General features: G+C 41.2%; 8 protein-coding genes and 1 long non-coding RNA gene across 19 annotated transcripts; 5 read left to right on the top strand and 4 right to left on the bottom strand.

Moving 5' to 3' along the window:
* Nucleotides 1-5,129: 5,129 nt before the first annotated feature.
* Nucleotides 5,130-9,842, bottom strand: nif3l1 (NIF3 NGG1 interacting factor 3-like 1 (S. cerevisiae)). Of its 4 annotated transcripts, none has more exons than XM_047376325.1 (8): nucleotides 9,688-9,819; nucleotides 8,596-8,852; nucleotides 7,511-8,124; nucleotides 6,898-7,054; nucleotides 6,555-6,678; nucleotides 6,269-6,407; nucleotides 5,747-5,830; nucleotides 5,130-5,438 (listed from the first exon to the last, which is right to left on the bottom strand). In XM_047376325.1, the coding sequence occupies exons 2-8, from the start codon at nucleotides 8,688-8,690 to the stop codon at nucleotides 5,254-5,256; spliced, it is 1,398 nt and encodes a 465-aa protein (XP_047232281.1). In that variant the 5' UTR covers nucleotides 8,691-8,852; nucleotides 9,688-9,819; the 3' UTR covers nucleotides 5,130-5,253. The 4 variants fall into 4 exon arrangements, with proteins under 4 accessions (XP_047232281.1, XP_047232283.1, XP_047232284.1 ...); XM_047376327.1 differs by having other exon boundaries at nucleotides 8,592-8,852; XM_047376328.1 differs by lacking the exon at nucleotides 8,596-8,852 and having other exon boundaries at nucleotides 9,788-9,842.
* A 7,863-nt stretch (nucleotides 9,843-17,705) lies between these two features.
* On the bottom strand, nucleotides 17,706-20,675 carry cabp5a (calcium binding protein 5a). Its single transcript, XM_047377463.1, has 7 exons — nucleotides 20,464-20,675; nucleotides 20,265-20,314; nucleotides 19,851-19,881; nucleotides 18,654-18,797; nucleotides 18,408-18,517; nucleotides 18,175-18,322; nucleotides 17,706-18,092 (listed from the first exon to the last, which is right to left on the bottom strand). The coding sequence occupies exons 2-7, from the start codon at nucleotides 20,310-20,312 to the stop codon at nucleotides 18,064-18,066; spliced, it is 510 nt and encodes a 169-aa protein (XP_047233419.1). The 5' UTR covers nucleotides 20,313-20,314; nucleotides 20,464-20,675; the 3' UTR covers nucleotides 17,706-18,063.
* Nucleotides 20,676-29,885: 9,210 nt separating this feature from the next.
* On the top strand, nucleotides 29,886-65,040 carry taok2b (TAO kinase 2b). Of its 2 annotated transcripts, XM_047376651.1 has the most exons (20): nucleotides 29,888-30,470; nucleotides 36,501-36,641; nucleotides 38,194-38,265; nucleotides 38,358-38,459; nucleotides 40,374-40,419; nucleotides 40,501-40,597; nucleotides 40,846-40,959; nucleotides 43,534-43,625; nucleotides 43,750-43,843; nucleotides 44,827-44,908; nucleotides 45,288-45,455; nucleotides 46,247-46,453; nucleotides 47,446-47,645; nucleotides 47,785-47,962; nucleotides 48,140-48,268; nucleotides 48,367-48,570; nucleotides 48,950-49,189; nucleotides 57,317-57,529; nucleotides 60,575-60,757; nucleotides 61,552-65,040. In XM_047376651.1, exons 2-20 carry the CDS (start codon nucleotides 36,510-36,512, stop codon nucleotides 62,482-62,484), a joined length of 3,486 nt encoding a protein of 1,161 aa, XP_047232607.1. In that variant the 5' UTR covers nucleotides 29,888-30,470; nucleotides 36,501-36,509; the 3' UTR covers nucleotides 62,485-65,040. The 2 variants fall into 2 exon arrangements, with proteins under 2 accessions (XP_047232606.1, XP_047232607.1); XM_047376650.1 differs by lacking the exons at nucleotides 57,317-57,529; nucleotides 60,575-60,757; nucleotides 61,552-65,040 and having other exon boundaries at nucleotides 29,886-30,470; nucleotides 48,950-53,483.
* Nucleotides 65,041-70,114: 5,074 nt separating this feature from the next.
* On the top strand, nucleotides 70,115-81,923 carry mazb (MYC-associated zinc finger protein b (purine-binding transcription factor)). Of its 2 annotated transcripts, XR_007039919.1 has the most exons (8): nucleotides 70,115-71,256; nucleotides 71,423-71,573; nucleotides 76,838-77,271; nucleotides 77,710-77,957; nucleotides 78,037-78,100; nucleotides 78,202-78,373; nucleotides 79,856-80,675; nucleotides 80,787-81,923. XR_007039919.1 is itself a non-coding variant. In XM_047376652.1 (7 exons), the coding sequence occupies exons 1-7, from the start codon at nucleotides 71,224-71,226 to the stop codon at nucleotides 80,200-80,202; spliced, it is 1,449 nt and encodes a 482-aa protein (XP_047232608.1). In that variant the 5' UTR covers nucleotides 70,115-71,223; the 3' UTR covers nucleotides 80,203-81,923. The 2 variants fall into 2 exon arrangements, 1 of the variants encoding a protein (XP_047232608.1); XM_047376652.1 differs by having other exon boundaries at nucleotides 79,856-81,923.
* On the bottom strand, nucleotides 81,550-83,123 carry LOC124874951. The gene is made up of 2 exons (XR_007039920.1): nucleotides 82,996-83,123; nucleotides 81,550-82,173 (listed from the first exon to the last, which is right to left on the bottom strand). It is a non-coding gene; the product is annotated as an uncharacterized LOC124874951 (long non-coding RNA).
* Nucleotides 83,043-101,734, top strand: tlcd3bb (TLC domain containing 3Bb). Of its 2 annotated transcripts, none has more exons than XM_047376655.1 (7): nucleotides 83,043-83,428; nucleotides 90,100-90,294; nucleotides 91,840-91,923; nucleotides 92,065-92,290; nucleotides 92,447-92,542; nucleotides 96,154-96,263; nucleotides 98,191-101,734. In XM_047376655.1, the coding sequence occupies exons 2-7, from the start codon at nucleotides 90,170-90,172 to the stop codon at nucleotides 98,456-98,458; spliced, it is 909 nt and encodes a 302-aa protein (XP_047232611.1). In that variant the 5' UTR covers nucleotides 83,043-83,428; nucleotides 90,100-90,169; the 3' UTR covers nucleotides 98,459-101,734. The 2 variants fall into 2 exon arrangements, with proteins under 2 accessions (XP_047232611.1, XP_047232610.1); XM_047376654.1 differs by having other exon boundaries at nucleotides 83,044-83,428; nucleotides 90,091-90,294.
* Nucleotides 101,735-105,674: 3,940 nt separating this feature from the next.
* Nucleotides 105,675-110,491, bottom strand: pagr1 (PAXIP1 associated glutamate-rich protein 1). 3 transcript variants are annotated; one of them, XM_047377037.1, is made up of 5 exons: nucleotides 110,263-110,491; nucleotides 109,829-110,011; nucleotides 106,845-107,178; nucleotides 106,109-106,197; nucleotides 105,675-106,033 (listed from the first exon to the last, which is right to left on the bottom strand). In XM_047377037.1, exons 2-5 carry the CDS (start codon nucleotides 109,998-110,000, stop codon nucleotides 105,798-105,800), a joined length of 831 nt encoding a protein of 276 aa, XP_047232993.1. In that variant the 5' UTR covers nucleotides 110,001-110,011; nucleotides 110,263-110,491; the 3' UTR covers nucleotides 105,675-105,797. The 3 variants fall into 3 exon arrangements, with proteins under 3 accessions (XP_047232993.1, XP_047232995.1, XP_047232992.1); XM_047377039.1 differs by having other exon boundaries at nucleotides 109,829-110,008; nucleotides 110,250-110,491; XM_047377036.1 differs by having other exon boundaries at nucleotides 110,250-110,487.
* Nucleotides 110,492-110,987: 496 nt separating this feature from the next.
* kif22 (kinesin family member 22) lies at nucleotides 110,988-122,951 on the top strand. The gene is made up of 13 exons (XM_047377035.1): nucleotides 110,988-111,146; nucleotides 111,391-111,604; nucleotides 112,762-112,889; nucleotides 113,043-113,194; nucleotides 115,120-115,329; nucleotides 115,914-116,310; nucleotides 116,628-116,748; nucleotides 118,107-118,206; nucleotides 118,785-118,953; nucleotides 119,455-119,549; nucleotides 119,804-120,004; nucleotides 120,076-120,135; nucleotides 122,733-122,951. The coding sequence occupies exons 2-13, from the start codon at nucleotides 111,417-111,419 to the stop codon at nucleotides 122,760-122,762; spliced, it is 1,851 nt and encodes a 616-aa protein (XP_047232991.1). The 5' UTR covers nucleotides 110,988-111,146; nucleotides 111,391-111,416; the 3' UTR covers nucleotides 122,763-122,951.
* Nucleotides 122,952-123,159: 208 nt separating this feature from the next.
* On the top strand, nucleotides 123,160-131,285 carry prrt2 (proline-rich transmembrane protein 2). 3 transcript variants are annotated; one of them, XM_047377042.1, is made up of 5 exons: nucleotides 123,160-123,471; nucleotides 126,947-127,135; nucleotides 127,358-127,653; nucleotides 127,734-127,863; nucleotides 129,497-131,285. In XM_047377042.1, the coding sequence occupies exons 2-5, from the start codon at nucleotides 126,967-126,969 to the stop codon at nucleotides 129,511-129,513; spliced, it is 612 nt and encodes a 203-aa protein (XP_047232998.1). In that variant the 5' UTR covers nucleotides 123,160-123,471; nucleotides 126,947-126,966; the 3' UTR covers nucleotides 129,514-131,285. The 3 variants fall into 3 exon arrangements, with proteins under 3 accessions (XP_047232998.1, XP_047232997.1, XP_047232996.1); XM_047377041.1 differs by having other exon boundaries at nucleotides 123,164-123,471; nucleotides 126,929-127,135; XM_047377040.1 differs by having other exon boundaries at nucleotides 123,200-123,471; nucleotides 126,848-127,135.
* The last annotated feature ends 8,143 nt before the right edge of the window (nucleotides 131,286-139,428 follow it).

The following is a 139,428-nucleotide window of genomic DNA, read 5'->3' on the forward strand; positions in this document are numbered from 1 at the left end:
GGAGGCTGAGAAACTAGTAGTCAGTCGTTTTTTTTATTTCCATTCACTTTGTGCAATGCACCAGGACCATTAGCAGCAGAACAGCCCCACGGCATGATGCTAGCACCACATGCTTCACTAATGGTAATGTGTTTATCGATTTTAAAGCCTCACCTCAACTCCTCTAAACATACTTCTTGTCTCTGACTATAAAACATGTCTTCTGAACTCATTCGATGTGTCCATATGTGCAGCTGCAACTTTCAGCTGAACTTGAGGGTCTCGGTTTTGGAGCAACAGGTTTATTCTTGGTAGTGCCCTCTCGGTCCAAGCTGGTGGTAAACTGGTTTCCCCGTGGACAGTGAAGCATGTGTTCTGGTTTTGTCCAGTTCAGCCTGGGCTGGCTGTGAAGGCTGAATTAATTATCTTTCCTATGAAGGTTTGCATCAGATGGTTGATAGTTGGAAACAACTGGGAGTTCAAACAGGAAACGAATCTCAAAAATATGACATTAAGTTGCGGGAGGGGACCCGACCTTATGCTCGAGGAGGTTGGTTTATGCTCATAAGTTGGGTCAGTACCAGGAAAGCAACTAACTTAACTGAACTCTACTGATTCTGGAGATTCTTCTGCAGGATGTTGGTAGACATCAAAATTCATGATTCGATTAATTATGGCAAGTCGTCTAGGTGTTTGATTAAGCAAAGTAGCTCCAGACCATCACACTACCACCACTATGTTCGACTGTCAGTATGACGTTCTGTTTCTGAAATGCTGTGTTAGTTTTAGGTCAGATGTGACATCACACACACCCTCCAAAACGGTCCTCTTTTGTCTCATCCACAGAATACGTACTAATTCTCCCTAAAGTCTTGGGGATTATCAAAATGTTATGGTAAATGTGATCCAGGTCTTTGTGTTCTTTTTGGGTCATCAGTGTTTCTGGCCCAGTTTCTTTTTATTGTTAACTCTTGAACTCTGACCTTAACCGATGCCTGCCAAGCTTTAGATGTTGTGGGTTGTTTTTCAACCTCCTGGTTGAATCCTAGATGTGCTCATTTTGGTTGACCGGCCTCTCCGGGGAAGGTTCACCACCACTGCGTGTTTTCTCCAGTTGGGTATAATGGCTTTGTAATAATTTCCAGACTAAGAGATGTCAGTCACTGTTTTTCAGATGATGTGTTGCTCTTTGACATCTTCAGAGAGGTTCTATTTAAAGTATTTATTAGATCTGCAGGTCAGGTGATAATCAGGTCTGGCTGTGGTTTGTAAAATGGAGCTCAGCTTTCTAAAAACATGCAGTTTAATCACAGTTTATTCATGAATAAACAAGGGAGGCCAGGTCGGTTTGGATAGTTTTTCCCTTAATGAATAAAATCGTCATTTGAAAACTGTTTTTTTTTTTATTCACTAAGGTTGTCTTTGTTTAATATTAAAGTTTATTTGATAACCTGCAACATTTAAGTGTGACAAAAATGCAAAAACAAAAGAAAACTGTTTATGCATATATAGGAACTTGTATTTGATTTTGAAACTTTGCAATACATTAAAACCACTGAAGATACTGGTTGTTAAACAATTTTAGCCTAAAAAAAGACCAGCTCGAAAGCATAAAGACTTAAATTGATAATCATGTTCATACACGTCTCACCAGAAATGTATTTAAACATTTTTTCTTTGTTCATTAAAAGCTGCTACTGTGTTTCGTCGTAACATATCGTAATTCTTCGGCTCACTCAGAGACATGCAAAGCACTCCTACAAGCACATAAATCTGGTTAGAGTAATGGCAGACCCCCCGTAGGTGTTTGATGACTTGATGACACGTCTCTTCCTCCCTGCAACCTGCCTGTTAAACTCTCCCTGCAGGGGTTCAGGCTCTAGATGCAGGTGGAAGAGGACCGCAGTTTGGCTGATGGCTGCAATTTGGTCCTTAGACAAACGTGAGTGTCTGCCGGTTTTTATGTGTGAGTTCAGGTGCATCTCCTAGCTTTATATATCACAGTAGTATTTGTACCTTTCAGTACTTGCAAGTAACTGCTGTTGAGCAGCTCCAAGCCTCATTAGCTGATTACTTTGTGGCTGTATGTTTATAATTTTTACCCTACAGCTGTTCAGTCCTAAAATCTGCAGAATGTGATTTGTTTTCTTGCTGGTATGAACACAAAAACACTCAAAGACCTGCCCTTGTTGTTTAGCATCTATGGAACATTACAGATGACAGATGTGAGACCTAGGCATGCAGTGATCTATAATACTGTTAATATAACTTCAAAAATTAATTGATTCCTCTTTTTATACCACAGACAAGTTTTAATCTTGGAACTTTATGACCCCAGAAGAAAACCTTCAAAGATCTCCCAGGGAGCTCAAAGGTCACTACTGTTCAGTCCTGATTTTCATCCTCATCGAGATTCTCCTGATCGGCATGATTTCTGTCTGTCCTACTTCAGGACTCACTGTGTGGAGGATGCTGTATATCCAGTCGTACTTCCAGTATTTGTTGTTCCTGTGACAGGTTATCTAAAATACATACATAGCATATATATCTAGTAAAATACATTTTTAAAACAGGCTTCTAAAGCAATCAGTGCCTTTTCAAAAGTATTTTGAAATCTTATATTTTCTCATGTTAAAGGTCACAAATTCAATTTGATTTAATGAAACTGTCAAATAGATGCAAAGTGGTTTGAAGGTTTTCTCCTTCAAATACTCATCTGAAAAGTGCGCTGTGAATTTGTATTTAGATGTATCATGGTACATTTACAACTAAATGACACTAAAGCATGATGCTGCCACTACCATGCTGCTCAGTGTTGCACATAGACCAAAAAGCGAAAGGTTTTGTCTCTGCGTTGTGTTCCTTTATGACAGAGTATCAGGGCAAGGCTAAGAGATTTTTTGGGGGGGAAATTACGAGAATAAAGTCATAATATTTATGAGAACTCTTACAAAAAGCGCAGTCTTCCCTGCGTTAAAATGAGGAATATTGAGCATCTTGTGACATTATACAGTACTTTAGTATCAGTGTTACAAATAAGGATATCTTTTAGCACATCAGCATCAAATTATTACCAATAGGACTTGTGCATATGACTGTTTCAAATTAAAATAAAAAACATATGTAAAACACACTTTTCATATTTTATTTATGAAACAAAAAGGTGATCATGTATAATATTCCTTTAGGACACAATTAGACACTACTCTTTGTTATGTAGATTGTATGTGAACTGAGCAATTTCTTAAAAATTTAACGGTAATAAAAAATACCAGCTTTAGTTAGACTATGTATTTTTGTGTAATATCTGCAAATAACTTCTACAACAGAAAAACATTTATGGTGCAAAAATATTTTTTGTGAACACTGTTTTTCCCACCATTTTCCATAAATAGGAAATTCAGGAAAAATCTATTCATTCTCTTTCTATAAAATGTTTCTTTTTCTCTTAAACCTAAAACTATAAATAAAACCCGTTTTTCTTTAACCATAAAACACATCTTCTATAGTCGTCGTTTATAAAAACCAATAAACTATCGTTTTTCGAAGGGTGCCGTAGCTTTTGGGGCTTTAGACAAATTTTATTTAGAATCTGGTCTATACCATAAAATCCAAACAGAATACATTAATGTTTGCAGTTGAAAAGAAGAAATGTGATAAAGTGTAAAATGTACTTTTGCAAGGCTAATATCATTTTTGACACTGATGCCTTGCAGCAAGGTCCTTGGTTTGGTTCCCAATGTTGGGTTTTTCTACATGAAGTTTGCATGTTCTCCCTATGCAAGCATGTGTTCTCTCTGGGTACTCAAGCTTCCTCCCACAGTCAAAAACATGACTGTTAGGTTGATTCGTTACTCTAAAATATCCCTTCGGTATGAGTGTGTGCATGGTTGTCTGTCCTGTGTGTCTCCATGTTGCTCTGTGATAAATTGGAGACCTGTCCTGAGTGCATCCCGCCTCTCCCCCAATCACCACTGGAGATAGGCACCTAATTTTATTCTTTATTTCTCAGCCATTGCTGCATCCCTATCATGCTTTCACTCCTTAGCTCTGAACTTCATAGGGTGAGAAACTTGGCAATAAACCCCTGTGGACGAGTTTGTAAAAACGGGGCCTTGTAATGTGTTTCATTAACATTACAGCGGATTTTCTACAAGTCCATGTTAAAACAGAAAACTGTTTCCTGGTTAGCAGGGGACGGAAAATTAACAAACAGGCCTCATACCTGCCTGCTTCCAGCTTCCTCTTCCAACATAAAAAAGCGACAGCTGGAGTCGGTTTACAGGAGCGAGATCTACGTGTTGTTCTAGTTGTTGTTTTCCTTCACCATTTGTGTTTGTCGCTGGGGATGAAAGGAAGCGCAGGCCGAGGGGAAGCGGAGGTGCGAACGTCATGCTGAGACCGAAGTTGTTTTACCTTGATGGGAGCAGCGAGGTGTGCGATGTCTCTTAATGTTTTTACGGACAGACAGGTGCATCGTCAGCAGAAGCCACCGATGAGGACTGTTAGTATTGTTTTGATTTCACCGTCTTCAGAGTGGGACCAGCTGGAGACATCAGGGCTACATTTAGGATTAAGAGCCCAACACTTTAACATGTATATGTTAAATGGTTTGATGCCCACCTATGTTTGCTCTTCGAGGTCTAAAGGTCGATTTGTAAGGAATTTATGACGCATCACAATCCACTGTTTGTCATTATTTGGCTCTAAATTCCCAGAGTTGACTTGCAGCGCTGCTGACTTCTGGCTGATTGAACCCTTCAATGCAGAAATGAGATTTCTGATTCCCTATTTTGTGACTGAACAAGCTTTTTAATCTGATCGGGATTACTTTTGATCCTATGCTCCATGTAATTACTTCCTTTTAGATAAAAAAAAAATTGTCAATCCAGACATTCCCTTTCAACCACAAACACACAACGGCTGAAGCTACTGGTCGTTGGGATTAAATCTGCCTATGTGTCAGCCCTAAATAGATCCACTGCTTGTACATGCTTCATGCATTTGAACTGCAGATTACATCCTTTATCTTCAGCTCTCACTTGCAAGATGATGATTTTTTTTTTTTTGTCTTATCTAACATGTATAAAATCTACATTTGCATGAAGGCTGTGCCAGATGTGCATGTAAATAATGTACCAGGAGACCACTTCTTATCACAGCCTGTTTTTACTGTAATAACTGTGCAGCCATTTAAAAATCAGTAGGTGACTTCCCATGTGTTATACGCTGGTTTTCTGCAAGCATCAGGGTGGATTAGCTGTATAGCGTTCGTCAGACGACCTCTAGCGGGTCTCTGTCTGCCTTGGACAGCGCCACCGTTACGGCGTCAGGAAGGCGCACGGTGAGCCGCTCCCTGAACACAGCCAGGAAACCCCGCTCGCTGTTGCTGTGGTCGCTCAGGATGACGCTGGTTCCCTTCGCCACCGCATCCAACACCTCATGGTGGGACATCTCACCTGGAAGATTGGGTTCAATTACACATGCATAAATTTATCAAGCAAACCTAACAGAGTGCCCCCCCTGGTAAAGATGTGTAAAAAGCTTTGAAATAAACGGTTGCTATGTCAGGGTATTTACTGACATTTATAAGTTAGTCCTAATCCATGTGCATCACTTAAAAGTTGGATTGTTATTTCTTTTTTAGAGGCTACTGCAATATATTTAAGCTTTTTTGAACACATCTTTACCAGAGGTGCTAATAGACGTGGACGTCTCTGCAGATCCGTTTTATTCAGCTATTAAACAAGTGGCTTTTTAGATTCACCTGTGATGAAGAGGTCGGCCTTGACGCCGTTCAGCACCGAGGCCCCAGAGCCGGCACAGACAGCAGCAGTGCACACAGACGACTCTGAAATAATCACAATAATTATCTATTAAAATGACTAAATTATTAGAAATATGTACATCACATTTGCATTTGCAATATGCATTTGTTTATATTACCATACGGATTAAGTAAAAAATGTCTCACGTGTAATATCTTTCTGTGTAAATAATATTACAACTTGGGACACCTGCGGCTTAACATCCAGTGTGGCCTGTACAAGTACAAAATTGGTTTTCTTTCTAAAATCAGAGCATGCGGCTTTTAATCAGGTGCGCTCTGTAGTCCGAAATGTACGGTACCTCAGATTTTCCCTTATTTTGCTTTCTGTGCAATAAAACCCAACACTCGCACAACAGGTAACAGAGGATCAGTTCCTATTTTTCTGTGACAGGAAGCTTTAAATGTCAGAAAACAGCCTGTTGGTGTGTTAGTGTGTGTGTGTGTCCAGTTTTCCCTTACCTAGTGTCCTCCCTGCTCCCAGAGCCAAACGGAGATTAACTAAACCTAAATGGGATTTCATCTTCTGGACAGCTGTTGCCACGGTGACTGGATGTTCCAAAACACAGAGTCGTCCTTGACCGTGACCTGGGAGAGGTGGCTGCAGGAAGGGCGCAAACAGGTGAGGATTTACTGCCGTGTATGAAACATCTGTCCTTAAATGCCACAGATTTCTTTCAGTATAGAAGAATCTCTTAGATTTTATTAAATTAAAAATATATAACAACATGAAACATTAACAGGGTACCTTCTCCAACCTCAGGATGCTGAGGGACTGACTGGGAGCACTGTGTCTCAACAGTATTTGGACACTAGAGGGCAGCGCTGAGTCACTGCAGGTTATGCTGACATGGATGCCGCTACTGTCTGGTCTGAGGTGAAGCAAAAAAAAGCCTGTTATTTCCATTTATTTTGACCTTTTTGTTGCAGCTTGTTGAAATAAATAACCCCATAAAAAGTGTGTGATTTCAATCTATTACATTCTTATCAACTAAGATTGAGTAACTTTTTTAATCTTGCACAAACAAAGTTATGTAACTGCAGGTCCTTACACACATTGCTGCATGAGTGTTTAAGCAGAATCACACCACCTGCTGCCTGAACATTGCAGAGTTGCTCCATCATCACAAGCCTTCAGCTCTTCCACAACAGTGTGGAGCTCCTCTGCACTCCTGACCATGAATTCCAGTTTGTGACTGTGGGAGGCGCTGCTGAGGGCCTGGCTGAGCACAGACACCTGACCACTGCCTGCAAGACAAACATGAGGGGGAAAACAACAGCGCATTGTAAAATTATTCACTTTCTTTAGAGTTACACAAACTTCAACATATCTTGACGGGGCAACGCAAAGTAGTGCATAATTGAAAGTGAAAAGAAATAAAATGATCTATTATCAAACCACATTCATGTATTAGAATGGCCTAGTAAAAGTCCAGACCTAAATCCAACTAAGAACCTGTGGCAAGACTTGAAAATTGCTGTTAATGGACACTGTTCATCCAGTCTTTGCTTTCCAGATTTCTATTTGTAAAACAGTTTGAAAAAGATGTATTACTTTCCTTCCACCTGACAACTATGAACAACTTTGTGTTGGTCTATCACATCCCAATAAAACACAATGAAGTTTGTGGACAAAATCTGAAAATTTCATGAAAACGTTTGCTCTGTATGCAACATTGTTTTTAATCACAAAAATAATCTTACCAAGACCCCCAACTAGCCAGTCGTTGACCCCTCCTTTCATGCTGTCCCATGAAGTATGTGGGGAGAAGACCGCTACCCCAGCCTCAACGGCGCGGATGGCCAATCGCTGCTTCCAGTCTTTCTGAACCAGCCGCTTGATTGGACGAAACAACGGTGGGTGATATGAAATAATGAGGTCACAGCTCAGGGCTTCTGCCTCCTCCATGACGGCGTCAGTGAGGTCATTGGTGAGCATGATGGTTTTGATTGGCCGAGATTTGCTCGGCTCCACCAGCAAGCCGACGTTATCCCACGATTCAGCCAGGGACAGAGGAGCAAGCTGCTCCAGCACCTGCAGAACCTCCTTTAGCTCCATTGGGACGGTGCGATGAGCAGAAACAGAGAAGCAGCAGTTAGAGGGAGAATTAACAGAGGAACGCAGAAGACCTGAGGTTTGTCTGCTAGTCAAGAAGCTGAAGCTCTGAGTGGGTGAGAAGAGGCATGGAACGATGGATGAAGCCGAGGAGAACAGTGCTGTGTTCAAGTTCAAACTTTTACAGATCAAGAGTCTTCTGCTTGTAAGTAATGAAAGAGTCCAAGAGAGCGGTCTCCATCCTGTCAGCATCAGTGGAGGTCTATCAGGACAAAAAGAAACGAAATATTCACACTTTGCTTCATTCTAGACCCGTCTTAGTGTCATTGGATTAAAGCAAGCAGTTCCAGTTAAAGTCACAGTAGCCTTTCTAGAAAGAAAATGCCTTTTCTGTCTCCACAACAACTGGCTTACAGGTAGATAGTGTCTACTGGTGGTTATGGAGACTTAGTGACCCCCAAACTCTTGAATAGGCCTAGTTTCACAATCTTCACAATGCTCCAGTTATCCCTGTTGCTTTTCAACCTCACTTTTTCCTTCCACTCAACTTTAGCACAGTGGGATACAGAACTCGCCATCACAATTACCAAAAATAAACGCTTGAAATGTGTCACTCTGTGAAGCCGAGGTGTTCAAACTGGGCCATAATTGTCAAGATGAAAGTAACCGAGCGCCATAAAAATTCGATTTTATCTTATTAAAAATTTAAAAATTGTATATTTATTGTACCTACTTGGCGTGGCCAGGTGTGGGGATGACAGAGGGGCTAATCGGGGTGTGGTCAGGAGGACGAGAGAAAGTGGCAGCTACCTTTATGTGACATACCATACGATGGTAGTTTTGCCACAGATAGATCTTTTGAGGTGGAGGATTTTTCACCCCCCTCGTCAGCAGAGGTTAAGGGAGGCTTTATGGAGCCCAGTGGGGCTGAGCCTTATCAGTTCAAGTCACGGGCTCAAGGTGCTGAATCAGCGATGCCCGAAGCCAGCCCTGCACAGGTAATGGAGGACAGAATGGGTCCAGTTTCTGAGTGGGAAAGTGATGTTAGCAGCATTATTGCTAACATGGGCTAACATACAAAGCAGTCACAAACGTTCGTAAAGTTTACATTTACATGTAGACTTATATCATCTCAAGTAAAGAACATGATCATGGGTATAAAGCATAAAACACTATGATAAATGCTCGCTGTTCCAACCCGACTCGCTACAGGGGCGTGTCTGAGTGAGATGGTTTTTTGACGTAGACCATGCTGTATTGCTTAAACCAATTGGAAAATTAAATTGCAGTAACCGCCATTTAACCCAAAGAGGGCAGCACTAAGACAGCTTTAGGACAAATATTGCAGAATTAAAGGTTTACAAGAAAATTTTAAAAAATTGCACGGTGGCATAAAGATAGCACCCGTAAGGCCAAATTTAGACAGCTTATTTTGAGTAGGGGTTTTGTTCCTCTTTGACTGTGATCCGGGCCGCACAAAATCATTCCAAGGGCCGCAAATGGCCCTTGTGCCGCACTTTGGACACCCTTCTATGAAGAGACAATATATGAGTTTCAATTTATTAATTAAATCACTGGAACACCAATTTCACATTGATAATTGTATTCAGTAGAACCATTTTAAACAAAACAACTTATGGACATTTCTGAGCGCGGTTTTAAAAGTAAACCTAGCTTAATTTTAGCATGAGCTGCTCTGACTGCTCAATGGCCAGACGCTAGCAGCAGAGCTAACGCTAGCATTACCTACGCAGTAAACGGTCACAGTTACAGTAAACCTCAGCAAGTCAGCAAATAAATGTGTGCATAAATAAACGTATTGTACCCAGGTCTGCCTCTTAAAAACGTCTGGGCTCCAGGAGTTACGCTGCTGAAATCATTTCAGTCGGAGTGAAACAAAACTGTAGACTTTCTGCAATACTCACAGAATGTCCTTTCGAGGCTTCCGTTCAATGGGCCAACGTGCAAATTGTAGTTGTAGTTTTTTGTCCCTTATTATTACGTGGGACAGGTGACTTCTAAACGTTTAGGATTTGACAATATGGTGAAGGAAAGCTCCATCAAATAATTTGACAGTAAATGTTGACTTACTTAGCATATTAATTATTTTAAATCAAATTGAACTTGTTGAACTTGAAAGGCAACAAGGTACCTAAGATAAATGGGTCCAAATCCCATTAAATTGATTTCATCAAATCTACTTCATTCATTCCAATTAATTTCTACTCAATTCAAACACAGATTCAGATCCAGCACAGTGATTCAATACAGTAAGACCCAAGAGGAATATAACTATCTGTTCAGGTCAGAAGTCTGTTTAAATGTTGCCCAATAACTGAGTATGATTTGTGAAACACTGTTTAAATATGAAAATTTTAGGTTACTATCTCACATTCTGTCTACCATACTAACAAGTTTGTGGAAGGCGTAATGATTATTTCCAGTGTTCTCTGTTAACCTGTTTAAACTTTGTATTTGAAGGACCAAATAAATTCAGTCTGAACCCAAATATTACCAATCATAATGTTTTAAATGGACTGATTTCGTAATATCATTGAAACAATGTAGTGTTATATGCCCTTCTACTAATAGTTAGTTACCAGTAGTAAACAGTGCAAATGCATTCATTTACATTTTCACAATTCACAACATTAAAACCACAAACATCAAGGTATCTCACTGAGATTTAATCTGATAGACTAATGTAATGTAACATGTAATGTAACACATAATTATGAAGTAGATGAAATACATGGTACTGTATTTAAAAAATACAAATTTGAAAACTGTATTAAAAAATGTTTTCAACTCCCCGAATTTATACTCATAGATAAAATTCAGTTCAACCAATTGCCTTTAATATTGACCTAATTATGGTGGTGGCACCATCATGCTGTGGGGATGCTTTTCCTCAACGGGGATAGGGAAGCTGGTCAGATAAATCAGACAGCCTAACACAAATGTATTTTATAATTGTGAAGTAAAGGGAACATGCTACATGGTTTTCAAATGTTTTTACAGATAAAACTTTGAAAAAGTGTGGTGGACATTTGCATTTAGCCCCACTGAGTCAATACTTTGTTGACCCACCTTTTGCTCCAGTCACAGCTGCAAGTCATTTGGAGTATGTCTCCACAGGGTTTGCACATCTATAGACTTAAAATTGTTCCCAATTTGTTTCCCAAAATAACTCAAGGTCAGCCAGATTGGATGGAGAGAATCTGTGAACAACAAAGTCTTACTACAGTTTCTCAGTTGGATTTAGGGTTGGACTTTGACTGGGCCAGTCCTATACATGAACATGAGAGGCCAGGGTATTAAAACTACATAATATCTTTCTTAATGTTGTAGTCTTTGCAAACATGCGTTTTCAATGGCAACTCCACACATACACAGAGGGTGTCCAAAAAGATTCAAATGGTCCTTATTAAGTCATATCTGAGGAAAATCAGCTATGGTCCTCCCAATGGAGCTTAGGGTCCCCTACTACAGAAGAAAAAAGTATAAGCATGCATTCATCCCCTATTTAATACCACTAGTCAACTCAACAAAAAGTAGCTGCCTTGTAGATTGAATTTCTAAATTTTTATGTCATATTTATATTTTATTTGTTTATCTAGTTATCATTCTATCTATTCTTTAATGAACTATCTTATTGCATCTCAGCTTATCTTGTCTTATCTCATGTGAACATGCATTGACCTGAACTATTGTAGCTCCATGTTGTATGTTTAGAGTCATTGTCCTGCTGAAAGGAGAACATCAGAAAAGCATCCCCACAGCATGATGCTGCCACCACCATAGTGGGGACGGTGTGTTCAGAACGATGACTGTTGTTGACGCAACAAAATGTGAAAAAGTTCATTGACTCTGTGTACTCTTAAATAGACTAAAGTATACTTCAATATACCATAAATGTTCCATTAAAGCACAAGTCTGTAATTGAAATCCTGAGAAACATTACGTTTAAAAACACATTAAATTATTATCATAAATTCTGTCCAACCTACTCATATTTGTATTGTAACAGAATAATTGGCAGAGAAAATGTTTGTTTCTGAAAATATTTTGGGACCTTTTTGTGTTTTAAAAGGACAGTTTCAGTTCTGTTTCCTGAGGTTTTCTAGAGATAATTTCATTATCTTTATCATAATCTTTGAGACCAGAGTGATTACATTCTAAAAATAAAAGGATTTTTGAATTATTTAACCAACTTGTTGTTACACTGAAACTGAGAGGCTAATCCGCCAGGGTAAATTTAATTAACGTTCTTTATATAGCTTTAGTATTACACAATGCATGTTCACTGAACAAAGCTCCAAATTAAGCTGAACATGAAAAAACGTCCATGATGAGCAGGTAATATTGCAGGAACCCGGCCAGCGTTCGGCTCTATATACTCAGAAGGATTACCAGCAGTTTGGCTATAAAGCAAATGAAACTGGCTGCAGATGAAGATTGTTGAAGGGTTAAACCTGCAGCTTTGACACGAAAGCAAGCTTCTGGGCAGAATGGCTTCCTCGGGATTGAGAGTGACCAAGAGACAGATTAGTTTGGATTAAAGCAAAAAAAAAAAAAGCATGCTAGATGTTAGGATGGGGGGATCAGGGAAGGATCAGAGCAAAGGCACAGTACCCATCATTACATCATCTGATTCTTCCTCTGGCCCCATCTCCATCTCTTCTCGTAAAATAAACAGACCCCATGCTCATGTACTCATACTGAATGCACCAATAAGAATGATTAAAAACCTAAACCATCCTGAAATAGTTGTAAAATAAGAAAACAACCCAAAAAGCTTTTCGGGAATAATATCAATGTTTTTTTTCCAGTCTGTTTAGTGGGATTCACAGATGTGTTATAGGTTCAGTCTGCTCACTGACAGAACCGCTTTACTCTGGTTAATTGGCATTATAAGCCCCCCGCGCCCCATCTGTCTGTCAGTTTTAAGCTCAGCACAGTTTGTCGTTCCGCTGCAACATCTGTCCACATGTCTGCTGAGTCCACATGGGAACGCACAGAGCGTCCCTGTCCACTTTCCAAATTTCCAACCAGGCATTTAATCCAAGCCGAAAAGGATTTGGAGCTTTCTGACAAAGTAAAAGATAAAGAACGATAAACTTCTGTCCCCAGGTCAGCAGTGGAAGTAAAGACTTTGTGTTTGTGTAGTGATATACCAGAAAAGATGGAATAGTTATATATATAAATATATATTTTTAATCTTTTTGTTTTTTATTTTGGACATTTCCCCAATGCCTTTAAATCTCTTATGCAAGTTTTGTGTACATTTTAATATTGGTGCTTTTTTTTTAACTGGAGCAGTGATTGCTCAATCCTAAACCTCACACAGGCGCAGCAGTAATGATGTTTTTGATTTACAAATCCCTCCTTTTGATCGCAAAGTCCATAAAACTATTTTAACAATATGTATGTATACTGTAAGTACTTAGTTATGATGATGCTGGCTTTTAATGATTTGCTTTGTTTTTAGTCTTTTTTACGGATCACATTTTGACCTGATTTATTAAACAAAGCACATTTCAGTTTTAAGGAAAAATGTTTTCAGTCAGATACCAGAAAGGAACTGCTTTTCTTTTTGCACTCAAATATTCATTCATTTCCTTTATTTAACTTGGTTTTCCCATGTAGATCGCAGATTCCCTTTGCAACAGAGACCTCATCAGGATAGCAGCAACATAGTACAGCAATCACAGAACAGACAGACTAGTATAATATATTACATAAAAATACATACCTGGAAACATTCGCACACAGTTAGCAAATATTCTACAGATTTCACCATTGTTTTAAATTCATTCAGGGATGCTAAATGCTACAGATGCAGTTCAGATTGAAGATTTTTGCAGCTAATGGGTGCATAAAACCCAAAAGCTTTCTGTCCCAGTTCATTTCAGAAGGTCCATTGAACACAGAATGCGGTCTCCTTGTTTCCATGTCATAAGGTAGGACGAGTAAGAGCGAATTTTACCCAAGTTAGCTTTGTTGATGAACACATACCAGTGACTGAGATGACATGCTTGAAATAATTCAGATTTTGGTGTTTGCATAGAAAAGCATAGTCCAAATCCCCACTTTAGGTTTAAAGTAATCTTTTAATTTTACCAACATATTTCCTCTGAATGTAAGTAATATTAACATTTTGTAGCAGACCAGCCAAAGTCCCGGCTAACTCCAGTAGTTGTGTGTTTTGTTTTGTTTCTTTTTTGTTATAAAATGACTTAGAACTACAACTGTTTATATATATATATATATATATATATTTCTTTTTTTTTTTGCAGCACTAGAGGCCTTTATTTTTACATTTTTCCGACAGTAGGCAGACAGGAAATAGAGGCAGAGAGAGGGGGAAGACATTCAGCAAAGGTCTTTGGGTCCGGGACTCAAACCTGGGATGGCTGCTTTGAGGACTGTAGCTTTTATATATGGGTCGCGTGCTTAACCCCTACACCAACAGCGGCATGTCCAGAACTGCAACTGGTTTTACACGAAGCCCAGTTTAAATACAACATATGGACATCCGTGAAGTTCTGAATTCATCGTGGCTTTTATATGACTTTTAATATTAAAAGTTGAGTCAACAGGAAAAAATACAACAGTGAGTTAAAATGGGAAATATTAGTTTTGTTCATTTAAAATTTTATTTCCAGAATATATAACATTTTGAAAAAAATTATGCATCCTTAACCTGAGGTTTTTCAGTATTTCAGCTGCTTGTAGGTCTGAATCTTGTTTCTTGTTTGCTGTGTTGGTTTTTTTTATTATTCTACAAACATTTTTAATAGATTGTTTTCCACCTTTTTTGGCACTCCTGGTAAAGATTTGTAAAAAGCCTTTAAATATATTTATCTGTTATTGCAGGACGATAATTTTACCCTGAGAAAGAAATCTGTGAATCTAACCTTAAATTTCAGTACATTCTCCCTCAGAGAGAGGGACCTTTCACTATTTGTCTTTTCACAGTCTCTTTGGATCCTTGGGAGTCCTGAGCCCTGTCTCTTTCTCAGGTTTTCTGTGGGGCTTCAGTCTGATTACCAAGATGGCTGTGGCAAAGGGTCTATCTCATGTCCAGTGAACCATTTCGTTGTTAATTTGGTCACATATTTTTATTCATTATCTTGCTGAAAAACCCAGTGGTGACCCATTTTTACATTACTGGCAGAATCCACCTGATGCCAAATGTATTTGAAATACCTCATGATGTCATGCACTTTAACAAGCTCTCCATGGTCTTTGGAAGAGAAACAGGCCCACGGCATCAAAAAGGCTCCACCATAGTGTGCATGAGGATTTCCTTCATATTCATCCTTTGACCCATCCTGGAGAGTTTTTGTAGAGAAGCTTAATTTATCTCATATGAACAAAGCAAATAGTTCTGGGTAAAGTCCAACAAGAGTTTAGCAAACTCCATATGTTTATGTTTGTGATGGTAGGACAAACAAAGATTCTTTTCCTGGCGTAACTCATAAAAAACGCTTGGAATCTAGATAACATCTAGTGAATAGCAGGAATTTTTGTTGGCCTCAAGACGCCTAGCTGTTGTCTAGCAGCACCACCGTGCTCACTCTGAGAGGTGAAACAACAAACGTGGATCTTTCTCCAGCCTTTAAATTCTCAAATTAACGCTCTGATTGTGGACATGAGCAAGTTCAAGCTAGCAGATGTTTTCTTGTCGACTTCTCTTGACTTATGAAGTTCAACACAACAGCCTCGGTTGAATGATACGTTCTCACGTCTTTCCTGTTTTGAAGATGGGCTTACAGATTTAGGCGTCTGTGTACCATCAGTTACAGTGCCTTGCGGAAGCATTCGGCCCCCTTGAACTTTTCAACCTCTTGCCACATTTCAGGCTTCAAACATAAAGATATAAAATTCAAATTTTTTATGAAGAATCAACAACAAGTGGGACACAATCGTGAAGTGGAATGAAATTTATTGGATGTCTCAAACTTGTTTAACAAATAAAAAACTGAAAAGTGGGGCGTGCAACATTATTCGGCCCCCTTGCGTTAATACTTTGTAGCGCCACCCTTTGCTGCGATTACAGCTGCAAGCCACTTGGGGTTTGTCTCTATCAGTTTTCACATCAAGAGACTGAAATTCTTGCCCATTCTTCCTTGCAAAACAGCTGGAGCTCAGTGAGGTTGGATGGAGAGCGTTCGTGAACAGCAGTCTTCAGCTCTTTCCACAGATTCTCGATTGTATTCAGGTCTGGACTTTGACTAGGCCATTCCAACACCTGGATATGTTTATTTGTGAACCATTCCATTGTAGATATGGCTTCATGTTTTGGATCATTGTCTTGTTGGAAGATAAATCTCCGTCCCAGTCTCAGGTCTCTTGCAGACTCCAACAGGTTTTCTTCCAGAATGGTGATGAGCTGTGTTGCTTTTACGCCAAACATATTGTTTTGCATTGTGGCCAAACAGTTTGATTTTGGTTTCATCTGACCAGAGCACCTTCTTCCACATGTTTGGTGTGTCTCCCAGGTGGCTTGTGGCAAACTTTAAACGAGACTTTTTATGGATATCTTTGAGAAATGGCTTTCTTCTTGCCACTCTTCCAAAAAGGCCAGATTTGTGCAATGTACGACTGATTGTTGTCTTATGGACAGACTCTCCCACCTCAGCTGTAGATCTCTGCAGTTCATCCAGAGTGATCATGGGCCTCTTGGCTGCATCTCTGATCAGTCTTCTCCTTGTTCGAGATGAAAGTTTAGAGGGACGGCCGGGTCTTGGTAGATTTGCAGTGGTCTGAAACTCCTTCCATTTCAATATGATTGCTTGCACAGTGCTCCTTGGGATGTTTAAAGCTTGGGAAATCTTTTGGTATCCAAATCCGGCTTTAAACTTCTCCACAACAGTATCTCGGACCTGCCTGTTGTGTTCCTTGGTCTTCATGATGTTCTCTGCGCTTTGAACAGAACCCTGAGACTATCACAGAGCAGGTGCATTTATACGGAGACTTGATTACACACAGGTGGATTCTATTTATCTTCATCAGTCATTTGGGACAACATTGGATCATTCAGAGATCCTCACTGAACTTCTGGAGTGAGTTTGCTGCACTGAAAGTAAAGGGGCCGAATAATATTACACACCCCACTTTTCAGTTTTTTATTTGTTAAAAAACTTTGACACATCCAATAAATTTCATTCCACTTCACGATTTTATCTCACTTGTTGATTCTTCACAAAAAATTCAAATTTTATATATTTATGTTTGAAGCCTGAAATTTTGTCAAGAGGTTGACCATTTCAAGGGGGCCGAGTACTTTCGCAAGGCACTGTATTCCCCAAGATAACAGAAAGTCATGGATTACTAATTACAAGTTCCTAGACACTACATAAACATCTCACATAAAAGGTTTGATTTATTTCAGTCTCCTGTTTGAAAATAAAAGCTACTGCAATAAAAGGTGAAGTTACTGTAAGGCTTTTTACGTATTTTTTACAAGGGTGCCGATAAATATGGGGGTTGCTGTACGTGATACAGACTTTTTTTTGTCAGAGTGAGGGAGTGATGTCAAGAAATATGTTTTATTTTATCCTGTTCCAAAATCATTTTCCTTTTTAATTTCAATGTTTCAGGTTTTATGATTTTCGGAAGGGATTTCAGATTTTGATTTGTTTGATCAATCTTCAGAGTAATCTGTTCTTAAATATTATATTCTCTATGATAATACATGGAAGAACATGAACCAGTGGACCATTTGATAGAGTATTCAGTGTTTGTTTCTTTATGATTTTTAGCAATCTAGGTTTATCCATTAAACAGAGCCCCATATTATTGTTTAGGGCAATAAATTGTTTCTCAATAAGAAACTGTTTTTATTAGTAATGCTTTTATTTCCAAAATAATCTATTTCAGCAAACCAATCAGAAATAACTTACAGCATATATACAAAACAATATATTTTCTGCTGTTGAAGATCTGTTCAATTCTACTACATTCATTAAATTGTCATTGATGTCATTGCATTTTTGTTTTTTTTTGTTTTCTCCGTGAGAAAAGGTTGATGTGGTTTTATTTTCAGTGCTGAATTAACTGTAACTTTTTCTATCGTTTGTCCTGAAAGTTGTGAAAAGTCAGGTTTGTAGGAGAGCTTCGGAAAAGGACGCAGTCAGTGTAGAATCCTTGTAAAGATGCGATGAAATATTCTTCATGGCGTTATCGATGATCCTCACTGGCCGGACATCATTCTGACAAACTCTACAAAGAAAAGCAAGACGGTTTTATTATGTGAAGCCCTGAAAGGATTACGTTTACCCAAAGCATACTGATGCTAGTGTACCTTCAAAATCTACCGTTCCATCTCCATTATCATCTGCCTCTTTCACTATGGCGTCGATCTCTCTGCGACTCATGTGTTCTCCCATCAGCTTGTTCATGGCCGCGCGTAACTCATCTGTTGTGATCTCTCCGTCTCCATCCATGTCGAACTAAACAAGCAGAGAACAAGACGAGAAGGTCAGAGAGCTCAAAACAAAATCCGAGAGACTTCCTCGTCATTTCTTTCAGTTTCACCTCTTTGAAGGCGTCTTTGAGCTCCTTCATGCCGATCATCCCGGCGGTCTCTGCCAGGAGCTTTGGGGCCATCAATTCTACAAAGTCCTCAAAGTCGACTCTGCCTCCAACTACAGAGGAAGGAGTTTTTAGCAAATACGTTTTCGGTTATAAGCATTTTGTTACACACTATCTATAACCACACATACTATATGTGTTTCATCTACTAACTGAAAATACGGACATTGAGATTTGGAGGGGACTCACGGTTCATGTTGATGTTCTGGCTAAGTTCAATCAGCTCCATCTCAGTTGGCATGTAGCCCATTGTCCTCATTAGGTTCCCCAGATCCTTGCAGCTGATCAGCCCATCCTTGTCTTTGTCGAACTCGTTGAAAGCATCTCGCAGCTCTGCAAAAGTCCATATACACAGAAATATGAATGTGAGAAATGCAACAAGAACAAAGAACATATTTGTGTCAGAAACAAGCAGGTTGAAGAGGCAAAAGTGTGAAAGTAGAGATGCACAAAGACATCAGCTGGTGACTGGAATCCAGTAATTGTTTTCAGTCTGATGGACTGTAACCGGCGATTGGCCAGTCGGAAACCCAAAAATCCGATCTTTTTCTGATCATTGAACATACCATACCTAACCTGGTCACGCTAACAACAACACACTTTGGTGTGAAACTTGTTACTGAAGGAAGAAGACTCAACCTTAGCCACTTTTCGGCACCAGTAAAGTGATTATGACTCAAGTCAGATGAAACTGTATTTTTCTATGACATCCCTGTGGTTCACTCAGGCTGTGAGAGAGTGAGAGAGAGCAATACTTCCAACAGATACCAGCAAAGCAAATAGAGAAAAACCAGTTGGAAATAAAAAAAAATGCAAACTTTTCCTGCTCCACACCTAAGCTTTACCAGATCACTGTCCCAACAATACTCCTCAGTGCGGATGTAGTTACTGAAAGAAGAAGACTCAAAGCTTGCTATTGTCTGTTCCAGTGTTAAAGTACAGTATTATGAGAAGATATTTAAACAGCAAAAATATTTTCTACGGCATTTCTAGAAATATCTGTGGTTCAATCAGGCTGTGAGAGAGCGGGAGAGAGCAAGACTTTCAGCAGATGTCAGGAACGGTGAGTATAGTACAGCAAAGTTACTCTGTTTTATCCTTGTGAGTTTTTAACTTATGTGGAGAATTAAGGTGAAGGTCTACGCTCAGTATGGAATACACATGGAGGCTGCTGTTTCTGCATTGCTTACCTTTGTAATTGCTCATTTTAGAGGCTAAAGGCAGTTTAAAAAGTCAAATGCAATCATTTCATTTTTGTTTATTTAAACAGTCAATGACTCAAGGCAGAAAAGCAAAGATTTACAAAACCTGAGTAAAAATAGAGAAAATTTGGATTTTTGCATTTTCTAGTAAAAGCCTGTGAGGAGCAATTAGTATTGAACTTACCGTCAATTTCATCTTCAGCCAGCTCTCTTGACTGCATAAAGAAAAAAAAATCAGGCTCAGTGTAAAATTGGATTCAGTAAAAAGAAACCACAACAACACAAGTTCAGTATGAAGTCTAATAAAATGCGATAGCTGAAACACATTCAGAAAGGAAATTCACCACCAAACTATTCAGCAAACCCTGAACATAGCCTAGAATTTAAAAAAATCCCTATAAGAAGCAGATTAAAACTGATGGATGTTCTGATGTTGTGGATTTACACATAGATTATGGACTTCCTATCCTATAGTAGATGCAGATAGCAGATGCAGAATTTCTGTCTGCATTTAACACGCACTGGGTTATAATCCTGCCAGCCTTTTGCAGATGTTTGCAAACATCCCAACCAGAAAGAAACTTTCTTTCATACTCACAATGTTTTTGCCTCCTCGCAAGAAAATGCACGCAGCACCGAAGCTCATTTCTGTGGGAGGAATTAAGTTTAACTGATTATAACACCTCATATATTTTAATAAAAAGTTGAAAAAATTGAAAAAAGATGATGCGTATATTAGTTATCTGCATTTTCTGGGAGATCTCAACTATTTTAACCAAAGTTGGAAAGTGTCTTACCTTCTTCTGGTGATTTCTGCTCATCAGTTGAATGCGTCTCACATGAAGCCCTGGCCTGAGCTGAAACCTGCAGAGCATCAGGCACCTTCTTTTCCTTCCCGCTCTTCCTCCTGGACTCGGAGCCGTCCCTCTTCAGCCAAGACAGCTTTGCCTCTCAGCGTGCAGCGACCTGGCTCAGTCTGGTGTGCCTGCTGCTGATGCTCAGAGGTTTGTGCGAGCTGGGGTGTGGCTGCATCCAGGGATGTATGAATGTAAGAGGAAGAGGAGGGGGAGGAGTCAGTGGCGTGTCTGGAGGAAGACAGGAGAAAACATGATGCCCTGGTTTCCAGCTGAGGGGAGAAATCACTTTATTAAGTAATACTGCAGTCTGACCTGTGAGAAAATAGGAAATGTGGAGGAATACATCTGTCATTTGTTTATTGTAAGTTATTTAAACAGATTTTATGAAGCAACATGTTTAGCTTATTTCCTGCTTCTAGTAAACTCAAAATGCAATTAAAACATAATGCATTAAAAATGTATTCAATTCATCGAAAATTTATGAAGCATTTCAGAATTACCTCGTTAAAATGTTTGTTCGTTTTTCTTTTTTCATTTTTCAGAGGCAGGTGACATTTACACACATTAAATGTATTTTTTTTTTTATTCACAGTTTCTAAAAGATATTTTGGCTCAAAGAACTTAAGTAATTAACCTGACTTTTCAGAGAAGGCTGGTTAAAACATCTACAGCTACCTCGCTCTGCATTTATTGGCCCCTCTGTGAAAAGATGTGAAAGAGCCTTAAATTAAATTCATCCTGTAACGCAGGATCCTGCACACCGTGTGTGTTGGCAGCATGAAACTGGGTTCTCAACCAGTCTTGTTTGTTACACCTCCAACTATTTTAAACTTTTTCTTATAGATGTGACTGGAGGTATGCACAAGCATGGCCGAGCAGCTATTTTGAGTACCCTTACTTGAAAGGCACGTTCTCTTGTCTTTCCCATTTTGAGGAGTCCAAGAGAACTGGGACATATTAATTCCTCAGAGAAACAGAAATTAATAGATTACTAATTAAAAGTTAATATTAAAAAGTGTTTCATTTATATCTATTTTTGCAGTTGTTTAGAGTGTCTATTTAAATCATCCCCTGATTGCAAGACATGCAATCATTAAAAAAAGAAAAAAGTCTATGGGCCCCCCTAAAACTTCAGGGCCCTGGGCAACTGCCCCTGTAAATCTTTTCTAAAGTTTGACCCAGGATGTAGGACCTAAACACACGCAGAAGGCAGGCAGGATCATGAAGGCAAGTCAAGGCAAGAGAGGAACACAAGGAGCACAAGAGGGACAGCAACATGGTGAGGATAACAACAGGAACCATAATGGGGACAACAGAGTTTTGAAATACTGGAACAATGACTGCTGGAGTAAGGAACAGGTGAGTGAAATCACCTGAATGTGTTACATGAACTAAGGAACTGAGAGAGAAAGACTACAAACACAGCAGGGAAAATGTCTGATCAGCATAAATACCGAGAAACAGGCAAAAATAGAACGATAACAAAACACAAGAAAGCACTACAGGAACCAAAAAGAACTAAACAAACTGTGAAAACAACATAAAACTGAAACAAATTTAATTTTGTAGATTATGACAGCTGTAGACCAATCATAAAAATCAACTGAATATTTAACACAAACATGTTTGTTTGTATTATGATGTTTCTTTGGGTTCTTAAACATTTGAATAAAATTCGTAGCAACTAAAGAAGCTTAACTATCTACAGCCTTAGACTTTACATGTTTTTGCTGATATGTGTCACCATAAATAAACAAAAGCTTATGAGGATCTTCCTCCTTTTAGAGACAATAATGTAAATCAGATCTTGGATGTATTAAAGGGTCACAGGCCCTGACATTTTTTTTATCCTATTGTGCGATAATCTGCCACAGTGTTTGTAAGGGTTCCCAGCTCATACCCAAAGGTCAGACAGCATGTTCTGCAACCGAGATGTTCACACCGACCTGTCTGAGCTAAGACTTGGACTCACCATGATTTGCAAGTCGTTTGCGGTGAACATCTTCCCTTTTGTGGCTGCCTCCTCTGTTATGTCATTTCATCTAAAATCTGTTTGTATAAGAAGCTTAAAGGGCTGCACCATGCAAACGGAGACTAATAACAGTTTATTATCTGCTGTTTTTTGCTTTTTTTTTTTAAGTGGGCCAGTTGAGCAGATTATGCAAGGCTAAATCCCCAGCTGTGAAAGGATGTCTGTGGAACAGAGGGCTGGCGGTTTATGAGTGACAGAGAACTAAGAAGAATGGAGGGACTTGGTATGCAACTTGGTGGTAAAGGGTTTAGGATCAGTTTAATTCTGGGAATGAGAGAGGCAGTGAAAGGTCAAACAGGAGCATATGATTGGGTGTATAGAGTTACATCACATAAAATAAGTTTGAAAGGTTTAGAAGGGAATAATTTACTGTTTTACAGCAGCTGTTTGGATTTTGTGGTGTAACGCTGACGGTGACTAGCTGAGCATGAAGAATAACAAAGGTAAATTGGGACACCTTTGTTTTGTGTGCATATCCTATCTGCTGAAATGCCAAAACATGCAGATTACACCTTGTGGATTACATAAACGAACTCTAATCCAAGCAAGTTGTATGTGTTATTATGCTGGCGTGTGTCTTAGATCATTTCCCATCAAATCAGTCTGACAGATGGGAAAATACAGAATCCGTCAACGAGACAGGATTTGCCTTTAAATCTTCCTAACTAGTCACGAAGGTAATCCAAAGACCCATTTAAAACAAATTAATAAATTATGATGTCTCGCATTATGCAACAGCAGGGCGGTATAGTGTCTTCATTCCTTCTGAGTAAACGTTACGTAATAATCTGTTTTTCCGATATACAGGACATTTTTGGAAAATGGATGGATGCATGGCCGGATTTATGTTCGGATGAGCTGAAGGTGCACTGGTCCATCACATCATCAGATGGAAACATTAGAAGCAGCCTATACATTTTGTTATCTTATACTATATAGGCAAGCTTAGTGAATAATGGAGACTTGTGAACAGAGGAGAGACAGCACTCTGGACCTTATACATGTAACAGTCATATTTAATCAATTACAATATGCGTTCTGATGAGGCTCGTTTGTCAGATTAAAAGAACCTTCTGAAAATATCAACCTTTAAGTAGGTATTAAACATATTTTTCCTGAAGCCCGCATTTATGTATTGAAAACGTTTTTTCTATTGGTCTAATATTCTAATCTTAAATGTCGTGTTTTCATTGGCTGTAAGTGGAAAATCATCATAATTAACAGAAATAAAGGTTTTAAAACATCAGTTTAGATAATGTGTTTTACTGTATGAATTCAGTTACTGAACAAAATGAACTTTTTAATAATATTGTAATTTATTGATAATGACTGTAATTATAAAAGCCTCACTCAGTGGGTTTTACCTCTTTGTGTAACTGAAGGCTCCCTCTGGAGCCTCACCTCATGCTTCACCCACAGGAATATTGGTGCTTCCTCCAGTTCCTGTCTTCCCTGTCTCCGGAAACCTGGAAGAGAAGCTCCAGTTTCCTGATTCCCGTTCTCCCGTTCCATATCAAGCCTCTTCTAATCAGCCCTCTGATCTCTTCCTGCTAAAGAGGGATTTGGATTATTGCTTTATTGTCATATCTCTGTATATATTGTAAATAAATCACTTATGGCGCTTTTCCACTGGCTCTATTTGGCCCTACTCGACTCCACTGGGCTCACTTTGCGAGTGTTTCCATTATTGTTTTTCCGTACCGGTACCTAGTTTTTTGGTCCCTGCTCCTGAGCAGGTACAACCGGGCCTGATTAGGGACTACATGTGACGTGAACAGACTGCTGTTCACTGATTGGCCATTGGACCAGGAAAAATGAGAAGGTTTTCCAAGAGGTAGCGCTGGGAAAAGTTAGTGAAACTCGAGAGCAACAACTAAAACATTAAGGACCACATTTGCCAAATCGAAATATAATTTTACTATTTGCAAATTATAAACCATGCGGGAAGGCTGGAGCCTGGAGGAAAAGAAAAATGACATGTCAGCTTTCTGAATTACACACAGGTAGGGGGCGCTGTATTTAATAACATCCAATACCAGCTGATCACACATAAAATCAGCTGTACAGACGCACAAACAATATCACCATGACACAGCGTGTTTGGTTCAGAAATTTATTTAAGGTTCTTAAGCGAACCAGCGTCTGCAGGAGGAGGGAGCAGGCAGAGAGCAGCTGCCTGTAATCAGACGACCTTCTTTGGATTACATTGGAGGAAGAGCCGCTGAATCCATGGAGCACGAATATTCAATATCCAACCTAAAACTAACTTCACCACGGTCAGAAGTCTGCATTTTTGCGTTTTAAAGTCCTTGTCCTCGATATTGCCATGGCTGAGACAAAGTCTTCCTCATGAAGCCCAGAATTGTGACTTGTTCAGGCAAACTTTGGAGCTTCATCATCTTCTCTCTGCTTCTCCTGCCACATCCCCCTCACATCAGAACCCCTGAGCCTTATTTTATAAGTTCTGGTTGGGCTGAGGTCCAGATAATTATCCCAGTGGATCATTTTATACATAAAAAACATGTATAAGACATCCTTGCATATACAATACAAACATTATTTGTATGTTGTTTATCTATGTTAGTATTTTCTATTTAATTATTTCTTTTTTATCATTACATGCAGATTACTTTAATGTAACAATGTAACACAGTAATGTTAATATTGGCACAGTGCACTGCACTGATGGATAGAGCTTCAGCTGCCAGAGCTCTATCTGTCAGTGTGTCAGTGGAAACAACAGTGGAGCAACACCGCCTAAAACAAGCCAGTGGAAAAGGGGCAATACTCTGTGTTTCTTGTTTTGTGTGTCAGAAGGTTAAACATGACACTTCCTTATGGTGTTAACAGCTTGCACAAAACTTGTGGGTGTCAACTCCTCATTGACTGACAATAAGCATTAAAAAAACTGGTTTGGTGAGCAGTGCTAGTGCTGCCCCTCCAGGCCATGCTGCGCTGAACAGTGAGCCTTATTGAACATACCTAAAATTGCTACTGTGTTATATGGATATTCAGCAACTCAATGATTTTTGCTTGTATTGTAAGAGCAATAAAAACTGAAGAAATTGTTTCTGGATCACTATTTAGGCATTATAAAGTTCCCATCCATAACGAAGAAATCAATCAGGTACTGTTATATAAATACTTGGTCATGTTGTCTTGGAAAAACCACAATAAAGTGGTGTGTAAAAAGACAAAACGAAACAAAACAAATATATTTCCTACCTGAGGTCCTTCAGAGCAAGTAAAGAAGTTTTTTTTGCTTTATACCTCAGTAAAAGAACACAATAGAATAGAAATAGAAATATCCTTTATTGTCCCAGAGTGGAGAAATTCATATGTACCAGCAGGAAAGTGAAAGGCAAATAGAAGCATGCAGGTACAAACAAAGGTAAAAACGGAGAAAAAAAGACAAGAAGAATACAAGGCTGTACAGTAAATGATAATTTACAACAAAGGAAAAAAAACACTTTATAGTTATTAAAATTAGCATGCTCAGATTAAATGTGCAACTGAGTAGGGTGATTTAAAAAATTTTCAAATGTCCATTTGTGCATAAAAAGCACAAACAAAAGACTATTTTGGAAATGTGAAAAAACTGTTCAAATAGCAGGGATGTAAAAACGTTTTGAGCTTGATGGGAGCAGTGATGGTTATAAAGTCCAACTGCTGCTGTGAGGAAGAACCTGTGATTACGCTCCTATGTGCACCTAGGATGCAGCAGTCTGTCATATATTATATCACATGGTAAAAACGTCTGACCATTGCTCAGAAATCAAAAACGGCCTCATCAATTAAAAATCTGCTCTAAGATTTTAGACCACCCAGTTGAAAAATTTTATAAATCTTCCTACCAGCAAGTCTGCTTTGATGCCTATTATACATCAAATAACACTGAATAGGGCTGCACGGTGGCGCAGTTGGTAGCACTGTTGCCTTGCTGCAAGAAGGTCCTGGGTTCAATTCCTGGCCGTGGGTCTTTCTACATAGAGTTTTCATGTTCTCCCCGTGCATGCGTGGGTTCTCACTGGGTACTCTGGCTTCCTCCCACAGTCCAAAGACATGCCAGTTAGGTTAATTGGTCACTCTAAATTGCCCTTAGGTGTGTGAATGAGTGTGTGCATGGTTGTTTGTGTGTTGCCCTGCAATGGACTGGTGACCTGTCCAGGGTGTACGCCGCCTCTCGCCCATAGACTGCTGGAGATAGGCACCAGCTCCCCCACGACCCACTATGGAATAAGCGGTAGAAAATGACTGACTAACACTGAATAGAGCTTTCAATCCATCCAGTAAATTTCCTTCTGCATCCAAAGTATTACTCCTTGTTTTCTTCTTGCAGGTGGAAAATCTTAACAGTTCTTACCAAACAAAGAGCTGAGCTTGGCCTTTGTCCTGGAGGGGACTGTTTCTTCACCTTAACACAGAGAAAAAAACACAACGACCACGAGAAATAAAATAAACAAGTAATATATGACATTATTATTATTATGCATAGTTATTGTTAGTGTCTGACTTATTTGGATTTCCTCTATAATCTCATTAAATGTAACCTTTATAGTTATATCGTTTTAAGTCTATTTCTACAGCACATTTTTAACAGCTGCTGTTTAGGCATAATAAAACAAAGGGAAAATTTAACTCTCACACTAAATTAGAAATAGGTGAGTTTGAATGGCTATGGATGAGATTTAGAAAAAGTCATTGGCAAAGCCCGACCAGGATGCAAGGGCAGTTGGTTGGATTACTGAGACGCTGTGGCTGCAAAGGCCCCATCTCCTCTGTGCAGTCAAAAACCTCAGAAGAATCTATCTGTAGATCTGAGTTACTTGGAGGATAAATGGGGATGCAGGAGATCAGAAATAGGAGTTCGTAAAATGTTTTATATGTCAGCAGTAAAGCTTTACAATCAATCCTAAAAGCAGGGGATAACCTTTCAAGTAAATAGGGCAGGTAATCTGACTAAATATACAATGAATACATTGGTCAACCTGGGATTTAATAAAGCTTGGATCACCCTTTCACAGTTATTTAATGACAAAAAGGATTTCAGTTTAGGTGAAAGCCTGAGTTGTAAAAATACTCTGTTTACTACCAGGGACATGAATGTCATATAATATTTGGGCTTTTTACAATTTATTTTAACCATTTTTCTCCATGGTAAAAATACCATACACCAATTAACTTAAATTATTTAAAAAAAAAAACATTCATTTATTTAGAATTGTCTCCAATCTATACAGGGTTAAAATTGTACATACATGCTCAAATAAATACTTAGACATCCACTCATGCTGGGACAAATGTCTCTTTTCAAGTTTCACAGAAACAATAGGCTTTTGGTGGCCATCAGGAAACATCTGGCTGGATTTTTGACCTCTCTTATCAAAATATAATTTATTTAAACTGGTTAGTTTACAGGCAGGATCCCAGGATTTTAAGTATAATCCACAAATTCCTAGGGTTGAGTTTGCAGGCCTCCTAGAAACCTAAAGTTAGCCTGTCTTTTCTAGTTCCAAACCAGTTTGGATGTGCAGTATGAACTGAGATAACACAGACCAGAATTATACACAATATATACAGTATTTATTTGTTTTGTTTTTCAATCAAATATGAGTTCCTTATACAGGTCCTTCTCAAAATATTAGCATATTGTGATAAAGTTCATTATTTTCCATAATGTCATGATGAAAATTTAACATTCATATATTTTAGATTCATTGCACACTAACTGAAATATTTCAGGTCTTTTATTGTCTTAATACGGATTATTTTGGCATACAGCTCATGAAAACCCCAAATTCCTATCTCACAAAATTAGCATATCATTAAAAGGGTCTCTAAACGAGCTATGAACCTAATCATCTGAATCAACGAGTTAACTCTAAACACCTGCAAAAGATTCCTGAGGCCTTTAAAACTCCCAGCCTGGTTCATCACTCAAAACCCCAATCATGGGTAAGACTGCCGACCTGACTGCTGTCCAGAAGGCCACTATTGACACTCTCAAGCAAGAGGGTAAGACACAGAAAGAAATTTCTGAACGAATAGGCTGTTCCCAGAGTGCTGTATCAAGGCACCTCAGTGGGAAGTCTGTGGGAAGGAAAAAGTGTGGCAGAAAACGCTGCACAACGAGAAGAGGTGACCGGACCCTGAGGAAGATTGTGGAGAAGGGCCGATTCCAGACCTTGGGGGACCTGCGGAAGCAGTGGACTGAGTCTGGAGTAGAAACATCGAGAGCCACCGTGCACAGGCGTGTGCAGGAAATGGGCTACAGGTGCCGCATTCCCCAGGTCAAGCCACTTTTTAACCAGAAACAGCGGCAGAAGCGCCTGACCTGGGCTACAGAGAAGCAGCACTGGACTGTTGCTCAGTGGTCCAAAGTACTTTTTTCGGATGAAAGCAAATTCTGCATGTCATTCGGAAATCAAGGTGCCAGAGTCTGGAGGAAGACTGGGGAGAAGGAAATGCCAAAATGCCAGAGGTCCAGTATCAAGTACCCACAGTCAGTGATGGTCTGGGGTGCCGTGTCAGCTGCTGGTGTTGGTCCACTGTGTTTTATCAAGGGCAGGGTCAATGCAGCTAGCTATCAGGAGATTTTGGAGCACTTCATGCTTCTATCTGCTGAAAAGCTTTATGGAGATGAAGATTTCATTTTTCAGCACGACCTGGCACCTGCTCACAGTGCCAAAACCACTGGTAAATGGTTTACTGACCATGGTATCACTGTGCTCAATTGGCCTGCCAACTCTCCTGACCTGAACCCCATAGAGAATCTGTGGGATATTGTGAAGAGAACGTTGAGAGACTCAAGACCCAACACTCTGGATGAGCTAAAGGCCGCTATCGAAGCATCCTGGGCCTCCATAAGACCTCAGCAGTGCCACAGGCTGATTGCCTCCATGCCACGCCGCATTGAAGCAGTCATTTCTGCAAAAGGATTCCCGACCAAGTATTGAGTGCATAACTGTACATGATTATTTGAAGGTTGGCATTTTTTGTATTAAAAACACTTTTCTTTTATTGGTCGGATGAAATATGCTAATTTTGTGAGATAGGAATTTTGGGTTTTCATGAGCTGTATGCCAAAATCATCCGTATTAAGACAATAAAAGACCTGAAATATTTCAGTTAGTGTGCAATGAATCTAAAATATAGGAATGTTAAATTTTCATCATGACATCATGGAAAATAATGAACTTTATCACAATATGCTAATATTTTGAGAAGGACCTGTATATATATTTGTGTGTAATGGTTCGATGATTTCTTCTCGGCCACATGGGGATACTGTCATTGGACACCCGCCTGCTTCTCAAGCCCCGAAGAAGAGCTCTTCCGTTTTCCTCTCGGCTCCCGCCCCGCTCCGCCATCATGAAGTCCTGAACAAAAACGGACGAGAGCCGAGTAAAATGGGGATACCACGGAGCGGAGAGGAAGCTCGCCGATGGCGTTAGCGAAATGTCAGTACGAATCGAGGAACGGAGCGGAGTGGCGGGTTTTAAATGAGCCAGTGTCCTGCTGAACGACGTCCTCTATCTGCTCCTGGCGTTGACGTTTTTCGGCTAGCAGCGGTGCTAGCAGCATCCCGAAGCCTTGGCCCTGATTTTTCGCCCCGTTATTCTCCGGTAGACAGCTCCGTTTGTGGGTTAGCTGGCAGGCGTCAGTCAGCCTAGACTGACTGACACCTCCCTCATGTCAAGTAGCAAAGTGGTGCTAGTTGCTGGGGGCACCAGGATGGCTGGGGGGTTAGCTAAAACCACGATGGGTAGACAGAATGTGGTCTTTTCGTGTTGAATAGACGCCAGAGCCGAGGAGGAGAGGAGAGGAGAGGACAGGGAAGGGAGAAACTAAGATTTTCCTGCCAGGCCAGTCAGCTAGCTCCAGAAGCTAGCTACAGTGGATCCCAAAAGCCACGGTAAGATTTGTTATAAATCATTCAAAGTGTGCTAAAACAGACCAGTTCTTCCGTCTCCCTGCAGGCGTGTGAACAGATGTCATCATTACCTGCTGCTGAATGCTAATATCTGACACTGACATGCAGGTTATTTACAGTTAATACAAATGTAACCAATATTTTACCCTTTTTAGCAGCCATATAATGATCCTCATACCAACCATATAAATGGATAATTACTGTTTCCAGTATGACCAGTATGCATTCTGTTTTCATTAAACCCACTCATGTTTTTTTCACATGCACTTCAAGTTATAAGAAATAAGCCAATACAGTCCACATCAAAGCAACATTAGCCGTCTATTTTTGTGTTGTCTGCCACTTTTAAAAAATAGATTGGTTGCAATATTTAAACAGCTTCTCGTTTATAATGGGAACCAGGCAGTTCCTCTTTGACAGCTGTAGAATGGCCACAAAAAAGCATCTGATGTGGCTTCTTTTTGAAGAGCGTGTTTGTGCTCAAGGCCCAGGTTTTAGAGTTATTGTCCTTCTAGAATACAGCAGAAATTGACTGATGTACAGATTTCACAGGTTCTGATGTCTATTGTTTTCTGGCTGCATAGTACACCATGAATACTACGTTATTGTCATTGATTATTGAAAATATACTCCAAGGGTTGTGAGTTTACGCTTTGCATGCCAGTGTTATATTCAGCTTGTTTGATAGTCTCACCGCAGTAGATGCTCGCGTCTGTCATAGGCAACAGGATGCTAAAACAGATGAAAAGGAGAGGAGGAAGGAAAGTATAGGTTTATTGCAATTGAATCGTGATCACAATATTTACCAATAACATCCCTGTCTCATGATTCAGAGGCTTTTCTTCAGTAGCTGGTAAGAACTGATACTAACATGAATGGAGCTAAGGTATACAGTGCCTTGCGAAAGTATTTGGCCCCCTTGAACTTTTCAACCTCTTGCCACATTTCAGGCTTCAAACATAAAGATATAAAATTCAAATTTTTTATGAAGAATCAACAACAAGTGGGACACAATCGTGAAGTGGAATTAAATTTATTGGATGTCTCAAACTTGTTTAACAAATAAAAACCTGAAAGGTGGGACGTGCAATATTATTCGGCCCCCTTGCGTTAATACTTTGTAGCACCACCCTTTGCTGCAATTACAACTGCAAGTCACTTGGGGTTTGTCTCTATCAGTTTTCACATCAAGAGACTGAAATTCTTGCCCATTCTTCCTTGAAAAACAACTCGAGCTCAGTGAGGTTGGATGGAGAGCATTCGTGAACAGCAGTCTTCAGCTCTTTCCACAGATTCTTGATTGTATTCAAGTCTGGACTTTGACTAGGCCATTCCAACACCTGGATACGTTTATTTGTGAACCATTCCATTGTAGATTTGGCTTTATGTTTTGGATCATTCTTGTTGGAAGATAAATCTCCGTCCCAGTCTCAGGTCTCTTGCAGACTCCAACAGGTTTTCTTCCAGAATGGTCCTGTATTTGGTCCCATCCATCTTCCCATCAATTTTGACCATCTTCCCTGTCCCTGCTGAAGAAAAGCAGGCCCAAACCATGATGCTGCCACCACCATGTTTGACAGTGGGGATGGTGTGTTCAGGGTGATGAGCTGTGTTGCTTTTACACCAAACATATCGTTTTGCATTGTGACCAAACAGTTTGATTTTGGTTTCATCTGACCAGAGCACCTTCTTCCACATGTTTGGTGTGTCTTCCAGGTGGCTTGTGGCAAACTTTAAATGAGACTTTTTATGGATATCTTTGAGAAATGGCTTTCTTCTTGCCACTCTTCCATAAAGGCCAGATTTGTACAGTGTACGACTGATTGTTGTCCTATGGACAGACTCTCCCACCTCAGCTGTAGATCTCTGCAGTTCATCCAGAGTGATCATGGGCCTCTTGGCTGCATCTCTGATCAGTCTTCTCCTTGTTCGAGATGAAAGTTTAGAGGGATGGCCGGGTCTTGATAGATTTGCAGTGGTCTGATACTCCTTCCATTTCAATATGATTGCTTGCACAGTGCTCCTTGGGATGTTTAAAGCTTGGGAAATCTTTTTGTATCCAAATCTAGCTTTAAACTTCTCCACAACAGTATCTCGGACCTACCTGTTGTGTTCCTTGGTCTTCATGATGCTCTCTGTGCTTTGAACAGAACCCTGAGACTATCACAGAGCAGGTGCATTTATACGGAGACTTGATTACACACAGGTGGATTCTATTTATCATCATCAGTCATTTGGGACAACATTGGATCATTCAGAGATCCTCACTGAACTTCTGGAGTGAGTTTGCTGCACTGAAAGTAAAGGGGCCGAATAATGTTGCACGTCCCACTTTTCAGTTTTGTATTTGTTAAAAAGGTTTGACACATCCAATAAATTTAATTCCACTTCACGATTTTATCTCACTTGTTGTTGATTCTTCACAAAAAAAATTAGAATTTTATATCTTTATGTTTGAAGCCTGAAATGTGGCAAAAGGTTGACCAGTTCAAGTGGGGGCGAGTACTTTCACAAGGCACTGTAGCAGGGCAATCCTGGAAGAAAATCAGTCTGAGGCGGCAAAACACTTGCAAGCTAACAGTCGGAGGTCGACAACATGGTTTAGATCAAAGCATAGTTATGTGTTAGAATGGCCCAGTCAAAGTTCAAACTTAAGAGCAATTAAGGCTAGTCTTGAAAATGCATGTTAATAAATGCTTTCCATCCAGTCAGGCTGAGCTTGAGCTATTTTGCGCCTCTACAAAGTATCGACTCGGAGAGGTTGAATAAAAATGCACGCCACATTTTTCAGATTTTCTTGCATTTGTAAACAATTTTAAGTTGGAAGGGTGTGAATATTTTTGCAAGGAAGTTTATGTCAGGTGTGATTAGCCAGGGGATGTGAATGTTATCTCACTGAAATACAGAGTGGCAATCGCTGATAATAATAATTGATAATATAACAGCCAACCACACATTGCATCAAAGCAGCCATTTGGATTAGGATTAAAAAATAAAACAGATTTTTGGGTTAACGATTGAGATTCATCTGTACATTTGTACATCTGTACATTTATAAACGTTTATAATGTTTCACTGAAATTCATACTTATCACTTTCTAAATAAGACTGAAACTGTAGCGTTTGTTTATCACAAACTATCTGACTGTCAAGACGACATGAAAAGGTTTTTCTTTAGTCCAAAATGTCATAAATTTGGGCACCTGGACTGAAATTAAGTGTTATCTAGGCTCTCAGTGTTGTACATTCAAATTAAAGTTGAAACAGAGGCTTTAAAAGTAATGCCTGAGCTTTAATTAAAGGTTTTAGAAGCCGTTGGCTCTACAGTAAAACCATTCTCAGTGTATAATGTGCCTCATCACCTCCTCCTGTAACACATAATCAGAATAAGACGATATCAGTAATTTAAATATTTTACTCTGCGCTCCTGTGCTGGACACCACCACTTCAGGTGACTTACCACACCTTTAGTTACCTTTCCAGAGAGGGGTTTGATTACAGTTTCCTGTGGTTCAGAAACGCAGGTAAATCCTGCGGCCTAAATGCTCCCGTAGGCAAATCATAAACTGGTTTATGATTTGAAGCTTTTATAGGTACAGTGGACAGTTTCCTGCTCATGCTGGACCTGAGGAAAGCCTTTTTAACATATTAAAACAATTCATTTCTCAGCTATGTGATAAATGTTGGAAATGTTAAACCTTCTGCATTTGATCCAAGCTGCTACGTCTGCGCCTTCCAGAAGTATTCATGCCTCCTGAACCTTTCCCACATTTGATCAGGTTACAGCCATATACTTCAATGCATTTTAATGTGGTTTTATGGGATGGACGAGCACAAAGTAACAAATAGTTGGGGATAAAAACCTGAAAACTGTGGTGTACATTTCTGTTTTGCCCCCTTTACCCAGGTACCCCTAAACAAAATCCAGAAAAGATTTGTTCCATTGTCTCCTCAGCTCACTGAGCTTTAGCTACTCCATGACAATGCAAATTCATTCAAACTCCTCAAACATTTCTACATTTTGTCACATTCAACCACAAACTTCAGTCATTTTTCATGGGGTTTAACATGATAGACCATTCAGAACACACCCTATCTACTGTAAATGATGGTGGTAGCCGTTGCTTTGAAGATGCTTTTCTTCAACTTAGAGTGAAGGTGCATGGAGCTAAACTCCCACCAGTCCTGGAAGGAAACCTGTTGGAGGCAGAAAAGGACTTGAGACTGGGATGGAGGTTCAGCTTCCAGGAGGAGAACCAACAAAAAAACATGCAGCCAGACTCGCAATGAAAGGCTTAAGATCAAAGCACATTCATCGATCCAAATGGGCCAGTCAAAGTCCAATCCTAAACCTAAATTTAAAATGTATGGCTGCACTTGAAAATGTGTGTTTTCCATCCAATCTCACTGAGCTTGAGGTAATTTGCAGCAACGAATGGTCAAAAATGTCGCTCAAACCTGGTAGAGACGTACCTCAAAAGAAACATGAGAAAGAGGGTCACCACATGTTTAACATTTCAATTTGTAGAACATTTAGAAGAAAACTTCACAATTATGTGCTACTTTGGGTTGGTCTTGCACATACATGCTCAATAAAATACATTTAATATTTCATTTTATATGTGACAAAGTGTAAGAAATCTAAAAGGACATGAATACTTTTGCAAGGCACCATGTTTGCATTCTTCAAAGGGATCAAACTGTTCATATTCATCCTCAAGGTCAAAGTGTAAGCATGCAGATTAGCTATGAAAGCTTCATATGTGACGAGGCAAGTCAGACCAGTCAGTATTTTAACATTTAGATCCATTAAAAGAAAACTGATCTTTATTTTAAAGAAAAGCTCATGGGTGCACCCCGTCTAATGGCAGTGGAGGCATTGCGGAGAGCTTGTGAATCTGTCGTTGGTTTAGCACAAACTGAAGTCTTTGCATGGATTTTTAAAAATCCCTCTTAAATCAAATAAAAATACTGTATGTGCCATTTTAACATGCACAAAGTAAGAAAATTGGATCTACAGGAAATAACCCTGTACCTCAACATCTCGTTTGCGTGACTGCTTGTTGATCGTCCTCAAATTTCCAGTGGAGATAGATAAGCTCTTAGCCCATTTAAAATCATCCATTCTCGTAATTTCTTTGCTTTAAATGCAGATATTTAGTATAAATATATCAACTTTAGAGGAAATGAAATACAGATAAAGGGAGAAAGGCAGGTTGTAGTATTGCAAATATGCTTATTTTGTTTCCATTTTTTATTTGAGTAAAAAAATCGGCATTAACAACAGTATTGTCCGATTTCTTTTTAACATATCGGTATTGATCCAACAAGTAAAACTGGGCCGATATTATTAATAACCTTTTTTTTTTTTTCACCTTGTTGCTATTGTATGTGTTTCTGGTGGGGGGGGGGGGTAGGCCGTGTGGTGCTTGTTTGGTCATGTGACAGTAATGCAGTGTTGCATCACTGTCACATGACCAAACAAGTACCACAGTGTTGCAGTGTGGGATTATGGTTGTTTAACCGAAGCAGAGAAGTGATGTCAGGGTGTGGTCGGTTTTACATGGTGTCGAAAGGGTGGGGTAATATATACAGTATCAGTAAATATTGGTTATCACCCATAACGGCCCAGATTTTCATATCGGTGCATTCCTTTTAAAAGACCTTCATAGAAACTGGCAATAGTTGTTAGAGAGACCGAAACTCCAAACTCTATACTTCTAATTTGGTATAACTGGTTTAGTTTACTGTTGTTGGTTTGTTTTTTCTGGTTTTGCTCTTTTTATGCATGTCCCTTTTCTGTCTTGGCTTAAAAACAGCCTGTATCCTGCCTCTGCTGGATATCTAGAAAACTTGCATAAATGTGTGATTTCCTCTGAAGATCCAAGAGCACTGATTATACGTGGGAGTCTGGACCGCATACACATGGTTTGCAACCCATGTTTCCAGCTGTAGTGTTTGTAATCCAGCCAAACAGACGCTCACCCAGCGTGTCTCCTCCACTCTCGCCAGGCGCTGGCCATGCCGTCGAGTGTGCGGGCCGGGAGCCTGAAGGACCCGGAGGTGGCGGAGCTGTTCTGCAGGGAGGACCCCGAGAAGCTCTTCACGGACCTGAGGGAGATCGGCCATGGGAGCTTCGGAGCGGTCTACTTTGTGAGTTCCTTGTGTGGAAGAGGAGTTTTGGTCTGTGATGAGGACGTCTGCTTGTTGTTGGGAGCACAGTTTGACAATTTGAATGTTTAACGCACATGCATGTCATCCGTGTCTGTCTGTGCCAAATCTGTCTCTTGAAAGATGTTATAATATGTTTATTTACAAAAGAGTCTGTTTTAAAATGTGAGTAAATGTGTAAGCTGAGCCCGCTGCAGTCCACCCACTGTTTTCTAAGCCCGTCCAAAGAATGTGCAAACCTGCAGAACAGAACCAATATTTCAGCTTAAAGATCAGGGGCTACATCGTTATGATAGCTCACAAGCTGCTTGTTTTTGCCTTTTTGTCACACTTGAATGTTTTGAGATTTGCAAAAACATTTTAATAGCAGATACAGCTAACCTGATAGAGTAAAAATTAATGACTTAAATCTTAACCAACCCAGCCCTATATGACACATAACTGCCCTGCTTGTTTGATTATTAACTCTAAACACATTTTTAGGAAAGCTGGGTTCAGTTCCACCAGCCACACCCAGGCCTGAATATTGCCTGGCCAGTAGAATCAAGAAATCAATAAAATGGAACCTGTCTGTCAACACGAAGCAGGCTAAAACTTGTCAGAAAGCAACACATAATGTCCTGATCTGAATATATTCAAGAACAGATGAGAAACAGTCATTGACATCTGTCAGATTGGAAAGGTTTATGTATCTACAGCTTTGGGAATCCATCAAACTACAGCGAGGAGAACTATGATCCTCAAATAGAGAAAACTTGGAACAACAGGGAATCTTCCCAGGAGTGGGAAGACTAATACAATTAGTCCAGGAGCTCATCGGTGACTCATCCAGGACATCACAATATAAACAGAAACAACATCTGAAGCACTGCAGGCCTCACCTGGCTCTGTTAAGGTCAGAGTTCATGATTCAACAATGAGAGAGAGAGACTGGGCAACAATGGCCTCACAAAGGCCAGCCTCAAAATCCAACAAACATCTTTCTTTTGTTCTCAATATCTAAGTTATATGTGAAAAATCGGTCATAACCACCTTCAGTAAAAGTATTCATTCCACATTCTATGTCCTCTTCATGGCTTGTGGCAAACTGCAAAATAGACTTCTTGATGCTTTCTTAGGGTCTCTCTTGCAATTTAAAAAAAGGAAAAGATTGTGGGTTATAACCTTTTTAAATCTGTAGGCACCAGCACCGTTACTGCAAAGCCCAAGCTGGGTTAAATCTCTCAGATGATTAATAAAAGCTGGTAAGAGAAGGAAAAGGTAGAAACTGTGTGAGTCAGGGGCAGAGAAGTACTTTCTAGTGGTGGATGAAAAGGCCTGTTTAATGAGGGGTGAAAAAGAGATGGACTGGAGAGAGGAGAGGAAGCTAGGCAGAAACTCTTTATGTAACAGTGATTGCTTTGCCTTGTCCAGTTTATAAATGGTAGATGAGTCATAGTTTGTGTCTCCTGCCAACAGTTTTAAACTCAACCTGAACCTCAAATCAACTGGCACAGCGTTGAAGCATTGTTCTTCTCTTGCCTTTCCACACTAGGCCCATGACATCCGCACAAATGAGGTGGTGGCGATCAAGAAGATGTCCTACAGTGGCAAACAGTCCAATGAGGTAGGAGATGAGAACGACGCGATTCATTAATCTGCTGGAAACAGATGGAGCACATTTGCCTGTCAGTGACTGTGCCTCTGTTTCTGCTCCAGAAATGGCAGGATATCATCAAGGAAGTGAAGTTCCTACAGAAGCTGCGCCACCCCAACACGGTGGAGTATCGTGGCTGCTACCTGAGAGAGCACACAGCCTGGGTGAGCCTGTGTGTCGCTCCCACTCGGGTTTCCACTCCAGCTCTGAGCTGCTGCCTTTATTTCAACTGTTTTCAGTATAAATAACATTTTAATGCTGTTCCTTGAAGACTCAACAGTTAAAACCAGATATTAAATCAGACGAAACTTTTCCTGTTTAGCTCAGCTTGGATTCAAATTAAATGTATTTGCTAAATGACATAAAAACAAGAGGGAAAATTACTTTGAGATGTCATAACCTTCTAACACTTCTTTAATATTTGGTAGCATTGTCTTTGACATTTTTGATGTCCTCACAATAGTTTGCTGGATTTTTTTGGCCCTTTCCTCCTGACAGAAATGGTGCAACTGAAGCCTCTTTCACAAAAACACTTTTTCTGGGGTTGATTCACACATTTTGCACCAAAACACGTTAATCTGTGGGTTGCAGTACTCGTCTTCTTTCTGAGCAGTAAGATGGTCGTGGGGTTTGTGCTGGCATATCATTGTTGGACCAGAGGAACGTGGAAAGCAGAGTTGCGGAGGTCCACAGTTCTCTGTCTGATTTCTTGACGGATTTCTTGAGATTAGAAACAAGGAAGCCATGTATTTTCAGGTGTTCTGTTTAAAATACATCCCAAGATGGGCTCAATTGAACTCAGAAGCTTAGAAAGTCAAGATGTGGTCATCTGGGCTTTCCTAAATTGTTTCTTGCTTGGAATTTCGATAATAGTAATTAAGGTAAAACAGGAAAAGTTTAGTCTGTTTAGAAAGCACCATTAAGAAAATACGTCATTATATACAAAAGGTTAAAATAATCTTGGGACAGTGGTCGTGCAACAGGGTCTTGTGTTGAGTGATCTGTTGTTAATAGAACCCAGAACTTGGTAGAAAGCACCTAGCATTGGTTGGGTCACTGTTCTGGCCCAGATGTAATGTGAACCTGAATGCTGGACCTCGTGATTGGAGACGGCGTGATTTCTGGTCTCTGGGTTTGTAAAGTTTAGCCCTTCCAATTCTGATTTCTCTTTAAAAAGTGGATAAGAAGACGGCATCCATCTATTCTTCTATGACCTTAGACAGGTCATGAATTATTCATATTAGGAGCAGAGGCAACATTGATGATTGTAGTAATACACTAAAACAAAGAGTATTTATGGCACATTTTAAACAGATTTTAGCATTTATAAGCGATTAGCACTGCTAGTATTACTAAAAGAATAGTTCTGGAGTTTATTCTTTAGGAAATGTAGACTCATTCAGCCTTCCTGGTATTTTTACCTGTGCTGTTGTGATCTGGTTGCTTTTAGTATCATACAGTAACCCTTTAAAGAAAAGCACCAGGGTCTTCATCAGTCTCTGTAGTCTTTGCAGAAAGAAGAACATGTTTAAACATGTGTTCTTTGGAGGAAAAAAACTATGTAAAGTCAAGTTTTGTTGATTAGTTGAGGAGATTATATTTTTGATGCATCACAGGAAGCAGGAAGAGTAAACTTCAGTCATGGTAATGTTTTCAGTACGTCTGTCACTTGTGTGTGTGTCTGCAGTGGTACACAGGCTGTTGCTGGGTTTGACTAATCAGAGTCGGTCAACTCAGCCCCACAGCTTCCTGAAACAGCAGGATGTGAGAATATGTTTCAACTTTAACTCCTGTTTTTTTTTTTTGGACCTAATAAGAGTTTTTATTTCCAGGAAATCAGTGAAAACCTTCGGTCCTTAAAGGAGTTAATGTGGTTAAAAAGAATTAAAACATCTTACAATACCTGTGGTTTTCTGCAAGAATGCTTCAGTGTGGAAAGAATACCAACTTATTCATGTTTGGTTGGATATTAAAACCTTTTTCCAGCTACTTGTCAGTTTGATAACGGCTCTCCTTGTGTCTCCTGCATAAACTGTTTCCATACAATGATGCTTAGACTCCTGTTTGCTCTTTTCCAGCTGGTGATGGAGTACTGTTTGGGTTCAGCTTCTGACCTGCTAGAAGGTAAGAGGGATTGAAACATTTATTGAGCTATTATTGTGTTTGCAGTCTATTATTTATGCATATATAAAATCCATTCCACAGTCCACAAGAAGCCCCTCCAGGAGGTGGAAATAGCTGCCATAACCCACGGTGCTTTGCAGGGCCTGGTCTATCTTCATTCTCACAACATGATTCACAGGTAACCTTCTTCTCATCCCCCTCTGTCCTGCTCTCCTCGCCCACTCTTCTGATAGGAGACAACGCCAGAACCAGAGGAGGCAGAAACGGTGCTGCCTAACAAAGCTTATGTAACACTGTTAGGTGCAACGTTCTTCTCTCCAGCCTCCAATGTTTCAGCTTTTTCTTTATCACGTCTCTCGGCTTGTTTTCCTCCGTTTTTATCCCTGACTGACGGTTTTCTCCTGTCTGGTCCTGTCTGTCTGCCAGGGATGTAAAAGCAGGAAACATCTTGCTTACAGAACCGGGTCAGGTCAAACTGGGAGACTTTGGTTCTGCTTCTATTGTTGCTCCAGCCAACTCCTTCGTGGGAACACCTTACTGGTAAAACACTCATATTTCTCTACTCATTGCAGCATATCTTTTGATTAAGAACTAAAATAACTTATTCATCATTAATACGACATTTATAAGGATGTTTAAACCGATCCAAACCCAGACTGAGCTTCAACCCAACGCAGTCATTTTGAAACCAGCACAATGAAAAGCAGACACACGAATTCCTTGAATTATATTTCCAAGTGTGTCATAAACACAGCTTTGTTTCTTAAAATCTTTTCATCCACATATAAAAACCAAAATCTTGTAAATACAACACCTGGCCTGTATGTGGCGCTCTAACACTGCCACTGAAAACAGAGAGGAGGAGCTGCGGAGTGCATATTAATATTGATTTCATTTTCTATATACTGCCAGATCATAACCGAAGTCATTTAAGGTTACCTTTAAAATAAAACGGTTCTGTTTGTTAAAAGATGGGAGTCATGCACAGCGGAGTTCTGCCCCGATGCAGGCGCACACAGGAGGGGTCAAACCAGCGCGCAGTGAGCGCTCCCCGGGAAAATATATACAGTCACCTGGAAGTCAGACAAATATAAACAAAACTGTCCGGAGTAGATCCTCTGCTGCCCAGGGGGCAAGTACAGAGAAGAGTCCAGATGCTGCACTCCTTGCTCCTGACGGGCTGCAAAACTACAGTCAAATGAGAGGTTGGACCCAGCCTGGATGTCAGAGGGGAAATATGGCAAGACTGATGTTTTTGCCATATGGGTGTGTTGTTTTAACCGGATGGATGGACTTAGAAAATGAAAAGTGGATTTGCTTCTGTTTTTATTTAGATTATAGGGATGTTCTGTCAAATCTGTACACAGCAAAAAGAAGCAGTTATGAGAGGAAACCTCCTTTACAAAAATCAGTGAATCAGTAGCCCGCTGTCATTACAAGAAGCTCATGGTGGTTTTAAGTGATTGTGTTCGTTGCCAGGAAAGCAAGGGAAACCACTGGAGCGTGTGCATGAAAACACGCTTAGGATCAACTGTTCGGTCAGATTTGGGACTGAATACTGAATATTCAAACAATGTTTTTTCTTTCTGAAACATAATGTGTTCGGGATCATGAAACGCTGCTTCTGTGTGGGGGAAAAAAGGCAGAATGGGCTTTCATTGAACATTGTTCCTAGTGGATGGACAGTTTCCTTGTATTGCAACGGGTTATTTAAAGTAGCAGGTTGTAGAAAATGCTTTTAATTTCTCATCCTTTTAATACACAGCATCATGATAAAATGAGATCATATTTTAAAGTAGATTCTTGGACTTCTTATGTGAATTTCTTACCTTTTTATTCACTTTATTGGGAATAAATTGATGTTCTTGTTGGGTGTTAAAATGTTGAAATAAAGACTGATCCTGTAAAAATGAAAAAGCTCCATTTTACGCGTTATGGTCTATTCCCTAATACAGCAAAATAAAGTAAAAGGAGCAAATCAGATGGAACTAGTTGGATACTAAAATTTTAATCTAGATACCAATACTAAGAAAAATACTTGTTACCATACATGTTGTCTGCCTCATAGTACCTGCAAACAACACTTTAGCATTGGCCGTTTCGGTTAGAGTCTTAAAGGCTGTTCTCCAGACGTCTTTTCCTCGTTAGCAGAGTTTTAGGCTAACTGTTCCAGTTATCATGCACAGACAGGGAGCTGCATCAGCCAATTCAGTCTCTCTTTCAGTGTCAAGGTTTTTAGGTAAAGGGTGGCAAACATAGATTGCAGAGGGGGGGAGCGTGTCTTCAGTCCTCGACGTAGCCGTTCCAGGTTAGAGTCCTGAGCCAGAGACGATTGCTACATGTCTTCCTCCTCTCTCCACCCCATTTCCTGTCAATCTACTTTCAACATTAAGGCCACTAGTGCCACAAAAATAAGAAAACATGAGCGCAGCCAATAATGTTTTGCAAGCCGTTTTTTCTGCATGTTGGTGAAGTTCTGTTGGGTGGACTTTCGCTGCCTTAGATTGCTACACTGCTTGTATGATAAAACTTGCAATGAGTGGTGGAGAAACTCTGATAAGAGTAGTAAAGAAAATAATCGCAATCAATATCATCATCATAAATATTCAACAATAGTACTGAAGCTAAATGTTTGCAGCCTTTTTTTTTTTTCGCTTTATCTGCCAGAAACTGCAGATCAGCGTCAATTATGAATACGGATTTCTCCAAATTCATAAGTTTGTGTGCTGGATGTGCAAGTATTCAAGTAGGGAACATACTATGTACTATTTTTAAATATATTCGAATTTATCAAGTCTTTCATTTAGCAACATTAAAACTGAAATTAGCTTTGTTTGAGATGCATTTATGTCACAACCTGTGAGTGAGCTTACCCACTAAAATGCAGGCTGTGTTTTCTGTCCTCAAAGTGACAGATTCCAGTACTGAGCAGGTAGTAATTACTGTAGGTAATGTACAGAGGGCAGCCCAACCCCCATATAGCGAGTTGATGTTATTCAGACTCTGGAAATGAATCCGCCCTGAGGTGCAGCTCTGTGTTGTTCCACCATCAAAAGGAAAAAGAAAAGATGGAAATGGTTGAATTGTTGTTGAGTTTTCGTTTTCTCCGTGTAGGATGGCCCCCGAGGTGATCCTCGCCATGGACGAGGGGCAGTACGACGGGAAGGTGGATGTGTGGTCACTTGGCATTACCTGCATAGAGCTGGGTAAGAGATGGCCTTGAAATGGTCCCGTTGAGGTGTGAAGGGTAGATTTTCATAAAGCTGAAACCATTTCTTCTTTCTTTATATCTGTCACTCTTTGTTTCTGTCACGCTTTGTCCCTTCGTAGCGGAAAGGAAGCCTCCTCTTTTCAACATGAATGCTATGAGTGCCTTATACCACATCGCCCAGAATGAGAGCCCTGTGCTGCAGTCCAATCACTGGTGAGAAATGGCTTGTATAAGGAGTGGGGACGGTTCATTTTCAGCCCAAATTTAGTCAAAACCAAATATTCCTGCTTCAGATGATGTAAATAAGCTGTTTGACTTGATGATTTCATAACCATAAATTTTACAGTTTGCAAAGTGACTTATTTTAGATTTTAGGGGAAAAAAATCTGAAAGTCGGAATATGTTTGACAAGTAAAACTTTACTTAGATGTTTTGTCACTTAACAGTTAACATCTTTCTGATGAACCCTTTCAGGCGCTATGCGTCATCATCGTTGGAAACTGTTTGAGATTGTTTTATAGATTCTTATATTGATTTGAAAAAAAACCTACAAGCTATTTTCATCCTTTATACCACAATTATTGAAAGAAGATATGCTCACTTTATCATGCTGTACCTCTTTATTTATAAAGAACTTTCAAAACAAGAAGTACTGTACACGAAAATTAAACATGAGGCCTTAAAATAAAAGGTAAATAAAAGGGCAGTAATGGTTAAAAACAAAGGAGTAGGCAACAACCATTTAATCGCAGTAAAAACAAATGAAAGGAAAGACTGTTTACTGGAAAATCAAGTCCCAGCAGGTGCAATGGAAAAAAAGGGGACCAAAAATGGAGCCTTGTGGTACACCCCAGGGACGATTGGCAGAGGTGGAGATGAAATCACTAAAGCAGCTGCTGAGACCAGTAGCACAAGTAGGTCATCCAACAGTCTGTTTCCAAAAGCAACTGTCAACAGAGCGGTCTCTCTGCTATGGTGAGTTTTAAACTGAAACACCTCCAAGAATTCATGGTCACCAAGCAGTGAAAACAGTTTCATCCAGGCAGGAAGTAGGGTAGCCTGGACACCAGCCTATAATTCATCTCTGGATTGTTTTTTACAACTGGTTTCACAGCAGCATGTGTTCCTATACCACACCAGAAGCCAAGCTACAATTAAAATATGATGTTTTTTATTTATTGTTTTGTATCTTTCAGGTCGGATTATTTCCGCAATTTTGTGGATTCCTGTTTGCAAAAGCTCTCCCAGGACAGACCTACCTCTGATGTGCTGCTGAAGGTACGGACAGTCAGAGGAAAAGGTTGGATGTTGTGCATCAAGTCCTCAGATTATTGTTTTATAATGGAGAAATTAGACGATTTAAGAATAAATGTAGTTAATGTAGGATACTTTAATACTTATATTTTAATATTTTAATCATGTTTCTAATGTAATTTAATATTTTTGCTGCAATAAAGATGACCTGGAATCAAACTCTGCTCAAGAGACTATTTAACTAATCATGCTTTGCTGCCAACTGCTGAAACAAGAACATTTTCCACATTAACTCGAATAAGCTTTAAGCTACAGAATTAAGGACCTTTGGTTGTTCTGGTAGAGGTATAAACCAACAGAAAGGTCCTTCAGATCCTGTCTTCTGCTCTGTCCTTCCTTCCAGCACCACTTCCTATGCAGAGAGCGTCCCGTGACGGTTGTGATGGACTTGATCGCGCGAACCAAGGATGCTGTCCGTGAGCTCGACAACCTGCAGTACCGCAAGATGAAGAAAATCCTGTTTTACGAGGCTCACAATGGTCCAGCACCAGAAGGAGGTGATGAGGAAGAGGTGAGACTGAGATAGAGGAGCTGGGTTCCTGGGAAGTCTGGAATTTAAGGGTTTCCCAGGTCTGGAAAATTATGGGAAAAGAAAGTAGAATTTAGAAGAAAAATTTGTTTATCAGACTTTTATTTCCTGTCTTATTGTCTAAAAGTTGAGCTCAACCATCCATCCATTTACGCATTGGTTTATAAACTCATTTATTATCCCATAAATTTATTTATCTATCTCTTCATCCATCCGTTCATCCATCCATGCATGCATTTTTCCATCCTTCCAGCCAGCCAGCGCTGTTTCACAGTTTCCATATTTAAAGCCTTAAAGGTGTAAAAATACCTACCATCAATTTATTTTGAATGTTTTTACTTTGAAGTTAAAAATTGGACTGACTGAGAACTCTCGAAACCTATGTCTAGAAAAGTTTGGATTTTTTAATTTAAAAAAAACATGTTGGAGTCCTGGAGTAGCGGCAGGAAGCTAACAGCGCTAAAGGGTAAACATTAGCCATAAAGAAAACTCCTAAACCAGCTGCTTTTATTTCACTCACAGTTGTTATTCCAGCAAATAAAGACTATTAGAGGTTGCACCTTTCTAGAATGAACAATTTAAACTTTTATTGTTTTGATTGTGACTGCTGGGAAATATTTTAATGTTATTAGCTGGTATGTTTATGCCACAAACATCCAAGTTAAATCCAATCAACCCACAGAGGCAAAACTACCTTTATTAATGGGTTTTCCACTTCCTTAAAGCCTAAATGTTTCAGACGAAAGTTCATCTTTTTCCCTCCTTTTCTCCAGGATGTGGAGGGGTACATGTTGCGTACCGGCACAGTAAACAGCATGGAGAGCTCCCACTCTCTGCCGTCCATGTCGATAAGCGCCAGCTCCCAGAGCAGCTCCGTCAACAGCCTGGCGGACGGTTCCGATGACAGCGGGGAGATGGCTATGATGCAGGAGGGAGAGCACACAGTCACCTCCAACAGCTCTGTCCTGCACAAACCTCTGGTCAGTCCAGACACTTCATAGTTTATTGAAAATATAAATGACCAAAGAAAAGGCTTAAAAAACACGTCCCCACATTATCTGTAAACAAAGTTATAAAATCGGTCCATCACTCAACTATTACATCCCTGTTTTGTAGGACGACCTCACTATAGATGTTAAAATACAATGTTCTATAGATTCTTGTTATATATTTTTTCTGCACCAACTGGGCCAGTTGGTAGCACTGTTGCCTAGCAGCAAAAAGGTCCTGGGTTCAAATCCTGGCCTGGGGTTTGTCTGCATGGAGTTTGCACGTTCTCCTCATGCATGTGTGGGTTCTCTCCAGGTACTCCGGCTTCCTCCTACAGTCCAAAAACATGACTGATGGCAAAATTTACTTCCTTGTTTTTAACCCGTTACGTTTTTTGTACATTTAGTATCTGCTTTAGTACCTAAAAACGTCGCGTTTGACTTCTGTGAATCTGCAGGAAAAATGTTTGAATTTTACAAATGCAGACTTGCACCCCCTACAAGAAATGTGATGTAACAGCATCACTGAGTTATTGTCGCTGTCATCAGTGTTACCTGCAAAGTAGAGTTATTATACTGCAAATATGCATAAATAAAGCAGCATTCGCTTTCTATAATTGTTTTACTAAATACATATTCTGAAAAAAACACAATTATTTGGGACTTCAGGCTTTGCCTGGAGAAGATGGATCTGAAGGCTAATTGGACCTAATAAGTCTTCATCACTGAGGACTAGATGTGAAGAAAGAGGGAACAAATTACTGTTCACGTTTGTACATTGTGTGTATATTTAACTAGTCACACATTGCTTGTTAAGCAGGTATATTATCAACAAGCAAATCTTAAAATTTTCCAAAACTGCACAAATGAGCTTTTAGCTTTTAATAAAAATGTTTCAGTAAAACAAAAAAATCATTCAGCAAAAACTGAGTACAGTAGCTTTAAAAAATGCTCCTGTTTTTAATTTTTTCTCCGTTTTGTAGAGCCATGACAACATCTACGATGATCCCTATCAGCCAGAGGTCGACTCGCAACGAGAAGCTTCGTCTGGTGGCGGCGGCGGTGGGGGAGGCGGCAGACGTCGACGCCGAGACCACTTTGCCACCATCAGGACCGCCTCGTTGGTCACTCGTCAGATCCAGGAACATGAGCAGGGATCGGCTCTCAGAGAGCAGATGTCTGGGTAAGATCTGGAACACGATGTAACGCTTAAATTAAAGGAAAAATGTCCAGTTTTACTGTTGGGAACGCTGAATACTTTTAAAAACTGATTTACAGCACAACGTTAGAGTAAATGGTAAATGTGTCGCGTCTCGTCACAGGTACAAACGTATGCGGCGGCAGCACCAGAAGCAGCTGATGGGTCTAGAGAACAAGCTGAAATCAGAGATGGACGAGCACCAGCTGAGACTGGATAAAGAGCTGGAGAACCAGAGGAACAATTTCTCAATGGAGCTAGAAAAACTTTCCAAGAAGCACCAGGCTGTCCTGGAGAAGGAGGTGAGCTTAGGCTGGAGTTAGAAGAGCCAAGGAACTTGACGTGAACCCCTGCAACACTTTGTTGTGCTATTAGGTTTGCTTGCTGCAGTTCAGGAAAACTCTTGCTTCACTTTTAAGAAATCTTCTCTTTGTTTTGTTGTGTTTCATCTTCTAATTGAGGCTTCTTGATTTGTTCAGACAAAAGCAGTCCTGACGGAGGAGAAGAAGTTCCAGCAGCACATCCTGGGCCAGCAGAAGAAGGAGCTGACCGGTCTGCTGGATTCCCAGAAACGACAGTATCGACAGCGCAAAGAGCAGCTCAAAGAGGTGCCTCCTAGGTTCTGTAACTAGCTAAACAAAACCAGATGATGGTCTTAACGGATGCACTGTTTTGCTATAAGAGTTTGCTAATTATTTCCCTGAAGGAACTGAATGAGAACCAGTCCACACCAAAGCGAGAGAAGCAGGAGTGGCTGGTGCACCAGAAGGAGTGCATGCAACAGCTGCAGGCAGAAGAAGAAGCCGGCCTGCTGCGAAGGCAGAGGCAGTTTTATGAGCTCCAGAGTCGACAGTACAAGAGGAAGATGGTGCTAGGACGCCACAACCTGGAGCAGGATCTGCTCAGAGAGGTAACATTCTTATTGACATACAGCATGGTGGCTCAAATCCAGTCCTGGAGAGCTACTACCCCGCAGCTTTTACATGCATCCTTTTTCCATCACCTAAATCAAAGAAATGGCTCGTTAGCAGCCCTCTGCACAGCTGAAGGACTGAATGCTGAAGAAGGAATTCAGCTGGTGGGTTGGAGAAGGGATGCATCTAAAAGTTGCAGGATAGGAGCGCTGCAGGCCTGGAGTTGGTCTCTTCTGGCGGTGGTCAACTATGTTTTTAATAAATGATAAAAGGGGTATTCATAATTTTTCAAAGCGCTGTATTACTTATGTGAAGTTGGAGACTTTAAATAAACTTTCTCTAAGTTCTTCTTGCTCGCTGTGTTCTCGTCTGCAGGACCTGAACAAGAAGCAGACTCTGAAGGACCTGGAGTGTGCAATGCTGCTGCGCCACCACGAGTCGACGCAGGAGCTGGAGTTCCGCCAGCTGGGCGTGGTGCAGCGGACGCGGGCCGACCTGATCCGCACGCAGCACCAGACCGAGCTCACCAACCAGATGGAGTACAACAAGAGGCGCGAGCAAGAGCTGCGGCAGAAACACGCCATGGAGGTCCGCCAGCAGCCCAAAAGCCTCAAAGTGAGTGAGAGCGTCCAGAGCCAGGGTTCTCCTGAGGCGGCTCCGGGCGGCAGCTGGGACAGCGAGGCGGTGCCGGGGGACAGTGGGTTAGAAATGGAAGAAGGGGCGGTAATGATGGAGGTGTGTGAGGATGAGCCAGATGGAGCTGTAGAGCTCAGGGATGTGTTTAGAGAAGAGGAGGTGGAAGGAGCAAGCGTTCCAGAGGCTGAAAGGAAGTATGAGATCGATGAGGAGGTCAGTGAAAGGAAGGGAAGTGATGTGAGAGAAGATGAAGACAGGGAGGTAGAGGGGGTGCAGTGGGAGTATGAGGAAGATCACAGTAAAATATGTCATGTTGACACTGATGAAGAGGAAGAAGAGGGCAGAGGCGTGGCCGACGGATGTCCGTCAGAGCTCATCTCATCCCCAGAAAAGAGATGGCACCGCGAGCGAGAGCTCGACGACCTGTCGGAGTTTTTTTTCCCCAACTCCCCAGAGGAGTTGGAGCCCAGTCCTGTCTCACCTCCCCCTACCTCTTCCCCCACCCAGACCTCCCTTCCCTCCCTCTTTTCTCACGCCATCTGCCTCCTCCTCTCCCTGTCCGCTGCCGCCCAGCCCTCCAACCTCACCCTGATGCTGCTCTCCATCTTCCTCCTCTCCCTCCGTCGCTCGCCACCCCTGCCCTCGGTGGCCTCTGTCGTGCTCTCGGCCGAGCTCGCCTTCTTGGCGCTCTTCTTCTCGTACCTCCTGCTGCGGTCGTGCTGCTCGTTGTCTCTCTCCACCTACCTGTCGCTCAGCCTCTGGGGCAGCGGCCTTTTCAGTTTAGGGCTCTCCTTCAGTTTGGGGATCTACTACATCCCCATCATCTTAATCTCAGCCTCTTTCCTCAGCTCTCCCTCTATCTTTCTTTCCCTCTATCTGCTCGTGGTGCTTGTTGTCAGACCGGCCCGCAACTTCTTCCAGCAGGCGCCTCGTAAACTCAACCGCTTGTGCATGCGTGTGCTTTTCCGCCTGCCCCGCCCGCTGTTTGCCATGTGCCAGTCGGTCCTGGGCGGCATGGCCGAGCGAAACCTTTACGAAATGTTCCCCAAAGCTGGCCGAAACTGGGGTGTCCGCCAGTCCAGAATCCCTGTTCTCTTAAAGAGCTTGCCATCGGAGCATCAGGCTCGATGCAGCAGCACCTCTCACCTAGCTAAGCTGCTTCTGTGGGGGAGGCGTTTCGGCAGACGCCCACTCGGGGTTCTCGCAGACTTGGCTAACACCATAATCCTAAAACTCGCCAGACAGATCCTGAAAAACCTGCCGCTCTGCGTCCATGTTAAACTCCAAACCCTGGGCCTCCTGAAGAAGGAGCTTCCCAGCAGGTTGCCCCGGCTACTGCCCCGGGAGGTCAGAGAGAGGAGGCAGAGGGAGAGGAGGAGAAGAGAGAAGGAGAGAAAGAGGAGGGAGGAGAAGGACAGGATGTATCGCGAGGAGGCCAGATGGGAGTGCGGGCTGCGGCGAACCGCATCTGGAAGGTTTGTGAGGGGGAAGATTCGGCCGTGGAGATAGCAGGTGGTGAAGGAAAACAGATGAAACTGTGTGAGCAGCTTCATCATCACGCGACCGTCGGCTGGTTGTGTGTTTTCGGCATCTTCTCTCCTCTTAGATAATTCCCAAACCGCTCCATAGTCCCATTTCTGAACCACTGAAATGGATTCGAACGTATGAGCTCACAAGTCATATCGTTGTGTCCGACAGGTCTGAACAACCAGCAAATCCAGTGAATCTTTACCTTATTGTGCTTTTTGTAAAAGTTCCTTAAACATTCATCGATTCTCTTATTGTGTTCTTAATTTCTAAGAAGAATATTTTTATGGTAATTTTAAGACCGTTTTGGGTTTGTTTTTGGTTTTTTGTGCAATCCTGTGTTTTCCTTTATAGTTGTCTTATTTGAATGTGCGCACTAGAACAAATATGACAGTGTTACAACGCTCCGTGAATGGAACTTCACTCCTTAATGCTAAAAAGCTGTGAAAAAATAAACAAGGTTATGATTTCAGAACGATTTCACTAACATCACCCTGAACACTAGCGGTCAGTCGGAGCAAAAGTGCAATAAACGGCTGAGTGGGAACACAGCGTCGGCCATATTTACTGGCACGCCTGCTGAAGAAAGGAGCTTCAAATCAAATCCAGCTTTTATTGAGGTGGCATAATGTCGCACTGAAAAATGTAGAAAAATCCAACCTTAAATTAGATTTTTTTTTCTGTGGGAAAAACTCTTATGCAAAGAAATGAAAAGTTCCTACATGTTCTGATCCGCTTTAAAAAAGTACCTTTAAATTTGATTAATTCCTTAATTTGTTAGGAATTACTAAAGGTGCTGATAATTGTAACATTGGTGTTTTTCTTTTCTTTTTTACTGTAAGAGAAATGGGCCCACAGCATCACAGGTCCTCCACCATGCTTTCTACAAAACACTCCTAATCTAAATGTGGGCAAGTAGTTATTTTCTCATAGCTTATCAACGCACCTCCGCCTTACTTGAATGGCACGTTGTCTTTCCCGTTTTGAAGAGTAGCCAAGAGAGAGTTTAATTGTCCAGTTGGTCTAAATACTGAAGACTAAAGATACTTGTATCACTAAAGAGTGATACAAGCCCAAAGCATCACAGATCGTCCACCATACTTATCAGTGGTTAAGTGCTTTTCCACATATTTTGCTCTGACTGTAGATTTGGGCAAGTTTAGCAGAGTAGCTATCTCCTTAATTATGACGATCAACGCACATCTGCCTTATTTGATTGCCCTGTTTTCCCCATTTTGAAGAGTAGAGTTTGCCTAACCCCCGGGAATCAGGAATGGAATATTAATTAAACCTTCCCAGACACACGGATCAACTTTAACAATAAAAAGAAGGCATAAAGTTGAAACACCATTTAGTCACAACCAGTGAGTTTAGTTAAAATAATTTTTTTCTTAACACGACAAGTTGGATTTTTCTAAAATGTTCATTGAGCGATTTTTCTGCAGCAATAAAAGATGGATTCAATTTTATGTTATTGAATTAAATCATATTGAAGTGCCAATAAAATGTGGCCTAAGATGGTATCTTCACCTAGGATGAGATGCTGTTCAAAGCCAAGCAGTGGATAGTTTGAGGCCCTCGTTGATCTGCTGTAAATGCTGGGTTCAGTTTTTCACATTTAAAACCATTTTATACGTAAAGCTGGTGAAATCGGCCATCTTTCGCCTTAATGTATGCTATGTTATTGCGCTGGATGCAATAGTCTTGTTATGATTTACCATGTAAACATTTCCCCTTTTCGTTGTTAAGAAAGAAAAGTGCCTACTTTCAACTGTTTGCACAAATTTTAGTCTGTTGTGAAAAGACGTAGAGTAGTAGGAGAAAACGCATAAAAACTAAGATATATCACGTAGTACTTAAAGCATAATATAAAAAAATCATATTTAATATATCAGCATGACTTAATTTTATTGAAGGCATATTGCGTTGACAATCTTTTGAGATCTACAGGGGCAAATTGATGAAATTTAATGTGAATGACGGAGCAGTTCGTTACCAAACGAAGGTAAATGTCCAAAAATATCAACATTTCAGTTCAATTTCTTATAAAAAGGCGTCGAACAAGGAAGAACAGGTCGTTTCAGCCCATGGGGGTAATTCATCTGATTTTTGGTTTTTTAATTAATCAATAATGCAGCTACACTTTAGCCTTTTTATTATTTTAGTGGAACCAAAGATATTCAGTGACCAAAAACTTTTAAGAAGCTAAAACCAAATAATTTGTTGATTTCTTTTTTTTTTTTTTACACAGTTTGCTTAAAAACAGACTCAAATTAATGCAAAGTTCTTAGTTTTCATGCAAGCGTTTTAGCTTCTAACAGAAACCCCGAGGTGCTCTGATGAGATCAGATAATTGGGATCAAGTAAACAGGAATGCATCGATCCGAAATGAAGGAATAAACGGCTGCCTTCTGTACAGCAGGAAGAAATTTGAGTCTTTAAAAGAGAAGTCTGCTTGTACGAATGCAACTTGTTTGGCTTTGATTTCCATCTTTGTTCAGTTATCACCTGTTCTCTTTTGTTTACATGTTGCATTGTGTTTTGTCATGAGTTCTGACTCCCTGAAGTTCTTTCACCCTGTTTGGTTTAATTTATGCAACGTTTCTGAGAGTAGAGCTGCATTGTGTTGCTGTCCTCACTGTAGCTGCAAGGCTTTCTGTACGGCTGTGTGCTGCCAAGCATTTAAAAACCTTTTTGTTATATTTAGAGTTTTGTTGGCACAGAAATAAATTCTTTGGTTTTGAAATCATTGTCTTGTCTGTTTTTATGATTTGTTTTCTCCATTTTTTTCACCTCATTTGTTTTCTGTTTTCACTTTTTTCTGTTATTTCCCAGATTCCTCCTATTTATTTTCACCTGTATCATCACGTTTTCTGTCCATTAGTTGTACACACCCTCAAAAAGGATAAATAATATGCAATAAAATCGCATATTAATGACAAACAATATATTTTGATCTGCACAAAGTATTATAGTGTCGTGCATTCACTCTCTTCATGCAGGTTAAACACTTCCAGAAAGTATTTACCACAATTTATCTTTGCAGCTTTATTCCTAAATGGAGTAAATTAATTTTTCCCTCAAAACTTTATCGATGCACCTTTGCCAGCGAGTGCGTCTTCATCTTCAACGTGTTGCCACACGCTTGGCAGACCCATCTCTGGGCAGTTCCGCTCGTTCCTTTTTGCAGAAGCTCTGAAGCTTCTTCAGTTTGGATGGAAATGGCGGTGGACAGCCATCGTCTCTCCAGAGATGTTCAGTCGGATTCAAGTTTTGGGCTGGGCCGTTCCAGGACATTCAGAGAGGTTCTGAAGTCACTTTGATGTCTCAGCGCTCTGGATGTTTCCTTCCATCTTGATTAGTCTCCCAGGTCCTGCTGCTGAAAAACATCACCACAGCATGATACTGCCACCACCATGCTTCCCTTTACTGGTGGGACTGGCCACTTGATGAGCGGTGCTTGGTTTCCTCCAAACATGATGCCTGGAATTAAATCTTTGTCTCATCAGACAGAAGTTTAGTTCTCACTGTCTGAGAGTCCTTTTGGGGAACCTCCAGGTGGGCTGCCTTGTGCCTTTTACAAAGGAGTGGCTTCCTTATGGACACTCTACCATGCAGGTGTGATTGGTGGATTGCTGCAACGATGTTTTTCCTCCTGGAAGCTTCTCTCCAAAGAGCAACATTGGAGCTCTGATAGAATGACCATCGGCTTATTGGTCTACTCCCTGACTGAGGAGGCGGGATACGACTTTTTTCTCCCGATTTAAATGGTCATCCAGCTCTAGGAGGAGCCCTGGTGGTTCCAAACTTCTTCCATTTAGGGATAATGGAGACCACTGTGATCACTGGGCCCTTCAAAGCAGCAGAACCTTTTCTGTACTGTTCTGGAGTTCCTTTGACTTCATGCTGGGTTTCTGTTGGACCTTCAAATCTACCACGGGTGGACTCCCAATAAAGCTGTAGAAACATCTCAAGGATGATCAGAGGAATAAAGCTGTAAATACTTTTTATTTTTAGTGTATTTTCAAAAATTAAAACCCTTTTTTTTCATGTCATTATGGGGTGAAAATGTTATCCATTTTAGAAGAAGGCTGTAACATAAACTGGAAAAATATTTTCTGTAAGTCTGGCCAGAGGGAGAACTTTCCTCTGGATGGTCACACCTGATGTAGAATCAGTGTTACTGCAGCAACTGCATGTTTTCTTATACTTTGCAGCATTAATTATGTCCCAGGTTTCCTGCACAATATTAGCTCTATAATTAAATGTTTGTTGCTTCTTTCAACCGCTGTTTTAATTTGGGAAACCTTCCGGCTTCATTCATTGTTGTAGTTCTGCCTGAGTAGCTTGGGTGCTACAACAAAATCACGTCCCATGATGCAGTGCATCAAGCGGGGCTGTCAGAAGGCATTTAATTCCTCCTCAAAACAAGCTTATTGTAGCTTTTCTGGGGAATCAAGTACAAAATCTAGGGGTGCACCGATTGCAGTTTTCTAGCTGATCTTTAAAAAGCCTGACCTGCTGATTCCGATTTTTTTTGTATAACTGACCCTGTCAGGTGTCATAAGGTCAAAATTCACCTTTAATGTTCCAATCTTTTTTTATTCAAAACAATGAACCCATGAAATAATACAAACTTGTTTTAACTCTACATGAGGCAGTGCTCTCGCATATAAATGAAAAGTTTACAGCACTCCTTTAGCCATTCATTTTTCACATTTTAAAAACAAAACTTGCACAACAGTTTAGACAAGTAGATGGGCTCGGTGGATTAGATCGATTTCACATGCAAGTATCGACCCAAAATGAAGGAAATCTGGGCCAATCGATTGGTGCACCCCTAAACAAACTGTAATCGGGCTCCTGCTTCATGAAAAGTGGTATTGTTAAATAATAAACCTTAATGGAGAAAAGACCACACCTAAACCACTCCAACCTCATGCCTCGGCTCCCATTCCACAGCTTCAACACGAGGAATCCTCTCCAGATTCTCCTTAGCCATAACATCAAGCATGCAGGTTTTCTGCTTCTTCATCCATCCAGTTTCAGATTGTTTCCTGCAGTCCGAGACGTTTCACCTAGTTCAGCTTCAAGCTCCATTAATCTCCACAGAACTGAAAACTTTTTTCCCTGTGGTCGCAGCAAACCTTTGGGGCAACCACTATCGTAAAAACCAAGACCTTGACACCAGAAGACCTGGTTCTTACCTGGACAAGCCCCTTTTATTTCAGACAATCTTCTTTCTCTGAATCTGTACCTAAAACACAACAACGGTTCCTTGATGCAGTCGCCCCTTAAACGATTGTTACTTACAAGGTTTTCCAGGATATTGTCCATCGTTTCCACTTCTCATGGAGAACCTTGTGAAGGCATCAGCTGGCCTTTGATCCTTATTCTGTAAAAATGCTCCTCAAGTACTGAGTAACTGATCACCTGATTTAGGCTGTGGAAATTATGGAAAACAGACAAAAATATAAAGTTATGTGTGTATAAATGACAATATATACCTTTCCTGCACAGCTTAATACCCAAATATTACTCAAGTAGAAGTAAAAGATAAAACAATGTAAAAGGTGCAATGGTTTTAGAAAAAAAATAGTTTACATTTTAGTAAAAAATGGTTTACTGAAAATTATTTAGTTTACTCCACAATTAGTGGAATAATTGTTATAGGCATTACAGCAATCAAGCTTGTATTTTAACTGCTGAGCAGCCTTTAAGTTCATAAGGCCTCCCTACCATCACCCTAATCTTTAGCTCTTTCCACAGATTCTAGTCAGGACTTTGACTAGGCCTCTACAAACCCCTAATATTACTTCCAGCCAGCAGAAACGTGTTGGTAAAATTAAACGTTAAATGAGGTGTGAATACTTTTTGGCTTAACTGTGTCTGTCAGCAGGGTTCCTGAAAAGTCTGGAAACATGTAGATCTTGCTTTTAATGTTTTCCAAGTCTAGATAATAATGAAAAAGGGAAAACAGAATGTGTTTTGTCCCATCCCACTTTCGGAAAGATCCAAATATGATTAATATAAATATTATAAAAAATGTTCTGCTCACATTTATTATTTAAACATGGTCAAAGCAACCATCTGTTGAGGTATGGCAAGCCCTTGAACTCACATTAGGGCAGTTTGTTGATGCATAAAATAAGAAAGAAAACGCTGTAAAAGTACCTGAAGTCAGTGAGTTTTTGACATATTTGACCTTAAAACACCCACAATGGATATGTCACCAAACTGCAACCGCAACCCAGATCTTTTTAATGACAACCATAATAAAGTTACTAATTAAGCAAAATCATTAATTTAATTACAAGTCATGTTAAACCTTAGCTTAGGTGATTATCTCAGTGACACCTGGACCTCAAAACAAAGGTGCTGGAGTAATCATGTTCTGCTTGTAAAATTGGATCACCTTTTCATCAGTTGTTTTAATTAAATGCCTCTGAATCACTTTAGATCTTAAAGGTAAAGTTCATTCATTCATTCATGCATTCATTCATGCATTCATTCATGCATTCTCTGAACCACATGAGCTTTTCAGCCCAGTTTCTTCCATCTCTCCTCTCTCTCCTCCAGTCCAAAGAGCTCCAGATAAAGCGTCAGTTCCAGGATACCTGTAAGATCCAGACCCGCCAGTACAAGGCCCTGCGCAACCACCTGCTGGAGAACACGCCCAAGTCTGAACACAAGGCTGTGCTGAAGCGGCTGAAGGACGAGCAGACCCGTAAACTGGCCATTCTGGCCGAGCAGTATGACCACTCCATCAACGACATGCTGTCCACTCAGGCTGTGAGTAAGACAAGGAGACACACCACACTGACGCTGCAGCGCCTGGTCTGCCTGCTTCCTTCATGCCTGTCTGCCCAACCAACTGGTTCCTCAACTGGTTACCTCCACTTGACATCCCCACTTCTTGGTTTGTGGCTAATGATCAATCAGGTTTTTAGACAAAACATCTGGAGGGTCAGAGGCAGCATGTCGATGGAGCAGGGCTCTCAAATCAAGTTTATATTTCAGTAATTAAAATTTAGCTGTTCAGGCCTATAGATTTTCACTAAAACTTGGTGCAACTCACGTTAGCTGGGCTGTAAAATGAGTTTTTCTTTATAATTACTGCTTTCATTTGATGCAGACAAGTCTCAGGGGTTTTCTTCCTCTTTTATTTAGATTTAAATCTATATTTCACCTGGTTAAACATTTACAGAGCCTCATAAAAGCATTCATAGTCCTTGAATCCTTATTTGGCTTTCATGTGATAGACCAACACAAAGTAGTGTATAATTGTGAACTATCGGGAATATTAAATATTTTACAAATCAAAATCTGAAAAGTATGGCATGCATTTCTATTTAGCCCCCTTTACTCTGATACCAACAAATTAAATCCAGTTTGAACACTTGCAGTCAGAAGTCACCTAATTAGTAATTAGAGCCCACTTGTGTTTAATTTGCACACATGACATAAAACATGCAAAACACTGTACACCATCCCCTTAAAACATGGAAGTGGAAGCATCATGCTGTGGGGAAGCTGGTTAGAGTTAATGGGAAGGATGGCTGATGATCTGTTAGTTGTGCAGTCCAAAAATCTGGCCTTTATGGCAGCGAGGCAAGACAAATGGCCCTGTTGAAAGAAAGCTACAAGACGTTTGCAACAAACCATGTAGGGGACACACAGCAGGTACATAGAAGAAGGTGCTCTGGTCAGGGGAGACCAAAATTTACCCTCTTGGCTTTCAACGCTATTCATCTGTGGTAGTCAACTACAAACATGTGAGTGGCAGCATCATGCTATGGGGATGCTTTTCTTCAGCAGATTCAGGGAAGCTGGTGAGAACTGATGGGAAGCAGGATAGAGCTAAATCTGTGACAGTCCTGGAAGAAAACTGCAAAAGGCTGGGGAGGAGGTTCACCTTCCAGCTGGATGAAGACCCTAAACATGCAACCTGAACTACAATGCGATGGTTTAGATCACAGGTGTCAAAAACCGGCTCTCGAGGACTGGTGTTCTACCACTTTTAGATGTTTCTCTGCTTTAACACACCTGAATCAAACAATTAGGTCATTAGCAGGACTCTGAAGGACCTGACTATATGCTGAGGAAGCAGTTTAACTTTTTGATATATATGTTGTGGACCAGGGACACATCAAGGACTGGAGTTTGATACCACTGGTTTAGGTCAAAGATATTCATTTGCTAGAATGGCCCAATCAAAGTCCAGGCCTAAATATGCTTAAAAACAAAATATCGTTTTTATTCCACTTCATTATTATGCACTACTTTTTGTTGGTCTGTCAAATAAAATGGCACTAACGTACATTAAGGTTTGTGTTTGTCATGACAAATATACATACATGGGTCCCATAATCCTGTTTTCACCTCCAAAGCTGCAGTCAGTACAGACAGAAAGCATCTAATACCAGTTTAGGGCACCAGTTGGGATTAAATGTCACACATTGTAATCTAAACATGTAATATAATTCAAATCCAGCACAACTCGACAGGCTTCGCTTCCACAAATAAAAACGGACATATAAGGCATAAATGTGAGCCTTTTCTCCACCCTGTAGTCATTTTTCACAAGCTCTTCCACTCTCCTCTTTGTCATCATGCACAAAGCCTGGGCTTTTTACTGAATAATACATTGGCAGAGGATTGAGGAGGGGGACTGTAATTACCTCACATGGCAACGTGCCACTTAAGCTCAGTAAGCCAAATCCCCGCTGCCCTTGTTTGTGCCTCCACTCATGGCGAGCGGAAATCTGAATAACCCCTGGCCTCAAAAGACATTTTTTATGAACTGAAATGTTGTAAGAATACATGACCGGTGTCCATCAATCTGGGTCAAACATAAAACACATCAGTATTATATCTGGTTGTTTGAATTATTGATGAAGCCTGAGGTCAGCTTCTCTGGCTGTGGTCCTAAAGTCCATCTAACCCCCAGACACACATTGGACAAATTTCACAAATCTGCAGTTCATTCCCCAGATCCTTTTTGTTTTTCCCTCTTTGCATCTCCTCTGTTTTCCTCGCCAGACTTTCAAAATCTTTCCTTCTCTTATCTTCTAAGCACTGAAGCAGATACTATTACCTAATTGTAATCTGAAAAAGTGCTGGTAGAAAATGCGACTGTGATAAATCATTTCACAACTTGTTATACCTTTCATGTCACATCTATCCTGTAGAAATACACAGATAAACAGATATTAATAACCTGGCTGCGTGCTGACCCTTCAACTAATAATTTGTTCAAGAATAACAACACTGAGCGCAATCAGAACATTATACCCACAGTGAAATATGGTGGTGGCAGCATCATGCTCTGGGGACTTCTTGCTTCAGATTAAACTGAGACCCAAAGCCTTCCGGTGTGATCTTAAAAGCTGAGGAGGAAATGGGTCCGACCATAAATCCGAATCAGCAAGAGGGTGCCTTCCCCAGAAGAAATGTAAAATCTAGGAATCACTTGACAGAAAAACTACAAGGTCACAATCTATATATATATTAATTAATAATAGATTTGGACAACTTGTCCAAGATAGAGGGGGTATTTATCTTCTAGTCCCGCTGGGGTATGCTGATATATTTCCACTATAGAAAAGTGAATGCTGCAGTTGAATCAAACGGATATGCACAAGCTAAAAACAAGTATAAAACTGTGCCTCATCACACAGTCAGCATTAACATTTTTCCCGTGGATAAATTTTACATTAAGGGTTAAAATTGTTTATTGTGGTCTCATTGCTTGCATCACAAAAAGCTGCTGAGATCCACAGTCCGGTCACTTCAGACCCATTTTTAATCTCTCTTCCTCCATCTTCTGCCTCTTAGTTGCGGTTGGACGAGACTCAGGAGGCAGAGTACAAGGTGCTGCGGATGCAGCTGCAGCAGGAGCTGGAGCTGCTTAATGCCTACCAGAGCAAGATCAAGATCCACACGGACACGCAGCATGAGAGGGAGGTCAAGGACCTGGAGCAGAGGGTGTCCATTCGCCGAGCCCTGCTGGAGCAGAGGGTCAGAGCTCCTTAGCAATCTCTTCATATGGAAAGCTCCTTGGAAGGTGGTTCAGGAGAGTAGCGAGATCTAGAAGATTATTTAGGGTGACTGAAAAGAGTGTAAACTGGATATTATTCATCTTTAGACTGAGGTAACGTCAAACTTATTTGAGGTTAAACTGGAAGTTTGAAAATAAAGCAGTAAATAATAAAAAAAAAAAACAACAACAATCCAGGATCCAGGAGTACTTTCTATGTTAAAGAAAAAGTAAATGGAGTTAATGGCAGCAGTAGCTCTGTTTAGTATGTTTTTGTCTGAGAGAAACATAGCTAAACAGATTAGCTCTGAGATGGTGGTACAATCAGTGAGATGAAAGAGAGTCCATACATTTAGTCGCAAGAGTAGCTCCTTCAATGCCTAGAAAAGAGAAAAACAGAAAAAATGGCATCTATAGAGAAACAACATAACATTAAAGGAGGCAGTACTTTAAAACTTGTAAAGCTGTTTTGATTTTCTATAAGCTACTCTGACGCATGTCCTCCGGCATTCAGATAAAAGATTTTAAGCATAACATGTAAAGGTCATGGTCCTCATGACCCTTACATGTTATGCTGTAAGAGGTTACCATCATTAATCATGGAGGTGCATTGAGGATAGAACTTGGAGGAAGCAGTTGCATGTAACAGATTACATCTGTGTGTTCATGGTCGCTACAGCAGGAACAGGAAGAAATCATGGGATACCTTCTCTCTTTGTAAACCATTATAAGGGCACAAAATCCCAAAATGTACGATATGTTATTATTTTTGCAGATCGAGGAGGAGATGCTGTCCTTGCAGAATGAGCGCTCCGAACGTATTCGCACCCTCTTGGAGCGGCAGGCCAGTGAGATTGAGGTCTTTGACTCTGAGAGCCTCCGTCTGGGCTTTAGTAACATGGCCCTAACGGGCATGCCCGGCGAGGCCTATGCCAAGCAGGGCTACTCCAACGCTCAGCCCTCCAGCTCCCGCCCAGCTGGCCACTGGAGCCACGGCGTGCACCAACAGAACATGTCGTCGCAGCAGCTGTCCCGTCGCAGCCACAACAGCAGCAGCAGCAGCAGCGGCATTGGTAGCAGTGGAGGGGACTGGAGGAGTGAGTTGTCCTCCTCCCACGGTTTGGGAATGGCTCCGGGGCCCGTGCGGGACAGCAGGGACATGCACCATTCATCCCGCTCCTCTGCCTCCTCTTCCTCCTCCTCCTCCTCGTCTTCCTCCCATCACCAGCGCCATCACCTGCCCCAGCACTACCACCACCAGAGCACGCCGCAGCTCTACCGTGAGCGGGAGAGGGATCGGGACAGGGAGCGGGAGAAGGAGAGGGAACGGGAGTGGGCCGGAGTGCGAGGTTCCGGCGGTGACCTGGACCACCAACACCCCCTGCCTTTCCCCCATCACCTCCCCTCTCGCTCCTCCTCCCAGTCCCTGGCCATGCTTCCTCCTCCACCACCCGCTCCCCCCTCCATCTCTGGCCCGTCCTCCTCCTCCTCTTCCTCTTCTTCATCACAAGGCGGGATATATGGAGGCGGTGGGCTGGCTGTTCGTGGAACCCCCAACCTGATGGCCCTGAGGAACAGCCCCCAACCTCTGAGGAGGACGGCATCCGGCGGGGGGCCTGGAGGTGCTGGGGGCAGCGACAGCGTCCTGAGCCGGAGCACCTCGGTCACTTCGCACATCTCCAACGGTTCCCACATCTCCTACTCTTAGAGAGTCCGAATGTCCTTCGCAGGCGTGACCATGAGAAGGGTGGGACCCATTTAGGATGGTAGCTATCACAGGCTGCATCTCAATACTCTCAGTTTACCACCTTTCTATGTATTCTGGACAGATTTCAACTCCTGGAACAATTGAAAGGTAGATCTTTATGCACAAAACGTCAGAGAGATCAAAAGGAGGGGGCAAACTGGCATTATTGAGCTGCACCCTGCCTCTTTAGACTCAGGGTGGGTAGAGAGGTTTTCTCCCATTCTCACTGATATAACAAGGGGAGGAATGTAACGACCTGTATCACCACTGGATTACGGTGATATTAGATGTTTCTGTTGAGTGTTTTTATCTCCGTTACTGTATAAAAAAGTAAGGTAGGACGTGTGACCGGGGGAACGTTTGGCCTTTGTTTCCTCCTGCAGCTGCAGAGACAGGTGCCATGTCTCAGGGTTCCTACACAGTCTGGAAATCTCCAGAGTTTCATTTCATGGAAATGAGGGAAAGTAGTTTCTTGGTCTGGAAAAGTATGTAAAGAGGTAATAGTATGGAAAACATTTTGTATTTATTCCATATCCCATTGGGTAAAAACTGTATCCATACATCTTCCTCTCTTCCTTCTTTCCCTCTTCTTCCCTTCCTTCTATACACCCAGCCATTTATGCATTTATCATATATAATTGGTTTGACTTTTAAAATAAAGTTTTAAAATAGATTAAAAGGGACCAACTATTAGAAAAAGGGTTGAATTGAAACTTGAATACTGTGTAGGAACCCTGCTGTCTTCTTCTATGATGTTCTTTGCTGGAATGGAGAAAGAAGAGGACATGGGAGGAAAAAAAGGGAGATGTTTAGTCTAGTCTGTGATGTCCAGATGCTGCTCAGCAAGTACAGAGGGAAACAAAAAACATGAAATGTTACTTTAGTCTGATAAAGTTCAGAAAACATTTTTAAAATGCTGTTATTTTCTTTTTAACTGTGTAAAAACACAAAAACAATTAGTTTGGAATGTCACCAATGCCTTTAAGGGGTTCTTAAAGGGATGTTGTGCCATCCACCTTTTTTTTTTTAGCATTAATTCATTTAATGACTGAACTGAAAACACAGAATGTTTGTAAAGTAAAGAGACTCTTCCAAAAACGCAGCGTGGACGAGGAGAGATGTTAGGAGCGTGTATAAATACATAAAAAAAGCTTCCTGGCATCAATGACATACTGAATATCTCAACAACACAAGTGTCACTCCAGTGCATGAGATAGATGTACAAAAAATAGATAAAGAAAATGAGCAAACACATTGAAAAGTACTGTATCCGTCCGCGTTTACTGGCCTTTAGGATCAGTTATCCCACGGTTTTTATTTCTACCTTTTACTGTACATATTTATGGGAATATTAAAAAGTGAAACAAATCATTTGGTTTTATAGATGAGCAAAGACAATGACAGTAATTTTTTATATATACTCCAAAGCGCGTTGAACTCCGGCTGCATTTTCTATAGGTGTCAATATTATTCTAACTAATCCTGGTGTAATTGTTGTCGTGATCATGTTCACGTTTTTTCTTGCGAGAAGCAAAGGGCCCACTATTACTGTAAAATAATGAATTATAACAATAATAGCTGATGATGAATCTGTTGCATTGTCAGGTGTGGTGTGTCTTCGAAGATATCAGTGACTATTAATAAGGGGGTGGTTAATAACTGTTAATGATTTATGTACATGTGTCCAGCGGTAAAGTCTAGTTATAATGCCACCTTTTTTTTTTTTTTTTAAAGACTTGATAAGGACCCCCCCCCCCCCCCAACTGCTCGCTTGACCTCTGACCCTCTTCCTCTGGACTCTCTTTGGAGAAACAAAAACAGGCCACTGGAATGTAAATGCTGGTTTACTTTTAGTTGGTTTTTTTTGGGTTTTTTTTGAGGGGGTTTATTTGTATCTTATGAGGATCAAACTGCCGAAGGATGCAGCATGCAGGCAGTGGAGGGATGACGGGACGGGCCCCGACTGAGCTGCTGTGGCCCCCATCTTGAGCCGGCACAGCAGCAGTGACCGCAGCAGCCCGTCCGCAACAATCAGTGTTCACTCAAAGGTTTTTGGTGCTTTTTATTTATGTATTTATTTTTACTACTGTTTGCATGATGTTAATTTAAAGCAGAATTTTTTTGGGGGTTGAAAAAAGAACGATAATCATCCTGTTGTTTGTATGACTCAGAAACACCAGCTCAAGACTAACTCCCCTGTATAACATTACCACTTTATACTCGGTTGGAATCTCAGTGCATGCGTAACCTCCCTGTATAAACTAAGACTTGAGAGGCTTGGGACGGCCTTCGTGCGTGGACGTCGGTGTGGTTGTCTGCTCCCGGACAGGTCGGCCGATGCCCCGGGGCAGGAAGTGTTAGTCCCCTGCTTCCCCTGGGGGGGAGGGGGAGATGCTTAATTAAACACGAGCTTGAAGAGGGAATGGAAGAAGGGTGGATATGCGTGTCGGAAATGAAAAAGGGGTGATTTTAAAAAGCAATTTTAAAAAAGATAATAAATTGATATTAACATATTAACTTGTCTTCATGTGCTTCACTTAAGTGTTGTGTTTATGCAAGGAAGGGAACTAACAGTGACTGATTTAAATCTTTAAACAAATGTTAATATCAAACCAAAATAACCTGTCTAAATACAAAAGGCTGGTTTTAAACCAGGTCATATATGAAGAGAAACGACCAGTTCAGACTCATCTGGATCTCTCTGAAAAAGCAATTCCCCACTCATCACTGGTTTTTGCACCCATGACAGTAACATCTACCATCTACAGTTTGTGATAACTGGAAATCAGTTTTTAGCATTGCTGTAGAGCAATTTGATCCACTTTTCTTTGCCAAATTGTTTTAACTCGGCCACAGTGGAGGGTTTTCAAACATGAATCGCATGCTTATGTTGCATGCTGCAACATCTCAATCAGAGAGAGTTGCTATGCCTAGTCAAAGTTCTGACTTGATATTTTAGAAATAAATGGTGACAAAAAAACATCTGGTGGTAACATTTCAGAGAATAAAGCAACTGGTAGGAACTAAAACAGTAGATCATGTTGAACACACCGATACCCACGGTGACACTTTGGGGGTAGCATCATGATGTTGGGATGCGTTTTGTCAGTAGGGACAGTGAAGAGGGATGGACCTAAATCCTGTTTAGAGACTAGGCCAGAGGTTCGCCTTCCAGCAGGACGACAGATACAATGGAATGGTTTAGAGTGTGATTAAATGACCTGGCCAAAGTCCAAACCTTAATCCAATAGAGTCTGTTGCAACACCTAAAAGTTGACATTTATAAATGCTCTGCTTCCGATCTGATGGAGCTTGAGATGTTTTCCAAAAGGTTATTGACAGTAATGTCAGTTTCTACATATGCACAGGTGATTTTCACATTTTTGCAGGCAATAAAATTACATTAAAATAATAGTTCCATTAGTGGTTCCAATGTAACAAAATGTGTAAATGTTCAAAATTCTTCACACAACTCAATATAATGACAACGTTCAAAAAGTTTCTTTGAATTTCTTGCACATTTAGTGAAAATAAAAGAAAGAAAACCCATAAAAATAGTATTTACACCCTGAGCGGTGTTTCCAACGTCACTCAGATGTTCCTGCAACTTGTCTGCATATCAAGAAATGTAGTTAAAGGGACTGACTGTACACCTCCGAGACTGCGGTCTGCTTCATTCAGGAATGGAAGGATCTGATTTCTTAATCCCACAGAGTTATCAAGGAAGACGGGCCTGGGTCAGAGAGGTGATCAAAAACCCAATGATTACTAAGGTGGAGCTCCAGTCATCCTGTATGGACATAGAACCATCAAGAAGGTCTGCAATGTCAAATCCACTGGTGGGCAGACATGACATCCGGCAAAATGCAAAATGTTGGTCAGTAATTCAAAGCAGGGTTTTATGCTGTAGTGAAAATAGAACTGTTCCCACTGATTATTAAGAAATGTATAAAATGGTTTTGATATTCTATTATCAAATATAATGTGAATAAAATGTTATCTGTTGTGTGCGTCCATATGGTATGTGAATACGTACATGCTGCACAATGTTTTTTATTTTCAAGAAATTTGCAAAACTTTCATTCTTCATTGTGGGGTGTTGCCTGAGTGGTATTTTAAGGGGAAAATGAATATGAATCAATTTTGGAATAAGACCATAGCAAACAGTTACATGAGACCACTGTCAAAATATGTTTTAGAGAACTCTCTAAATGATCAAGTCCAGGATTAACCACTCTTAACTATTATTATACTTTGAGCCCTGCAGCATTTAACCCTGTCTATCTCCTAGACATGGCTATTGGGTGAGCTTTTACAGGTCCTTCTCAAAATATTAGCATATTGTGATAAAGTTCATTATTTTCCATAATGTCATGATGAAAATTTAACATTCATATATTTTAGATTCATTGCACACTAACTGAAATATTTCAGGTCTTTTATTGTCTTAATACGGATGATTTTGGCATACAGCTCTTGAAAACCCAAAATTCCTATCTCACAAAATTAGCATATTTCATCCGACCAATAAAAGAAAAGTGTTTTTAATACAAAAAAACGTCAACCTTCAAATAATCATGTACAGTTATGCACTCAATACTTGGTCGGGAATCCTTTTGCAGAAATGACTGCTTCAATGCGGCGTGGCATGGAGGCAATCAGCCTGTGGCACTGCTGAGGTCTTATGGAGGCCCAGGATGCTTCGATAGCGGCCTTTAGCTCATCCAGAGTGTTGGGTCTTGAGTCTCTCAACGTTCTCTTCACAATATCCCACAGATTCTCTATGGGGTTCAGGTCAGGAGAGTTGGCAGGCCAATTGAGCACAGTGATACCATGGTCAGTAAACCATTTACCAGTGGTTTTGGCACTGTGAGCAGGTGCCAGGTCGTGCTGAAAATGAAATCTTCATATCCATAAAGCTTTTCAGCAGATGGAAGCATGAAGTGCTCCAAAATCTCCTGATAGCTAGCTGCATTGACCCTGCCCTTGATAAAACACAGTGGACCAACACCAGCAGCTGACACGGCACCCCAGACCATCACTGACTGTGGGTACTTGACACTGGACTTCTGGCATTTTGGCATTTCCTTCTCCCCAGTCTTCCTCCAGACTCTGGCACCTTGATTTCCGAATGACATGCAGAATTTGCTTTCATCCGAAAATAGTACTTTGGACCACTGAGCAACAGTCCAGTGCTGCTTCTCTGTAGCCCAGGTAGAGTTAACTCGTTGATTCAGATGATTAGGTTCATAGCTCGTTTAGAGACCCTTTTAATGATATGCTAATTTTGTGAGATAGGAATTTTGGGTTTTCATGAGCTGTATGCCAAAATCATCCGTATTAAGACAATAAAAGACCTGAAATATTTCAGTTAGTGTGCAATGAATCTAAAATATATGAATGTTAAATTTTCATCATGACATTATGGAAAATAATGAACTTTATCACAATATGCTAATATTTTGAGAAGGACCTGTACTATGACCAACTTTTCTTTAGCATAGAAAGTACTCCTGGATCAGTGCTTCTGAGTTTTTGTGTGTATGCTCTGTCTTCTCAAAACTCTGGTAGGTCAAGGCAGATGGCTGCTCACACTGAGCCAGGTACTGGTTCTGCTGGAAGTTTCTTCTTGTTAAAGGGGAGTTTTCTTTTGCACTGTTGCTGCATGCATGCTCAGCAGAGGCATTGCTACAAAGTCAATGACACAATGCATGCGTGGATTTTTTTTGGCACAGATTAGGAATCTAGTGGTGTTTTCACCCCTGAGGTGTTTAGTCTGTTTAAAACCAACTCTGTTTCCATTCCCCCCGATGCGGTTTGTTTCTGTAGATGCGAACACAGCAGTCGCACTAAGGTGCAGACAGAAACAACCATACTGGTTCGTTTATGGTGTGAGTGTGATCCAACCTCAATCCGACAGCTACCAGGTACCAGGTACACTCCAAGCTTTAACCAAACACCTTCCTATAGTCAGGTATGTGATGTATTGTGGGATGTGAGAGAGTAATCAAACCAATAAACAGAGGCTGGACGTCATTTTCATTAAGCCAAAATATATATATATACAGGGGTTGGGAGGTTTCATGGCTAAATTGGACCAGCCTGGTAGCCAGTCACAAGACAGCAAGTCTTTGTGATGTATCAAGAGCCACGGTATCCAGGGTAATGTCAGCATACCACCAAGAAGGACGAACCACATCCAACAGGATTAACTGTGGACGCAAGAGGAAGCTGTCTGAAAGGGATGTTCGGGTGCTAACCCGGATTGTATCCAAAAAACATAAAACCACGGCTGCCCAAATCACGGCAGAATTAAATGTGCACCTCAACTCTCCTGTTTCCACCAGAACTGTCCGTCGGGAGCTCCACAGGGTATATATACACGGCCGGGCTGCTATAGCCAAACCTTTGGTGACTCATGCCAATGCCAAACGTCAGTTTCAATGGTGCAAGGAGCGCAAATCTTGGGCTGTGGACAATGTGAAACATGTATTGTTCTCTGATGAGTCCACCTTTACTGTTTTCCCCACATCCAGGAGAGTTACGGTGTGGAGAAGCCCCAAAGAAGCGTACCACCCAGACTGTTGCATGCCCAGAGTGAAGCATGGGGGTGGATCAGTGATGGTTTGGGCTGCCATATCATGGCATTCCCTTGGCCCAATACTTGTGCTAGATGGGCACGTCACTGCCAAGGACTACCGAACCATTCTTGAGGACCATGTGCATCCAATGGTTCAAACATTGTATCCTGAAGGCGGTGCCGTGTATCAGGATGACAATGCAGCAATACACACAGCAAGACTGGTGAAAGATTGGTTTGATGAACATGAAAGTGAAATTGAACATCTCCCATGGCCTGCACAGTCACCAGATCTAAATATTATTGAGCCACTTTGGGGTGTTTTGGAGGAGCGAGTCAGGAAACGTTTTCCTCCACCAGTATCATGTAGTGACCTGCCCACTATCCTGCAAGAAGAATGGCTTAAAATCCCTCTGACCACTGTGCAGGACTTGTATATGTCATTCCCAAGACGAATTGACGCTGTATTGGCCGCAAAAGGAGGCCCTACACCATATTAATAAATTATTGTGTATATATATATATATATATATCGGTAAGTATCGGAAATTGGGGCAACTGTGGCTTGGGCAAGACACTTCACCCGACTTGCCTACTGATGGTGGTCAGAGGGCTTGGTGGCGCTGATTGTATGTCAGTCGTGCTTCTGTTGGTCTGGCCTGCCAGTGTGTGAATGGGTGAATAACTGATTGTAGTGTAAAGAGCTTTGGGGTCCTTGGACTAGATTAAGCGCTATACAAACGCGGGCCATTTACTATCATCAGCCATATCAGCAATATTAATATCAATATCGGCCCAAATTTTTCATATCTGTGCATCCCTATTTTTTCTTTTAGGCACTAGTGGCAACCCTTACAGAGTGCCACCCTGGGTGGGGTGCCATATTGCTTGCAAAAACAAAAAAAAAAACAAAAAAAGTGGGAAAAAGTGAAATCCTGTTTCAGTAATTGTGTGCATTATGGATAAAACGTTTACTTTGTTGTATGATCAGGTCCTGAGCTGCTGTTGAGCTGTACTGCAACATCAGTCTGACATCATTATTACAGAGTAACTGGGAGGATCTGTGCGCATTGCCCTTTAAGATGCGTCTGTCATCCCTCAGCTAATGGAAAGTCACTCGGCCTGTTTCCCCGCTGCAGATCTGCTCGGTACAGCACGGCCTGTCCTAGCTAGCAGAGAAGGGAGGGAGGCATTTTCTGTCGGCCGAAAATCCAGGAAGGAAGGGGAGAGGACAACGAGGACGGAAATAAGAGAGAGGAGGGGGCTGTCCAAAAAGGAAACTCTACCCCTTTAAGAGCAAGTGGGACATAGCGGTGCGAGAAAAAGGAGAGGAGGGGGAGAAGAAAGAGGAATTAAAAAAGAAAAGGAAGAAAGAGACAGGGAGGGAGGAGGGAGAGCGGGCGATAAAAAAAGAAAGATGACATCCTCGCAGCTGAACGGCCGAGGTGGAGCGGTAGGCTGCGGCCCGGCGAGAGCGCCGCTCGCCGGGGTCAGGGCTTGAATCCAGCAGCGAGGCTTCGACAAAACACCCGACCGGCCTACCGGGGTTTCGGAAATCGGGAAAAATAGACTCTAAATTTCAAAAAAGCAAAGCATGACCTGCTGTTTTGACAGATATTATAACTCATATTTGTTCTCTGGCGTAAAAAAACTGCTTTTATTTTCCTGTTTTGTGTGTATCGCTAAAGAGTAAAAACTGCACGGTTCGGTTGTTTTTGCTCGTTTTCAGGGTATTCCTGTGGTGGGATTGTACGTATTTAACGAGCTTTGTTTGTTTTTGTTCTATTAGTGTTGGGAATCATTAAGTTAAAGGCCAAAGTGAATGAGACAGCAGGCCGTTGTTGGACTGGGCCTGCTCCACCTCTGCAGCCTGCGTTAGTCCCGACAGCTGCGCGCATTTTAACCCACAGCTCTACCTCAATGAGAAAACCCGACTTCAGCACACGGCTTAGTTCGCACTTTACGACAGAACCCGGGAGCCCATCGTTCCTGCTGTGGGCCGGGCCTCCGTCCGCGACCCGATCACCACTGGAGGGCCGATCCGAGCCATGCGAAGGCTGGTTCCCAAGACCTCAATCAGGAGCTGACTTCATAATCTCCACCGCTGTCTGTTGCGCAAAATGGATGCTGCTTGGAGCAATTTTCTCTTCCAGGTGAGCTTTTGCAGGCCTCTGTTTTCTGTTTCTCTCGCTCCTACTTCACACATGCAGGCCTCTGTGTCAATCCCAGCCTATCTAACATCTTGTGTTTCTACCTCTGGAAGATAAATGCTGTGACTTGTGTTTACATTTGGTGATGGCCTTCTCCTTGCTCCTCCAGAATACTCCCACCCAAAACCAAGTGGAGGGGAGCCTCCAATCAGAGCTCATGCAAGTGCATACGAGTTCTCCCCAGACCCCACCCACAGAGCACATAGCACAGCCTCCTTCAACTGTGGACACCACTGCTCTGAGTGAGGAACCCCTGCCTGGTGAGGGACACTGCAACTCACCCACACCTGTGGAGCTGCAATCACTCCCAGCTGAGTCAGTTCAGGTGGTTAAGGACCCTGTGAAGACAGCCGGAGAGGAAGTGTCTGGCATTAGGAACGATCATACACAGTTTGAGCTTTAAATCAATGCAATATTTTAAAACCATGCTTCAAGATGAAGTTCTGGAAGAAATAGGAGACCAACTGGAAATTTGCATTTAAAAGTATAGAAATGTTTTTGTCAGGTCTGGATAAAAATGTTTGAGTTTGCAGAGTGTATTTCTTATTCCGTTAAGTATAAGACAAAAAAAAACAAAAAATCAAAAATGTCTATGAAATAGTGCTGCAGTTGTCATTGCAACATCATTGTGTGCAATGACACAATTGCTTGGATGCAATATTTGACAGGGCGTTCATGCGAATTCTGCTTCCTAATAATATGCTTGGCCTGTTGGATAGACTGTCTTAGCCCCCAGTGCACACACTAGATGTATGCTTTATGCCAGGACACTCATGCAGAGTGCTGTGGACATTGTGATGAAAGAAGAGTCAGGAATATGTGGATTAATCGGTGTCCTTGCAATTATCAGCAACATGTTTTCATGCAGATCTACTATAAAATAGTGCTTTTAAATATTGAGTTATCTTTTTGACCACAACAAAACTAGATTTTTGGATTGCTGCCAGAAAATCCAAACATAAATACACAATAATAATGATTCTTTGTTGCATCAGTGTTTTAAACTGTGGTTCTTATGCTGTGTTTGATCTAAGGTACCAAAGACGGCTTTAAAACTGTGTATATATTTTTTTTTACAATTGGACAAAAATATCTATTTAAAGTTTGGATTTAGTTCAGGATTGACCAGTCCTGTTTTGAAAGGTGTTAAGTTTTTTCCCCTTTTTGAAATGCAGCTGATCAAAATTAGTCCCACATGTTTTAGGTGTTTCCCTGCTGCTGCAAACCTAAATTAAAACAATGGGCCATTAAAAGGGTTCTGCAGCATTTGATGGCCTAGTGAGGTAGTACAATTATTTGAATCAGGTCTGCTGAATCTTAAACATGACAGTCTGTGGGCCCTCAGGACCAGGGTTAAGAACCACTGGTGAAAACTGGTAAAAACTGTGAAATTACCCTTTACCCCACACTGCTACGCTCTCCAGAGTTGTGTCATGATTTAAGCAACAAACAGTTGATCACTAAACCCAACTAGATACATGTTCAGAATGTCAGAGAAACTGAGAAATTGGGGTTTGGTATTTTAAAAGTGGAAAATTCAGAAGAAACATGATTCTGTTCCAGTTTTTGCAGGATTCCAGCACATGCGCTGTTCTGCTTAACGAGGTACTGATTGGGTTATCACTTGAACCCAACAGCAAACACCAGGGCGAGCCAAGATGCTTCATAAGGACTGAAACTTTCAATTAAAACATTAGTATTCATTTAAAAATTAATATTAACTTACTCAGTTTTGTTATTTTGTTAATTTCTACAAACAAACGCTCAGAGACAAAATATTGTACTTGATATTTTGCAGAAATCTTATCAGTAATTTAGAGAATAAAACAAAATTGTTAACTTTACCCAAACACATACCTATTAATGTACATTTTGCAGAGGTCTGACCCCTATATTTTCTCGTCTGAGCTGCATATTCAGTATTACTGAATATTACCATCTCATACAGGTCATTCTCAAAATATTAGCATATTGTGATAAAGTTCATTATTTTCCATAATGTCATGATGAAAATTTAACATTCATATATTTTAGAAAATGGGGTGAAGAGGGTGAGGGTCATGCAGCACAGGTCTCTGTGGCCTGGACTCGAACCAGGGGGCAGCTGTGTCTAGGGCTGAATCCCTTCTATATGTAGGCGGCGCGCTCTACAGCTGCACCAGCGCCACGCCCAAAGTTTTTCTCTTTTGAACAATAGAGTCCATACTGTTTTCAAATGTTTCTAACAAACTGCCAGGACATCGGCTTTTATTGTGGTGTTCAAATTTGCCATTGATCAGCGGCACTATTGATAAGAGTAACCTTCCTGTTTTCTATCCAGTAAATGATACTGTTTGGTTTTCCTGAACTTGCTGCTTCTTCCAGCTCCTCAGTGAGGTTAGCTTGATGTACAGGTCCTTCTCAAAATATTAGCATATTGTGATAAAGTTAATTATTTTCCATAATGTCATGATGAAAATTTAACATTCATATATTTTAGATTCATTGCACACTTACTGAAATATTTCAGGTCTTTTATTGTCTTAATACGGATGATTTTGGCATACAGCTCATGAAAACCCAAAATTCCTATCTCACAAAATTAGCATATCATTAAAAGGGTCTCTAAACGAGCTATGAACCTAATCATCTGAATCAATGAGTTAACTCTAAACACCTGCAAAAGATTCCTGAGGCCTTTAAAACTCCCAGCCTGGTTCATCACTCAAAACCCCAATCATGGGTAAGACTGCTGACCTGACTGCTGTCCAGAAGGCCACTATTGACATCCTCAAGCAAGAGGGTAAGACACAGAAAGAAATTTCTGAACGAATAGGCTGTTCCCAGAGTGCTGTATCAAGGCACCTCAGTGGGAAGTCTGTGGGAAGGAAAAAGTGTGGCAGAAAACGCTGCACAACGAGAAGAGGTGACCGGACCCTGAGGAAGATTGTGGAGAAGGGCCGATTCCAGACCTTGGGGGACCTGCGGAAGCAGTGGACTGAGTCTGGAGTAGAAACATCCAGAGCCACCGTGCACAGGCGTGTGCAGGAAATGGGCTACAGGTGCTGCATTCCCCAGGTCAAGCCACTTTTGAACCAGAAACAGCAGCAGAAGCGCCTGACCTGGGCTACAGAGAAGCAGCACTGGACTGTTGCTCAGTGGTCCAAAGTACTTTTTTCGGATGAAAGCAAATTCTGCATGTCATTCAGAAATCAAGGTGCCAGAGTCTGGAGGAAGACTGGGGAGAAGGAAATGCCAAAATGCCAGAAGTCCAGTGTCAAGTACCCACAGTCAGTGATGGTCTGGGGTGCCGTGTCAGCTGCTGGTGTTGGTCCACTATGTTTTATCAAGGGCAGGGTCAATGCAGCTAGCTATCAGGAGATTTTGGAGCACTTCATGCTTCCATCTGATGAAAAGCTTTATGGAGATGAAGATTTCATTTTTCAGCACGACCTGGCACCTGCTCACAGTGCCAAAACCACTGGTAAATGGTTTACTGACCATGGTATCACTGTGCTCAATTGGCCTGCCAACTCTCCTGACCTGAACCCCATAGAGAATCTGTGGGATATTGTGAAGAGAACGTTGAGAGACTTAAGACCCAACACTCTGGATGAGCTAAAGGCCGCTATCGAAGCATCCTGGGCCTCCATAAGACCTCAGCAGTGCCACAGGCTGATTGCCTCCATGCCACGCCGCATTGAAGCAGTCATTTCTGCAAAAGGATTCCCGACCAAGTATTGAGTGCATAACTGTACATGATTATTTGAAGGTTGACGTTTTTTGTATTAAAAACACTTTTATTTTATTGGTCGGATGAAATATGCTAATTTTGTGAGATAGGAATTTTGGGTTTTCATGAGCTGTATGCCAAAATCATCCGTATTAAGACAATAAAAGACCTGAAATATTTCAGTTAGTGTGCAATGAATCTAAAATATATGAATGTTAAATTTTCATCATGACATTATGGAAAATAATTAACTTTATCACAATATGCTAATATTTTGAGAAGGACCTGTATATTAAATATGGAAAGTACTGAGCCAGACCAAATTACCCCCCCTCCTCCAATTAAATTACATAAATGAGTAATCGTTGTTCTAAAATGTACTGCAATCACATATTTACTTACGTTGAAGCAGTGAGTAGGTTTTCATTTTTTAACAACCATGTTTGAACATGAAGATACTGCCCCACTTTAAGAACAGTCAAAGATTAATCTGCATTTTGCAGACAAACTCAAAAAATTGCAACAACTGCAGAAATTAGCTTCAGAATGTGAAGAAAACTAATCTCTGATTCAGAAACTAATCTTTTTCTGTTCGGTGAACACACCGTACCGAAGCACTTCCAGGTAACACTGTCAACAACACTCTTCAGTGTGAATGTTGTTACTAAGTGAAGAATACTCAAAGGTAGCTATTTTCTGTAAAAGTAAGTTGTTTAAAAATTTAATTTGAGAGCAAACTTCATGAACATTATGACAGTTGGGTTTTGTGAATCGATTTCCGCATCTTGTTGCACCAGATTTAATAACTGTGTAGCCTTAGTAAAACATCTCTTCAGTAAGGCTAAGCACACAAATAAGTGCTATCTAAGCACTGACTTTTAGCCCTGCGGAGAGAATTTCCTTCCAGTGTTCAATCAGGAATAGCACTGACTTTTCATAAGTACTCCACATGACCCCTTCCCCACCCTACAAAAACGAAATAATCCCATTAAACTCACTGAGATGTGACTGGATGTTGCGACTTCACTAAAGTATGGCTAATTAAAAACGTTCTGCGCTGAAAGCTGGAGCTGGTCCAGTGAAAATTGACGGCTGCCTGTCCTAATGGGACTTTATTTAAAGACATGTATGAACATTGAGAAGTTCATCTGTTTAACAGGCAACAGTAAAAGCTCTGGTAGAAGCCAGCAAAACACAACAATCTCTAATTATACTGCTTCTGAGTGCTGATCCTCCATGGAGCAATTCCACATTTTGCTGCATTGCAACCATAAACATCTCTGTATTTTATTGGGATTTTATGTGGCAGACCAACAAGTTGTGGGTAATTATGAAGTTGAAGGAAAAATGATAATAGTTTGTGAAATATATTCCTGTGCCTATCCCCACAGCATGATGCTGCCACAATCACACATTTTGCATGTAGGCTACAAAGTTTGTTAAAATATTTAAAATCATGTGCACTTCATAATTAGGCGCTATCACAAAATATCCTAGTAAAATACACTGAAATTGTGGTTGTGTCTTTGGATACTTTTTGAGGGGAGTGTAATCATTTCTCAGTATTTAGTACTTGTTTTGTGTTTTAGCTGAATTTAAACACTAGATAATGAGGCAGTTTTGCTTCATAAATTACACAAATATGAGCAGAAATGTCCTTGTCTTCTTTTATGTTTTCTAACTAAGTGAGGCTGTGGTGAGCCTTCAGTGAATCATAACTAGACTATTGAGGTAAACTTTACCTGATAAGTGTGAAAGGCTGTGATAGACCGTGGTTTTCATTTCATCTCCCCTTTCTCCTGGTTCCTTCAGAGCCGGTGAAGCCAGCGCCTCGGCCGGCCCGCGTGCAACACATCTGTGCCATCTGCAACAAGCAGTTCAAGAACAACTACAACCTGCGGCGGCACCAGTCGGTCCACACTGGGGTACGCATGAAGGACAGGGCCAGAGTGCAGGCGGAGGGAGCAAAGGAGGGAGCCGCTGGCCAGGTGGTGGTGGCGGCGGTCCCGCCGGCGATGGCGGTGGGGGCCGGAGGGAGGGCAGAGAGGCCCACTATTCCCCTCTCCCTGCTGCACCTCTCCGTGCCTCCCCCTCTCGCCCCTCCCGGCGTGCTGGCGGGCACCCAGCAGCCTCCCCTGGGCGGTCAGGATGGCGAAGGGGTTGCCATGCCAAACGTCATGGCCACTGTTAACCCTCATGCTCCGCCTCCTGCTGCTGTCGTCATGGCCACAGGGGCGACAGTACAGGTGGGTCAGGGCCTTGTGAGAGACGGTTGTCGTCAACCCCCAAGCCTTCGAGAGTGTTGTTTCTTAAGCTGCCTTGCCACAAGGATGGGGGAACCTGCTTCAAAATTGCCTCCTGTGTTAAATTTCAGGAGAAATCCATGAGCACTGATTGGTTGAGGGACCATTTCAGTGTTTGGCACTGGTCCCCAGTTTAAGAAACAGTGTGCTCGAAGCCCCCCCCCCCCACGCTCCCCCGCATGTTCTCAGTAACACAAAGCAGAATTAAAGACTAGCCAGAAGTAATTATTTAGAAATCATGCACTAGTTATGCAGTCATCTTAATCATTTATTTATTCGCCAGTTATCTGTATTTGCATGGTTTTAACAATAAAATCTCTTTCAATCTGTGCAGAAAATACTTCAGACCTAAACTCTGCAGCTTGTTTGTTTTTGCCTCAGCGGCCCTCAAACCCCAACCCCAACCCTGTGAAGAAGAACCACGCCTGCGAGACGTGCGGTAAGGCCTTCCGGGACGTCTACCACCTCAACCGCCACCGCCTGTCCCACTCGGATGAGAAGCCCTTCTCCTGCCCTATCTGCCAGCAGCGCTTCAAAAGAAAGGACCGCATGAGCCACCATGTGCGCTCCCACCAGGGCGGGGTAGAGAAGCCCTACATCTGCCCTCACTGTGGCAAGGCTTTCTCCAGGTAAATCTGCGCCGCAGCCGCACAGCATAGCCACGCCTCCTCCCCTGCTTTAATATGTCTCTCTTATGTCCTTCTATAGGCCTGACCATCTCAACAGTCATGTCAGGCAGGTGCACTCCTCAGAAAGACCTTTCAAATGTCCAGTATGTAGTTCTGTACTTTTTTGTTGTTTTATTTATGCTGAAATGCCAGGGAGTTTTTGATTTTTACACAATTATGTTTCATCATCTCTATCTGTCTGCAGACTTGTGAGTCTTGTTTTGCCACCAAGGATCGCCTGCGAGCACACATGATTCGACACGAGGAGAAGGTGCCGTGCCACATCTGTGGGAAGCTCCTGTCCGCCGCCTACATCACCGATCACATGAGGGTGCACAACCAGTCGCAGCACCACGTCTGCCACCTCTGCAACCGCAGTGAGTACAAACGCTTTTGTTGGCATTTATATTAAACTCTAAATCTAAAGTCCTGTGCAAAAGTATTAAAGCAACAGGGTCAGTTTGTTCCTTCTACACTTCTTACCCAAACCATTTCTGGACTATGCAGTTAACCAATCACTTTCTTTCTCCAGTTGGTTAGGTATTTGGTGAAAGACTATCCTCAAATCTCCCTTATATAGTTCCTTGCACATTTTTCCCACATTTTGTCACATTGCAACCACTAATTTTAATGTATATTAATACGATTTTGTTCTTTTTTACAAGTGCAGGAAAGTAAAGTGTGTATTCAACCCCCTTTACTCTGATACCCCGAAGTAAAAATGCAGTGCAGTTCCCTTCAGTGGTCTTCTGATTGGTAAAAAGACTCCATCTGTGTGTGATTTCATCTCAGTATAAATGCAGCTGTTCTGTGCTGCATCTTTTCTGGGCTCAGAGGTTTGCTGAGAACATTCGAGAACAAACAGCATCATGAAGACCAAGGAACACAGGTCAGGGAGGACGTTTAAAACGGGGTGAGGTTCTAAAACAATATCCCAAGCTTTGAACATCTCGCAGAGCTATGTTCAGTCCATCGTCTGAGCATGACAAGAGGATGGACTATAGATCTGCCAAGACATGGACGTCCACCTAAACTAACAGCAAGGAGAGCATTAATTAGAGAACCAGCCAGGATGTCCATGATGACTTTGGGGGAGCTTCAGAGAGCAACGTCTTAGGAGGGAGAATCTGTTGACAGGATACCTGTTCATTATGCGGACCACAAATCTGGCCTGTTTGGAAGAGTGGAAATAAGAAAGCCACAAGAAATGGTATCTGCAGTTTGCCATAAGCCATGAAGGGAACACAAAGCAAAGGTGCTCAGGTTAGATGAGGACAAAACTAACACTACATATCACCCTGAATACACCATCCCCACCATGAAACATGGTGGCTTCTGTATCATGTTGTCGGGATGCTTGTCTGAAGCAGGGACACGGATGCTGGTCAGATATATACATGCAGGACAGTCCTGGAAAAACACCGCAAAGGGCTTGAGGTGGACTTTCTCCTTCCAGCAGGACAAAGACTGTAAACATACAGCCAGAGCTACAAAGCAATGGTGTCAGAACGGCCCAGTGAAAGTCCACATCTAAATTCAATTGAGAATATGTGGCAAGGCTTGAAAATTCATGTTCACAGGTCCTCTCCATCAAACCTGACTGAGCTGAAAATTGGCTGAAATGTCAATCTCTACATGTTCAAAGTCGGTAGAGTCATGGTTTTACAAAGTATTAAATCAATACAGGGGAATAAAAAAGTCACACGACGCCATTTCCATGCAGTAAACTGAGTTGATAATGGAAAAGTATTTAAATCTGGGAAATAAAGATGCATTGTGTGGATGACATTTGAGTGCTGCGTATCTGCTTTGGGCGTATCTGTCTCTGAAATGACGCCTGCTCTCCTGCCCTCCACCAGGCTTCACCACATTGACGTACCTCCGCGTCCACGCCCAGAAGCACCACGGCCAGGAGTGGAAGGAGAGCCCCAGCGGCTTCGGCGGCACGGCCTCAGGCGGTGTTCTCGTCTGCCACCTGTGCGGCGTCCAGTGTAAGACGCCCACCCAGCTCCAGGGCCACATGGGCACCCACAGCACCAGCCAGGCCGCGCCGAGCCCCGTCACCTCCAATGTGGCCGCCGGCTGCTCCGTCTCCCTCAGCAACATGGTGACGGCGGCGCCCACCATGTACGTCACTGGGAACACGGTGGTTGACCTGCTCGTCACGGACTGCTCTAGCATCGCGGCGCCGCAGTCCCACAGTTAGCAGGATGGATCTGAAGCAAGTCTGTGGTGGTTACTTGTAGATTTTGATTCGGTTTCATGTTTTTTTCTTCTTTTCATTGGCACTTAGGTGTAAGGGTTAAAATCTCGGAGAGAAAAAACAGCTTAGAAAAAGAGTTTTGCTGCAGAGCTGGAGGATCAAAGAAGACATCATGAAAAGAGGCTGCAGCAGGGTCACCGACACTAATGACAAACATGGATGTGCTATCCAAATATTTCCGAATGAAGACTCTAATGAACATGTGGTTATCCTCTCTCCCCTCTCTGTCTGATCTTCCCCATCACCCCCCTGTTTCTTGGCATCGGCTGCTCTCTACAACTGTACCAAGTACCGGTACTGTAAATCTCACCAGCTCTGATCTTACCTCCATTTTAGCAACTCGCGTACCGAGAGTACTGAAAATCCAAATGGTTTGTGTCGAGATGTTTCAGGTGGAGGAAACATTAGAAGGGAAGGTGTGTGTTTGCGTGTGTGCAAGTTGGAGCTCCTCTCGCATGTTTGTTTTATTTCACAAGATGGAGATGAAAATTAGATTTTAACGCTAGCTAAATGTCTTTTTACTATAGATGGATATGGAGTTAATCAGGAAAGAAGATCCACCTGGAGGAGATGCTCATTTGTTTCTTAAAGGTAGAGAAATACAAAAAATAGAGATGTTATTCCGGAGCATCAAGCACCTTAAAACTGTCGGACTTGGTAAGGACGGAGGTTTGAGTTTTCTTGGATTGTTTTGCTCTGAGTCTTCCTCTCTGGGTCGGGCTTTTACAGAAAAAATCTGCTAATCAGCACTTCGGCTTCTGAACTACCTTTCTGCATGAAAACAAAATAAACCAGACGAGCTCGGCCATGTTTATTGTTAGAGAACTGTCATGACGAGAATAAAATTTAGCAGTTCCACTAAGTTAGCTGTAGATGATAATATTTATGAAAAAGTTGATTTTACTCTGAATTTTTCCACGTAGATTGCCATTCACTTGATTGCAGTTGTCATTGCCATAGACTTTTTTTTATTTTATTTTTTATTTTTGTTTTCTCTCTGTTCCAGTTCAATGGGTGAAACTTTTTTTTTTTTTTAGATTTAGCCTTTTAACTCTCTGCATCGCACTTGTTTTCCACATCAGTCGTGTAATGAACGGTCGGTTGCCCGTCGTGAGGGACGCGTGGTGTCGAAAGGGCTCAAAAGGTCGACGAAATAAGGACAATAAGAGTCAGTGATGATTGCAGTTTCAGTTTTGTGTTCATTTCCTACCTTGATATGTGTAGAGTTGTTTCTTTGTTTGCTCCTTTCTTTGGAAATGTGTTCTTCCTGTTGAGAAACATTGTGATTTATTGGAAATTAATTTTAGGTTTTCTCCATTACACTAAAAAAAATAATAATAATGATACCTCTACTCTAGGCTTCTGTACAGCTCTTGTCTCTTACATCTTTAATGCCTTATCGTACTCAACTGCATTTTAATTCTTTTATGAAAAAACATTTCAGATCTTAGTCATGGATTCATTAAGAATATTAAGGGGATGTATTTATATTTATATTTTTATATTTCTCAACAGTATGCATGTCTAAAAAGTTGTTAGAGCAAAAAAATCGATGCTTATTACAGTCATTGTTTTATTGTTTTTGGGTTTTTTTTTTGTAGATCAAGTAGAGATCATGTTATTTTATAATTTGGACAGTTTAAAGTAAAAATATTAAACAAGAACAACTGTTTGTGCTGTTTTCCCCCCCTCCTGTTGTTAGGTCTAATATTAAGTGTCTCAAACATCATCTTTAACAGAAAACATCTCGCAAAGACTCATCTACCACAGTTGCCTGATCTGAGTGAATAAATGAAAGAAAGAAATGTCTAAGAACATTTAAATGGTAATCCAGAACATTAGTAAGAGGACCTGCCAGGATGCCCGTGGTAACTCTGGAAGAGCTGCAGAGATTCACAGCTCAGTTGGGAGAATCTGTTGACAAGCAGACGTTGAAGGAGGTTGAATTGTTTGGCCAGAATGTAAAATAACAACACCACACAACTTTTAAAAACAGTAGAAAGGAAAAAGAAATGGTAGAAACTTAAAACTGAATGGAGCAAAATGTACATGAAAACCGTACAAAATAACAGAAGTAGTTGAAGATAATGAAAAAACTGGAACATTTCCATGTAAGGCAAAAGTAGCCAAAGTAATAAACTTGTATAAAGCAGGTGAGAGGCACTATTCTAAAAATCACAGGCTTGTTTCTCCAGTTTCTTCAAGATAAAACTACTTTCAGAGAAAAAATACGGATTCAGAAAAGACAAATCCACATGTTTGGAATTAACCGAAGAAATCTCAAATGCAACAGGAATATTTTAGGGCTGCAACTAACGATTATTTTGCAAATCGATTAATCTGTCGATAATTTTTTCGATTAATCTATTCATAATCGATAAGGTGTTTAAGAGTAGTTTTTTTAACAGAATTTGAACCAGTTGAAGCTAATGCTATGCCACTTCAGTTCTGGCTAGAGCATATGTACAGACAAAGATAGTTTTTCATCTTAAATGCAAACTATATATTTTGTATTTGTTAAATTATGGCCTAATTACAAACACTGTAGCAATGGAAAACATACATTTTCTGATGCAAAGAAGAGAAGCTTCTAAAAAAGCTGCTAAATTGATACATTTAAAAAAAAAAACTACACATAGATTCTATCTTGAACATGCAGAATGCATTCAACATGTTCCTTACTAAATAAAACCCGTTTAAAATGCAGATCTGTGATGGTGCGCGTTTCTCGTAGACCTGTAGGAACTGGCTGCTGCAGCAGTGTTGAGTCAACGCTGCATCTGGGAGGCTGAGGCAGCAGCAGCATCTCTGGTGTGATGTGGCGAGACAGAGAGGGATGACATAGCGACAGCATCCGCTAACCGTACAGCTGCATCTTCCTCTTTAAGTCGGTTTAACTTGCTTGCGTTAGATAACGCTGTCTGTCTGAGCCGCCTGATTCGCTTGTCTGTTTCCAGCGGACAGAGCGAGCTAACCTCACGGAGATTTTGAGCAAACTTGCTCCTGTTAGCTTGCGTTAGCTCGCCGCCCCGCCGCTACCCTTCAGACATTCAAGCGGCCACATAAAACATGCGGAGCATCGAGGCCGAGACCCCTGGGATATCTTTAAACGCTTCCCGCAGGACACGACCTTCGGCTGGACGCTGACTGGACTCTGCAGAGCCGCTGTGTAATTGTTTCATATTTATTCATAACATGCACACACAAACTCCGATGTGTTAGCTTAGGGTTAGCGGTTATTGGCTTAACTGCGGCAGCTGGGTGCTACAAACAAACGACAAGCTCATAAAGAACATTTAAACGTCACGGTAATGTCTGTATGAAAATAGCCAGAAACACTGAAATAGGGTAAACTGGGTTTTTGAGTTGTCTTGAAAAAAATAACCACAAACTGTTTAAATGAATGGGTCCTAAACAGCATCGTTGCTAGCTTGGCTAACCGCTAACGTTCGTAGCATCGCCATTGTTAGCAGGCGATTCAACAGCGCAGACAGTCGGTCATTTTAATGTTAGCCACATCTTTCTGCTGATTGGGGGCAAGCTTTCTTACGAATATAGTTGCCATGTACTTTTACTGACATTAAAACATCACTGTTATTGTATTTATTTGATTTTTCGGGTGACTTGTTCGTATCATTCTGGCGCAGGTTAGCTTCACTAGCTTGTCAGTTTATTTAAAAAAAGGAACACAACGCTCAGCTAAGTTAGCGTAACTCCAGATGAGTTATTGTGTCTTTTCTGCCTTTAATTTTGCCCGTTTAGTTAAGTGGCTCCCGCTAATGTTAAAACAAACATTTAGTCATACCAGCTAACATAGGAGGCTCGTTAACGTGAAACCATGTTTAGTTTGTGGTAAAGCTATGCCTGGCGTGTTTTCTTCAGGAACAATGAGCACCAGTTGTCCCATCTTATGTCAATATTTTTCGACGATTTTAAAAAAGCGCATTGCGCATTTGGCTAATGGACTTGAACTTTTTTTATTGAGTCAGCTGGTGTAGTGTTAGCAAACTGGAAAGCCGCATGGATGTAGCACATATTTGTAATGGGTCAGGTGGATATTATTTTCTATCTGTGTCACTGAGGCCTACACTCTGCTCAGAAGAATGGTGTTGGATTACACGTGGTTTATGTTTTAGTCTACTTCAAATTCAGTTAATTTTCACTATATGTTTACTCTTATAGGTAAAAAGTACTTTTTACATCTAATTGTGTTAGTATCGGTCATAATAATAAAAAGAAGTGATGTTAAAATCAAGTTTTCTTTCAATGTGTTTTAAACGGTTCTTTTTCCTGGGTGGAACGATGATGCAGCACTCATCTTTAATACAGTTTTAAAACAGGAATTAAAAGTGCAATTTTTGTAATATCGTACTTGTACTTGCCGTCTTCCACTTATCCGGGACCGGGTCGCGGGGGCAGCAGACTCAGCAGAGATGCCCAGATGTCCCTCTCTCCACACCTCCTCCAGTTCCTCCAGGGGGAGCCCAAGGCGTTCCCAGGCCAGCCGAGAGACATAGTCCCTCCAGTGTGTCCTGGGCCTCCTCCCGGTGGGACGTGCCTGAAACACCTCCCCAGGAGGCATCCGGTATAGATGCCCGAGCCACTTCAACTGGCTCCTCTCGATGTGGAGGAGCAGCGGCTCTACTCCGAGCCCCTCCCGGATGGCCGAGCTCCTCACCCTATCTCTAAGGGAGTGCCCGGCCACCCTACGGAGGAAGCTCATTTCAGCCGCTTGTATCCGGGATCTCGTTCTTTCGGTCATGACCCAAAGTTCATGGCCATAGGTGAGGGTAGGAACGAAGACCGACCGGTAAATTGAGAGCTTTGCTTTTCGGCTCAGCTCTCTCTTCACCACAACGGACCGGCACAGTGCCCCCATTACTGTGGCAGCTGCACCGATCCGTCTGTCGATCTCCCGCTCCATTCTTCCCTCACTCGTGAACAAGACCCCGAGATACTTAAACTCCTCCACTTGAGGCAGGAACTCCCCTCCAACCTGAAGAGGACAAGCCACCCTTTTCCGGTCGAGAACCATGGCCTCGGACTTGGAGGAGCTGATCCTCATCCCAGCCGCTTCACACTCGGCTGCGAACCGCCCCAGCGCATGCTATAGGTCTTGGCTAGAGGGGGCCAGTAGGACCACGTCATCTGCAAAAAGAAGAGACGAAATCCACTGGTCCCCAAACCCGACCCCCTGTGGCCCTTGGCTGCGTCTAGAAATCCTGTCCATAAAAGTTATGAACAGGACCGGTGACAAAGGGCAGCCCTGCCGGAGTCCAACATGCACTGGGAACAGGTCCGACTTAGTGCCGGCAATGCGGACCAAACTCCTGCTCCGCTCGTACAGGGACCGGATGGCCCCTAATAAAGGGCCCCCAATTCCATACTCCTGGAGCACCCCCCACAGGGCATCACGAGGGACACAGTCGAATACTTTCTCCAGGTCCACAAAACACATGTGGACCGGTTGGGCAAACTCTCATGAACCCTCGAGCACCCTGTAGAGGGTGTAGAGCTGGTCCAGTGTTCCACGGCTGGGACGAAAACCACACTGTTCCTCCTGAAGCCGGGGTTCGACTATCGGCCAGACTCTCCTCTCCAATACCCTGGCATAGGCCTTACCAGAGAGGCTGAGGAGTGTGATCCACCTGTAGTTGGAACACACCCTCCGGTCACCCTTCTCATGAAGGGGGACCACCACCCAGTCTGCCAGTCCAGAGGCACTGTCCCTGACCGCCACGCAATGTTGAAGAGGCGTGTCAACCATGACAACCCCACAACATCCAGAGACTTGAGGTACTCAGGGCGGATCTCATCCAACCCCTAAGCCTTGCCACCGCGGAGCTTTTTAACCACCTCGGTGACTTCAGCCTGGGTGATGAAAGAGTCCAACCCCGAGTCCCCAGCCTCTGTTTCCACCACGGAATGCGTGATGGCAGGATTGAGGAGATCCTCGAAGTACTCCTTCCACCGCCCGATAATGTCCTCAGTCCAGGTCAGCAGTCTCCCGCCCCCACTATAAACAGTGTTGGCGAAGCACTGCTTCCCCCTCCTGAGGCGCCGGACGGTTTGCCAGAATCGCTTCGAGGCCAACCGGTAGTCCTTCTCCATGGCCTCACCGAACTCCTCCCAGGCCCTAGTTTTTGCCTCTGCCACGTCCCGGGCCGCAGCACGCTTGGCCTCATGACGGTACCTGTCAGCTGCCTCAGGAGTCCCACAAGCCAACCACAGCTGATAGGACACCTTCTTCAGCTTAACGACATCCCTTACTGCCGGTGTCCACCACCGGGTTCTGGGATTGCCACGGTGACAGGCACCGCAGACCTTACGGCCGCTGCTACAGGCAGCAGCGTCGACAATAGATGTGGAGAACATGGTCCACTCGGACTCTATGTCTCCAACATCCCCCGGGATCTGGTCAAAGCTCTCCCGGAGGTGGGAGTTGAATACATCCCTGGCCGAGGGCTCTGCCCGGCGTTCCCAGCAGACCCTCACTATGCGCTTGGGCCTGCCAAGTTTGTCCGGATTTCTCCTCTTCCAGCGGATCCAACTCAGCACCAGGTGGTGATCAGTGGACAGCTCAGCCCCTCTCTTCACCCGAGTGTCCAAAACATGCGGCCGAAGGTCTGATGATACGACAACAAAGTCGATTATCGACCTCCTGCCTAGGGTGTCCTGGTGCCAAGTGCACTGATGGACACCCTTATGCTTGAACATGTTGTTCATTATGGACACCATGTAATATATACCTGCTAAAATATTTACATACATTAATACTATTTTTTTGTTTGTAAGCCTCTTAGCAAGTTGCATCTCACCCACACACCTTTTGTAGCCATCAACAGTCTTCCGGTATTATTGTTGCGGTAGTGTTCTTGGCAGACTTCATTTAAATTGATTGGTTTCTTGGCAGGGACCAGGCTTTTAAGCATAGTCCACAGGTTTTCAGTACAGTCAAGGTCTGACCCATTAGTAAATGCCTGTTTTATCCATCTGGAAATTGGTTTTGATGTGTTTTGGGATTACTGCTCTGTTGGAACACCTAGTTTTGTCCCTCTAGTTTGTGATTTGAGATGAAGATGAAGGCTTCCATGCACTCTGTGCAATGCAATAGTACCACTGTCAGCAAAACAACACATCATGATGCTGCCATCACCATGTTTGAAAGTTGGTGCAGTGTTCTTGAATAAGAAAGCCTCTCATTGACTTTTTTAAAGATACTACTTAGAAATTTGACCTAATAGCTCAACATCCTCTCCAGAAGGCGTTTAGCTTTTCCATGTGGACAGCTGCAAATTTCAATTAAGCTTCGAGATGTCAATTTTGAATCGAGGTTCTTTCTTGGTCTTCACTCTCTCAGACCATGGCAGTATGAAACTGGTTCCACTGGAGACAGTGATACTGGTGTTCTAGCAATTTCCAGTTCATGGTAAGCTTGAGCTTTGGTCCTTTCTGGGTTGTTCATCCTCATTTTAACCTGCTTCCTTTTAATCCAAGGAGATAGTTTAGGTTAAATGGTTGAAACTTGAAAAAATGGATGTTCTGTGTAGGTTTGCTGATGTGTTTTGTGACTTGCAAAAAGCTAGCTAAAACTTGCAGTCTTGACGTTTTTAATAGATCTGAGTAACTTGTGGTCTGACCTTGGGGTTAACTGCGTTTTTTTTGTTGTTGTTGTTTCGCGGGACTGGTGGCCTTTATTTTGTAATTTTTCTTTGAAAGTAGGCAGACAGAAAATGGGGTGAAGAGGGTGAGGGTCATGCAGCACAGGTCTCTGTGGCCTGGACTCGAACCAGGGGGCAGCTGTGTCTAGGGCTGAATCCCTTCTATATGTAGGCGGCGCGCTCTACAGCTGCACCAGCGCCACGCCCAAAGTTTTTCTCTTTTGAACAATAGAGTCCATACTGTTTTCAAATGTTTCTAACAAACTGCCAGGACATCGGCTTTTATTGTGGTGTTCAAATTTGCCATTGATCAGCGGCACTATTGATAAGAGTAACCTTCCTGTTTTCTATCCAGTAAATGATACTGTTTGGTTTTCCTGAACTTGCTGCTTCTTCCAGCTCCTCAGTGAGGTTAGCTTGATGTACAGGTCCTTCTCAAAATATTAGCATATTGTGATAAAGTTCATTATTTTCCATAATGTCATGATGAAAATTTAACATTCATATATTTTAGATTCATTGCACACTTACTGAAATATTTCAGGTCTTTTATTGTCTTAATACGGATGATTTTGGCATACAGCTCATGAAAACCCAAAATTCCTATCTCACAAAATTAGCATATCATTAAAAGGGTCTCTAAACGAGCTATGAACCTAATCATCTGAATCAACGAGTTAACTCTAAACACCTGCAAAAGATTCCTGAGGCCTTTAAAACTCCCAGCCTGGTTCATCACTCAAAACCCCAATCATGGGTAAGACTGCCGACCTGACTGCTGTCCAGAAGGTCACTATTGACACCCTCAAGCAAGAGGGTAAGACACAGAAAGACATTTCTGGATGAATACGCTGTTCCCAGAGTGCTGTATCAAGGCACCTCAGTGGGAAGTCTGTGGGAAGGAAAAAGTGTGGCAGAAAACGCTGCACAACGAGAAGAGGTGACCGGACCCTGAGGAAGATTGTGGAGAAGGGCCGATTCCAGACCTTGGGGGACCTGCGGAAGCAGTGGACTGAGTCTGGAGTAGAAACATCCAGAGCCACCGTGCACAGGCGTGTGCAGGAAATGGGCTACAGGTGCCACATTCCCCAGGTCAAGCCACTTTTGAACCAGAAACAGCGGCAGAAGCGCCTGACCTGGGCTACAGAGAAGCAGCACTGGACTGTTGCTCAGTGGTCCAAAGTACTTTTTTTGGATGAAAGCAAATTCTGCATGTCATTCGGAAATCAAGGTGCCAGAGTCTGGAGGAAGACTGGGGAGAAGGAAATGCCAAAATGCCAGAGGTCCAGTATCAAGTACCCACAGTCAGTGATGGTCTGGGCTGCCGTGTCAGCTGCTGGTGTTGGTCCACTGTGTTTTATCAAGGGCAGGGTCAATGCAGCTAGCTATCAGGAGATTTTGGAGCACTTCATGCTTCCATCTGCTGAAAAGCTTTATGGAGATGAAAATTTCATTTTTCAGCGCGACCTGGCACCTGCTCACAGTGCCAAAACCACTGGTAAATGGTTTACTGATCATGGTATCACTGTGCTCAATTGGCCTGCCAACTCTCCTGACCTGAACCCCATAGAGAATCTGTGGGATATTGTGAAGAGAACGTTGAGAGACTCAAGACCCAACACTCTGGATGAGCTAAAGGCCGCTATCGAAGCATCCTGGGCCTCCATAAGACCTCAGCAGTGCCACAGGCTGATTGCCTCCATGCCACGCCGCATTGAAGCAGTCATTTCTGCAAAAGGATTCCCGACCAAGTATTGAGTGCATAACTGTACATGATTATTTGAAGGTTGACGTTTTTTGTATTAAAAACACTTTTCTTTTATTGGTCGGATGAAATATGCTAATTTTGTGAGATAGGAATTTTGGGTTTTCATGAGCTGTATGCCAAAATCATCCATATTAAGACAATAAAAGACCTGAAATATTTCAGTTAGTGTGCAATGAATCTAAAATATATGAATGTTAAATTTTCATCATGATATTATGGAAAATAATGAACTTTATCACAATATGCTAATATTTTGAGAAGGACCTGTATAGCCACGTATGTTGGACTATGATAGTGTGTTCTATTTCCTTATCTTTGTAAGCGCAGCCAAATGTATATACGTGGGAGTTTCTAGAGCAACAGTTTTAACACCCATCCTCTGTTGTGGTTTGTGTGTTTCAGAGAGGACAGAGAGCGACAGATCTCAAGGACCAGATTGTCTGCTGAACTTTTTGCCTCCTAAGACAGATCGCCAGCAACCATGTTGACCATCTTGGCTGCTGGCTCTGTGTTCTTTCCAGGCCTTTTCCTTCTGTCCAAACAATGCCTGAAGTCCATCCCAGCACTGAGATGGAGTGAAGGAGATGCGGTCATCGTATCAGCCAGGTCAGACCTCCTCAAAACCTCCTTTTTGACATGTTCATATGTAGAGCTATGATGACAACAGTATTCTTGCTTAATATGTTCGCTTTCATATGTGTGTGACAGATTATTGTAGCTCAGGTTCTCTCCTTGCAGTGGTTTTGAATATTTTTTACAAAAGGAAAATCTGAAAAGTGTTATGTGTATTTGTATTAATCCCTCTGATACCCCTAAATTAAATCATCTGTGCGAAACTTTAATCTCAGTATAAGCACAGCTGTTCTGTAAAGGCCTCAGAGGGTTGTTAAAGACCATCTGTTAATAAGTATAACGAAGAACACATTACACAGTTTAAGGAGGTAATTAATAAGAGAAACAACCCAGGTAACTGGAGGGGCTGCATGGACCCACAGCTCAGGTGGGAAAATCTGTCAACAGGACAGCTGTCAGTCGTGCACTCTTCAAATCCGGCCTTTTATAGAAGAGTGGCAAGAAGAAAGCCATAAAAAGTTGTTTTTGCAATTTAGATGAGGGGGTCTTCAACCTGCATTGTCATTAGGCTCTTTAGACCGTCCACTGTGGCTCTTAGTTACCTAAAGCAGTAATGTTATAGCACCGAGCTGCTTGATTTTTAAAGGGAATAAGAAATGCTTTCCTCTAAAATTTGCAAAGAATAAAAAAAAAAAACAAGAATGCTACAAGAAATATTTAGATTCTGATGTTTCAGAATTTGATTGGGCTTAAACTAATGTGCTTTTAAATTTACCTCATTTTAAATGTTTGGGGTTTTTTTGTTTTTCAAACAAATGAAGAAATGAAGTGAAATGTTTTCATTTCCAAATTTTATATAGTAAGCACAATTTATTGCAAATTCACTATTATTGCAATATTGCTATACGAAATATCAATATGGCAAAAAACCTGCTTTTGTAAGAAGAAATATCAGCCAATAAAAGGTTTTCCTCCCAGGATGATATTTGCTGATGTTTGTTGATTGGGTGAACTCGTCAGATGTCTTTCATGACCATGACAGCAGACGAAGACAGATGCAACGTTTTCAAGCTAGACCTTATTTATGAGATGGAAATAATAACTAGCTGGAAAGTCTATCTTAGGTTAATATTTGCATGAACCCAAAGTAAAAAGACGTTAACACTGTTTAGATATGCTTCTGCTTACTTATCACAAGTCATATCGTTATCACGACATTCATCTGAATAGCATCTATGGCAAGTCTTCAGAGTATCATGTAGCCCTAATTAGTAAGTACTTTAAAAACTTAATAAGCTGCCTTTTATCTGTTTATTTTTGAAGGGTCGTGCATATTTTGTTGCTGCATGCAAAATTAATTTAGGAGGAATGAGGAAAAATGGCTGCAGGCCCCTGGTGTGGATTATAGCATATTTATGTTTTAGAATGGACCTGTGATCAATAAAGTGGCAGGACTTTGAAACTATTTATTGAAGTTTGTGGTTGTAACATAAAGAAATGGGGGGAGGACGTTCTAGTTCAATATGCAGTCTAAACCACTTGACTCGTCTTTTTGTGTTTTGCTGTTCACGCATGCAGGTTGGTATCATCAGTTCAGGCAGTCATGGCTTCTTCAGCTGGCTACATCATTGCTTCTTCCTGTCAGGACATTATTGAGGACCAGTAAGTTGTATTGCTGCCCTTTTTAGTTTTCATAAATAAAAATGAGAATCTGAAACAATTTGTGATATTCGGGCTCTAAACAGTAATATCATATCAGTTAATCAGCTAATCTTTTAAAACCATGTTTTCCTTTTGGCACAGACACTGGCTTACAAGCACCTACATCATGTTTGCTGTCCCTTACTTCGTCTACGACATCTACGCCATGTTCATGTGCTACTGGTACAAGCTGCGGGTGAAAGGACACGAGGAGGCCTCGGCGGCCCCCCAACACATGGGCTCTGCAGTGAGGAGCTACTTGCACCGCGAGTTCCTCATGGTGCTGCACCATGTTGTCATGGTCACCGTCTGTTTCCCCGTGTCTGTGGTAACTGTCACGTGTTGCTTCTTTTTGATGCGGCGAGATGTGGGCGAGGCAGCGAAGCTGTAGTTGAAATGTGTAACTGCAGGACTGGTGTTTTATCTTTTTAATGCAAACATCCTCAGGGGAAATAAATGTTGAACATGTTGTTTTTCTCTCCAGTTTTGGCGACAAGGAAAGGGAGACTATTTCCAGGGCATAATGTTCATGGCTGAGCTCAGCACTCCATCCGTCTGCTTAGGAAAAATACTCATCCAGGTAAGTGTTGAGTTGCGCCTTAAAGACCAATTCAGATCATCATCTCATGAGCACGCCACCAACTAAAGGTCTTAATTTACACTTTTTTTCTCCTTTTTAATTTATTGGAGAGAGTATATTTCCAGTCAGTCCCAGCATGCAGCTTGTTCATGCCAGTCGGCTCCTGTCAGATGAGGTTTATAGAAGCAAACTGTACAATGTCACTCTTTAATTGCTGGCAGTGTGCTTGGATAAACATTGTATGAATTTCAACACATCTGCAGCTCTTCAGGTTTGTGTTTATGTGTCTGCATTGTTTTCATGTCCATTAGGAGATTAGCCCAGCTGAGGTGGTTGTCTCTTGCAATTAATCCCGGGTGCTTTCGGACCACATTAAATATTTTTTAAATTTAGGAAAAATATTTGTTTTTGCACTGCAGTAAGTTTGACCATTTTGAGTTTGTAAAACTGCTTTTATTTTCTCTTCAGTTTCTGATTCAGTTGATACTTTAAGAGGCCATAAACGTCTAAGGGCTTATTTTACTGGGCTCATCACTCAACAATATGCATAGTATGTTCCATTTAAAAATGTGCTGTTAACAAAGGCCTTTTGTGACCATAAAAACATGTGTTCACATCACCGAAATAAAAAACAGGACAGGAGGGAGTCTATGAAAGATGGAGGAAATATTCCACGAAAAACACAACAGTCAGTGTGGATCAGATAGGAAAAATAAGCACATTTTACTGAACCCAATCCTGATGCAACAGGGTTGGGTTTTCTTTCCTGTGGCACCAAAACAGTTGGCCATGTGGGGCTGGAACATTTAATCAGATTAATCGAGCATTCAAATTATCATCTACTAATTTAGTAATCAAATATTCATTAACTGGAGTTTACAGACTCTAAAACATGTCATTTGCTGAAAGAACCCATGTGAAGAAGTAATTAAGTCTAAACTGTACAAAAATATATAACTCATTTAAGATGTAAAACCTTCTTTGTCCATAAATATGCTCTATTCAAGATTCAAGTGGCATAGCTGTAGCTTTACCTGGTTCAAATTCTGTAAATTCTTTTGCTAATCGATTATTAATCAGTGAATCGAAAAAATAGTAGTGATTAATCGATTAGCAAAGTAGTTGCAACCCTATGGCCATGTGGCATTTGTTTGGTCATGTGATAGTAATGTCAGCTGTGGTGGTTTTTTCCTGATGTTGAAAGGTTAGGAAAATATATACACAGCTCAAAAAAATAAAAGGAACACTTTAAACAACACAATGTAACTCCAAGTAAATCAAACTTCTGTGAAATCAAAATGTCCACTTAGGAAGCAACACTGATTGACAATCAATTTCACATCTGTTGTACAAATGAAATAGACAACAGGGGAAAATCTTTGGTGATTATCAAGACACACAATAAAGGAGTGGTTCTGCAGGTGGAGACCACAGACCACTTCTCAGTACTTGTCCTTTCTGGCTGATGTTTTGGTCACTTTTGAACGTTGGTGGTTCTTTCACACTTGTGGTAGCATGAGACGGACTCTACAACCCACACAAGTGGCTCAGGTAGTGCAGCTCATCCAGGATGGCACATCAATGCGTGCTGTGGCAAGAAGGTTTGCTGTATCTGTTAGCGTAATGTCCAGAGCCTGGAGGCGCTACCAGGAGACAGGCCAGTACGCCAGGAGATGTGGAGGAGGACATAGGAGGGCAACAACCCAGCAGCAGGACCGCTACCTCCACCTTTGTTCAAGGAGGAACAGGAGGAGCACTGCCAGAACCCTGCAAAATGACCTCCAGCAGGCCACAAATGTGCATGTGTCTGCACAAACGGCTAGAAACGGACTCCATGAGGATGGTATGAGGGCCACAAATGGGGGTTGTGCTCACAGCCCAACACCGTGCAGGACGCTTGGCATTTGCCAGAGAACACCAGGATTGGCCAATTCGCCACTGGTGCCCTGTGTTCTTCACAGATGAAAGCAGGTTCACACTGAGTACATGTGACAGATGTGACAGAGTCTGGAGACACCGTGGAGAGCGATCTGCTGCCTGCAACATCCTTCAGCATGACCAGTTTGGCAGTGGGTCAGTAATGGTGTGGGGTGGCATTTCATGCAGCCCTCCATGTGCTCGCCAGATGTAGCCTGACTGCCATTAGGTACCGAGATGAGATCCTCAGACCCCTTGTGAGACCAAATGCTGGTCCGGTTGGTCCTGGGTTCCTCCTAATGCAGGACAATGCTAGACCTCATGTGGCTGGAGTGTGTCAGCAGTTCCTGCAAGATGAAGACATTGAAGCTATGGACTGGCCCGCCTGTTCTCCAGAACTGAATCTGATTGATTACATCTGGGACATCATGTCTCGCTCCATCCACCAACGTCACGTTGCACCACAGACTGTCCAGGAGTTGGTGGATGCTTTAGTCCAGGTCTGGGAAGAGATCCCTCAGGAGACCATCCACCATCTCATCAGGAGCATCTCCAGGCGTTGTAGGGAGGTCATACAGGAACATGGAGGTCACACACAATACTGAGCCTCATTTTGACTTGTTTTAAGGACATTACATCAAAGTTGGATCAGCCTCTAGTGTGTTTTTCCACTTTAATTTTGTGTGTGACTCCAAATCCAGGCCTCCATTGGTTAATAAATTTGATTTCCATTGATGATTTTTGTGGGAATTTGTTGTCAGCACATTCAACTTTGTACAGAACAAAGTATTCAATGAGAATATTTCATTCATTCAGATCTAGGATGTGTTATTTTAGTGTTCCCTTTATTTTTTTTGAGCACCGTATAACACAATGGTAAATATCGGTTATTGGCCACAAAAGCAATGCCAATATTGGATATCCATATCGGGCCAAAGTTTCATATCGGTGCTTCCGTAAGTCATATATCGTACGTAGACTGCTGTGGATTTTATGCGTGTGCAACTCAGATGTTAACGTTTTACCACTCTATTCAGATGCTTTGTCTACACCGATGAATGGTTAATTACTGCCGCATGCTGAAACCTGAGTCCCATGGCAGGGACTCTGGCCCTATTTTCAGATTATTCTAACAAATATTCATCTGACCACCTGGGGGTGCCCACAGGCTGTATTGAACATAGGCTGAGATATTTGACTCTGGAAAATATGGAATATTCACCAAAACCTTCCAGAGATCCTCGAAATGTAACAAAAACAGCTCTTGTTGTAGCTTACGCAGTTGATTAGGTCGATGAATCAATTGATTCTGTAAAACCTGCAATTGAACAACCATAATGGTCTTCTGCCAGTGCAACAACAAAACAAAGGAAAAGAGATTTGGTTTAAAAGCTCCATATTGCAGCTAGCGGTTCCTATTACCATTAAAAAGCTCTTTGAACTGTTTGGTCCAAAAACACCTAAATTCATCCCAGTTAAAGATGCTATGAAAGCTCCACCTGCATCCTTTAGAAATCAACCAGCCTCTGACCAGAAATATGTGTCCTTGTGCTCTCCTGCCATCCCTTAATAACTCAGAGCAAATAATATCAAATCAAACTGTTAGAATGACCTTTATAACATAAAGATTATTAACATCGTTGGCTTGTACCTCTTGCGTTTCCTTTCTCCCTCTCTCTTTTTTCCCTACTCAGTACAAACAACAACACACTCTGCTGCACAAAGTGAATGGGGCTCTTATGTTGGTCACTTTTTTCATCTTTCGAGTCCTACTCTTCCCTTACCTCTACTACGTCTATGGAAGGTATGTCTTTTCTTTCCATCTCCGTGTTGCCGTCTGAGCTGGGGTCACTAACCTGCATAGTCTTTTTCACTGTAGGTATTATACAACAAACGATTTCAATTACTTTTAAAGAACAATAATTGGATGAACATAACTGGATTCGTTATGGATTATAGTTTGCATTTAAAATTATACATATGGCCTCAGATATATACATACACCCCATATATTTGTGCTAAAACAAGACTTTTTAGAAGAAGATGGAGCTCTGCAAAGAATACCAGGAATGTAAGCCGTTTTTCAACAGTAACTGGCATACATCCATTATTTTTCCAACCAGTTTGGTCGATGCACCAGTACCACTGGCTGCAAAACAGCCCCACAGCATGATACTGCCATTACTATGCTTGACAGTTGGCTCATCGTTCCCGAGTTTAAAATATCTAATCTATGATTCCTTGAAAATATTCTTCTAGTCATTGGATAGGGAATTTGGATTGTCCATGTGTGCAGCTGCAGATTTCAGTCAGATGGTGTTGATTTTGGAGAAGGGCCTTCCTTTTTTATACATACTGGACTGTGGACAGGGGCAGTGTCTTTCCAGCGGCTTCCACTTGGTTTCTACAGTAGGTTCTTTAACGTCCTGCCCAACTTCCTTTTATCTGAGGGTGACGGTTTGGGTCAGATGGTTAAAACCTGGACCTCAATCCGGTGTTCCAACATGGCAATGATCCCATGGTTTTGGATTGGGTAAATCAGACTAACATTAGAAGCAAGCCCCGACCTGTACCCTACTGAATAACTAAGCTGTGCTTAAAAGCTAGGTCAGTGCCGGAGAACCAACACATTTAAATGAGCTCTACCACTTCTTAGAAGAAAGATGGTCGAACCTCCAATAAGCCAGAATTAATCAAGATCTCTTTGATGGCTACAAAGTGTGTGGTTTCTCTGCAACTCTTTAATGCACATTTATTTAAATGTTAGCAGGTGTGTAAATATATATTAAATATCTATTTAAAATTATATAGTTTTGGGCCTGAGTGCAGGGTTCCTGAGCAATCTGGTAAAGTCTGTAAAACTGAAAATGAAGTCTGGACATTCTGGGGAAAATGTTTGAACATCCACCAGAAAAGGTTGAATTTCCAGAAAACACTAAGGTTGTTTTTTTTTTTTACATTGATTTATATTTAGATGGCTACCGTTAGTTTTGGTTTAGCACATAATGACTGGAGCTTTTTCCAGCTTATTACCAATTTTTCACTCATTCTAAAACATTGAGCCATTTTGCTGCTTTTGTACCTTTTTATAGATCTCTTTACTTCAAGGTTCAAAACCAGATCCAAGGTTCTTAAACAGGGTTTGGTTTTGAACCCAAACAAAGCATTGAAATTCCTATTTTTTCTGGTTTTGGGAAATGAATATATTACTGATCAGAAACTATATTTAACCCAGGACAATCCAGTCCAGATTCTTTGTTTTATAGATTGAACTTGATCTAAGAAACCAAAAACAGAGTGAAAACGGTCTTTACCTTACCTCTGAAACCAAAACCAGCTTCAGCACCGTGTCTTTTCATAGTTTGTGGGGGAAAAGAACAGAAATAAAACCAAACTTGGCCAATTCTTTGAACTTGTATGTCACAAAAAAAAAACTCGAAGTGAAAATGATAAAAATCAATCTGGAAAAATATGAAATTTTGAACAGAACATCAGAGGAATCCTGTGTGTGGGTTAGACAAAAATCCACAACAAATTAAAAGTTGAACATCTAATTCTTGTTTTCAAAACCTCTTGAAAAAAAGAGTGGTTGAAGTTAAACATTAAAAGCCACAAATCATTATGACCGCCATGCCTATGATGAGTGCATTCAGGCTTCTGATAGCATTGTGTATCTAAACGTGAAGCACAGAGTAAATGAACTGTTTTCTGTCTCTACTGTCTGGCTACAGGTATGCCTCTATCCCCTTCCACATGGTTCCCCTGACGGTACCCTGGCACTGTAACGTTGGCGCTGCTCTGCTCATGGCACCCCAGCTCTACTGGTTCTCCCTCATCTGCAGGGGCGCCCTGCGATTATTCACCGGCACATCTCGCTCCCAGAGGCCGCGCGCGCCCACAGCCGACGCTAAGGAGCACCCGACGGACGGCAGCGCACTGCCGCAGCCCGCCAACGGCTACAGCACGCGCTCCACAGAGCCTGAGCTGACCACTCACTGAGAGGGGTGACGCCGAGGGGGTTGGGGGCGTGGGGGACGGGAGGGAGGAAAGGCGAATGTACCAATGAGTATGTAATGGGAAGGAAAGCAAAAAGTAAGACTTAAAACAAGTTGAGATGATGACCTCAAATCACACTGAAGTGTTTAGAGCCAGCAGACAGTTAAACGAATCTGTGGCTGACCTTCAATTACTTCAGCCTGGTAGTATGTAGGAACCAAATGGAGCTTTAGGGCATTCAGTATTTAAGACGTCATCAGGCACTGTGACGGATAGGAACCTGCACTGACCCGAGAGGAATTTGCCTGGATATTTAGCAAGCATAGGTGGCTATTTCCCTCATGTAGATCAAATACAGTCCTAGCTGCCTCGTGTTACAGGAAGAGAAGGAAAATAGGAATGTATTATATTGGATGTTAGTATGTTTGCTGTAGATGAAAGGCCTGATTCAGTTTAGTAATGAAGAAGACCTTCCAAAAAAAAAAAAAAAAAGGCAAAAAAAAACTCAGCTAAGCAGTATTTTGACTTGTTAGTGTTTATCTGTATCCTCTATGTAGTCACTGTCAATCTAACAAAATGTAAGCAACCTGCAGACTGACTCATCTGTAGAAGGGAGATAGTGTCATTATACTGTATTCTGCTGCCTTACCCCGTCCCCCCACTCTTCTAGTTGGCTTTCAGACGGAAAAAAGTGACAATTGTACATAGCAGATGTAAAATTATCTTTTCCAAGTCAGTATTATGTGGAGGAGGGAATGATTTAATGTAATTAATTAATTTTCGGCTGGTTAGGGCTGCTGTGGTGGGAAGAAAATGGAATGGGAGTTCTGCTCAGAAGATTAAAACTACTACGTCAAGAAGGTCGTAATGAACTAGAAAATACTAACCCCAACTTTACTCAAGTTAAACGAAGATCCTAATTCCCTAAATAAATTAAAAACAAATGTTATCCTTGGAAATCTGTAATCAAATCAGGCGTTTTAAAAAGAAATCTCACATTTACAAGCAAATCTTAGCTAGACAATGTATCACTTAAGTAGAAAATATTAACCCTAATCTATAGAATTACAAATTAATAGACAAGCTTGCTTTAATTTGTTGCATTTGTTTCCTGCCCGAAATCCCAAAAAACAGCCTGTGCTTTATCCTTAGAAAACTTTAGGAACTCTTAGATAAAATCCGTACTTTGGAATTTTAGTCAGAAAAAAATTTATATATTTTCTTCTATGATTAAAACATTTTAAATTAACCCTCAATTGATTAATTTATAATATTAGCCCTGTTTGAAAAGTTTTTGCTTGTTTTTAAAAGAATTTCCTTTTTCTTGGAAAATTTAGGGAATCCTAAGTAAAAATTAAATCTTCAAATTCAAAATGTTTTATTTTTTAAACATTTGAAAATTAAAACCTAGCTAATTCTTTAGTTAAGATTTCCTTAAAATTGTAACTAAAAAAATAACCTTAATCTATAAGTTTACATATAAAATAAAAAGCTCACTTCTATTTTTTCAGTATGCTTTAAAAAATTATGGTAAATTCTGGATAAAAATCAGTTGTTGGGAATTTTACATAAATTTATTGGCATAGAAAAGGAAAAAGATGTTCTTTATTTATAGCAGCGGTGTCCATGTTTTAGCTCTCGATAGCCGGTGCCTTGCATATTTTAGATGTGCCCCTGATTTAAATGGTTCTAGTAGCTCCTCAACATCTCATTGAGTTCTGCAGAGGTTCTGGCAGTGACCCGTTAAATCACATCAGATGTGTTGAAGCTCAGAAACATCTAAAACGTGCATGACATCAGTCCTCGAGGACCATTACTGGACACCACTTTGTTAAAGCAACAATGCATGCTTGCATCTCTGCAGCAATAAGGTTGGGAGCCGTGCTGAAGTTGAAGCCGCAGGGACAGAGCCGGTCTAAGGTATAAGCAACCTAAGCAGCTGTGTAGGGTGCCTCCAAGCCAGCAGGGAGCCCCCAGAAGAGTGCTTGATTTCTGCTCTAAAGGTTTCTGAATGACAGAATTAAAATAATAAAAATGTGTCACTGCTACTGATTCATTATTTGTTATATAAATATTGAGAAGTGATAAATGTTAAAACCAAAGACAAAACGGTCAATTTAATTGTTAATATTAAGCCATGAAACTAGGGACGTTAAATTAGTGGTGGCTGGTAGGTAATGAGTGGACACCCAAATCAAGTTCTGCTTTGGGCCTCATGCAGCCTTTGTCCGGCTCTGATCTTTAGCAGCAATTTATCACTTTATTCTCAGAAAAGTTTTTTTTTTTTTTTTTTTTGCTATCTTATCCCTAAATCTGAGTAATATTCCTAATTCCATGTTTTACTCTAACAGTCCTAAAATGCTCTCACATATTTTTGCACCTGATTATTATCCAGACCATCAAGCGGTTGGTTTTACACCTTAGTGTTTGCAAGCTGTTGGTTTTAGCCGTGCTTCTTGTTTCCTTGTAGTTTTAACGTCTTTCCATCCACTGGCATCACCTCATCCCATTGTTGCCTCAAAAAAAACACACTTCCAGCTTCTGTTCTGTTTTTTTTTTTTTTTTTTATGAGTTTGGTGCTGATGTTGATCTTAAAATATCCGTTTGCTTGGCAGGATTATTTCACAAAGGGATTTATGAGATTTCAGTATTGTTAATCTTTGTCAGGAGGCGTTACAGTGTTTACGTTTGAAGGGAAACAAGAGTGGAAAGGTACCTTGCAGGGCAGCATTCCCTCGTGACGGACCTTGCAGCACATTTGTACTTATTTATTTTTATTGATTTAGTTTTTTTGAGTCTTAAAAGTTTTAAGACTTTGTAGAAAGCCCCAATCATTGAGCCACTGGTTCCATGAACCACCTATGAACAAACTGACTTGTTTTATCACGTTATGTTGCTTTAATGCAGCTACAGTTTCCTGGGAATTGGTCTAGAAAATATTTAAAAAATAATAAAAAAGGAAATTTACAACGCAGCATAAGGACAGGGTAGCGTGTGCCAAAGCATTTGGTGACCTGTGGGCATGTCAAAGACTGAATATCCATTCCCCCGTTCTGTGGATCCATAAGGTACTGCTTCTTGACAATACTGGAAAATTTCAACTGCTGTACTGTATATAACACAAATGCTTGTTATTTATTTGTAAGTAATTATTTATTTATTTATTTGGTTTGTGGATTTGAATGCATATTTATGCATACATATACTCTATGCTTCTAAGCCTTAGGTGAAGGCTGTATTGTTACTCAAACTTAGCAAAAATATACTTCTCTGTCCTGAGCCTGTCTTGAGTCATTTCTTTTGTTTCGGTGGTTTTGACATTTCTTGGACCCATAAATCTCCCAGTAAGGTGCTGTATGATAACCATCGGTCCATTATCAGTTGAACCTGTAGAGGGCGCCCAAGTTGGAGGATTTAAATATTAACACCATTTGTAGATTTGTCTTCCTCAAAAGCTCCATACATCACCTGCACATTTAACATACTGTAAAATGGTTATGTACAATGCTGTGAGAAAGTATTCACACCCTTCCAGATGTCCTATTTTTGCTTTTTCTGTCTTATTTAAATTTTTCAGATCATCAAACAATATCGGACAAAGACAACCTGAGTAAATACAACAAGCTGATTTTTAAGCGTGATTTTAATGTTAGAGGTGAACCAAATTTATTCAAACCAACCCGGCCCTATATGAAAAGACTGCATTGGTACCTGACTAGTAGAATCAAGAAATCCCTTCAACAGAACCTGTCTGACAACACAAAGTAGGCTAAAAGATCTCTAGAAGCAACACATCATGCCCTGATGTAAAGAAGCTGGAGAACAGATGAAACAGTCATTGGCATCTATCAGTCTAGAAAAGGTAACAAAGCAATTTCTAAGGCTTTGGGACGCCAGTGAACCACAGTGAGAATTAGTACCCACACATGGAGAAATCCCCAATACTTGGTGAAATATTCTGTGGGCTGATGAGACAAAAGTGGAACCTTTTAGAAAATCTGGTGTAAAACTAACAGCCTTTCAGAAAAACATGCCTACAGTCAAACGTGGTGGTGTGACTGCTGGGAGTTGCTTGGCTGCTTCAGGACCTGGATGACTTGCTGTGTTTGATGGAACCATGAATTCTGGTGTCCAGCACAAATTCTTGAAAGAGAATGTCAGAATTGTTTTTTTCATCTGTAAGCTATGATCTTCAAAATTACAAGAAATAACGGTTTGAAAAAATTCAACAACAAAAAAAAAAAAAAAAAAGGTCACTAATATTTTGTTGGACCACCTTTAGCTCTGATTACGGCTCCATTCACTGTGGCATTGTTTCGATAAGCTTCTGCAATGTCACAAGATTCATTTCCACCCAGTGTTGCATTTATTTTTCACCAAGATCTTGCATTGATGATGGTAGAGTCAAAGCCTTCTCCAGAACATCCCAAAGATTGTCAGTGGGGTTAAGTCTGGACTCTGTGGTGGCCAATCCATGTGTGAGAATGACGTCTCAAGCTCCCTGAACCACTCTTTCACAATTCGAGCCCCATGAATCCTGGGATTGTCATCTTGGAATATGCCTGTACCATCAGGGAAGAAAAAAATCCATTGATGGACTAACCTGGTCATTCAGTATATTCAGGTAGTCAGCTGACCTCATTCTTTGAACACATTGTTGCTGAACCCAGACCTGACCACCTGCAGCAACCCCAGATCATAGCACTGCCACCACAGGCTGGTACAGTAGACACTTGGCATGATGGGTGCATCACTTCACCTGCCTCTCTTCTTACCCTGATCCGCCCATCACTCTGGAACAGGGTAACTCTGGACTCATCAGACCTTCTTCCATTGCTCCAGAGTCCAATCTTTATGATCCCTGGCAAACTGAAGCCCTTTTTTCCGGTTAGCATCACTGATTACTGGTTTTCTTAAGGCTACACAGCTGTTCAGTCCCAATCTCTTGAGTTCCTTCACATTGTGCGTATGGAAATGCTCTTAGTTTCACTATTAAACATAGCCAGGAGTTCTACTGTTGTTTTTCTTTGATTTGATTTCACCAAACGTTTAACTGATTGCCGATCACAATCATTCAGGATTTCTTTTCCGGTCACATTTCTTTCTCGTAGATGATGGGTCCCCACTATCCTTCCAGTTTTTAATAATGCGTTGGACAGTTCTTAACCCAATTTTGGTCGTTTCTGCAATCTCCTTAGACGTTTTCTCTGCCTGATGCATGGCAATGATTTGACCCTTCTGAAACAGACTGACATCTTTTCCACGACCTCGGGACGTGTCTTTCGACATGGTTGTTTAAGAAATGAGAAGCAACTCATTGCAGCAGTTGGGGTTAAATAACTTGTTTCCAGCTGAAACATAATCGCCCATGCAGTAATTATCCAACGGGAGACTCGGACCTATTTGCTTATTTAAATCCAGGTGGTGACTTTTTTTTTTGGCCAGGCGGTGAATTATAACAGAGGAAGATAAGGCTGAATTAACTGTATTGAACTGTCTGGACGCTCAGAGAGTCTGGGGGAAGAAACTAGCGCCGACCTGCAGGTAAAGTCCAAATAGGTTGTGTCCAAGATGTGTGGGGTTTGCAGAGATGTTAGCTGCCCTTTTCCGGACCCTGTACAAGCCCAGATGGAGGGAAGGTCAGCCCTGATGATCTTCTCTGTAGACCCAATTGTTCATTGCCATTTGGACCTGTCCTGTTTCGTGACTGAGCCAAACCACACAGGACATATCAATACAGAAACACGCTGCTCAAACCAATTAAAGGAACTACTTTTAATCGCAGTTTAATATCAAGTCAGGTAACCTTCTGGAATATTGATCAGGTCAGTTCAGTAGTAGAGAGGGTTGTTAATCAGTGTCAGCTGTTTAACATCAGGGGACGATTCCAAAAACAGGACTGGTTCTGCAGGTGGAGGCCACGGCCATTTTTACTGCTTTTATTTCACTGCTAAAGATTTCCGAGCACAGTCTTAAGAGGAACGAGAAGATTCCAGGTGACAGAGCTGTTGGAGCTCATAACCCATCAGCTGAACCGGTATCTGCTTCTTTTGTGCAAGGATGAACATGAGTACCATCAGAGCTCAACAACGTGACCTTGAGTAGGCCACTGGTGTAAAAATCTCAGACCTTATGACCTGAATGCCGAACGTCCTTTAGTAGCCCTATGCTCACTGCTTGGCATCGAGGACCTTGACTGGCATTGCCAGAGGACACTGTAACTGGCAGATTCAGCACTGGTGCCCTGTTCCTTTCACAGATGAGTGCAGGTTCAGTCTGAGCTCATGTGACAGATGGAAACTGCCACTAGATAACTCGAGGAAATTGTTAGACCCTTCGTTGGTGCAGTGGGTCCTGGGTTCCTCCTGGTGCATGATAATGTCTGGCCTCATCTGGCAAGAGTATGCAGGCAATGACTGGCCTCCACGCTCCACTGAGCTAAACCCAAAAGAACATCTCTGGGACATCGTGTTTAGGTCCACCCAATGCCACCAGGTGGCACCTCAGACTGTCCAGGAGCTCAGTGATACCCTGCTCAGGATCTGGGATGAGATACCCGAGGACACCATCCGCCATCTCATAAGGAGCATGCCCTGATGTTGTCAGGCATTCATACAGGCACCTTGGGCCATACACACCACTGAGCACCATTCTTGAGTTGATGCAATGACATTTTAGTAAACTCAACTAGCCTGCTGCATTGGATTTTTCTAATTTCTTGCCAACTTCAGATTAAAACTTCTATGGGTTGATCATTTTCACATGTTCCTAACACATTACCCATTCCATATCAGTATTGATATCCAGCAGGATTCGTTTTTCAGTTGAAATCTGGTGTTTTTCAACTGTTCCTTTCATTTTTTTTGGAGCGGTGTCCTTCACCAAGCGTCTTCCATGGTAACCTCAGTTCCCAGACCTAAATCATGTAGGAACAGGTGAAGAGAGCATGAGAGGATCCAAAGATCCTTTGTCTGCTCCATCCTTGTAAAATGTTGCAGAAGTGCTGTTCCATTGGCAAAAAGGAGTGCAAAGAATCGGCGGCACATGATTTTAGCCAAATTATGACGTAAAACAAATCCGAAATGCTTCATATCAACTTGACTGAGGTGCTTTTTAATTGCAATTCATTGATTCAGCTGCCCTTATTGGTTTAATTGGCTGGAAAATACAAATAACATTCATTTAAAAGCTCCATACTGATTCCAAACAGATTACATTGTTTTAGTTTAAAATGTTTATTCTCGTCATACAAAACACAAAAAACATACAAAACTTTTTACATTAGAAATGATTCAGTTTCCTGAGAAGCTCTCGGTCCTGTTGTCCTTTGGGCACATCTTCATCAGTATCTCCTCTGTCTCGGGGAGAAGATGGTGTTGGGGTTGCTGTCTCTTTCCCTCTCCTTCTCTCGCTCCTTCTGGCTGTTCGGGGAAAGGGCCTTCTCCGGCTTCTTCTCGCTCTTGAAGAGGTCCCGCCCCGTGCGCAAAATGTGCTCCTCGATTTTCCGGTGGCGCTTCATGTCCGACAGGACCTTGTCCAGGCGAGCTTCTCGCTTAACGGAGGAGCGTGCAGAAGACCCTAAGAGAAAAAGGAAAATTGGTCATTTTTATCAAACTATTATCCAGAAACATCTGTTTGTGTCATTTGTTTCACCTGGTGTTCTGCGTCTGTTCAGGAAGGCGTTTTTCGGTGTGCTTTGCATTTGTTCCTCATCAAAGTCGAATTCAGTTGGAGTTGGAGGCCTACAGAAAAAAAATAACATGAAGCCGTTTATTTCCAACATCCCAGATAACCCATCTGATGTAACAGGAAGCAGAAGTATGCGATCCAGGGTTCAGAACCTGTACCCGGCTACTGAAATGCATTCTTCCTGCCTTCCTGTAGTGTATGGAAAGAGTCACAGCACGCCCTGTGACTTCCTGTGTCCTCACTTCCTCTGTCAGTCTGATAAGGAGCTGTTGGACTTTCAAACAGCTTGATATACACGTTGTGTTTAGTTGTATTTAAAGCATCTTAAAGCATGATTTGACCATGAAAACAAAAGTGAAGCTACGGCTGAAGTAAAAACCAAACATTTGCTTTGATCTTTTAAATTTGAAGTATTTTGCAATCAAACAGATGTTAAATGTTTGTTTTTGGCCTTTTGACAGGTCAGATAAATTCACCTGAATTAAATTGAAGAATCGCCCATGCCTGCTGAGTTGGTAGGAGCTGTGGATCCTTTCATTTCCAATGGATAACTGTCAAGGACTCCAAGGTTTTTTACCCTTAAACCTTGTGTTCGTGGTCAATAGCTTCCCACTATGATATTGGGCTCCTTAAGAACCTTCGACTCTGAGATGAAATCATCGTATCTAAGTAGGAAAGTTGGTAAAGCAGTAGAACTTACTTCCGTTCCCTCTCCAGCCTCTCCCTTTCCTTTGCCGCTTCTTCCTCGTCGTTCCTCTCAGGCGAAGGGGTGCGTTCAGGTGTTGGGGGCCTTCTGGGGAGGGGCACAAAGTTCAGCTCCAGCATCTCCCCTTTAGCAAGAACCTCATAGAGTCTTTTGATCTCAGCCGGAGCGGGCATCCACTTTTTGGGGTCCTCCATTTCCTCATCGCTGTACGGAAGTTCCCAATCGTCGTCCGCCACCGCAGCCTGCTTCCCCTCCTCAGCGTCCCCTCCGGTCTCAGCTTGACTTTCACCTTTCTGCGTCTCTCCTTCAGCTGCATCTATGTTCCCATCTGAGAGAATTAGAAGTGGGTATTGCGGTATTTACATACAATATGTTGTTTTTACAATATTCATTGTAGAACTCGTGAATTCTTTATGCAAAATTTAATGCAAAATATTACAAAGAAATGAGAAGAGGCTGCTCTGGTCAGATGAGGTCATAACTGATCTTTTCGGCCTACACGCAAACCCCTCAAGTTAGAGGTGTTACAATGTACATAACCCTGAACACACCCTCCCCACGTTCAAACATGGTGGTGGCAGCATTGTGTTGTAGAAAAGCTTTGTTTCAGCTTTAGGGACACTGGTCCAAGTTGGTGGGAAGAAGGCTACAAAAGCCTCGACAATGGGTGCAGGTTCGGAGTCCGCAGGGCCCTCTGTCCTTCATGTTCTGTCCTTCATGTTTTAGATGTCTCTCTGCACCTGAACACCAGAATCAATTGCCTCTTCAGCATGTCATCAAATTCTGCAGAAGCATGTTAAACACCCATTCATTTTAATTGGGTGTGTGACAGCAGGAAAAACACCTAAAACATGCAGGACAGTGGACCTTGGGAACCAGAGCTGAAAACCATTGCTATAATGTTCATAAGGTCTGAATTCAAATGGACGCAACAACAATCTTTATGTTATGTTTTAGTTGGTCTATCATATAGAATACCAATAAAACACAAAAAAGATGTGAAACTGATGAAGGAATATTAATTATTTTGCAAGTCAGTGTGACAGAATAGATTAAATATAGTTACATTTCCCCTACCTGTTGGTTTGTTTTATTTTAATACAACAATTCTGTTTTACGTAAATACAGGTCCTTCTCAAATAATTAGCATATTGTGATAAAGTTCATTATTTTCTATAATGTAATGATGAAAATTTAACATTCATATATTTTAGATTCATTGCACACTAACTGAAATATTTCAGGTCTTTTATTGTCTTAATACGGATGATTTTGGCATACAGCTCATGAAAACCCAAAATTCCTATCTCACAAAATTAGCATATTTCATCCGACCAATGAAAAAAAAGTGTTTTTAATACAAAAAACGTCAACCTTCAAATAATCATGTACAGTTATGCACTCAATACTTGGTCGGGAATCCTTTTGCAGAAATGACTGCTTCAATGCGGCGTGGCATGGAGGTAATCAGCCTGTGGCACTGCTGAGGTCTTATGGAGGCCCAGGATGCTTCGATAGCGGCCTTTAGCTCATCCAGAGTGTTGGGTCTTGAGTCTCTCAACGTTCTCTTCACAATATCCCACAGATTCTCTATGGGGTTCAGGTCAGGAGAGTTGGCAGGCCAATTGAGCACAGTGATACCATGGTCAGTAAACCATTTACCAGTGGTTTTGGCACTGTGAGCAGGTGCCAGGTCGTGCTGAAAAATGAAATCTTCATCTCCATAAAGCTTTTCAGCAGATGGAAGCATGAAGTGCTCCAAAATCTCCTGATAGCTAGCTGCATTGACCCTGCCCTTGATAAAACACAGTTGACCAACACCAGCAGCTGACACGGCACCCCAGACCATCACTGACTGTGGGTACTTGACACTGGACTTCTGGCATTTTGGCATTTCCTTCTCTCCAGTCTTCCTCCAGACTCTGGCACCTTGATTTCCGAATGACATGCAGAATTTGCTTTCATCCGAAAAAAGTACTTTGGACCACTGAGCAACAGTCCAGTGCTGCTTCTCTGTAGCCCAGGTCTGGGGAATGCGGCACCTGTAGCCCATTTCCTGCACACGCCTGTGCACGGTGGCTCTGGATGTTTCTACTCCAGACTCAGTCCACTGCTTCCGCAGGTCCCCCAAGGTCTGGAATCGGCCCTTCTCCACAATCTTCCTCAGGGTCCGGTCACCTCTTCTCGTTGTGCAGCGTTTTCTGCCACACATTTTCCTTCCCACAGACTTCCCACTGAGGTGCCTTGATACAGCACTCTGGGAACAGCCTATTCGTTCAGAAATGTCTTTCTGTGTCTTACCCTCTTGCTTGAGGGTGTCAATAGTGGCCTTCTGGACAGCAGTCAGGTCGGCAGTCTTACCCATGATTGGGGTTTTGAGTGATGAACCAGGCTGGGAGTTTTAAAGGCCTCAGGAATCTTTTGCAGGTGTTTAGAGTTAACTCGTTGATTCAGATGATTAGGTTCATAGCTCGTTTAGAGAGCCTTTTAATGATATGCTAATTTTGTGAGATAGGAATTTTGGGTTTTCATGAGCTGTATGCCAAAATCATCCGTATTAAGACAATAAAAGACCTGAAATATTTCAGTTAGTGTGCAATGAATCTAAAATATATGAATGTTAAATTTTCATCATGACATTATGGAAAATAATGAACTTTATCACAATATGCTAATTTTTTGAGAAGGACCTGTAGTTCATCAGGATCCATTTGTGTTATTGATACAAAGAGCTGGAAGAAGCATGTAGTGGCGGCAGCTCGCCAACAGAGGGCGTCTCAAATTCAGTGGGCTCTCATGCCGCAGCAAGCCAACGGCAGTAGTGTTGTAACGGCTGCGGGAGGGAGCGTTCACCGATACTTTCTATCTGTCTTTAACAGTTGTGAAGAATAAAAGAACTCGCAAAATCCACACCGAATGATTATTTAGTGTGCAACATCACTACATGTTTAGGTGCTGATTATTCTTATTGCTTCTACCTGCTTCCTCCTTTGCAGCAGAGTCTTCCTCCTCTGTGGCAGCTGTCATCTCTGTGTCCTTGTGCTCCGCTGTGCTCTCCTCCTCTTGGCCTGCAGCAGGTTTCTCTGAGTCCGTCACGCCCATGGCCTCAATGCCCTCTCTAAGGGCAGAGTCAGCGGCTACAGCCTGCATCCTTACAGCTGCTGAGGGACGTTTTTAACCACAGATCAGCGTTAACAGAGCTTTATTTGTACAACGTTTATAGTGGAAAGTAACAGGAAAACTGTGAGTTCGCAAGAGTTGGCTTTTAGCCCCTAACAGCTACGCGATATTAGCTGTACTGACATAAATACCTAGCACAGAACTTACTTTTATGCTGCACTTTACATGCTAGCTATAGTCAGGCCTAGCCGCCAGTTCTGCTAAAACATGAATACATACCTTTAAATCTTACCACGAATTATGTTGCAGCTCGGTTAAACTGGTCCTCGGGTTCTTTTCCAAGCGATAAAATCACCGCATTTCGCCATAGATTTTATTAAGTGCAATAAAGGATTAAACTGAGACGTAAACATAGCGCCATTTTGGCTGGGGGTACTGTCTAATGACGAGTTTCTTCGTTCTGTTAGGCACAGAAATTCCGCTGATAGAACAGTACATGGATACTCCTCACACATGAAAAGCGCCGTAAACTGTCGTGGTGGTTTTCGTGGAGATCTGGGCTTGACGTTACATCGTGTGTCGTACGCAGCAGCGGCGCGGGTATTTTTGAAGCAGGTTTTTAGCAACATCTCTTACGTCTTGTTTTTCTTTTACTATATGTCTATAGAATTAAGTCCTTACTGTATTCATTCGAAAGTGATATTTATAACATCAGTTAATTTTATCAGTAGGGGTAAGGATAGCAAAAAGCGGAAGCGGTAAATTCTGATTGGTCAAAAGATTAAAGACACGTTTAACGTAATATACAAAGAATGTAAAGAAAAAGAAATGTAGGGAGCATATATAAACCAACTATTTCTTTATTTAAAAGAAAGCATACAAAAATAATCAATAGAATTTGATTATATTATATATATATATATATATATATACATACATTTGATGAACCACACTCCATATCAGTTGGTGGCGGTAGAGCACGGTTTTTTGCCACCCCTTGTTAACTCCAGAAGAAGAAGACAAATTACGATTGGTCGTTGGACATTTCCGGTGTCATAGTTTAAAAAGTGTTCGATGGTCGACCGTTGCAGTTAAAATAAGGCTCCTGCAATGTTGCTAAAACTGAAGTTTTAGCAATAACTGACGATTTATTTCGAGAGGTTGCGCAAAATATCGGTAAGCATTGACCTAACAACTTTAAAACGTCTGTACTTTATTTGGAAACCAGTTTAAAAGGTGAGATACGATAGCCAACTTTAAAGCTAGCTTATAAGCTAATACTGAACTCCTCTTCGGTAACTAAATGGTTGTTTAGTAACGCTTTAATTAATCTACATTCTACATTTACTGCTCTTGAAGAATATATTTCTCCATCTTCTTATTTTTAAAAAAAATATTCCACTAATTTCTTTGTTATGAGGCCTTTGTTTTGGGAAGATTTCAAAGATGGCGCAGCGCCCGACCGTGTCGGATCGGGGGACCAAGAAGACCTCCAGGGTTCGTGTAGCGGTCCGTCTGCGACCTTACGTGAGCAGACAAGATGAAAAGGGCGAGGGCCCGTGTGTACGAGGCCTGGACTCTCAGAACCTGGAGATAATTAATTGGAGGAATGCAACGGAGACCGTGAAATACCAGTAAGTGTTCCTACCCAAACCCAACCCACCCCCGTTCCTATCTTTGATACATTTGATGAACAGAAGAAAACAAAAACAAAAATTTTTACTATCTGACCTGGTGTTCACCAGTTCAAGGTAATCAAATTCAAATTTTCTGTGTTGGATCTCAGACCGAATCAGAATCAGCTTTACTGGGCAAGATAGAATAGAATAGAATAATCTTTATGGTCATTGTGCTGGGGAGTACAACGAAATTGAGGGTGCTTGCGCTGGGCTACCATACACCACAGTAGAATAAAAAAATAAGGAATATAAGGTTTTCTCTATAAATTAGAGATGATTAAGTGTGGTATACACTGCTGAAGGCAAGATATGTACAATTGAAAATAAATACTATATAATATGCGGTAAACAGTGAATTTGTGCAAGGAGGTATAAATGTGTAGATATGTTATATGGCTATCAGAAGATGTAATAACAAATACCAGTTTCAAAGTGAGTAAATTACAGTTGAATGATTAATACAATTTGAAATGCTAGGTTACAATTTAAAGTGGCTGTAAAAATAAATTAAGGCAAAAACGAGGAATTTGGTTTCAGGTGCTCACAGCATCCAGACTTTAAGTATAAATATATAATCCTTAGAAGAAATTAAATAGTACAGCCATTTTTCTACAGTCAGACTTAGTTCAGCTCTGTCAAGAAGTCTGACAACTTGAGTCTAAAAAAAAAAAAAATAAAATGGGACGTTTTGGATCCCACGCAATCCTCCACTCGTTCTCAGATTTTGAAAGTTTGTCCCTGCAACCCTCAGCTACATCACAGCTTCTACCAAGTTAAACCAGCGATCCAGTCGCCGTCACACTATTCTGCTCATCGAGGTCTGTCATTATTTGCGCTACAGTAGACCTTTTTTTTTTTTTTGGCATCTGTATGAAGTGAGCGGTCCAACAGCATCTTAAGCAGGTTGTGGTCTCTGAGCAGTAGACCAGGATTTGGTAGCTGGTGCTAAAATCAATTCTCTCTTGCAACACTCCCATTGGCTACTCCTGTGCTTTTTGGGACGAATACTGGAGAGATACAAACTCTTAAATAAAATAGGACATGTTGAGATTCTGAACTTCAATCATAATATTCTGATAGTTGAACACTAAATCTAGTTTGTTTGTCTTTAGTTTTGATGTTTTCCATGGAGAGCAGACAACCCAGCAAGAGGTTTTCCTTTCCTCAGTGAAGCCCATCCTGCCACACATTTTAAACGGACAGAATGCCAGTGTGTTTGCTTATGGGCCAACAGGGGCTGGTATGTTGAATCTTACATTTTATTATAGTACATGTCTTGGTTACAGTAGGTCTTAAATGCTTTGAATTAGAAGTTTTTCCACAGGGCTTAAACTTTTTTGTTAAGCCATGTTGTTTTCCAGCGTTTTTCTCCTAACTCTGAGTTGTTTAATAGGCAAGACCCACACCATGTTGGGAACTGCGGAGCAGCCTGGTGTTATCCCCCGAGCGGTACGTGAGGTTTTTAATCTGGTCAGTGCCAAAGATGAAAATGAAGGGTGGGACTACATCATTGGCATGTCATATCTGGAAATTTACAATGAAAAGGTATGCATTTAACAATATAAATTGTAGCTAATTGTGTTTTTTAAACTGTATTATGTTAACAAAGCTGTTCAAGAATCAGTTCATGCCTCATTCAACCTTTACTTGATAAGAAAATCAGAATCCCTTTAAGTTTTACTGTGAGCTTCCAGAAGGGGAAAAGCTCAAACATTTTTCAGTGAACAGCTTTTTGTATTTTGAGGCCATGGCTGCTTATTTATGGAAAAGTTTAATCATTCATTTTAATTAATAAAGAAATCAATTATTTCCTCTAGTTAATAATTAGATCTGGAAATGCATAGTATTTATAGCATTTAAAGACTTAAAATTGAGTATACTTGCAAACATAATGTGACTATTTGGTTTTTGTATTTTCTTGGAGATGAAACTGAAAGTGAAACACAATTCACCTCTAGATTGTCCATAAAAATAAGTACTTCTTGCACCACTTTGAAGCTGAAACAACCAGGAGCTTGTTGTGGGGCTGGGAGTTGGTGTTGGTGTAGGACCAGTTTGTACATCTTCAAGTGTCTAAAACCCTGTTTAGATCATACTTTTAATATGTGATTGATGGATGTTTAGGACTGCACGACATTAGGACACTATGACACTGTAGTATTGTGAAACATAGATTTGACTAAAATTGAACCTAGTTGTGATTACCCACTTTTTTTCCACCATTTTATTGCCCCAACGAGCTTTCTGAATTTGGTATTTAATGACAATGCATAACGACTATGAGCTGTAAGGGTAAGACCAGATATATGAATGTTTGTGTCATGATGCAAAATAAAGCAAATATGGCAGCTGCACAGTCTGTGTTGTAAGGAGAGCAGAGCTGCTGGGTGATTCTCCAGTGTCCATCTAACCTGAGACATGTTGAGCAACAGAATCTGAGGCAGATGACGTGTTCAGGATAGCATACAACTTTGCTTTCTTTCAAAACGATAAATACAAAAAGCCTTTCGGCAGGGAAATCCCAGAAACACACTTCAGTTAGAGGTTTAATTGCTTTGATGAATTCTCCTGGGTTGTAGCCCAAAGTATCACAACTCTGATTCATGTTTATGTATGACAAAGTATTAACAGATACACAAATGTTCTTTTAATCTCTTCATCCTTCTTTCTTTCCTCCATTCTTTTCTCCTTCTCTGCCCTTGTCCTTTTTGCCCCATCTCTCTCTCTTTCGTGCTTCTTATTTTTTCTTTTTCGTTTCTGTCTCAGTGTCCGTAACAATTGAAATAATCCCAAAGCAGTTTCTCATAAAGTTTTTTTTTATATATATCAAGCAGAGCTTTAAAGCGTTCGCTGTAATGCTCATCTTGAGGAAGTAAATCTGTTAGGGTTTCTCTTGGCACTCAGACAACAACTCTGAGCTACTCTGCTGGACAGGAAAACATGTTCAGAGAGTGGCTTTTATGAGTAACTAGTATAACTTCTGTTGTTGTGTATTTCAATCAAGGGGCTTCACTGTAAGCTACCAGCAGCTGCAGAAACTATTTTTCCTCGATGGATTTATCCAGTAGTTTCTGGACTTCTACTTGAGATGCCCATGTGATAATGTGACTTATTTGGTTTGGCTCACTCCTACAGCTCAGTGTGCTGCACATTCAGCAGATTTTGTGCATGCACCTGGGTGTCATGTTTCATTGCTGCTGAATGAGGCCTGGAAATGGAAGTGATTACTGCAGCATCTGTTGACCTGGGACCGCAGGCAGATTGTGGGTTTTCCAGCTGAAGACAGAAACTGATTAACTTTATGTAATTGTTTTTGTTCATTTGTAAGGGAATAGATGCACTCCATTCACTCCTTCTTATTGATGACCCATTTTCTGAACCTAAAACCTAAATTCTACTTTTTTTGTATATGATTTTCAATACTAGGTGTTTGACTTATAATAATCCATAATAACTATCTGTCCTCTCAGGTTCTTGACCTTCTATCACCAAGCTCCCAGGATTTGCCGATCAGAGAGGACAAGGACAAGAACATTCTCATTCCTGGCCTCACCCACACAACCCTCTCCTCGTTCTCAGATTTTGACAAGCAGTTTGTCCCTGCAACCCTGAACCGCACCACAGCTTCTACCAAGTTAAACCAGCGATCCAGTCGCAGTCACGCTATTCTGCTCATCAAGGTCTGTCATTATTTGCGCTACAGTAGACCTTTTTTTTTTTTTTGGCATCTGTATGAAGTGAGCTGTCCAACAGCATCTTAAGCAGGTCGTGGTCTCTGAGCAGTAGACCAGGATTTGGTAGCTGGTGCTAAAATCAATTCTCTCTTGCAACACTCCCATTGGCTACTCCTGTGCTTTTTGGGATGAATACTGGAGAGATACAAACTCTTAAATAAAATGTTTTGTTTTTCTCTTTCCTGTATCATGCATTTTTTTTTTTCTGTATTTTCTACCTCTTAATATGAAGTGCAGGACTCCAGATGCCAGAGAATTTATCACACTTTCTACGCGTTCATGTTGAATTATGCAGCAAATGAAGGGTCCTTATTCATGTGGGGGTGGATGTTTTCCTTCTAAAGTATTACTTCTACATTTTCGTTTGAACTAGAGCATGCATTTGGAAATATTTCCAAAATATTTTATCTTTTGGGGGGTTTTTTTGTTAGTTTTTTTTTTTTTTTTCCAGTATCCTGTAGGGTGTTAGAATATTGTTCCTGTCTGACCTTCATAGTTTCCCATTTTAAATACGGACCTCGTCTTTCTAGGTCGTTCGGACTCAGCGGGCCATAACCAACCGACAGCAGACGGGGAAACTTTACTTAGTAGACCTAGCTGGGTGTGAGGACAATCGTCGCACCGGTAACCAGGGTATACGTCTGAAGGAGAGCGGCGCCATCAACCTGTCTCTCTTCGCGCTCAGCAAAGTGGTGGATGCCCTCAACTCTGGCACCGCCGTCCGTGTTCCTTACAGAGACAGCAAGCTGACACGCCTGCTGCAGGACTCTCTGGGTGGCTCGGCCCACTCCGTCATGATCACAAACATTGCACCAGAAAATAAATATTATTTTGACACCTTTGGCGCACTGAACTTTGCAGCCAAATCTAAGCTCATAGTGAACAAGCCCTTCACAAGAGAAACTGTGGCTGTGCCTGTGCTGCCAGGTGAGTTTTTATGTTAAATTAATTAGAAGTAATGGATCTAATAGAGGAAGAACCTCAGACTTAAATGGCCACTAGGGGGCAGGAATGCCACTACCCAGAAGATTATGGCGGAGTATAACCAGTTTTCATAAATTTTTAGATTTCTTTTAATACACGTCTCATTTACATTTTTCTTGCCTTCTGAATGTTTTATTTAGGAATAAACTGCAAGTTTTTCATTTAGGCTCTGCAGTGCAGCCATCTATGCCCTATAGAATCCTTAAGCCCTTCCAACAGTGCTCTGAATACTGAACTGTTAATTTTCCCTCTGCCTCCAGTGAAGCGGTCCAGAGAGGAGCACGAAGCAGGAGGTTGTGTCACTGAGCCACACAAGAAGAAGCAAAAAGATGAAAAGAAATGTGAACAGGATGGCTCCTCGCCCTCAGCACATAACCACAGGTTAAAGATCCAAGTTTAATAATATTTGTAAGGCTGATTGATGTGGTGCCGGCAATGCAGACCAAACTCCTGCTCCGCCAGTCTCTGTACAAGCGAGGCAGGAGTTTGGTCCGCATTGCCGGCACTAAGTCGGACCTGTTCCCGGTGCATGTTGGACTCCGGCAGGGCTGCCCTTTGTCACCGGTCCTGTTCATAACTTTTATGGACAGGATTTCTAGACGCAGCCAAGGGCCGGAGGGGGTCTGGTTTGGGGACCAGTGGATTTCGTCTCTTCTTTTTGCGGATGACGTGGTCCTGCTGGCCCCCTCTAACCAAGACCTACAGCATGCGCTGTGGCGGTTCGCAGCCGAGTGTGAAGCGGCTGGGATGAAGATCAGCTCCTCCAAGTCCGAGGCCATGGTACTCGACCGGAAAAGGGTGGCTTGTCCTCTTCAGGTTGGAGGGGAGTTCCTGCCTCAAGTGGAGGAGTTTAAGTATCTCGGGGTCTTGTTCACGAGTGAGGGAAGAATGGAGCGGGAGATCAACAGACGGATCGGTGCGACTGCCGCAGTAATGGGGGCGCTGTGCCGGTCCGTTGTGGTGAAAAGAGAGCTGAGACAAAAAACGGAGCTCTTGATTTACCGGTCGGTCTACGTTCCTACCCTCACCTATGGCCATGAACTTTGGGTCATGACCGAAAGAACGAGATCACGGATACAAGCGGCTGAAATGAGCTTCCTCCGTAGGGTGGCCGGGCACTCCCTTAGAGATAGGGTGAGGAGCTCGACCATCCGGGAGGGGCTCGGAGTAGAGCCGCTGCTCCTCCACATCGAGAGGAGCCAGTTGAGGTGGCTCGGGCATCTATACCAGATGCCTCCTGGACTCCTTCCTCGGGAGGTGTTCCAGGCACGTCCCACCGGGAGGAGGCCCAGGGGACGGCCAGGACACGCTGGAGGGACTATGTCTCTCAGCTGGCCTGGGAACGCCTTGGGTTCCCGCTGGAGGAACTGGAGGAGGTGTCTGGGGAGAGGGACGTCTGGGCGTCTCTGCTGAGTCTGCTGCCCCCGCGACCCGGTCCCGGATGAAGCGGACGTTGACGAGTACGATTGGTGTGGTTTGGTAAAAGGCCATTGCTCATGGTTGCTATGTGAAATAGGACTTAATGGCAGAATTGGCCCGGATCTTCTAGCTTGTTCTGGAGGCTAGTTTCTGTCGTACAGCTGCTGATGTTCTTGCTGGGTGAGAAACCAGCCAATGCTCTCGAACCATGCGTTATCAGTCCTGGCAAGGATACATGAGCTTTGACTGTGTTTTCAAAGCTCAAGATCACACCCTCCCTCATTATTTACCCACCTTTCTGGGTTTGGTTTGTCTTTCAGCTTGTCAGAACCGTCTGTGATGGACCGACTGATAGCTTTGGAGAAGCTCATGATGGTCTGCCAGGACAAAAACGGGCAAACTGTACGCGATGAGATCCAGGTGATGTAACGGCTCCTTTTAACAGTACCAAGTACACCTTGCGGGGTTCCTGTGGGCCCATTATCTCCTTTATTTTTGGAAAAATATGTATATGAAGACTTTATTGTTTTATCTAATAGATAAAAATGTGAAAGAATGGCCTCTTATGTTTAGCTAGATATGGATTCTTCATTTAATCTAGGCCCAGATTTCCCATAACCCTTTAATTACCTCTAGCTGCATCCTAAATGAACCCAAAGGCACTTTAGGATGCTTCTACCATCTTATGTAAGTTTTCTTTTTTTGTTTTGTTTTTTTAAACACATAAAATAACGTTTTTACAAATGGTTCACAAGTGTTTAGTGTAGAAGGTCCAAATCCTGGCTGGAGTTGATCTACAGGTAAGTTGGTCAAATAGCCCCAAAGCTGTAAAATGGTTAACTTCAGCTTGGTGCTCATGATCTGTGGAACATTCTGATGACTAAACCCTGAAAAAGCACAAAAACCACATTATGCTCAGAAGGTGGTACAATGGTTTTCATGTAATTAAGAGAAGACGAAGGGCTGCCATTCTGATTTCCTTCTTTTTGTTGTTGCAGGAGCTTAAAGAGAAGCAGAGGGAGTTTGAAAGAAAGTCCGTGCTGCTCAGTCAGCTGGCAAAGGAAAAAGAGGGGCCTGTGTTCAAGAACAATTTAGCTCCCCTGCAGAGGAAACCGTCAAATGTTACTAAACCCAATAAGCAGCAGGCTGTGGTCCAACCCTTACAAGGTCAGCTGAAATGACAGAAACGCTCATTGTCGTCATAAGAAGTTAGTTTTAATATACTGTTAAATAATGACAAACTTATTTAATTGAATAAATCAAAGGCTTCTGTAGCCTTGAATCAGAAGGAGCTAAATGTGAGAACATGGCGTAACCTCTACTGTTCATGTTTCCATAAAACTTTTTTATTTGGCTCTGATTCTGTCACTTTGAGTAAGAAGAAGTATCGATGAACTGCAATGTTATACAAAAACTAATCTACAAGTCTGCAGCCAGTAATGGATCGGATGGCGATGAGGATGGAGTCATTTTTACCCTCCTCAGCATCATGGAGTGCAGCCCAGATCACCTGTCTCATGCTTCTGGTTTTTTTTAAACACTTTTACTTTATCAGGATTAAAGGGCGGAATCTTTGTGAATCTGTAGCATTTAAACCTTCAGTAAAACAGAGGAAATTAAGGATCATTTTGTGTCTTAATTAAAATATACATTTCTCCTCTCCTTCAGTGGTCAAGTTCCAGCCGATTCAGCAGCTTGCAGTTGTCAAGAAGCAGTCTGTCTGCGTCACGAAGAAAGAGAAGAAGCTTTCAGACCTGGTTGAGGTCAGCATCTGAGCCCTGACTGCCGTGTTTAGCTTGACGCATCTGCAGAGTTGCAAGCATCAGATACAAGCTGATGCAGGGTGTTTTCTGTCGACCCCACACACACACACACACACACACACACACTACAGGCTCTCAGATTAATGGGTCAACTATCTGCCCTTGTCCTTCAGAGTTGTTCCAGATAAATTCATGTTTACAGTTGAACCTGTTGGTTGGTCAGATTATGATCTGCGACATATTTTCCATGCCAGCCCCCAGATGGTAAAGAGAACGCAAAGGAGACATCCTGGGAGTCCCAGCTTGACACATCTGTGCTAGATGGGTCCAAACAGAAAATCCTGCATGTTCTGAATACTGGCTGCCTCAAAGAGCTGAAAGGGCTGCAGCAGATCGGTGACAAAAAGGCCAAACTCATTCTGGGCTGGAGGGAGATCCATGGACATTTCACAAAGGTTAGTGGGAGGGAGATGTTTGATTTTAAACAACTTGAAACTTTTTATTTACCTTGATGCTTATTTTGCAGTTGGAAGATCTGATAAACGTAGAGGGGATGACTCAGAAGAGATTTTCTTCCTTCATGAAGGTGCGTTCACCAGAACATTAGTATTGCAGTCATTTGCACCACAACCTTCTCTCATTAACTAAACATCAGCCAGATGCAGCAACAATGACTCAGACTCTCCTCTAAACTGATCCGTTTTTTGCTAGGATTGCTTTCCATAAATAAACACATTTAATAAATAAACGTTATTTAAATACCATCAATCCAGCAGCAGGTGTTGTTGTTTATGCCTATTATGAAAGCATAAAATGTAATTCCAATTGATTGTATAAAAGTACACATGATTTGTGGATTACTGTAGTATTTTAAATTACAAATCAGATTTTTGTTTATATTCTATAATTAACGAGGACTGTGATTCCACTCCTTGAGTTGGTACGCTTTAGACTAGACGTTGCAGGGGTCACTGCGCCAATACACGCATAAAAACTGGAAAATATTTACATTTAAGTAGATTTGCAGACAAATCTCTTATTTTCTTTTTGTTTTAAGGGCAAATTCCCCATACATGTTGAACATTTATAAGGAGACTGACTCACCTTGAAACGCAGTAAACCAGAGGAAGAGTGGGCTAAACAACATGCAGACATAAATGTAACCATAAATTTAGATGCTCTAGCTAGGGCTTGTCGCTACATTGACACTGTTAAAAAAACCAAGTTTTGATATACAAGGTTTCTGTCCCTTCTCATTAAATTCAAAGTGGATTAAAACACACACTATACAGCCAAAAGTATTCACTCCTCTGCCTTTACACACTTTAACTCTACATCCATAGGATTTAATTTGATGTTGGTCCACCCTTTAGAGCCGTAGCAGCCTCACCTCTTCTGGGAACGCTGTCCACAAGGTTTAGGAGTGTTTATGGGAACTGAGCATTCTTCCAGAAGTGCGTTTGTGAAGTTCTGGGTCACAGTCTCTACTCTTATTCATGCCAAAGGTGTTCTGTCAGGTTGAGGTCAGGACTCTGTGCCGGCCAGTCAAGTTCTTCCACACCAAACCCGGTCATCCAGGTCCTTGTGGGCCTGACTTTGTGCATTGGTGTCTAGTCCTGTTGGATCAAACTGTTCCTGTAAAGACGGAAGCATGGGATTGTCCAAAATGTTTCAGTATGCTGAAGCATGCAGAGTCCAACTCCTGGAACAAACATCCACACACCGTAGCCCCCCGCTGCACCACACCTGACTCTGTTGTCTGGTAGATGACGTTCTCCTGGCAACTGGGGCATTATTCGTCTCTAGAGAAAGCTCTCCACAGCGGCTCATTCTTCTACAAATGTTTGCAGAAGCAGTCTGCATGCCTAGCTGCTGGGTTTTATACACCTGTGGCCATAAATTCAGTGATTTAGGTGGATGAGCAACTACGTTTGGCTATAATATAGTTTTAACTCTTTATGTGGAGTGGATAAAGGGATGACGATTTATATATTTCAGCAAGAATGATACTGGCCGTCACTATAATCAATAATTATAGTCTCAATGGTTATAAAGTGGCAACATTTCTCTGGTAAAGTTTGGTACAATAAGTACTTTAGGAGAAAATCTTGGTTTTTACACAGAACTGTTACTATTTTTAACTTCAGCATCACAGAAGGAACAGTTTGTAGGGTCTAAATAAAATGTGTACATTACAAGAACCCTTACGGTTTAGTAAATTCAGTTTTTAGTTTCAAATCTGTTTTAGAATGAACAAAATGGCTTCTTTTTTTTTTTTTTTCTGGATAAAGTTGGTCCAGTCAGTTTATTTTCAAACCCAGTTTTTTCCAATGGATTCCTCACAGTTGGAAAAGAGCTGTTCGGTCTCTGTCAGTCGGGTCACATGTTGTTGCTAACCAGCAGAGCATCCAGATGCTCCTGGGAAAATGCAACGTTGCCTGGCTCATCTATTATGGGCAAACGATACAAGATGGGATGAACGGCTCCCACTTACTGGCAGCTCCTGTTTGCTGATTGTTTGCTTGAGATGGTCGTGCAGATGACTTCTGCTCCATCCGTTCATCTATTTATAGTTATGCCTAATATAAAATCCTTGTTCACCCATCCTACGACCTGACTGGTTACACTAACTGCAGCGAGAGGGAGCAGGTGGAGGGTATTTATGCTCTGAATGACTTGGATTCCCGCTCTTCGTCTTTATATCGTGATAAAACCGGATCATGCTGCTTAAATTACTGTAAACCTGGCTCTTATATTTTATCTCCATCTTCAACTTTTAAAGTTTTCAACATATCTAGATTTCCCAAACTAGGTCCTTAACTACATTTACTTATGTCTTAAATGTAGACTTTGGTTGAATGTTGTGTTTCTGCTTCTGGATCTAATTGATCATATTTAGTGCATAAAAATAAACATGCACAAAAATGCTGTTTTAATGTTTTCTATGGTAATATTAAATAATTTTATGGATCCTGGGTGTTGCATATAGCTTGGGGTGTCGAATTCAGATTTCTATTTTAACAAAACTTTGATTCATACGTGTTTTTATTTTGTAAAGTTTTTACCCATCTGTTTAATAACTTTGTATTTTTGTCCGTGTCCATAATTTTTACAAATTAAATCGGATGTTGTGATCAGTCAGCTCTTGGTTATGATGCTCATGGGTCCTCTTCTCTTTTGCAGGCAAACATCCTGAGTGCCATGGGAAAATGATTTATTGGCTTTTCCCTCAACATGTATCAGCTCATCTTTAATGTACATAATTTGTGACAAACTCATAATTTTTGCCTTTATTTTATTTTTTTGCTTTTTTTTCCCCCCATTTATAATATTTTTGTAGTAACAGCTTTTTTCCTGCTGGTGGCACTCAAGTATATTTTTAATAAACCTCACCTGAACAAGTGTGTATGTGTTTATTTAATAAGCCCAGTAAATGTGATGGTCTCCTTCTTCATGCTGGTCCATGGTTACTCTTCCTGAGCTGATCCCATCTCTGGGATCCGCGTTTAGTTTCCTCTTTTGTGCGCTGCTGCAGCATCAGTGGATAAATATTAAAAATCGCACTTTTTAGCTTTGTTCCTCGGGTTTCAGGAGAGGATGGTGGTATAATCCAACCCCTCCTCTTTCCTCCCTCTCCACGTAGCCTGGTGGATTTCACTTTTCATTTCACACAAACACACCCCTCCTCCCTGATCCACCCTGCCATCCAGGAGACTCCATCCATCGCTGCGCCGGAGCGAGGACGCACCAACCCCTGACGCTTTCCATGCAGCATCATTTACAACCATCAGCTCCTAGATTAAACCTTCCTTCCCGGGAAAATAAGATGTTTGTCTGCGTGTGACTTCTTGAGAATCGCGCTTCCACGATGCCCAAACCTGGGACAACCCGGCTGTAATGAGACGGGCGTTGCAATAAAGAGGTCAGTTTGATTTTCAGTGCAGGGACGGAAGGGGGCGGTTTCTGGTGGATTTGCATGCTTGCAATAAACGATATGCGTGTTTTTGTTTTCGCTTATTGATGCAGTTTAACAACATCCACTGAATACAAATCAGCAGCAGAGATAATTAACGAGCAGCCTCCAATTCCTTCCCCGTTTCCATCACAGCAATTTTCTTTTCTCCTTAACCTTTTTTGCTTCTATTGCTTTTGTGCCAGCCACCATATGTGTGCACACCTGCACAGAGGCTATGGCAGCCGGAGTGATATCAAATAAACCTGCCTTTGTACCCCAACCCCCTTCCCACCTTCATGTCTCTGTGACCCGCATTCTTTCTCCTCACCTCAACAAGCCTGGCTACTTAAATGACTTGTAAGCACATTTCAGGCGTTATTTATAATGGATCACTGGTGCATTTTTAATGTTTGCAAAGCATCAGCTGTATGGGAAGCGATTATAAAGGAGAATGAATGTCAAACAGGATTATTATAAATCTGGATCTGACTTTGAATTGTAAATATAGTGAAAGAGAAGGTATTTAAATGGTGTGGGGAGTTTTTTTCCCCTTGACAGATTAAATGCTAGACCAGCATAGCAGTGTTGTGCTGGGTGGCTGTAAATAGACCTAAACATGGTACAGAAACAGATTTTTTCCCCCAGCCATAATTATTAAAAACAAGGCACCCATACAAACCCACTTGGTGTTTTCACAATTTTAAGCAATTTTTTATTTATTTTAGATGATTATATAAAAAAATCACTTTGAGTGAAAAATGTACATTTCAGAAATATTAACATAAATAATTAAAAACAAATGAAAACCTAAACCGGTGTTTTGCAAATCCTGATTGATTTGAGAAACCAAATTTACCACATCCTAATTAAAGGATGGTCAGAAAACAGGGTTCTAGGCGTGTGCCTCTCATGTCATCCACGGTCCAACACGTCGTGACAACAGCAGCACCAAGTGGAATCAATGCTGATACAAGCAGAGAGCTGTGGAGGACAACACAAAGATACGTGTCAAAATAGTTGGTCTGCTGCCACTTTTGAACAATCCTTATGTGCAAACAGAGCTGGAGCTACCTGTTGTAAATAAAGCCACATTAAGGTGTTGCTGCATTGTTTTTTAACAGCAGCATTTGTAGACATTGTCGGGGATGCCTGGCTTATATTACCTGTTTAGTAACAGCACTTTGGGATTATACTGCAATCATTTAGCTTCTGTAGCCACAGGGGTGCCGCGGTGGAAAGTGGACGGCGGGAAGCCTTGAAGCCCCCTTGAGATCACTAAATGACAGGAACTCCTCAGTAAATTTTAACAAACGGCAGCAGACAACATTGTAAAACATTTTTTCTTCAAAAGTAGAGATTAGGTTGAAACCAGCTTAATCCAAACATTTACTTGTTTTGTTTTTTCTGCTGACATAGAAGCTAGCATTAGCATTGGAACATAGTTCGTAGCTACATGTTGATGCTTAACGCTTACAATGGAGAGAAATATGTTTTTGACTCTTACTGCTAAAATTAGTTAGCACCAAAACAAATAGCAAATCAACTTGAATGCCCATCCCAGACATTCAATCTCCAATAACTGATACAGCTTCCATCAGCTGTCAGTTTAAAAGGAGTCTGGTTGTTTATGGTGCGTTTATGGACTCCTGCAACGTGGCTAGCATTTAGTGGGTTGTAGTGAGTGCAAAGTCAAATCACAATATTGTCATTTCGCTGTATACTAAATGACATTCAACAAAACAAGACAGGATTTCTCAGATCTGTTACTGAGAAATCTATAAAATATTTTTTTAAATATAAATTTAAAACATATATGATATAAAAGAACTAATAGACAGTATATAATCCTAACAGTGGTTCAGTTTAACACCTTGTGGCACTTTCTATGGCATATAAGCCCTTTAAGAGCCCTTTTCCTGCAGCAGCTCTGAAACATATTCTGAACAGTGATTATGGACCCTCAAATTACCTTCACATCTCCTCTTACTATCCTCTACAGGGCCTCTTGTCTGCCATATTGCAGCTGAAGCACCATACTGAGATGCTGAAATTATTTACTGGTCACCATTATGGGTAAATGGCATTTTATACAGCCACTCATAAGTATTTTAATATTCTCCTTATCATATACATTTGAACTTAAACATTTTAATCAGTTAGGCAGGGTGTGTGGCTTCAGGCAGGTGGTCAGAGCTCACCAACCTTTTCAATCCAAAGATTGAAAAGTAATAATACTTTTATTTTATGTGATGGGAATTTTCACATTTATGTCATGTGTTATAGACTTTTATTTGTTTTACGACAAACAAAATGAACTGAACATGAAAAAATATCCTTGTTCCATTATTGTCATTCTGTTGTGGAGTTCCTATGCAAACATTTAATCAAAACATGTAGAAAAACTGCTAAAACTTGGCTTTTTAAGAAGAACTTTATATTCCAAAACACTGTAGCTTTGGGCACACATGTTGCAAACCCCTGACTTCAGTCAATATTACATTATTCCAATAAAATGAAAAGGAAAACTCCACATTTTCACTAAGTTCTAAAAATGTTTGGGCAGTTTTTGCATAATCTTCATTGTAGAGAAATTAATTGCATGGTAAGTATAACTAAAAGCACTTTCTGCCTTCTGAGGTTTAATTACAAACAGGATTGGAAAACAATCAAAGGCTTAATTTTGTCAGTATGGTTAAGGATATGAATCTAGTGCCTGTAAGATCTCTGTTTATTGTTTCTTTTACAGTGTAGCAGCACAGCACAGCTAGCTCCTGCAGGGAGCTAGAAAAGTAGTGGTATGAACCTTGGCGATTACTCTAAACATTGTGGGATTGTTAGTGGTCCATTTATTGAGTTTTGCTATGTGGCAACTATTCTTGAATGTAACCAAAGCTACTTTCGGTTTCCTTGGGTTTAGTGTTTGCATTGCGGCACAGTTAGACCCTACAGGAAACTAGCATAATTAAACTCCAATCAGCCATTGCTTCAAAAGTTGTTTGAGTTTTTCCATATGCCAAACATTTTTAACTATAACTGAAGATATTTTCAGCTTCCCCAGGTTTACAGCTAGGTCTTTCAGGAAGCTGGAAAAGCCGCAGTTTGAACCATTACTCCAAAAATTGTGGGAATGATTATTGATTTTTACCATATATTTGCAATTCTTAAGTATAAACAAACTATTTTCTGTGTGCACTGCAGCACAGCTCTCTTCCATGGGAAGCTGAAGAAGTAGCTGTCTAAAACTGATCGGCCATTGTTACAAAAGTTGCGGGATTTGTGATCACTTTTTGATTTTTGCCATATCTCAAGCATTTGTAAGTAAAACTACTTTCTGATTTGTCAGGTTTAACTACAGGCAGCACAAACACCACTGGACCACAATCAGAGGTTTAACTTATCAGCATGGCTGTTAATATGAATCCAGCTCCTGTCATTTGGACAGGGGAAGAACAACCGTCGCTCATGGATCAGGACGGCCCCATTCCGAGTCAGGCTGTCGTCTCTGTGCCGTGCGGGTCACCGGTGGGTGAAGAGCTCCTGCACAGCTGTAGCAGCCTGACTGACACAAGGCCTCCCCACAGCAAATCCAAAGGAGAGCTGGTGATAGTCATCAACGAGAAACTGAAGAACGGTACGTGTGACCTCATACTGAGGCAGTGGGTGGGTGGAGGTTGGGTCGTAGGCAGCTGCATACTCAGCAAGCTTAGGGAAAGTCAAATCCCTCTGCATGGAGTTGCTCTCAAGAGAGCATGCACATACACACACACACACACACACACACACACACACACACCACACACACACGTACTGGCACACTGACTTTCTGCTTGTCCTTGTCACAATTCACATGCAGGTAACGGGATCCACCCGGGACCCACAGAGAGCGCCTCTTCAGTCATTTCATCCCCTCCCACAAGACAGCACTCAATCTCCTACCCTCATCACGGCAAAACCAGGAAGGGCAGCAGGGCGGGCTCCATTGGTTACACCGCCTTTTCACCCAGGCCGTCATTTTCCCGCCACTCCAGCATCGCCACTAACCCTCCCCTGGACAGGACCAAGGTCAAAGACTACCTCCTACTCTCCGTGCTGGCCTGCTTCTGTCCTGTGTGGCCTATCAACATTGTTGGCTTTGTCTACTCCATCATGGTACGAGCAGGCGGTGTTAAAATTGGGGACAAATGTTGGCGTGAACAGAAACTAACAAACGGTTTAATTTTCTCCTCCAGTCCAAGAACAGCCTCGAGCAGGGAAACCTGGACGGCGCCGTGCGTCTGGGACGTGTGGCCAAGATGCTGTCCATTGTGTCGCTAGTAGGAGGGACGATCATTATCATCGCCTGCATTGTCAACCTGGCCAGTGAGTGTCCCAAATCTGACCTTTAACCCCTAAATACACCTCTTTACCCCCAGTGTATCTGTGCACAGCTGATCTACTCCTCTGAACTCTCCTCTATAATCTATTCACTCCACTTTAACATATCATCTATCAGGTCATCTGACCATATAGAACTTAATCTGACCCTAATCTCTAGTATTGCTACAATCTGTTTTCACATTATGGCTCCATTTCCAGAGGATGCATGGGTCCACATGTGCAGCTGTTACCGACTGCATGCCTGTGTTTGCCTGTAGATTGATCAGTTTACTTCATTGTCTGTTTTACGCCTTGTCCTGTTTGCTTGTACCAACTGTGAAGTCTTCCTGTATGTAAACTATGTACGACAGTGTGTGAGTTGCTGAACGGCTCACGATATGAACTAATGTGCATTTATTGTACCTTTCAAATAAAAAGACTCTGAGAACAGATTAGTGATGCTTTCAGTCACTTTCATAGATTTATTGCAAAGTAAAGTGTGTTTGCACCCTCACCCCTAGTAAGCGTGTAAAAAGCTATGAAATAAATTCCTGTTTTATTGCAGCAGCATGGTCTCATGCTGGAAAATGTAGAAAAATTCAACCTTTGGTTTGAGAACATTGATTTAATGGTGAAAAGAATTCAGGTGAAGAAGTAATTGTTTTACAAAATTAATGTTAGTGCCTCTCTTAACTAATCCTGTTAAATAAAAGTAATAAAACAAACACTTTTATGTACTTAACCAGAACTGCCTGTTACCCTGAGGCTTAAATATGACGTGACAGAAACCAATTAGTCTTTTTCACTCTTCAAAATGGGAAAAAGTGGTGAACATGTCCAATAAAATGGCAGATGTCTCTACCAGTGAGACTTATTATATTATATATTTTTTTCAATTAAAAGTTGCTTTACACTCTGATCACTGTAAAAAAAAATAATGCATACAGCCATATTTAATAAATTAGAATATTATTAAAAAGTTCATTCATTTCAGTATTCAAGTCAATAAGTGAAACACATATAGATGAAATGTGGGCTTAATGAAACGTGATAAATTCCTGCTTAAAGGTTGTTATTATCAAAAGCTACTTTTAATTTAAGAAATGAGACTCATTCTAATTTATTGAATATGACTGTAACATCAACAATACTTCTGTTACATTTATTTTATAGTTATTGTTAGGGGCTTCACTGATTTATGGCACTATTTTCACCACTAAATAAATGTAGTTGGAATAAAAGTTTCGGTATGAAAAAATGCGTCTGGAATAAAACAATAATTTATTTGATGCTTTTTACACATCTTTACCAGAGGTTTCAAAGCTACAAGGGTGTTGTGTACCTGAAAGGGCAAGTAAATATGTATGTTTTCATATTAGTTCAGTTTAAACGTATTCTTATCTTTCCCTCTACATGCACTCAGTCTCAGCCTGTTGGGTCTCATTAAACCAAGCTATGTTCTAATTAACTCTGACTAGAGGAGCAATTGTTTAGTTTTAGAACCTCTGGGACTCAGCAGACCCTTGTTTTTCCCCTCGTTATCTAACTATCCTCTGTGGTCTGTGAAATTTTATATATCCAGATAACGTTGCAGGATACATAGCTCTGACTAATACGCTTCCTTCTCTTTTTTTAGTAAATGTGAAAACCTGAGTTTCATCTGAGGATGAAACCGGATAATGGAACTGAACGTCTGCCCCGCACCTGCACCACCACCTTTACCGCCTAGTAATTACCCGGATGTGTGACAAACATGTTCTTGATATACACAGCTTTTATTATATTTCTGTAATCTGTATACAGTCCTTTAATTGTTGTGGAAGAAATCAGAATAATCCAAATGCTGCAGCTCTCTGTCTCAGGTGGGGGAGGGAGTGGTCCGTCTGATCTCAAATGGAGCCTAATGACTAATGTCCCTTTCTCTCCTGGCCAACACACGCTTGTCTGTACCTGCTATTAGAAAAACAGGGAAGCCAGTGGAAGTTTCCTGGCTCTACAGCATCAATCCCAACAAAATGCCTGCCAACTCCACCCTCCACTTCACCGACAAAGACGCACCAGCTTGCTCATTAAATCCCATCAGACACATGGAGAGGCTGCAGGATTTACACTGCAGTGGATTCAAACTGGTGAACTTCATCCTTTTCCTCCTCAGAGAAGAAACACTTTGAACCACAGTGTCCTCTTTGTTTCAGACTGTCCTCTGTGACTTTCACCACTTCAAAACGTCCCACATCTTGTATTTGCGACGAAGCATATGGGTGATAAAAGAGGATGAAAGAGAGGGGGGTTTAGCTCGGACTAGCTACGGATGTTAAATCAGGAGGGATTACGGAAAGTCTTATACAGAAGGCACAGTCGTCACTGCAAAGAAAAAATGTGCCAAATAAAAGAAATTCAGAGAGAAAGCTTCTTGCTTTTTTCTTTTTATGAACATGAAACTCTTGACAGGAACATAAAATGCATTTCTACTCTTCTGCTACTTCACTGTATACCTGTTCTACTCCACTGACCACTGTGAGCTGGGAAAATGGGTTGATATCAATGGAAAATACTACTGTAGCAACATCCAGTCCAGTTAAACTGCATCGTCTATAACCTCCCTTTTTATAAAGTTTGTAAGAGATCCTTTTCAGACAGAATAATGATGCCCTTAAAGCCTGCACAGCCTCCAAAATGAAAGCTGAACTGTGTGTGTGTGTGTTTGTGTGGGCATCACTATTTGGTTAACAAATCTGATCGCTTGTTATTGTCACCAGAGATGCAGCTGTAACCTCAGTTTCTATCCACAGGTGCTTTAAAACCCGACTCATTGTAGCGTTCTGGTCCCTTAATAAAGCCTCTTATAGCTGATTTTTTTTCTTTATCCCAGATGTGTCAGCACAGTTACGTGTATAGCCCTAATTTTTTCTCTGCGTACAACGAGGATCTTTTAAAGACTAATTTGTAAAATGTTTGTTAGGAAATGTTTCTGTGGGGAAATTCAGCAGTAGAAATTTCTTTGTTATAATGTCTCGTGTCTTTAATTAACCTCTGACCTTTATCTACCTGTGATTCCTCACTGTGATTCCAACAACTGGGTTTTATTAAGACCGGGTACTTTTTTTGTTTTGGTGCATCGTAGATTTTCTGTATTACAGCCTTTTTATTCTTTCTTATATTGTAAGTTTAATTGTAATCAACTGTATGTATTCTGCAGATATAAATCTCAATATTGTGATATTTCTATAGTTAAAATGAGTTAGCATTATGTAGCCTGCCTACTGGCAGTAATTGTATTCCCAGCAGGCTTCTATAATCTTTGTGGCTATTAGCATGTTATGGATTTTTATTCATGTATGATGATGGTAACCGACAAAGAAAAGCTGGCACCTGGAATATTATACTTCTGCAAAACATTCATAATAAAGACACAATGCATGTGACATGTTTTCAGTGTTGTTCTGACGAGATAAAAAGCAGCAGCAACACAGACTGAAGAGATTTTTGCTTTAACCCTTGGGGGTTCCTTGATTTTGTGCTCCACCTGTGTCCCTTAGGCAGAAAATAGGCCCTTTTAAGGATTGCCATAGGAATATTAGATATTTTCAAGGTCTTTTTCCCCTTAAATTCAATTCTTAAAGTTTCTCTCTGTTTTTTGTCTTTTTCTTCATTGTTTTTTGAAAGTATTTATTTATTTTGCAGATGTGGGAATTATACAAGCCTTGAAATGTAAAGAATTATAAGCAGAACTGTTTTTAATCCATTCAGATTGTTTGTGCAGTTGTTCGGAAGCTGTCAAAATATTTATATTTCTTATACCATGTATGGGAAATGTCAGATTTATAATATCTATCCATCTGTTGTTGGCGTTGGAGAAAACCGGAGTACACGGAGAGAACCCAAGCATACATGGGAGAACATGCAGAAAGGCCCCATACCGGGATTCAATCCCAGCACCTTCTTTCTGCAAGGCAGTGAAATGCATTTTAAATGGTAATCAATGGCACAGAATTATTAAGTTTAAAAAACTACTAGGTTTCAAAGACATAAAACATTAAAAAGTTCCTTAAAAAAGACACAACCTGCTCAAAACTATCTTCATTTTACACCAACACAGCCAATGCGAGACAAAATAAAATTCAACAAACGCATAAAATGTTTTCAAAAAGTAAGAAATATCAAATATATATAAAAAGTATATTTTATAGAAATATAAAAGTAAGAGATATCCAGAAAGCTTAGCGAGCTAAGAACAGATTGTCTTTTGCAATTATGCCAAAGAAAGTGGGTGGTGGAAGTATTAGTGGGTCTATGTCTCTGTACTGTGACAGTATTTAAGCTGCTGTGATGCAAAGCGCCTGCTGTTGATATTCAGTGGAGCAGATACAGCAGGAAAAACTAAATGCTGAAGGGAGCGGCACAGAGCCAGGGAAACACGCTGATGGCCTATAATGAGAACTCGACTCTCAGATGACTTCAGCTAAAATCAAAGCAAAACAAAACTATCCCTCATTATTTTCTCAGAGTTTTTAAAACCTTTAATGAAGCCCCTGCAAATGAGAGCTGAAACATTCCTCTCTCATCATTTTAACAAGTCTATTTATGAGCATAAAATGTTTGGACACAAATATATATATTTCTGAATATTATTTGCTAAATCTACACTAGGCTGGACAGAGGAGCAGTTGTTAGTGCCTTCTTGTAGAAAGACGTTCCTGGGTTCAACTCCTGGCTGAGGAGCTTTTGCATAGAGTTTGCATGTTCACTCGGGGTTCTCCAGCTTCCTTCCACAGTCTAAAAACATTATGGTTAGGTTAACTGGCCACTCTCACTTTCTTTTAGGTGTGAGTGAGTGACCAAATTAACCACTTGGTTGTTCTGTGCATCCCTGTGATCGAATGGCAACCTACCCAGGGCGCACTCTCCCTATCGCCCAATAACTAACTGCTGTTGACAAGCACCAATGTCCCCAGAACCTTATACTAAGCAGGTTTTAAAAAATGGTAAATGGCCTGCTATTGTATAGCGCTTTAACAAGTCCCCAGAGAACCCAAAGAGCTTAACGTTACAATCAGTCATCCACCCATTCATACACACATTTACACACTAGAGGAATCTGTGCTACTTTTAGTGCTACGCAACAATAAATCACTTTCAGTGGGGAGAAGAAGTATTTGAAACACTGCCGATTTTGCAGGTTTTCCAACTTGCAAAGCATGTAGAAGTCTTTAATTTTTTATCATAGGTACTCTTCAATTGTAAGTAAGTGATTAAGAAATTAATTAGCCTTTTATTGCATGACAAGTATTTGATACATCAGAAAAACTAAACTTAATATTTGGTACAGAAAGCTTTGTTTGCAATTCCAGATATCAGAGGTTTCCTGTAGTTCTTGACGAGGTTTGCACGCACTGCAGCAGGGATTTTGGACCACTCCTCCATACAGATTTTCTCCAGATCCTTCCCGATTTTGGGGCTGTCGCTGGGCAATACGGACTTTCAGCTCCCTCCAAAGAATTTCTATTGGGTTCAAGTCTAGAGACTGGCTAGACACTCCAGGACCTTGAGATGCTTCTTACAGAACCACTCCTTAGTTGTCCTAGCTGGGTGAGTCGTTGTCATGCTAGAGACCCAGCTACGACCCATCTTCAATGCTCTTACTGAGGGAAGGAGGCTGTTGGCTAAGATCTAATGATACATGGCCCCATGCATCCTCCCCTCAATACAGGAATTGGGGATGCTTTCCTGCAAAGGGGACAGGACGACTGCATTAGAGTTCTTTCTGCTAACACAGAAAGTAGTAACACAGCCGTGTTAGTGAGATTCTACATTTTAAAATAAAATTTTATTCCTAAATAATAATGTTTTTCTTATTTAACAGTGTTTTCCTGATTTTCTGTCTTGTGTTAAAACATATTTTCACTTTACAGAATAGATAAAGTTACATACAGTGGGGAGAACAAGTATTTGATACACTGCCAACTTTGCAGGTTTTCCCACTTGCAAAGCATATAGAACTCTTTAATTTTTATCATAGTACTCTTCAACTGTGAGTGACAGACTCTAAAACAAAAATACAGAAAATCACATTGTGTGATTTTTAAGTAATTAATTTGCACTTTATTGCATGACATAAGTATTTGATCGCCTAACAACCGGCAAGAATCCCGGCTTTCACAGGCCTGTTAATTCTTTAAGAAGCCCTCCTGTTCTCCACTCATTACCTGTATTAACTGCACCTGTTTGAGCTCGTTATCTGTATAAAAGACACCTGTCCACACACTCAATCAAACAAACTCCAGCCTCTCCACCATGGCCAAGACCAGAGAGCTGTGTGAGGACATCAGGGATAAAATAGTAGACCTGCACAAGGCTGGGATGGGCTACAGGAAAATAGCCAAGCAGCTTGGTGAGAAGGTAACAGCTGTTGGCGCAATTATAAGAAAATGGAAGAAGTTCAAGATGACGGTCAATCTCCCTTGATCTGGGGCTCCATGCAAGATCTCATCTCTTGGGGCATCAATGATCATGAGGAAGGTGAGGGATCAGCCTAGAACTACATGGCAGGAAAGCATCCCCAAAGAATGATGTTTCCACCACCATGCTTCTCTGTAGGGATGGTGTTTTTGGGGTTGTACTCATCCTTCTTCCTCCAAACACAGCGAATGGAGATTAGATCAAAAAGCTCTATGTTTGCCTCATCAGACCACATGACCTTCTCCCATTCCTCCTCTGGATCATCCAGATGGTCATTGGCAAACTTCAGACGGGCCTGGACATGCCCTGCATATCCAACTGTTGATGGTGAAAGTATACAAACATTGATAATAAGCCAAATTAACAATGATTTAATGACAGCTGTAAGTTTGTTTTTGTCAAATTATGTGTAATGTTTCCAACACCTGTTACAACTGTAGCAAAAAATATGCTTTGGGCAGTTGTTTTAAAATTTTATCTGAATTCTGAAGATCATCTCTGGGCCTTTCAGCTTGGTGTTACATGACCAAAAACGATGGTTTTCAGCTCACGTAACATCTCAGTCTGAGTGCTGATCACCGTGAAGATCCCGATCCCATCACACATGCCAGGCAGCCTCACAGATGCCAGAACAGCTGCTGACATTCTCCGAATTTCTTGATATGCCACATAAACGCTGACTCCAAAAAGCAGAAATCCTGATATCAAACATCCAATTATATACATATCTTCCACATCCTCGACTGACATTATCGACAAACACACAATCCTCGACTTCTGCCAGGAGTCCATTGTGTATCTAGAGAAAAACGTCCAGTCCGGACAAGTGGGCTCTCCTTCACTCTGTCTTCTCGTCGAGAAAATTTGATCAATTGCATTGAGAGACCTGCTGACCAAATCCATAACTAAGAATTTGGAAGATATGCAAAAAGAGGCTCCAAAAAGAAGACAAGACACAGAGCTGAAGCAGGGCAGATATGGGAGGGGTGTGGGAGACAGAGAAAAAGCGTCCTCCTCCACCGAGAGCAGAAAGAAAAATGGTCTTCTTTGAGACTGTGGTTCCAGTCTCTTCAGGTCATTGACTAGGTCCTGCCATGTAGTTCTAGGCTGATCCCTCACCTTCCTCATGATCATTGATGCCCCAAGAGATGAGATCTTGCATGGAGCCCCAAATCAAGGGAGATTGACCGTCATCTTGAACTTCTTCCATTTTCTTATAATTGCGCCAACAGCTGTTACCTTCTCACCAAGCTGCTTGGCTATTTTCCTGTAGCCCATCCCAGCCTTGTGCAGGTCTACTATTTTATCCCTGATATCCTCACACAGCTCTCTGGTCTTGGCCATGGTGGAGAGGCTGGAGTTTGTTTGATTGAGTGTGTGGACAGGTGTCTTTTATACAGATAACGAGCTCAAACAGGTGCAGTTAATACAGGTAATGAGTGGAGAACAGGAGGGCTTCTTAAAGAATTAACAGGCCTGTGAAAGCCGGGATTCTTGCCGGTTGTTAGGCGATCAAATACTTATGTCATGCAATAAAGTGCAAATTAATTACTTAAAAATCACACAATGTGATTTTCTGTATTTTTGTTTTAGAGTCTGTCACTCACAGTTGAAGAGTACTATGATAAAAATTAAAGAGTTCTATATGCTTTGCAAGTGGGAAAACCTGCAAAGTTGGCAGTGTATCAAATACTTGTTCTCCCCACTGTATGTAACTTTATCTATTCTCTAAAGTGAAAATATGTTTTAACACAAGACAGAAAATCAGGAAAACACTGTTAAATAAGAAAAACATTATTATTTAGGAATAAAATTTTATTTTAAAATGTAGAATCTCACTAACACGGCTGTGTTACTACTTTCTGTGTTAGCAGAAAGAACTCTAATGTCAGCCAATTAGCACTGAACTCTACCTAAAGTTTTTAAATTTGTAATGAGAGACCTAAACATTATCTGCAAAATATTTGAGTTTTTCTATGTTTCATTCCAAACCACAAACTAAATCAACAACTTGACATTACAGGGGAAACATAAATTCAACCACCTGGATGCTAATAATGCTAGAAAATCCTTGGATGGTAATGCTAACAAACAATATCTCTTTTTTTTATACTGATTCTCTCTTTTTAGTCAAAACAGGTAATTAAGAAGTCACTGTTTAAAGCTGTATTTGGTAAATTATTATTTAAAGAGTAAAACTTTAAATGGTGAAACCTTGCTCACCCACGTGTTAATAAAGCAAGAAAACTCATATTAGCATGCTAACAGTTGCTTATTAGTTCAACATTTAGTCAAACCCTTATCCTGAGAAAAAATAAATATTATCTGTAAAATACATTTTATTTTTGTTTCGTGTTTCATTCGCAACTACAAATTGAAACATCAAGCTGATGTCACAGCTAACTGCCTGGATGCTATTAATGCCAGAAAAACCTTGGATTATAGTTCTTGCATTACCAAAAGATACAAAAGAGACAAAGAAAAATAATAAAAAATGAAACACGATGAAAAGTTTTTAAGTGAAAAGAAACATTGTTTTGGAATAATATCTATTGAACATATTTTTGATATCATAGCACTTCTGTAAAATAGATTTTTTAAGGACACAATGAATAAAACACACTTAAATATGTTTTAATTTGTTAGATCTTACTTTTTTGGGAGGGGATAAAAAAATTATAGAACCTCGCTGAGATCTTTGTGTCACTACTGTGCCAACAAAAGAAGCTAACTTGGAATAAACAGTTTTCTTAGCATACTGGCCATTGCTAATTAGAACTAAACACTAACTAAACTCTTTGTAGTTCATCCCGAGAGATACCTAAATATTATATTTTTGTATTTTATTTAAATCCACAAATATAACCAGCAAGTTCCCTTTATAGGGGGAAAATAAAGCTAACCACCTTGATGCTACTAATGTATGAAATTTCCTGGTTTGCAATTCCAAGGCTAAAAAAATAAGATTAAAAAAATTAAACAAGTAAATATGTTTACAGTCAAATGTTGAGGAAGTGGCTAAACCAAACAAACAAAAAACATTTATGAATGACTGAATGAAAACTACATCAAATCAAACCCCTGTTAGGGGGGTTTTGTCCATGATGTTTGCATGGTCTTCTCAACATGCATGGATTCTCTCCAGGTAGTCTGGCTTCCTTCCATAGTCCAAATACATGACTTTTAGGTGAATTGGTCTCTGTAACTTTCCCTCAGGAGGTCATGGTTGTCTGTCTCTGTGTTGCTTTGTGATGGACTGGTGACCTGTCCAGGGGTCCCCCGTGTCGCCCAAATACTGCTGGAGATGGAAGTGATGATCAGGAGTTTGGCATTTATAATGGTTAAGAAATAAACACACAGAGGGAATATGTTGTTGAATTTGTGTCACACATAAAAAAAAAACAGCTGAAAAAGGCAAAAAAAAAAAAAACAAACCTCAACACAACTGACAGAAATAAAACACATCTGCCAGCATCTGACAACAGCAATTCCTCCATCAACCAGTGTTAACATTTTGACACTTAAAGGCATTTTTCTTCGTGCTCAGCTAATTTAAATGTATGTTTATAGCACAGTATAGCTCAGAGGGAGATCAGTACACCAAACAAAGTTACATCCAGATGCAGAAAGTGGGTCACAGATTATCCAGCTGGGTCACAAATAAACATAGAGGCTTGATTCAGCTTGACATCATTTATATGCATCACGATTGCTCTGTTGTCAGTCTGCATCAGAAAAACACTGACCGTGTCTGTGGTACTTACTTCCTTTACAGGGAGAAACAGACCTTACTTCTGAGTGTGAACCGATACAGAGATAAATATTTTGTGGGTATGAAAGTAGGTGGAGTTATTCTGGATCAAGAATAAAAATAATAAAAAGACCATCTTTCCTGGAACATTCATAAAACTTTCCCTGAACTTACCAAGAAATTTCCTAGACATTTTATAGAACTTATTAGTTAGTTAGTTAATTTTTTTTAATGAAACTTACAAAGAACGTACTGGTTACTGTCCCTGAACCAACCAGGTACCTCCTTACATCCTACCAGCTACTTGCCTGGAATTTTGATTAAGGGCAGCAGGCACTTTTGACGTGTTTGCCAGGTTCTTTCACTGTAGAGGTTTATTTTCTAGAGCTTACTGGGAAAGTATCAGGTAAGTTCCATGAAAGTTCCAGTTAAGGAGGGAGGTACCTGGGATACCCAGAGAGGACCCACACATGCACAAGCAGACTTGATGAAGAAAGTTCCCAGGCAGGAATTTAAACCCAAACCTTTCTTGCTGCAAAGTTACTGTGCTGAAAACTACACCGGAGTATTTCAAATACAGCTTAATACTGTAAAATTACTACCAGATATTGTCCCTAATCTGACCGTTGGATGGGGGCAATGGTGTAGAATACATATCAACAGGTATCTCGGCTGGATTAGGACCAGATGCAGTTTGAGGTGATAGAACAATAGTCTGTAAGGGGTTAATTGTTTTTATGATGTGCGAAATGAACTTACCAGGTACATTTCCAGGAACTTTCATGGAATTTACCAGGTACTTTTCTAGGAATTTACCAGGTACTTTCCCTGCAATTCCAGGTTACTTTCCAGAACTTTCCAAGGAAAAACTTGGTAAGTTCCAGAAAGTAACCTTTAGGTTCTGGAAATGTATGGGCTGTTTTGTGTAGTTCTACTGGTCCTTCAGTTTCATTTCCTGCCACTTTTCCTCATTTTTGCTGACATTAAGTTAGTTATTATTAGTCTTATGAAGAGACAGTTCGCTTTTTATTGCAAATTGTATGGGGGGTGTCCATAAATAATGTCATTTCTTTTACTTTTTCTGTTGTGCTGAGAGGTGTGTAACTGGTTGTTATCATCACAGAGATTCTTAATAAAGCGGCGTGATAGTTGGACAGTACCTTCTTCACAGTAACCCAAAACTGAACAAGCTTAATTCAGCTCAATCAGCATTAATTTTGTATTTCATGCTGTGTTAATTAAAATGAAATAGCATTTTTGAGATCTTTTCTAATTTCATACTTTCAAGCATAATTAGCAATTTTTCTGCAGATATAATTAGGAATCATTGCAACACATCAATAGAGATTCATTTTGTA

The sequence above is a fragment of the Girardinichthys multiradiatus genome, chromosome 10, assembly GCF_021462225.1.
Source record: "Girardinichthys multiradiatus isolate DD_20200921_A chromosome 10, DD_fGirMul_XY1, whole genome shotgun sequence".
Lineage (NCBI taxonomy): Eukaryota > Metazoa > Chordata > Actinopteri > Cyprinodontiformes > Goodeidae > Girardinichthys > Girardinichthys multiradiatus.

Excerpts from the sequence above, each read along its gene's own strand:
- kif22 (XM_047377035.1), top strand. The coding sequence starts at position 111,417 with ATGGCGCAGCGCCCGACCGTGTCGGATCGGGGGACCAAGAAGACCTCC. Across the intron at positions 111,605-112,761 it reads ACGGAGACCGTGAAATACCA|TTTTGATGTTTTCCATGGAG; the intron begins GTAAGTGTTCCT and ends GTTTGTCTTTAG. Across the intron at positions 120,136-122,732 it reads GATTTTCTTCCTTCATGAAG|GCAAACATCCTGAGTGCCAT; the intron begins GTGCGTTCACCA and ends TCTCTTTTGCAG.
- cabp5a (XM_047377463.1), bottom strand. The coding sequence starts at position 20,312 with ATGAGCTTCGGTGCTGCGTGCATTTTCTTGCGAGGAGGCAAAAACATT. Across the intron at positions 19,882-20,264 it reads TGCGAGGAGGCAAAAACATT|TCAAGAGAGCTGGCTGAAGA; the intron begins GTGAGTATGAAA and ends TTCTTTATGCAG. Across the intron at positions 18,093-18,174 it reads TGGAACGGTAGATTTTGAAG|AGTTTGTCAGAATGATGTCC; the intron begins GTACACTAGCAT and ends TTTTCTTTGTAG.
- tlcd3bb (XM_047376655.1), top strand. The coding sequence starts at position 90,170 with ATGTTGACCATCTTGGCTGCTGGCTCTGTGTTCTTTCCAGGCCTTTTC. Across the intron at positions 92,291-92,446 it reads TCTGTTTCCCCGTGTCTGTG|TTTTGGCGACAAGGAAAGGG; the intron begins GTAACTGTCACG and ends TTTTCTCTCCAG. Across the intron at positions 96,264-98,190 it reads CTCTACTACGTCTATGGAAG|GTATGCCTCTATCCCCTTCC; the intron begins GTATGTCTTTTC and ends GTCTGGCTACAG.
- nif3l1 (XM_047376325.1), bottom strand. The coding sequence starts at position 8,690 with ATGGTATGTCACATAAAGGTAGCTGCCACTTTCTCTCGTCCTCCTGAC. Across the intron at positions 8,125-8,595 it reads CCCACACCTGGCCACGCCAA|ACCTCCACTGATGCTGACAG; the intron begins GTAGGTACAATA and ends TTGTCCTGATAG. Across the intron at positions 5,439-5,746 it reads GGCCGACCTCTTCATCACAG|GTGAGATGTCCCACCATGAG; the intron begins GTGAATCTAAAA and ends CCAATCTTCCAG.
- pagr1 (XM_047377037.1), bottom strand. The coding sequence starts at position 110,000 with ATGCAGGCTGTAGCCGCTGACTCTGCCCTTAGAGAGGGCATTGAGGCC. Across the intron at positions 107,179-109,828 it reads TGCTGCAAAGGAGGAAGCAG|ATGGGAACATAGATGCAGCT; the intron begins GTAGAAGCAATA and ends TAATTCTCTCAG. Across the intron at positions 106,198-106,844 it reads AGGCTGGAGAGGGAACGGAA|GCCTCCAACTCCAACTGAAT; the intron begins GTAAGTTCTACT and ends TTTTTTCTGTAG.
- mazb (XM_047376652.1), top strand. The coding sequence starts at position 71,224 with ATGGATGCTGCTTGGAGCAATTTTCTCTTCCAG. Across the intron at positions 71,574-76,837 it reads GAGTGAGGAACCCCTGCCTG|AGCCGGTGAAGCCAGCGCCT; the intron begins GTGAGGGACACT and ends TGGTTCCTTCAG. Across the intron at positions 77,272-77,709 it reads CCACAGGGGCGACAGTACAG|CGGCCCTCAAACCCCAACCC; the intron begins GTGGGTCAGGGC and ends TTTTTGCCTCAG.
- prrt2 (XM_047377040.1), top strand. The coding sequence starts at position 126,907 with ATGGCTGTTAATATGAATCCAGCTCCTGTCATTTGGACAGGGGAAGAA. Across the intron at positions 127,136-127,357 it reads CAACGAGAAACTGAAGAACG|GTAACGGGATCCACCCGGGA; the intron begins GTACGTGTGACC and ends ATTCACATGCAG. Across the intron at positions 127,654-127,733 it reads GCTTTGTCTACTCCATCATG|TCCAAGAACAGCCTCGAGCA; the intron begins GTACGAGCAGGC and ends TTTCTCCTCCAG.
- taok2b (XM_047376650.1), top strand. The coding sequence starts at position 36,510 with ATGCCGTCGAGTGTGCGGGCCGGGAGCCTGAAGGACCCGGAGGTGGCG. Across the intron at positions 40,960-43,533 it reads TTCGTGGGAACACCTTACTG|GATGGCCCCCGAGGTGATCC; the intron begins GTAAAACACTCA and ends TTCTCCGTGTAG. Across the intron at positions 46,454-47,445 it reads CTGTCCTGCACAAACCTCTG|AGCCATGACAACATCTACGA; the intron begins GTCAGTCCAGAC and ends TCCGTTTTGTAG.